This window comes from Amphiura filiformis, chromosome 16 (assembly GCF_039555335.1).
Source record: "Amphiura filiformis chromosome 16, Afil_fr2py, whole genome shotgun sequence".
NCBI classification, from domain to species: domain Eukaryota; kingdom Metazoa; phylum Echinodermata; class Ophiuroidea; order Amphilepidida; family Amphiuridae; genus Amphiura; species Amphiura filiformis.
In genome coordinates, this window is record NC_092643.1 from 9068160 (window position 1) to 9187214 (window position 119055).

The 119055-nt window shown below is 37.3% G+C and overlaps 5 protein-coding genes across 5 annotated transcripts; 1 reads left to right on the top strand and 4 right to left on the bottom strand.

Annotated features, from left to right (window-relative positions):
- Positions 1 to 1876: 1876 nt before the first annotated feature.
- Positions 1877 to 30502, bottom strand: LOC140136492 (uncharacterized). Its single transcript, XM_072158207.1, has 12 exons — positions 30395 to 30502; positions 28494 to 28612; positions 26906 to 27084; positions 26232 to 26518; positions 25195 to 25313; positions 24404 to 24555; positions 23291 to 23363; positions 21982 to 22093; positions 13691 to 13815; positions 13043 to 13118; positions 11858 to 11973; positions 1877 to 2208 (listed from the first exon to the last, which is right to left on the bottom strand). The coding sequence occupies exons 2-12, from the start codon at positions 28596 to 28598 to the stop codon at positions 2080 to 2082; spliced, it is 1473 nt and encodes a 490-aa protein (XP_072014308.1). The 5' UTR covers positions 28599 to 28612; positions 30395 to 30502; the 3' UTR covers positions 1877 to 2079.
- A 212-nt stretch (positions 30503 to 30714) lies between these two features.
- Positions 30715 to 87895, top strand: LOC140135506 (UDP-GalNAc:beta-1,3-N-acetylgalactosaminyltransferase 2-like). The gene is made up of 12 exons (XM_072157030.1): positions 30715 to 30899; positions 40286 to 40409; positions 41463 to 41557; positions 42080 to 42189; positions 43429 to 43524; positions 44372 to 44467; positions 44827 to 44934; positions 46773 to 46878; positions 47465 to 47648; positions 81899 to 81977; positions 84053 to 84243; positions 86127 to 87895. The coding sequence occupies exons 1-12, from the start codon at positions 30794 to 30796 to the stop codon at positions 86341 to 86343; spliced, it is 1512 nt and encodes a 503-aa protein (XP_072013131.1). The 5' UTR covers positions 30715 to 30793; the 3' UTR covers positions 86344 to 87895.
- On the bottom strand, positions 60409 to 69283 carry LOC140135507 (E3 ubiquitin-protein ligase TRIM56-like). The gene is made up of 2 exons (XM_072157031.1): positions 68594 to 69283; positions 60409 to 60721 (listed from the first exon to the last, which is right to left on the bottom strand). The coding sequence occupies exons 1-2, from the start codon at positions 68867 to 68869 to the stop codon at positions 60443 to 60445; spliced, it is 555 nt and encodes a 184-aa protein (XP_072013132.1). The 5' UTR covers positions 68870 to 69283; the 3' UTR covers positions 60409 to 60442.
- On the bottom strand, positions 73680 to 77174 carry LOC140135504 (E3 ubiquitin-protein ligase TRIM56-like). The gene is made up of 2 exons (XM_072157029.1): positions 76873 to 77174; positions 73680 to 75804 (listed from the first exon to the last, which is right to left on the bottom strand). The coding sequence occupies exons 1-2, from the start codon at positions 77140 to 77142 to the stop codon at positions 74476 to 74478; spliced, it is 1599 nt and encodes a 532-aa protein (XP_072013130.1). The 5' UTR covers positions 77143 to 77174; the 3' UTR covers positions 73680 to 74475.
- Positions 87896 to 92552: 4657 nt separating the features above from the next.
- Positions 92553 to 117188, bottom strand: LOC140136493 (uncharacterized). Its single transcript, XM_072158208.1, has 10 exons — positions 117123 to 117188; positions 111909 to 112030; positions 110961 to 111254; positions 107928 to 108079; positions 106798 to 106882; positions 105688 to 105829; positions 101977 to 102780; positions 96009 to 96552; positions 93585 to 93674; positions 92553 to 92691 (listed from the first exon to the last, which is right to left on the bottom strand). The coding sequence occupies exons 2-10, from the start codon at positions 111981 to 111983 to the stop codon at positions 92625 to 92627; spliced, it is 2253 nt and encodes a 750-aa protein (XP_072014309.1). The 5' UTR covers positions 111984 to 112030; positions 117123 to 117188; the 3' UTR covers positions 92553 to 92624.
- Positions 117189 to 119055: the final 1867 nt, after the last annotated feature.

Below are 119055 nucleotides of genomic sequence, written 5' to 3' on the forward strand. Positions count from 1 at the left end.
CATCCACCGGCAAGATAAATGACACGTCTGAAAGCACGGCAGGTACTACACGGTACTACACGGAGTGCGCACCTGTGCAATTATACAATATTTATGCACGGCTGGTAATTTACTAACGTTTGCTCTGATTGGTTCTCACTATCTAGGAGTGTATGAAATCATCTTAATGTGTTTCCCCCAATCAAAATTACATTTTAAATGACCAATGACCCAGTAAACACAAAAACAAAAGATATAATTATAGGTTAATAAATATGTATCACTTGTTGGGAGTGAAATTGTACAAAATAATGAACACGTACTGAGATGTTGATGCTGGGGGAGTGCATTAGATGCATCAATATCTCAGTACAAGTGCATTATTTTGTACAATTGCTTGAGCAACAAGTGATATGCATTTATCAACCTATTTCATACACAAGAAAAAATCCTGTGATTTTTGCTATTTTTATAACAAATTGTCACTAAAATGTTGGAAAATGAAAGCAAATATAAATACACCGATCTGTAATAAAAATGAATATGTCCATAAGCAATGCGCGTACCACACACATGTGCAATTATACAATATTTATGCATGGCTAGTAAATTACTAACACTTGCTCTGATTGGTTCTCGTTATCTAGGAGTGTATGAAAACGTTTTAATAACATTATAAAAACATTTTTGAAAACTTGCATAATGTTATTTAAAAGTTGACAAAATATTTTGCCAACAAATAAACAGAGTACGGTGTTAACCCCGAGTCTTATTTATCTTGCTGTTATTTGGATATTTGTAATCTACATACCGACATAATCTATGTCATAAGGTAGCTATGACAGAGAAAGAGACCTGATTGTGATATTCACCATAAACATTGGTGCTGTGGTCAGTGGAAAAGCTCTTCACAAATGTATTATGTATGTATATGTATTATGTATTAATAAAGCTGCTAGCCTTTTACCCTGGTCATGTGGTAGACTAGGAAATGACAAACATGTTGCCACGGGGGTGTAGCTTTGCATGATGACGCAATCCCATCACGTGGGATACCTGCCCATGCATATGCTTTGTGAATTGTGGATTTTTGATGTTTTCTTGTTGGGAATAGACTGCATAAACATGGGTATATAGTAGAGTCCGAAGCTTACCGTTTTCTAATATCCATTTTCTGTGTTGTAATCTGTGTTGTAAAATTTTTAAAACCATCTTTTATGAATAAAGGTTAAAACGTATTATGAATGATATTAATCTAACAATAAAGTATTCAATATCGCGATCAATATGCTCTGATTGGAATATTCTCCCGATAATAGGCCGACTGTTACAATGTTTGGAGGGATATAGGGGGTTCATGCCTTGGTAATATACTTTTATTCTGTATTATTAAACAGTATTTTTATCATAAAAATTGACACACACAGATTGTTTTTAACATTTATTTCTCTTATCTTTTAACAGTTTTTGTCACATCATACAAAAATGTCATTTTCCGTGTTGTACCTCAGATTCTGTGATTTTTTACGGAAAACGGAAAACTTCGGACTCTAGTATATAGTCATTAAATAAACATAATTTGTAAGATCTGGATGTACTCTGTTCATAGAGATACCTTTCCTCACTATTGACCCATGTTGTGCTGGATAGCAAATCCACTGATTATTGAAATTGAAGAAATGCATTGTGGGAAGTGTAAGATATCTTTTCTGCATTTTAATATTATACTCACACAACTTTATGACAAATTATATATTTAACTATTGCACTTATGTTGGACAATTTTCACTTTCCTCCAGTTCTCTGTACAGATTTCATGAAGTGGAACTTGCAAATAGCTCAGTATGATGTAGGTGCATATTTCAACTGGAATAGCCCAATCTGTATCAATCTGGTACTGGTGTCCCTAACCCACGAAGTTTGCCTCAAGTTTGGTAGTGATTTCAATGCTTTTTCACGCCCGTGCTGCAAGCGTCCAGACAAACTGCCCTTGATAATTTTACAAGCATGCTTCTATACTTCGACCAGCGAAATATGCACCTATGTCATCACTATCCAACTTGAGGCGAAACAATGTACATGTATAGTAGTAGGCAGGGACTACCAATAACTCAGTATAGTGATGACGCCTGGAGATTCTGGGGAAGCTGTTATTAGCCTGGTGTCGCTAACCCACATGACATGTAGTAGACTAGGATTTCTATGCACAACATTTAGAAGATTACCATTCTGCAATGGAAAAGAAGATAAGAAGAGCATCAAACAGCATTTTCATCAATATACAGGAAAGTTTAAATTGTGTTCTTAGTCATGTTGGTTCAAAAATTGAACATATTGTGTATAAATGAGATAAATACCATTGTAAAGCATACATCATGCAATTTTGCACATAATATTTACTGAAAGTCTCTAAACTTCTCAAAACTTGTTTAAGTACAAAATGGCGGCATAATACAAACACTGTCAGCGTCTCGCTCTCACCAATTTCATCTATTATTACTCGATTGTGTGCGTCCTGACTGAAAATTATGGTAAAATAATATTGCAGTGCTAAAGTGTTTCCTGAATAAACTGGGATATCATGGGTGTTCCTACGACTATATGGAGAGCTAGAATAGGAGGATTTACACAGAAATGTACGGACATGGGGGAAGTACATGTATGACCCAGGCGGGAAATATGAACCTCGCGATAGCTGCTATGGACTGGTCAGTGCAGTCATCGTTATAGCGTATGTTGTGTATGCTAAAAAATGGGCTGTTGTACTGTACAGATCAATTTCTACCGACTATGGAAGCTTTGTATGGACTATCATATAATAACAACACCTTTGATACCGACATCGGAAGTTTTTTCACTGGACAGCTACATGCTCAACATACATGCTCAAATATCAACCATATATACCAAGGATGCTGGCACTGGCAAATGACGTTGAAAGCAACCCTGGACCTGATCAGCCTATACAAATGGATATGGAAAGTCAGGAACCAGCAACAAAGGGACAAGTTAACCAGGTAATTACCATGCTTAACAATTTGCTAGAATGGAAGAACTCTGTTGATGATAAACTGAAAAATTTTGGAAATAGACTTGAAAATGTTGAGAGCGCTGTTGTTAAAGTTGATAAAAACACCAAATCAAATACTTATCAAGTGAAAAAGATAGTTGAACTAGAAGCTGAGCTGAATGAAACAAAATAAAAATGTCGCGCTATGGAAAATGACCTAAAAACTGTAAAAGCCAGACTGGATGAATCGGAAGACAGATCTCAAAGAAACAATCTTCTCTTTTGTGGCATTGAGGGAGAGGCAAACGAGTCCTGGGATGAATCCGAACTGAAAGTGTGTCACTTCGTCAAAAATAACTTAAAAACTAACATAGGTGAAGGATTAGAACGCGTGCATCGAATATCAAATGGCCCCAAGACAGAGGGTTTTGTACCTATAATTGTTCAATTCTCGCGCTTTAAAGATAAACAACGCGTTCTAGGCGCAGCCAATAAGCTGAAAGACACCAATTATTACATCCGTGAAGATTACTCGGCAGGCACAAGACAAATAAGAAGACGCCTATTGGACAAGAAAAAGGAACTTCAACTTGACAAGGATCCAGCTATCAAAAGATCGGACTTACGGTATCGTAAATTAGTAGTTACCGGTAAAGATAACAGTAAGAAGTCCTACATTGTCAATGATGCAACAAATGAAATTGAAAGGAAATAGGGATACGGCCAGTCCCACCGCAAACAAAATGAGATAAATGAACATTTAACATTTTTGAACACTTTTATTTCGTTTATGGTATGGAATATAAATGGTTTGTCAGAGTCTAAACTCAAAGATAATGATTTTGCGAACTTTTGCAAAGGTTTTGATATATTTGTTTTAAGTGAAACATGGTCTAGAACTGTTAAAAATCAAAAATGTGATAAAATGTTTTCTGAATATACTGCTTTTACACAGGCCGGATGGAGACAACAACAAAGAGGTAGATTTACAGGTGGTGTGTCCGTTTATATCAAAAACACTATTATTCCCGGTATTAAAATTGTTGAAAACAATATAACTGATTGTATCTCTATCATGTTTAAGAAAAGTTTTTTCAACTGCCTCATGATGTTATGTTTGTCACTGTATATATTCGTCCTGAAAATTCTTTTATTCATGATATATCTGACACAAATAGTATTGATGCTTTGGAGGATGAACTAATCTGATTACGGTATTCTCATAATAATGCTCAACTTCTTATTGCAGGTGATTTTAACGCACGTACTTCAAATGACATTGACTATATAATTGATGCTGAAAATAGTACATCTGATCCATTATGTTATGACAGTGATAACTTTTGTTTACCTCGGAACTTGTGCGATAAGAATGTAAATAACTTTGGCAGAAAATTATTATCCTTGAGTAAGTCAATTGGTACCTATATTGTGAATGGTAGAAAGAAAACTGACATTGAAGGTAATTTTACATATATTGGAGTAAATGGTAAAAGTGTTGTTGATTATTTGTTATCACCATATTGTCTATTTGAATGCATTGATGAATTCAATGTTACACTCAGAACTGAGTCTGATCATTTACCATTGTGTTGGAAATTAAAATGTTCTCAGCAAAATGAAATTGTAACTAACCGTTTACAAAATGGGACAATTGAAAAGTGTAAACGTTATATGTGGAAAAAAGAATATTGTGACCAATTTCAAAATAACATATCATCTGAAGTTGTAAAGTGTGAATTGAATAATATCGTACTAAATGATCCCTCCAACGCCGACATTGATAATGCAGTTCAAACTATGTGTAATATATTATGTGTAGCAGGTGATTCTATGTATCGAAAAACAATTGTCAAAAAACATGATGTTCAACCCAGATGGTTTGATGGTGAATGTGTAAGAGCAAAAGCTGCAAAATGGAACGCTTTGCGTCTGTTTAGAAAATCTGGTGGTATGGATGATTTAAGGTTGGTCTGAACCCTGGAATTATGGAAACTTTCGGGCCTCATAACTTCTAAATTGTTGGTCTAAAGTATATAAAAGTATACATATTTAGAATGGCAAAGACTTGATAAGTTCATCTGAGAGGTCAAATTTGGGCCAAAATGGCACTTTTGGCCCAAAATCCCCAAAATAATGTTTTTTTGGCCCACTTCTTTTTTGTGCACCGTAACCAAAAAATTCTTGGGCCAAAATTTTTTTGAAACTAATTTTCAAAAACTAGATTAAAATATCTGGGACGCGTTTTTTCATTTTTTTGAATTTCAACTAACTTTGAGAAATTTAAGCCAAAAATGGTCAAAAAATGCTGATTTTCAAAAAATCATAAAAAAGCCCGATTTTGGCACAAATTTCAAATATTTTTGGTGAAATTGGTCAAAATTCAAAAAATGAAAAACGGGTCCTAGATATTTTGATCTAGTTTTTAAAATTAGTTTCAAAAACTTTTGGCTCAAGAATTTTTTTGTTACGGTGCACAAAAAGAAGTGGGCCAAAACCGTTATTTTTGGGATTTTGGGCCAAAAGTGCCATTTTGGCCCAAATTTGACCTCACAGATGAACTTATCAAGTCTTTGCCATTCTAAATATGTATACTTTTATATACTTTAGACCAACAATTTAGAAGTTATGAGGCCCGAAAAGTTTCCATAATTCCAGGATTCAGACCAACCTTAAAACAATATAATGTGTGTAAAAATCATTTTAAATCTGTGTGTAGAAACAAGAAAAAACTTTATCGGGATCAAATTAATAAAGATTTGGTTGAAAAGTGTAAAAACCAAGAAGAATTCTGGAAAATGGTCAAAAATTTAAGAGGTACAAATTCTGAACTTCCCCAATCTATTTCAATCGGGAAATGGTATGATCATTTTAGTGATGTATTTCAAAGTAATACTACAAATGGTGAAAATGACTTTGATGATTTGTTGCATAATCTGATGGCAAATAGTGATCCTGGTACTAACACATTTACCATGTTTACAGGTAACACCGATGGTCTTAACAAAGAAAGCAATGAAGATGAGGTGGTGAGTGCTATTCACAGATTAAAGAATAACAAATCCACTGGGGTTGATGGTATCCCTGGTGAATTTTTTAAACACTCCATTGATCAAGTTAATGAGTTTCTTACATGTATAACTCGTATATTCAATGCTATTTTTGATACAGGGTATTTTTCAAATGCTTGGACGCAAGGTATAAGAAAGGTGATACATTAAATACAAATAATTATAGAGGTATTACACTTTTAAATGTTTTCAATAAGGTATTTACCAGCGTCCTAAATACTCATCTTACTGAATGGCGGGTTTCCGCAAAGGTTACAGTACTGTTGATAACATTTTTGTTCTTCATGGTATTATTCAAAAAACCCTTATTCATAAGGGTGGTAAATGTTATTGTCTTTTTGTTGATTTTTCACGTGCTTTTGACTCGGTGCCAAGAGAAAATATACTTTGTAAACTATCTGAAATTGGTGTATGTGGAAAAATGTTTGATATAATAAAGTGTATGTGCAAAAAAGTATTTTCATGTGTTAGGGCAAATGAACATTTGTCTGAGTATTTTGAATGTCCAATTGGGCTGCGACAAGGTAGTACGGAGAGCCCACTTCTCTTCTCATTATGTATTTCAGGTCTATATAATTTGTTAATGAAATATGGTGGTAAAGGGATAAGGTTTTCGCCAGATCATACGGAAGTAAAGATTTTAATGTATGCTGATGATGTTGTATTAATTGCTGATTCCCCAAATGAACTTCAGCGTCACATCACTGCTTTAAATAAATTTTGTAAACAGTGGAAAATGAATGTTAACATCGATAAGACAACGGTAATGGTATATAGAAAAGGAGGTAGACTTAGACATGATGAAAGATGGTTTCTAAATGGTAAGGTTATTGAATGTGTAAAGTCGTACAAATATCTTGGTGTTAATTTATCCACTGGAAATAAATGGAGAAAAGCAACAACATGTTTAGCTGAACAAGGCCAAAAGGCATTGTCTGCTCTAATCTGTGTGTCATATAAAGCTGGTTTTCTCTCTTATGTACCATTCTTGACTCATGTGTTTTACCTATATTATTATATGCATCTGAAATATGGGGTATTCAATCATACAAATCGATTGAAAATATACAAGTGAAAGTGTGTAAAAAATTTCTTGGCGTTTCTATTCATACTGCAAATGTTGCTGCTGTGGGTGAATGTGGTCGGTACCCGATCCACATAAATACTGTTTTAAGGTGTGTCAAATATTGGACAAAATTGTTACAAATATCATCTAACCGTTTTCCGAAAAAATGTTACAAAATGTTGTATGATTTAGATCAAGAACAAAATGTCACCACATGGGCTACCCTTGTTAAAAACATGATTTTTCGTCTTGGATTTGGTTATGTATGGATAACACAAGATGTGGGCTGTGTGGAAATTTTTATGTGTACAATTTCAAGACGATTGTGTGATATTGCGTCCCAAGAATGGTTTGCTGATGTGTGTAATACTCCCAAGTTAAGAACATATATATTGAATTAAACATAAAACTGATCAACTGGACTCACATTTATTTGAGAGGCTACAGTATCGCACCTAATCCAAGGTGCATCTTCAGGCCGCCTGATGATCTGGCGGCAAAAGGTCGTTGACCTGTGACAAGGTGGTGTTGCCAGAGGTCGTGGATCTTGAGTTGAACTTCTTAGGAATGTTCTTGATGACAGAATTGTAAGCCCCGCCAAGTTATGGCGAAGACCGCCTCCCTGTTTAGTGAAGGTTGTTCTTTCTTGGCGTAAATTGCTTCTTTGGCGCCCTTTCAAACCACCTGCGTTCTCTGTCTAAAATCACAACATCTTGGTTGTCAAAAGTGCAGGGCATGAATTTTAAAAAACAGCAGGTGTGCTACAAATCGCACTCCTGGAAATAGTCAGGCGAGCTACAGGTGTGCTGTTAATTGCACTCGGTGAGGATTTTAGGTGTGCTATCATTTGCACTCGGTAAGAAGTTTAGGTGGGCTATTTGAATTATTGCACTTGATATTCAGATAAGAAGCATTGGTGTTGAATGTGGGACTACAATGTACAGAAAGACAGGGAAGGGAGAAAGAAAGAAAAGGAAAGAAAAAAGAAAAGGAGAAAAAAGGGAAGGGAGAAAGAAAAGGAAAAAAAGGAAAGAAAAAAAAACCCGGGCCTAAATAAAACATAAATACACTGCTTAAATACCGTACATAAAATTATTTATTATTTCGTACATAATCATAAACCAACAATTACTATGCAAACCACGCCCGTAAAACATGTTTACTATATTCACCCATTGCAAAAGTCGCCAAATTCGTACTACACAAAGTGCCACTTCACTCACTTTTTGCGCAAGGCACCCTCCAATCTCATCTATCTAACCAAACATTTTATGTACAAAAACTACATTTATTCACCGTGTGCACAATTTAACTCACCGTTAAACTCTGTTAGTTAGATATTTGGAGAGTAGTTTCCGAAAAATCAGTTCGAAATCGCCACTTTCATATTCACTAGAAAGTCGTCAAAATTTGCCGCGAACAAGTGCCAATCATGTGTGTTGGTACCATGCGCAATGGAGCTTCAGTTTTCACTAGACTTGGAAACCTACGGCATGGAAACACTCGGTTATCAGCGAATCGCAAATTGACCTTTTCATTGTTGACCTGCTTGTGAACTGCGACCTGACAGTGCAAGTGACTTTTTTTAATTACGTTATAGGAACACGGTCATCAGTACTATTTTCGTTACATATTTTATGCATGTGAAGAATATTACGGGGATGAATTTGAAGGCTGAATTTGAAGGCTGCAACTTTGGAAACTCCTTCAGGTGACAAGGTGCGCTATAAATCGCACTCGATAAAGTGATTTAAGGTGGGCTCTATGCGCGCGATCGCACTCGCGCGCCTTAAAATGCATGGCCTGAAAGTGTGGTGTGTACTGTCCAAATGCGTGAACATGGCTGAATCCCCGCAACCAGTACTAGCACGTCTATGCTGGTACATGCGTTTGGATAATGTCTGTTTGGTTTCACCTATGTACAAGTCCTGGCAATCAGCGTCCTTGCATTGTATTGCATAAACTAAATTGCTTTGCTTGTCCTTGGGCGGCTTGTCTTTGGGATGAACCAAATTCTGTCTCAAGGTGTTGGTTGGTTTGAACGACACAGGGATTTGATGTTTTCCAAAAATTCTGCGAAGTTTTTCCGACAGTTTAGACACGTAGGGGATGGTGATGTTCTTCGTTCAGCCGGTGTATCGCCGCTTAAACTGCGAGTCGCGAGTGTTGGATTCTTTGGCAGCTTTGTTGACAGAAAGCGCTTTATGGAAAGTCCACTTGCGATAACCGCACACACCCAACGCTGATTTCAGATGATCGTGTTCTTCTTCCTTCAGAGTCTCATTAGAAGAGATGGTGTCCGCTCTGTGAAACAGGGTGCTAATCACTCCCAGCTTGTGTACTAAGGGGTGGTGCGAGTCGAACAGTAAGTACTGATCTGTATGCGTGGATTTGCGATATACAGATGTTGAGATTGTACCGTCGTTTGCTACATTGACCGAACAGTCCAAGAAGGCAAGTTTTCCTTCTATGATGGGTTCTTGGGTGAACTTGATGTGCTCGTTCACACCATTAATATGTTCAAAGAAGGGGGTAAGCTGATCTTTCCTTAGCTTCACCCAGGTATCGTCGACGTAGCGAAACCAGTGCGATGGTGGCGTGCCAGTAAACGAATCTAGAGCTGTGCGTTCAAACTGTTCCATGAACAAATTAACCACGATCGGTGACACAGGTGAACCCATGGCGCAACCATGGCGCTGTCTATAGAATTTGCCATTATAGATGAAATAGGTGGTGTTCAAACACAGTTCCAATAATCCGCACACTTGCGATACGCTAAGTTCCGTTCTATCCTTCCAGGTGTTATCCTTCTCCAAACAATCGCGTCATTTACGTCTACCGCTTCCTTGGGTGGTACACATGTAAATAATGCCGACACATCATACGAAGTTATCGTCTCTTCCTCATGTAATTGTATGTCTTGGATCTTATTAACAAAGTCCTGTGAATTGATGATGTGGTGCTCAGACTTCCCAACCAAAGGGCCAATTACATATGCCACATGTTTGGCAACATTGTAAGTAACCGAGTCTACACTACTTACAATTGGTCTCAGAGGAGCATGTTCTTTGTGAATCTTTGGAAGGCCGTAAAACTTAGGCACCGATTCGCCAGGATACAATCTATGATACAGAAGACGATCTATCACTTCAGCTCTTTCAAGTTCTTGCAACTTATCAATGACCTTCTTCCTATAACCGCTGGTGGGATCGCGTTTCAGAAGTTCATATGTTTTGGTGTCGCTCAAAAGCTTACATACTTTCTCATGGTATTCAGGTTTGTCTAAAACTACAGTGCAACGGCCCTTGTCGGCAGGCAAGATTATGATGTCTTCATCTTTACCGAGTGTTCTAATAGCTTCCCGTTGTTGTTTACTAAGGTTGGAATTGGGAACTTTAGCGTTATTAAGACAAGCAGTTACCTTAGTTCTTAATTCTGTCATCAAGAACATTCCTAAGAAGTTCAACTCAAGATCCACGACCTCTGGCAACACCACCTTGTCACAGGTCAACGACCTTTTGCCGCCAGATCATCAGACGGCCTGAAGATGCACCTTGGATTAGGTGCGATACTGTAGCCTCTCAAATAAATGTGAGTCCAGTTGATCAGTTTTATGTTTAATTCAATATTTATTAAACCTGGATGAATGACAACCTTCACAAACGTATTAAGAACATATAGAAATTTTAAAACATTGTTGACACCAGAAAAATATTTGCTTGAAATCGTTATCGTAAGTCTCTTTCTAGACTTAGATGTTCAAATCACATGTTGAAGGTCGAAATGGGTAGAAGGGAAAATATTGATTATTACGATCGTATTTGCTCACTTTGTAACACTGCAAGCATTGAAAATGAGTATCATTTTATTATGTCATGTCCGTTTTTTGTAGATATAAGATCTGAAATGTTACCATCATGGTCTATAAATGCACCAAATGAAGCCAAATTTATTTCACTAATGAGCACCGAAAATGCTTATCTAAATATGTTTTTTATGCAATGAAAATTAGGGATTCGATTTAATTAAATTATGTTATTGATGTTTTGTTTGTATTATGAACTAAATATATTGTCTTGTGGGCCTGTGGCCTTGAATTGCATGATAATAAATGAACTGAACTGTTTAAGTTTTGCACAGCATGTAATGATTCATTCAAAACCAAGGACTGGTGTGCTAGAACCCTTAGCATAACACATAAACCCAAGACCAAAAAGAAGCATTCTGGGTGAAGTGAAATCTGGGAGGGTCATGGGGGAGGAGAGAATGCTTTCCCCATGCCCCTTGGCACTGGCACACTTAACACTAAGCAACTCAGGTATATGGGTCACATTCTGGCAACTATACATGCCATATTGATCTGGTCTGCGGATATAAAGTCACTTTATGTACCTCATTCCCATCCTGTGCTACATATTGCTCCTGACTATTTGGCAAATGGTTATCTGGTCTTCAGTGACAGGACTAAGCTATCAAAAATATATTTTGTCATGTGTTGAAACCCAGCAACAGTGGCATAGCCAGGATTTTTCCAGGAGGCACAGGAAAGACAAATTTCAAGGCGGTAATTTTCTGAAATTGGTCAAAAAAGGCCTAAACATCTAAAACATTATGATGACCAGCATTCCTCAGTCAGTATATGTTCCCCCTCCCTCCTCCAGCTACACCACTGCCCAGCAAACCTCAGGTAGGCAGGAATGAGAAATAACTCGATTATTTATGACAGCTTACCTTAGCATTCCATACAACAATCTTCTTTCTATCCCCTCCAGTGATAAGTTTATTACCATGTAAACACAAGCATCGTACAACACCTATGTGTTCTTGCATTATGTTTAAACATTCACCTGCAACATACAAAAAATATATCAATGATTCTTAGTCAGTGGCTGTGGCTAAACTTGTTAGTGCTGAATTTCATTAGTTCTGCATGCCGTCTATCACAAGGTAGATGGCAACAAACGCATCATCACGGAAGACGCTTGTTGAAGCGCGTTCTATGATAATACGCTAACGAGATCGCAGTACGTGCAACTAAAATGGTAAACAAGTTTTGTTCATTTGAGAAAAAGGGGAGTAAAAACAAAAATTCCTTAAAATTTGCTAACAGTACCAATGACTCTAGTCTTACAAGGAAACAAGGATATAAGCTCCTATGATGAAAACTATTTTTAAATAGTTTAAAAAAAAGAAAACAATTATTTGTCCCTAAACATATCAACTTCATGTGGTCATCTATGATCTTGCAAAAAAGTACTTGGCACACTCTTTCAAAATTCTGGGGTTCCAAGATTGTATTACAGTAGCTTGTTATTGCAAAAGTATCTTTATGGTTGATACAACATTTTTCTTAAATTATTTTTTTTATGCTAATCATCATAAAATTACCATAATGGACCGCATCCCAGATATGAAGAAGTGAAATCAAAAAAGTGTTTGTGCCACCTCTGTAAAGACTCAACTGGCTAGATCATGTCAGAAAGATGGATGATGCAAGAACCCCAAAGAATGTCAACCCAAGATTTCAATTAATATTTTTCACACTAGCAACAAGCGTGCAGGAAAAAACATTTTTTTATACTAGCAAATGAAGTACAGGAACTAAAATATTTTTGATCCTTCCCATACTCTGGTGGTACAGGTATGTGCAGAGGTCAAGGGTCCCTTTTTTAGGTTCTCCAGCAGTTCCTTATAATAGACCCACATTTTGATCTTGCTCCAGTTCTTTGAGCCTAACTCTCAAATTTGGAAAAAATAGGAATTTGTTAGCTCCACAGCCTATTGTTTGGCCAATTTTAGTTCAAAAGACCACCCAAAAAGTTTCAGTTCATCAAGCCCCTATTTTGCTCGAAAACTAGTTCTTAGCTCCCAAAGTTTAAAGTTTTAACTTGGGTGCCCCGATGGGGGCATACTTACCCCTGTGATTCCAAAGTATGACTGTACTATCTGATGCTCCAGAAGCTATAATCTCACTATTATACTGCAAACAATACTGAAATAAACACACATAAATATTTCATTCAATAACTTGACCGTTGATTCTCTGTTGGATGGTCACATTTCCAAAGTACTTGCCAATGTCCTTCTTGTGGGAAATGTTTTAGATCAATGCAAGTAGGCCAAATGGGCTATTCCATTTAAAATCCACACTACACCTGTGGAAGATTTAGCTAAAGTCTCCCACAGAGATAATATGAGTTTCGAATAGAATAGACAATTGGATATCTTCCATTTGAAATACATTGTGGATAATATATAGAGCATACATACATGTAGTTGTGAGCATTACCAATGCAAAGTGTACTTTGCCTAACTGATCCACGCTTTTGTGCATTTACACAGGAACAAAAATGTGTCTTTAATGAAATGTAAAAAATATTAATCAATAGAAATGATTATCTGGAAATAGGGAAGTCTTATAACATTTTGTTTTGATATATAGGGCATACATGAAGTTGGGTGCATTACCTATGCAAAATCTATAAGTTAATGGCGATCCAACTAAATTGGATCAATTCAAATAAATTCACTTGAACATTACTGACTTCTTATATTCAAACTTACCACTTCTCCTTTATGACCATATAAAGTCTGCTTGCACATGCCAGTAGCAGTATCCCATATTCTTAATGTTTCATCACCACCGCCGCTAACGACAATGGAATTATCAAATTGACAACAGTACACCACTGCAAGATAATACCAAGAAGGAAAGAGAAATATGTGAGATAGGGTTACAAACCTTGCACAGGGCTCAAATTTCAATAATCCAAATGTGAGATATGTGACATGATCAAGGGGAATGAGTCACATGTCGGCAATTTTCAATTTGAAGTTTTTTACATCATTATCTGTCAGAGTACGACTACTACATTTTGATGGAAACCCCATTAAAATCGGACATATGCTTACCGAATTATGAGCAGTTTATCAATGGTTGAAAACAATATAAATTTGAAGACTGTTTTTACCAATATCTCAAAACAATTAGCAACATTTGACTCTTTCCCCTTGATCATGTCACATGTTTCTTCATCCCAGTGAGCATAGAAATGCTAGCGATGTTTATAAACCATTCAGATTCAGATATTTGACTTCAACCCAATTGTGCAACAGTTTTTTTGCTTTTATAGTCCATTACTTTTGAATGAATAGCAGAGTCATAACCAAATCAACTTGGAATGAACCTGTCCATGATACAACATGGAATACACTGTGGAGTCTCCTTTAATAGCCAATAGTGTCATTTTGGTCCATATTTTGTGTACACTTAGATATTTTATTAAGTTATTTTCTTTTCAATTTTTCTTTCAAGCTAACTCATCTTCAAGTGTACACATTGAGCAGACTCAAGCACAACAGACAAATAAGAAACTGTATATTGTAACGCGGCTGGGCCGCGGGGGTGAATACTGAGCATCCGGAACCTGGAACGACTGGACAAAAAGACAAACTGTACGAAATGCCATCTAAAATGGTGAACTATTCTTATTGAGCGAATTTCACTGGTTCTTAAAAATATTACTAATGGCGGAGCTTTCGACTGATGCCAGCTTGTCTATCAGTTTGGCAATTGAGCAATTTAGGCCAATCAGAAGTCAAATTTCTTTGTGATATAAAATTAAAAATCAATAAATAAATCAGAAAATAATAGGCTTCAAGTTCAGCCTATTTAATTAATTTTGAAGTCACTGGCAGATTTTCCACGTACTTTCCTTGATTCTGAAGTATAGAACTGCACAATTGATAGAATAAACAGGAAGTTCCTTTTTAAATTCATAAACACGAGTGTGCCTTTAATCCATAACACCTAAATTCAGAGCCACCATCTGCATGGCATGCATGCACATCATAATGCAAGGCTAAGCTTAGCCTTTCTTGAAGACTAGGAACTTCCCCTTTTATATTCTATCGTAATTAAATTAAGATGATTAAACCATTGTTTAACAGTCACGATGAACCAAGATGTCCAAGAGAAGCAGAAGGCCCAAGAGCCTAAGTAAGCTTAAACTTTCCAGGCCACCTACAGGCGCTAAAAGTGCGCAAGGGCAGCAGCCTAGGCCACCTATGCTTACCGATTTATGACGATTTGTGACTGTAAAGATGCTAAAAAATGGTGCAGTTCTATAGGCCTATCTTTGAGGGAGACAATTAAGCATTCATGGGAACCAAAAATTATTAAACTACGAAGTGGAGAAAGCTAGGCTAGCCTTGAAAAAGGCTCGAAGATGACAACCCACTTTACACTGCTGACATGGCTGCATGTCGTCTGCTACCTTTTGACCATCATTTTTGGCTGAAAGTTCCATAAATTGCATTAAATGTCTTCCACATCAAGCTGAAGTTTACTGAACCAATGTCAAGGAAAGCGAGGCTACGGCAGTGAGTGGCAATCACTTCCAATGCCCGATGAGTCTCATTTCAAATCTGCTGTGACAGAGCTGACCAGGGCGTGACTGCCCTGGCAGCGTCAAACCAAAAAGTGAGCAATTTTGGCGAGCAGCCGCTTTTATAGTGAGCAATTTATCACGAAATCACGCACAAAGCGAGAGTTGAGTGAGCAGAAAAATCACTTTCCTTGCTCGCGAGCAATTTATCGCGAAAACACGCACAAAACGAGAGTTGAGTGAGCAGAAAAATTACTTTCCTTGCTCGCGAGCAATTTATCGCGAAAACACGCACAAAACGAGAGTTGAGTGAGCAGAAAAATTACTTTCTTTGCTCGCGAGCAATTTATCGTCTTTTCTCGTGAGCAAGAAACAGCACATTCTGCTCACGAGAACTCGCTCATCGAAAAGGTTTCTGATTGACTGAAAAACATGAAAAACAAACGCGCAAAACCCAGACAAGCGAGAATCCGACCGTGGAGACATCCCCAGGCGGGTCGATCTCCAGAATAAAAAGCGAGTTGCCAGGGCATAAATTTGACAGAATCTTTACTAGATTCAGAGAATTACACCCAAAATCGACAAAGAACTGGCAACTAGTAAACAAATCAAAACTTTCCCAGATCGAAAATATGCACGAAACAAATCATTTTAAATCAATTAATTTGAGCTGAAATTCAATTCAGATTTCAATAAAAGTAATTTTGATAGTATTTCCACCTGTGCTTTACAATAAACTTTTATTAATTTGCACAATAAAAGAATTTGGGTCATGAAAATCTGGCGACCAAAATCAGTGACTGGTGAGTAATACAATACTCTTCATTCAGTAAGCTTATAAAAATGCATGACCAGAACATCGAAATCGAGGACGAATCAAAATTGATAAAATTTGGTTATAAAAATCATGATAACTAGTCCAAGAGAGATAGGTACGTGTAACAATACAAATATAAGACCATAAGCCTCACACGAGCTCAAATAACCAATTTTTAGAGAATGAGCGAAAATCCAATTTCGTTACACTACCCCCACCTCTGAAAAGAATTTCGTCCTCGAAATTTAATTTAATTTCTCAATTACGGAACAATCTAAATTGTGAACTATTATGAAATTCAAAACATTCAAAAGAGAATCAAATTTGCAAAAATTTGAATAAAAGCCAAAATTTCATTAAAAAAAATGCACAGGATTTGAACTGGTTAGATCAACCAATGCCATACCTATTAGTCATTTTAGTGCACTCATCATTGCCAAAAATTATTAGTCTTGTGACACGTGAACATATCCACCAGGTCTCCAGCACCTTGCTTTAAGAAGCATTAAAGAGAACTTAACACCAGGAGCACCTTTGCAAGACAATCTCTGTCAACATTGAGTACAAAATACATAGTATAAAATCTCACTCTACAATTTGGTTTAATTTTGTTTTGATTTTTCAAGAAAATTTTATTATTATTATTTTTATTTAAATCTTGTAAATTTGTTTCAAATTTAACTGAAGTTGAGTATAAAAAGTTATTCCGGAAATATAATCAAAAGTTTTCAAAACATATCAAATTCAAAACTATTTTCAGAAATCTGTTTCAAAATCATCAAAATGTAAACAAAGGTTATTTTTATCTTCCAAAATTTCAAGTTTTAAAATTTCAATCAATTTTCAAATTTCCAACTATCCAGAATGAAATAAAATCTTTACATGTTTCTATTCATCACACAATTTTGATATCAGAAATAATAGTATTTCACTTTCTGAGCTTTTCAAAATAACCAAAATTCAAATAAATTTTCCAAAAAATCCAATTTTTAAAATTCAAAGATAAATTATTTCTCAATTAAAATTTGAGTTCAAAATTATTGCAAGATTTTTGATGTGTGAATTTACAAATTTTACATGCTGAATTAACTGAATCTTCGTATAGTCTTCTGCAGGTTATCACAGTCCCACAGATGTTCATCACCTTGGTACACCATCACACAGGTAGCCTGTCATCTGACATCATGCTGAATCAAGTTCCAGATCACAGTGAGAGTCGCCCTGTCAAGACTCAAGTTGGGATATGTTGCTTTGAAAAGATTTAACACTGATATTGTTGGAAGAACCATCAAAGTTTCACCATACACACTCGGTAGCGCAGTCATCCCATCATACCAGGTAGCTAGCACAGGGCTCTCATCAGAACAGGTTCAGACCATCACTCACATGACATCCCACATAGAGCCCAAGGTAGAATTAATAATACCAGTGTCAAACTTCTCATTGCAACATGTCCCAGGTGCGTGCCATCTCCAGGTTGAAGATAAGAACCATCGAAGACTGAAAAACCACCGTCACCACATGCTGACTGATGAACCATTGCTGAAAAGATACAACTAGTAAAGATGGTTGTTTACACAAACAAAGCAATGGTACCATTAATTCACATCAGCACAGTAATTTAAAGTTGATAGCATCATACATGTATCGTACATGCGTAGTACCAAATCATCAGAATTAATAAAGTTGGTTGAACAATAAAATATCATAAAACATGACATTTTTGCAGTTATTTTGTAAAGTTGAAGGTATATGTTAGATTTTTCTTCTCCATCAAATAAAGTTGCCCATCAAGGTTGATTGTTGTCAATTCATCTCTCTCTGAAAGGTAGGTAGGAAATATTGAAAATGAATTTTACAGTGTGATCAGTACTGCAAGCATCAATGTCAACATTCCAGAACACATTGTAGGACCCACGGTAGCAAGTCGACGAGTCATACATGTGAAAGGTGGGTATTGTTCATCACCCCAGGTGAGATCTATTTGAAGAAATTAATAAAGATGCCAATTGTCAAAATTGGTGACAACAGTTGTTGGTTGGTAGCCACTCACTGAATTTCCAGCCAGCAGCACTGTATAATTAGTACAGCACAGCTGATACAGCCACATCTTACCTCTCTCAGTTTATGTAAATTAAGTAGAATGATAAGAGTCTCACACACTCTCACTGTCTCCCTGCAATCATGCTAAGGTTCCACCCATTTTGTAGTAGTCGTCTCAAGGCGTAGTACCAGATCAAAACAATGGCGCTTACTCAACCATTGCGATCAAAAAAACACATCTCCGTTAGCTGCTGAGCTTACCCTGCTCGTCCTGGCTACAACGGAGGTATCAACAAATGCGGACCGGTCCTTTCCAACAAATTCCCATGTAAAAATACATCTTCCAGGCATGGCGCTATATCTCCCTCTTCCTCACTCCTTTAATCGAGCACCTTCTCTGGGAACCCCGGGTGGTTACTACGTGGCCTTGCGACTACTACCAGTTCAATGGGTAGTGGCGCCTATTACTGTATCCATTGCTGCAACCCCTGCTACAGCGTCTGCAGCCCCTGCTACTGCGCCTGCAGCCCCTGCTACAGCGCCTTGAGCCTCTGCTGCTGCGCCTGTAGTCCCTGCTACAGCGCCTGAGATCACCATCCACAGTATTTTCTATCTACTGTCGGAGTTGGGTTGTCTACCAACCTTAGGATTGCTATACCACCAGATAATGTAAGATGAGGCTGTGACTGTAGGCCATCTGGCAACACTAAAAGTATAAAAACTTTGATAAAAGTTAACATGAAGAACATTTATGCAGTTGTAAATACTTGCAATTACATTGCATATTAAAGATGATAGACTGGTCATTTGGTACTACTCAATTCTGAAGCTGCATTTTCAAGCCATAATTACATCAAGGAATACAGGCACTCACATGCTCAAAAGGCTTTGAAGCATTTCAGACTCAGTTCCGACATCACAAACATCACCATATCATATATGCTAGCATTGGTAGCGTAGACACGGCATGGGTAGCGTAGAAACTGAACTTACTGAAGCGGCGTAGAATCAGTATACATTTACACACCATAGGCTAAACATGTAAATAGAGATGCGAAGCCACAGCACAGGTAAGCTTACCATGGAATGTCGAAAATCATGTCCAGGCTGTTCGGACGTTCTCAGTACTCGTGGGACTATCATCGATGAAGAAGGTCAACTCTCCTAAGAAGCAAAGTTCATCCCACCGCTGCCACCAAAAATTTGTAACGCGGCTGGGCCGCGGGGGTGAATACTGAGCATCCGGAACCTGGAGCGACTGGACAAAAAAGACAAACTGTACGAAATGCCATCTAAAATGGTGAACTATTCTTATTGAGCGAATTTCACTGGTTCTTAAAAATATTACTCATGGCGGGAGCTTTCGACTGATGCCAGCTTGTCTATCAGTTTGGCAATTGAGCAATTTAGGCCAATCAGAAGTCAAATTTCTTTGTGATATAAAATTAAAAATCAATAAATAAATCAGAAAATAATAGGCTTCAAGTTCAGCCTATTTAATTAATTTTGAAGTCACTGGCAGATTTTCCACGTACTTTCCTTGATTCTGAAGTATAGAACTGCACAATTGATAGAATAAACAGGAAGTTCCTTTTTAAATTCATAAACGACGAGTGTGCCTTTAATCCATAACACCTAAATTCAGAGCCACCATCTGCATGGCATGCATGCACATCATAATGCAAGGCTAAGCTTAGCCTTTCTTGAAGACTAGGAACTTCCCCTTTTATATTCTATCGTAATTAAATTAAGATGATTAAACCATTGTTTAACAGTCACGATGAACCAAGATGTCCAAGAGAAGCAGAAGGCCCAAGAGCCTAAGTAAGCTTAAACTTTCCAGGCCACCTACAGGCGCTAAAAGTCGCAAGGCAGCAGCCTAGGCCACCTATGCTTACCGATTTATGACGATTTGTGACTGTAAAGATGCTAAAAAATGGTGCAGTTCTATAGGCCTATCTTTGAGGGAGACAATTAAGCATTCATAGGAACCAAAAATTATTAAACTACTGAAGTGGAGAAAGCTAGGCTAGCCTTGAAAAAGGCTCGAAGATGACAACCCACTTTACACTGCTGACATGGCTGCATGTCGTCTGCTACCTTTTGACCATCATTTTTGGCTGAAAGTTCCCATAAATTGCATTAAATGTCTTCCACATCGAAGCTGAAGTTTACTGAACCAATGTCAAGGAAAGCGAGGCTACGGCAGTGAGTGGCAATCACTTCCAATGCCCGATGAGTCTCATTTCAAATCTGCTGTGACAGAGCTGACCAGGGGCGTGACTGCCCCTGGCAGCGTCAAACCAAAAAGTGAGCAATTTTGGCGAGCAGCCGCTTTTATAGTGAGCAATTTATCACGAAATCACGCACAAAACGAGAGTTGAGTGAGCAGAAAAATCACTTTCCTTGCTCGCGAGCAATTTATCGCGAAAACACGCACAAAACGAGAGTTGAGTGAGCAGAAAAATTACTTTCCTTGCTCGCGAGCAATTTATCGCGAAAACACGCACAAAACGAGAGTTGAGTGAGCAGAAAAATTACTTTCTTTGCTCGCGAGCAATTTATCGTCTTTTCTCGTGAGCAAGAAACAGCACATTCTGCTCACGAGAACTTCGCTCATCGAAAAGGTTTCTGATTGACTGAAAAACATGAAAAACAAACGCGGCGCAAACCCAGACAAGCGAGAATCCGACCGTGAGACATCCCCAGGCGGGTCGATCTCCAGAATAAAAAGCGAGTTGCCAGGGCATAAATTTGACAGAATCTTTACTAGATTCAGAGAATTACACCCAAAATCGACAAAAGAACTGGCAACTAGTAAACAAATCAAAACTTTCCCAGATCGAAAATATGCACGAAACAAATCATTTTAAATCAATTAATTTGAGCTGAAATTCAATTCAGATTTCAATAAAAGTAATTTTGATAGTATTTCCACCTGTGCTTTACAATAAACTTTTATTAATTTGCACAATAAAAGAATTTGGGTCATGAAAATCTGGCGACCAAAATCAGTGACTGGTGAGTAATACAATACTCTTCATTCAGTAAGCTTATAAAAATGCATGACCAGAACATCGAAATCGAGGGGCGAATCAAAATTGATAAAATTTGGTTATAAAAATCATGATAACTAGTCCAAGAGAGATAGGTACGTGTAACAATACAAATATAAGACCATAAGCCTCACACGAGCTCAAATAACCAATTTTTAGAGAATGAGCGAAAATCCAATTTCGTTACAATATGATACAAATCTTCTGTATAATTTTTTTGTAATAAATCTTGTAACTCCAGGTTCCAGACTTGCTAGACAGAGACAATGAGCGTAAGTTGTGATGTGTGCTGCAGCAAAAGCCAAACAATTTTCACCAATTATAAGCTGAACCGTGCTTATATACAGAAGTTGTACCTACCTTCTGTGTGTCCTTGTAGTGTATGCAGACATAGACCTTTGGTAGTGTCCCATAGTTTACCTACCTTCTGTGTGTCCTTGTAGTGTATGCAGACATAGACCTTTGGTAGTGTCCCATAGTTTACCTACCTTCTGTGTGTCCTTGTAGTGTATGCAGACATAGACCTTTGGTAGTGTCCCATAGTTTACCTACCTTCTGTGTGTCCTTGTAGTGTATGCAGACATAGACCTTTGGTAGTGTCCCATAGTTTTACTGTGTTATCCCAAGCTGCACTAGCTGCCAAGTGATTAAATGTGATTACAAACTGGGGGTAGACAGAGAACAAAATAATCATCAAGTATAAGCTAATAAATGTGTATTACTTGTTGAGAGAGAAATTAGGACTCAATAATGCAAACGCGCTGAGATGTTGCTACGTCCAATGCAAAAGCCCATGGGTGAGTGCATTGGATGCATCAACTTTCAGCGCAAGTACATTATCGTGTCCAATCTCTCGAGTAATAAGGGATCTACATTTATTAACCAATTTCATGCATCACAAAGAATTCTACTGCTATTTAATTCAGTAACTAGAAATTTTTATTATAGTCCAGAAGGATTTAACTTGCACATTCTGAATAAACTGCAATGGTCTACACTGGAACAAAGAAGAAAACAAGCCCAGCTTACGACTATGTTTGAAATACAACATGAATCGCTAGCAATTTCCAAACCAGACTATGTTCAACATCAGATTAATAACAACACTAGGCAATACCATCCACCTTTAGAAATACAGAGTTATGAGAACCAGAGTCAAAAGTTACAAATTCAGTTTTATGGCCCTGTACAATAGTTCAATGTAATGATCTCACCAAACACTCTCAACATCACCAATATTTCAGCTTAGTGTTATTAGTGTCTATAATTATGTTTATGTGTTTTTTCATTCAATGCACCGCACTGTTTCTCAATTAGATATTGCTTCGGCAACATTTTTGAGTATGAGATAAATGTAGATGTATACTGTTATAGGTTTCATTTATCTAGCAGTCAACATTAATTGGTAAACATTCTCAGGAAAATTTTCTGGACATGTGACATCTATGGAAGCATACATAATAGCATTATGGAATGTGACCCAAGCACAGCGGGTGGTCTACCAATGTATTTGAATAGGAAGAATTCCTCATTTGATGCAAATATGTTACTTGTTGCAAGTTAATTTTACGGTAAGAGTTTCCGTAGATAAATATTTCTTTCCTTAAGTAGATATTTTTGAAATTATCTTTTGATAATTTTGTGAAGAATTTAAGATTGCATAATATATGATTCAATAAATTTGCTATGCACAAATTTGAATTTCTATCAAGCCAAAAGCACTATTCCAATTCAAAATGACTTTGGTCAGGTGTCCAGAAAATTTTCCCGAGAAAATATACCCATTATTGTTGGCTGTCTAGTAGTCATTGTAACAAGAAACATTTAGACATAAACAAACAGAGACAGATATACTACACACCTGTATATCATCTGTATGGCCTCTTAATATTTGTCTACACACTCCCTCTGGTAACGTCCACACACGTAAAGAACTGTAGGTAGAAACAAAACAATCAACATAGTCTATACCTTATTCTTAAATAATCCTGATAAGTTAGCCCTTCTACACTCTGATCAGCTCGTAAGAGGCTGGAATTGTTTAGTTTTTGTTACTGCATGCTTAAAGTCCTAACTTACACTTACCTAATTGACAAAAGCATTTAGTCATGCAATACACAACACTCACTTTGTATAGGTACTGTGCCTAACAGTGTGTAGGCCATTCTATATCAATACACAATTTTCCAAAAGTCCAGCCTATTACAGCTGATCATAGTATAACTAAAATTATGAAACAAAAACAACTCTGATGTGTCATATTAGCAGTAAAATTAAGTTTTGAAATGTGGTGGTACCGTTATCACCATCTATAATACCTAATTTATTAATTTTGTTTTGAACAATTTTAGCACTGGTAGCATCCATTGCTGCGTGTAGACAGGATGTCTGGAAAGGTGACATCGACACTGTACTTTTGAATGGGACAGCAGTAAGCATGGCCAATTTTGTCACCAAAATGTTAGAATTTTTCCAACAATCATAATGAGACTTTCTGTTGATGATTTTTTTTTGCTGTCGGTAAATACGTTTTGAATTACATCTTTCATAACATATTAAAAAGGCAGAGACCCTGCTGTATAATAAACTAGCTAGGTAAGTTTTAAGTAACTTTCATGATAATTATCAAAAAAGTGCCTATTCTTTTGTGTGGGTATGGTCCATCACCGGTCACTTGATAATCTTGCAACATGTCTAAAGCAGTATTCAGACTTTTTATTGATGACGAAAAATCGTACAATACTCGGAGTCTGTGGAGCGCTTAATGGCGCTGATGAATTGTTTAAGTCAAATTAATCAATTCGATATTATAGACTGATTATGGTGAAGTGAAAGTTATGTCACCATGTTTTATAGGAACTTTCAATGAAAACATATAAGAACAACACGGTATAAAACAATAATATTTTGTTTTTCAAATATATAGATAAAAAAATGTGCTTTCATTTCCATTTTGGAGATTTTATAAACTTACTGATCAGAGCTTGCGCTGATTATTGTTGTTCCATCAAAACATATACAATCTACCCCTGATGTGTGTCCGTGGAGGGCATTTCTACATCTTGCTGTCTTGGCATCAAATACCCGGACAATGCTATCAGCACAACCAGTCACAAGGAGGTTCTTCTGTAGTGAGTAAAAAGAAAAATGCAACATTGGATAATTCAATATTAGGGTTGCTCTCCATCTTTAGGTTCTTTTTAAACAGCTTCTTGATATATTATATGACAAGAATGGAATTTATAGAAAAAAAACACTGCTGCACTATTTTACAACTTGGCTACGGTTTGGGCATTTCATTGGACACAGCTTCATACCACGAGCATTCGCTCAACCAAAGATCCTAAAAATAAACAAGAGTTAGCTTCAAGATTTAGCTGCGGCACTTTTGAAGTTCCAAGGAATACTCTATCCATTTATTTTTTAGGATCTTTGGCTCAACTCAACGCTGCATATATATGCCGGTGAACAGCTGCATTACATGTCGCCATGATGAAAAATAGACTGGCTTATGAAATTGTGACAATGAAAAAATCTGTCCAGGAGTTCAATTTATACTCTGCAGTTTTGTAGTTTTGAGAAAAACAACAGCCAAAGTGAGTTTTCTACATTATACACATCTCAAGTACTAAATGACCTGTACGGTGAGCTGAAAGTGCTAAATAAATCAATGGCAATAATTTGAATAGAAAGAGTATTTTTTGTCATAATTTTACATCCACACATGTGTATCATTTCTAATACTGGTGAAGATTCCAGTCCTACCTTCATTTTCAGGCATGTAACCGAGTCTGTATGCTCTTCCAGTTTGTGAATACACTCCCCTGTAAATACATTCCATATCCTTACTGTAGTATCACTACTACCGCTCACTAGCAGGGTATCTGAAAGTATTACACAAGAGCAATAATGAGTCTCTTAGAAGATGTATTGTAAAGCAGTATCGAGATGTCCCCCTGTCCATCCATTATTTTTCACAGGCAGATATTTTCCAGTTGTCAGTTACAAGCACAACCTATTCCCAATGGCAGACACAGCTGGTAGACAATCAAGGATTCAGTTTTTTTAAAGGTGTTACGGGTATGTGTGGCGATCAAGGGTCCCTTATTCAGGCTCTCCAGCAGTTCCTTAAAATCCACATTTGGATCATGCTCCAGTTCGTTGAGCCTCAAACTCTGACAGTTGTACTTGTAGCTCTTTAGCTGAAATTTGTACAAATTTTAAATTTTTAAAAACTCCACAGCCTATAATTTGGCCCAAAAATGTTGAAATGTCAGCTCATCAAGCCCCTACTTTGCCCGAAAATCAGTTCTTAAGGTCCGTTCGTAACGCCACAATTGCTTTTTAAATTTGCGGTGCAGTGTCGATATATAAATTATTTTTTGCCGCAACTCAATGCAACTTTCGCACTTCCAAGTTGAAATGTATTTACCTTTTAATATTGTGATACCACAATGCAGTATTTTGAAGTACAATGCAGTGCACCAATGCACCTCACCTCAAAGCAATGGGATGTAGTATGAAGGGACCTTAGTCACCAAGTGCAGCATACCACGCCGCACACGCCTACCAAAATTTAAGTTGAGTGTCCCCCAGGCCTATTCCATTTGAAATTCTATGCATTCTGTATGGAAAACATGATCTTAATCTTCCACACAGGGAGTGTGAATTTCAAATGGGGTTACCTGAATGGGTGACTCGATCCATTTGAAATCTACACTCCCTGTGTAGGAGATTAAGGGCATGTCTTCCATATGGAGTGTATGGATTACAACTGGAATAGCCCATAATCTGTAACTCACCATCACAGTCTATACAAGTCACTTGCTCTTTGTGCCCTCTGAGTAATGGTGCCACACGATAACGACCTGTCTCCCAGTTTTTATCTAGATGATGTGCTCTCATATAAGTTTGTTTCCATTTGCATGTTTCTTGTAGGCCTGTGCTAGAGACTACTGAGTCAAAAGAAAATGTGGGTGAACTCAGGCTGGTGGCAAGATTAGTCTGGTTTGGGCTGAAAGGACGTTCTGATGACAGGTCTGTGATGGTTCCGTAGTGTTGCCAGTTCTGTAACTTGCATAAATGTAACCTGGAGAAAAGAAACTGGATTTGTTTTCATGCAACAATTGATGTTAAAATTCATTTGGGTGGGTATGGGCTTAATTTGAGCAATTCTGGAGGTTTTTGGTATCCTTGATGTCTGGTACCGTATAGGATCATCTGGTTTAGAGAGATCACGCTGATGGTTGGCAAATAAATCCAGGATCCTAGTTTTATTATAAAAAGCATTTCAGGCTTAGCCTTTCATAGGGTATTTTTAAAAGTATATCATTTGGCATTACAATTGTGCAAAAAGTACAAATTCTAGAAACATTGAGGTTGCAGCTATGAGCAGATTGCACATTAATGCTTTAGTACTACCACCTACATGTATTTTAAAAAGAGTACTTAGGGAATTATAAAATAAAATACTTACCATATCATATCATTATTGGCTCTATCTCTCCACACCTTACTACAGCATGCAACATGACACAGATCTTCAGATGTTAGAAAGGAAAAGATTCTCTCTGTTAACTCTGGAGGTAAAGTGGCAGCAAAATCTACAGCTAACAAAGGCTTCAACTCGTTGTATAGGACTCGAAGCTGTAAGGGCTACACACAGTATGTAAAAAGTTGAAAAACAATTTCTATTAGTAACAAACGGCTGAAGGTGATTTGCCATGCATCTTCCCATGTTACTGTTAGTTTCTTGGATGCCCCAAACCAGTTCGAGAACCATGATGCCAAGGAATATCCAAGTCATGGGAGGGGAAAAGCAGGTTTTTGGATGGCAGCATTCAATAAAGAGAGACATTAACAAACAGTGGTGTGTGCAGATTTTCAAAAGTGGGGGCCAGGGTCTCGAATCCCTTGACTGCTCAGAAAACTAGTTGAAAACAAAAGATGACCCATTTCCCCCACTGAGTGCATTTACCCTGACTGACTCTTAAAAGTGTCTGTGGGGCCCGGGGGTACTTAGTACAAATGACCATACGGGGACGTGCAGCTAATATGGGTAGCATTTTTGGCCTTTTGGTATATCAATGACCCCCTTTTCTAAGCCAATATGAATGGGTCCTTTTTTCCAAATTTTTTCAATTTTTTTTGAAAAATAGCCCAATTTTGCCTCAATCTAGCCAAAATTTTGAAATTTGGGTTAAATTTGGCGAAAATTTTGACTTTTGGTATATAAATGGGTCCAAATTTCTTGAAAAATTGGTATATTTATGGGTCCACTTTCAAATTCTCAGCGGCACGTCTCTACCAAAATCAAAATTGAGCCTCCCCCGGGCTGTGGGGGTTTTCCCATTCGCACATGCCACTGCCAACAAAGATCAGAAGTTGTTGGGACAGAGAGGGACATGCCAGAGATAAAAAAGGATCTTGTAGAGTAGACAAAAGACCAAGATTCTACAATCCGATTATCTGAGTGCTAATACGCTGACAAATGTGTCATTTTGGTCCACATTTTGTGTACACCACACCCGAACCTGTTTCCCTGCAAATAGGTCCCCATCCCTTGAGCAATGTTGACATGGACTGTATTGGTTTTTTTGTGGTATGAATTTTCACCTTGTTCCCCAACATTGAATGATTAGAGTGGTGTTCAAAGGGAAGTGGGGAAGGGAAGTATGTAATCAAAAGTTTATAGCCTTGACCATGATTATTTGCACTGCAGCTTGGGAGGGTAAAGTTCAACAAATTATGTTGATGTGGCAACAAATTTTTGCATGGATTGTAGAGCTACTTTCTAAGGACTCTTAAAATCTGGAATCATGTTAATCACCTGCATTAAACATATTTTGGTTATTCTCTCTGACAACCACTTGATATATTACTGATAGTGATTGAGAGGCAAATGTGATACATGCTGGGAATGAAAAGGGCTCAAAAGCTGTCACTCAACATCACAAATTTGAGCCCGTTTTGTTCCCAGCATGCACCACTTTGGCTGCATTCGCTATCACTCAGCATTATACCTTATTATTTGTAGTATTTTCAATACAAAGAAGCATACCTACCTTACATTTAAGCAGAAGTCTCTGCAGTACTTCATTTTGCTGGTCTCTTGTGCAGTCTTCAAATACATTCAATATTGAAGTGGCTTTATCTTCAAATGTAACCATCTTTATTCAACATTCTATGTAATCAAAGAATAAACCTAAAAGTTAGTCTTTTTCAACTTTAATCCTCCTACAAGTACAACGCATGTACCAACACAAGCTGTACAAGTTTGTGATGTGCCCTGAGTAATTCTCCGTTTTCAAAATTAGACTGCAGAGTGAATGTGGGGAATCCCTTCTAATTCATCAAGTTGATCAAAACAAATTGAATCATATCTAATTTTGGATTGTTGGGAAATCCCTTGCTCTCTACAATGGGAAATCCCCTGCTCTCTACAATGTTCAGTGTACCATTCCCCGATAAAGTAGGGCATAGGCCCCTACATGTATGACTTCATATTGGAATTACCCACAGGAAGTGAAGTAATGTGAATGAATGAATGAATCTTGGGAATTCCCAGATTGCTCATCTAAGTGCACTGCCTATAATTAAAGACAGAGATAAAAAGAATTTATCGTGTCTGATGTCACTGTCAATTACGATCCTTGATTGGTTTACACAGGTTAATAGCGCGTAAAAGGAAGACCGATCTATCTGGTGCTAATTAGAGAAAAGGAATAGCAGCAAATGGTGAAAAATTACGTATTTTTACAAGGCAAAAAGCAGCTTTTCTAGGCATTGTTGACATGGTGCCTTCGCGAAAGAAAGTTTCCCACTATAAAGACCTAACTTTTGAGATGGTTTGCATGTTTGAAGGTGCAAAATTAACAATAAGGCGCCCGGTTATACCGCCGAGTTCAGCAAGTCATCATCACGACACTTGTAAACAAACCGTTTTACAAACGGTACTTGAGTTTGATTGACAGATGACGTCAGATGCGATAAAATCTGTTTATCTCTGTCTTTGATAATTATAATGTTAACTGGAAATTCCCATTTCCAGAAACAAGCTGAATGTGACAGAATTGTAAATTATAGATTGTGAGTATAAAAGGTGAAAGTAATTAAGTTTGCTCTTGGCAGAATATGAGGAGTGTTTGTAAGCTCTCAAAGTGTTGGCAATTGTGCTTCAAAAGAGGTAGGCCTACATTTGAACCAGTTTGTACATAGACAATAACGAGGGAGAGTTTGACACTTGTGGAGTCTGGTTTATAAACAACACATCTTTCAATTAAGTGGAGCAGTGCAGAAAGAAGCCTGTTTTGCAACACAAACTTAAAAAAACGGGCAAACAGACACATTTCCGAGCGCCGTGGCTCAAATAATCATGGTACAAAATGAACATTGGAGTCGGCAAATCCCGGTACGCCCTCTGTCTCACGCCAAGCAATTCCAAAAAGTTGACAGCCCTGGTATTATTCAGATTTCCTTTTACAAATTAACCATCGCGTATACGTGCGCGACGTCAAGCGTGTGCGTTGGACCATGTGCAAAATAATATGCGCTGGACGGCTAGCAGTACGCTAAATTCAGGGGCTATTTTAACATGTCTCACTGTCACGTACGTGCCGAGATAAAATATTCATACAGTGACAATTAACAATCCGTGTAGATATGCTTTAATAGTAGACAATGGTAGAGCCTTTCTTACGGTCATATTCAGGTAAAAATGTCAATTTTTTATTTTTGAAACGCACTCTACTTCATCAACACTTTTATCTCATTGCACGAACGTGACAGTGAGGCACGTTAAAATAGCCCCTGGCTAAATTTGTAAAAGGAAATCTGAATTATTTATGAATAATACTTTAGTATCAGATTTTCCTACCGCTTGCTGCTGGAACCTGTGGCAAGCGGCATGACGTATCAGCCAATCATAGCACACTTCTGGCTTAACACATTGCATTCACTTACTTACTGGTTATTGTATAAACCCTGGAAAAACACCATAAATGGCCTTCTTCTTTTTCCTTGGCAACTAGACGCTAACCTAAAAATTGACCTTACCTCTGACACAAAGTTCACATCTATAACTAGAATCACCGTTATAAAATCATTCTCAAAATAATACCAAAAAATTCATTTATGCGTATTAAACAATATAATTTGTCACTTAAAGAAGTTGGATATTAATTTAAGGCAAAAAAAAATTAAAACATTTGCCAAATTAACACTATAAAATCAGTTTTACCTTTTATTTTTTTTAAAACTCCTTTTTAAATTTTAGAAGCACCGGTAATTGATTCCAAGATGTCTGCGCCCATGACGGCCATTTCTCGATTTCGTGGAGTTTTTGACTGCTGTTTTGTAGTGCACAATGGCAAAATCTGTCGATGTACTTGCGTTCCTTGTGTTCTCTGTTTCCTTTGCTCTTGCATTTAATTTTTGGGGCGCCATTACTGATGTTTTTCAGCATTATTTTGGTAAGCTTATAATTTAGTATTGGTATTCATTTTAATAGGTATCACAGGGAAACCTCGGTTAACACATTTCATTGTTAGTCAGTCAAAATGGCCTAAACCGGCAATACAAATTTACATTGAAATTAAAAAGAAGCTTTTTAAGAAGGAAACCTTCATAAATATGTTGTCTATACTTCACTTGACCCAAATATATGATTTTTTTGGTGATGAGAGACTACATGGAATTTCAGAGAGATTTTGATAGCAGTTCCATTAAAAAAGGTGCTATCGTCATGAGACTAAGATCTAGAAACACCCCGTAATGCTGTTTTGGGGAATTTTGCTAGGAGAATCTTTTTGATGAAAGTCAATCTTTGACAAGATGTAACTTTGCTACTGGAAAGTGCTATGACAAAAAGGTTTTCAGTGTTGGCTTTCTTTACTCAAGGGCTTTAATTTGATATATAAAATGATGCAGTTTGATGGCAAATTTGAATTCACCTGGCATACCTACATGTATGTATTACTAGCAATCTTACACGTTAATTAGAAACACGCAGTGATGCCAACGCCGGGCCTTAAGGTCCGTTCATACTACCACCGCATTTGCGATGCGTTGATTTGCGATGCGGTGCGTTGCCGCACTGCATTGTATAGACCTTTTCATACTCTGAGTAATTCCGATATAACCCGAAGGCAGCATGAAATAATTTCCCCTGTCGCACGCGTCTATTAAAGTACCTCTTCATCATCATGTACAGTGCGAAGTTCCAATGTGTAACAGGCATCATATCTACGATGAACTTTCGATGGTCAATTTAGGGACGAGAGACATCTACATCTACATCTGTACTCGGCATAGTCCTTCTGTCAGGATGTCGTGCCAAGGTGACAAAATGCTTGTGTGCGGTGCCGGAAGTTGCAGTGCGTATGTACAAGGTGCGAGTAAAAACTGGGATCCACTTAATTGTGGGCTGCGACGGCTCCCCTAAATGCCTCGATGGATGGAGAGGCTATTATATGGCCGGGAGAGCATTCCACCAGATGACGGTCGCGAGGAAAGAACGAAAATTTGTGAATCTGAAGGCGAGATGTTATGATCTGGTATTTGTCAGGATGATATGATCTTCTGCTGCTAGGAGCCATAGGAGAGGCATAGTCAGTTGGGTTGATGGCGACCAAGTTGTTGTGGATCTTATACATCAAACAAAGGCTTGCAAAGGCTTGCAGCTTGGCGACGTCTCTCGAGGGAGTCCCACTGTAGTTGAGTGATCAATTTGGAAACACTGGCTTGCCGACTGTAGGTGTTGAGTACAAATCTGGCTGCTTGGCGCTGGGTGCTCTCAATCTTAGTGATGTTCTTCTTGGTGTGTGGGTTCCAAATTGGGCTACAGTATTCTAGATGCGGACGGACAAGAGTGAGATATGCTTGTTGGCGAAGGTTCCTGGAGCAACCACGAAGGTTTCTTCGGATGAGGCCCAGCATCCTATTGGCTTTGGCTGAAATATTGTTTATATGAGTTTGCCATGACATGTTGTTGGTTAAGGTCAGGCCCAGATATGGATATTCGGAAACCATACTAAGGGGACATCCTCCAAGATGGTAATTCGCATCTGTTGTATGGCGACGGAGGGATATTTGCATAATGTGACATTTATCTGTGTTGAACTTCATGTTCCAGATGTTTGACCAATGATGGAGAGTGTTTAAGTCCTGTTGAAAAGCTACTGTGTCATCAGAGCTGGCTATTGTACGGTAGATGAGGCAATCATCCGCAAACAAGCGTATTTTGGATGTTATGTTAGATGGAAGGTCATTGATAAAGGAGAGGAATAATAGCGGTCCGAGGACTGTTCCTTGTGGTACTCCTGATGTTACTGGAGCCCACTCCGATGCTGCACCGTCTACTACCACACGCTGAGATCTGGTTGTGAGGAAGTTTTCCATCCAAAGCAAAAGAGAGTCTCTAACTCCATAGTGATGTAGTTTCTGAAGTAAACGTTTATGAGGCACTCGATCAAAGGCTTTGGAGAAATCCAACACAACAGCGTCCACCTGCTCTCCATCATCCAATGAATTGACAAGGTCTTGAGATGTTAAAACAAGCTGTGTTTCACAGGAGCGGCCAGGTCTAAACCCATGCTGGGCGTCAACAAGGATCTTGTGGTTGTCATAATGCTCCATGATGGTACTGAATATGATGTGCTCAATGGTCTTACTGCAGATTGAAGTTATTGATACAGGTCTATAGTTTGATGGTACACTTCTATCACCCTTTTTAAAAATTGGTGATATATTGGCCAATCTCCAATCAGATGGCACCTCTCCAGTATCAAGGGATTGCTGAAAGATGATAGTCAGTACAGGGGCGATTTCTTCAGCCAAATCCTTAAGAATACGGGCAGAGATTGAATCAGGTCCGGTAGCCTTATTGATTTTGAGAGAGTTCAGTAATTTCAGGACACCGTCTTGACGAACAATTATGCTATTTACAGATGGGTAAGAACTAGTTCCAAGTTGAGGCATGTTGTTGATATCCTCTGATGTAAAAACACTACAGAACTGGTTGTTAAAACTGGTAGCCTTCCCCTTACTGTCGAATATTACTTTGGAACCCTCTTTCAAAGATGAAATAGAAGTGGCGTCCTGTCTTTTGGACTTTATGAACGTCCAAAAGGCTTTGTTGGATCTATCATCCTCATCAAACATACATACATGTATTGTTCTGGTACGACCAGTAGTTCCGGCGTTGCGTCTTTTGGGCAAGCTTCTGGTACTGCTTGAAGTTCTCCCAATCCTTCTGCTTATCGGTGGTACGAGCTTTATTATATAAGCGCTGCTTCTTTTTGCTCATGCGCAAAACCTCTCTTGTGATCCAAGGCTTCTTGTAGCTAGTTCTGGATGTTTTTGAAGGGATGTGCGACTCCATGACATGGTTGATCTGGTCTTTGAACATATATGAACAGGCCGAGAAGTTGGATCATTGGTAGTAAAACTGGCTTGGAAGTTGGACATTTCCATTTTCAAGCTAGCCATGTCAGCTTTCCCATAGAGAGTTGAGAATAAAGGAGACCATTTCATGGTCACTTATACCATCAACAACTTTACACTTTTCAATATAGTTAGGGTGGGTAGTGATAACAAGGTCCAAAATGCTTTTGGTGGCCCCAGATATTCTTGTGGGTTCCTTGACGAGTTGGTCCAAGAAGTACTCATTACAGATGTCCAATAAAAGAGAACATTTAGTTGGTTCCACTGCATACGGTTTGACTGTACGATTAACCCAGTCGATATCTGGTAGGTTAAAGTCACCAGCAACTATCACAATAGCATTCTTGTACTTCAACTGGATCTCAGTTAATGAGTCAGCCAGTTGCTGAAGGTTGGAAGAAGCCGACTTGGGAGGGCGGTAAAAAGAACCCATAATGAGTGGTTTCTGACCGTGAATGTGTATCTCCACCCAAGTTAACTCAGCATCAGTTGCTATCACATTACACTCACTAGCAATGAGGTCGTCCTTAACCATAACAAAGATACCACCTTTTCTAGCACCAACTCTGTCTCTTCTATACATGTAGGTGGTGAATCCAGGTGGGGTAATCTCGGATGTGAAAATGGAACGGTTCAGATGAGATTCGGTTCCAAATATTATATCTGGCTTGTGACGGTCTATCAATAAGTCCAACTGGGGGAGCTTGTTGTATAAGCCGTCGCAGTTAACAACTAAGGCTTTCAACTTGCGATTGGTTTGGGGAATATGTTGACGTTTATTCCTACGGTTAGCAGAACTACTTGAAGCAGTTGGGGAAGATGTTGCTAATGGTGAACCTAGCTCATCAGTGGTTGTATTGTCAGACAGAATGGTATCATTGAGACTGCTGAATGAGTTGGACAGAGAAATGCCAGACAGTGAATGGAAGATAGATGGGCTGACGTTAGGCATTCCACACTGGTAACAAATCCAAGTCATGCTTGAATTTGCATGCGCTTCGTAGATTTTAAATGGCATCTTCATGCACTGCACGTGGTACCAACCACAACATTCATCGCACTGTAAGCAATCCTGACCCCACTTGGCAGCTTTTTCACAGACAAGACAGGGATACTTAATAGGGCGGGGCCCAGGGTTTAATTCGGTGTCGCCTGCCAGTAACAGGAGGATAATGAAGAATGACGAATTCCTTTCAATTTTGAATTTGGGTTTCACAACACTGTGCTTGAAACTACTGTTGAATATATTCAATGATTGGGTGGTGGTTACATCAGAGTCAGAAGTTGTAAAGTGATGTAGAAAAACAAAGTTCAAGCCGTTTGTTTTGGTCAAATACAGGCAGATGTTAATAAAACCAAAAACACAAGTGGTTTCATTACTGCTGTTGTTGTGGGGGTGACCATATGGGGCACGTAAACTGTTGTTCACTACATCATCGTATGGAAAAGTGTTACGAGTTCCAGTAGAAATGTGCCATACACTGATGACAAACATTAATGTCAGCAATTGAGTTAGTGGTTGCATCCTGAGGCTGAGCAATAACAACCAGCAATGTCAATGGATAAACAATTTGATGTTTCTCACTACATATTAAACAAATAAAGCATGGGTAGATCTCACCAGTCAGTGATGAACAATAAACTAGCAGAGTTCCACTATCCACAGAGTAAAGCTCCAGGTTCAGTGATCCGTATCTTCCGCGGGAATGAGGTTGCCGAATTATGCAGACATGCACTTGCACAGAGATTTGGTATGTGCAAGATAATCCAGAAAAATGGCATTTAAAATCCACAAAATGGAATGAATCCGAGTTCATACGGTGGAGAAATCGTAAACACACAAGGTATGATGAGAAATGATCCTTAAATAATCAGCTAGACAACAAAAAGAAAGCAAAAATGTGGGACGATGCACAAGGTAACTCCGGCACTGCACACACGCAATAACTCCACCAGAGAGGTACTTTTGCCAAGGATACTCAACGTTCAATTAAGTTTAAGGTGGCTGTGTACTCTCAGACATGTATGTAGTAAAAGTGCAATAACTTTGTAATTATTCGCATAAAACATATAAAAGTATACATTTTATGAAGGCAAGACATCAATAAATCTTAATATAAATACAGATTTGGGGTAAAAACAACAATTTTGAAGAAAATCACAAAAAGTGAGTTTTTGGCAATATTTGTTAGGTACATCATAACAAAAAACACTCTTTCCAAAATATTTTATTTTGTTTTTAGCTCAATCTTGAGGCTCCATTCCAAAAACGTTTTTTTTTATTTTTTGATATTGCCCTTATTTTTGAGATATTGACCATATAAGGCATCAAAATGAACTTTTAAAATTCAAAAACGCCTATTTGCACAAAATGATGCCCAAAATCGGAAATAGACCAAAATATAAAAAAATGAGAAAACCGTTTCTTGAGTCGATCATGCTTTTTACGATGATCATATTTGCTTACCTATAGATGCTGTATTTATTGAGTTATCGTGTACCTAAATCGTCATTTTACCGAGAAAATGAACATTGAAATAATGGCCGTTGAAGTTTAAAGTGGTCACATTTTGCACTTTCATCGAATCTCACAGGAGAATGCGACAGTTTTCGTTTTTGTAACTTATATTACGTGAACATCGGGTAAATCCACAGCCCCTTGAGAAGTTAGAGCGAAATCCATTCATAACATAATATTTAAATCGGGAAAAAAAACTTAAAAAAACCCACATTTTATCAGCTAAAACGGAGCCATTTGACCACTAGGTTTTTGTGAAATCAGTGCTTCCGTGGTGTTTCCATAAGATGCGCCACGCATGTAGATAAGCGTCACGTATGCGTCAGCGTATTTGTCGTTAACAAATTGCGCGATACGCAACGCGATGAGTTGTTCTTGTGCGTGTACCTTGCTGGTACAACAAAGATTTTCTTTCCTTTTCAATTTCAAACACGAGTGGAATAGTGAAATAAAATCCTTAAAATATTGCAGTTGGAGTTTACAAATCTGGATTTTCATTCCTTGTATTTATAAAAAACATAAAAAGGTACAAACATATCATAAAAACTCAATTTTGAGAAAGAAACAATGGCTAGAGTACACAGCCGCGTTAAGCGTGTGGCAGTAGCGTTGTGTAAGAGACTGACTATGCCTGGAAGAGGTGATGAACGTAAACAAACACGTTCTGGAAAAAAATTTAACTGACGAAAAATTACGGACATTAACCATTTCTTTCCATTAGTATCTTATTGTGAAAAACCAAGTAGCTGAGGTGTTTAGCTCAATATGCTTGGAAAATATTTCTCGCGATGACCACATGTTCACAGTGGCTTAATAAGCTGTATTTTCGCGCAAAAGGGTGTCGTAATACATGACATTTCTTGTCTGCCAGTTTGAGTACAATTTGACCCCCTAGCTTACTAAATAAATATCGCGGTTTTCCGAACTTTTCCGATCTTGATATGAAAAGGTCTATTGCAAACTATCATAGGTATGCCAGGCAAACCTTAGTTAACACATTTGCTAGACAGCGAAATTCGCCTAGACCGGGGACAAAACACAATACATATTTACGTATAGAAATTTCAATTTTTTTTCAAGAACAGGTCGGTCAAGGAAACCTACATTATATGTTTTCTATACTTCACTTGACCCAAATATATGATTTTTATGGTGGTGAGACACTCCCACATGGAATTTTAGAGGGATTTTGATAGCAGTTCCATTAAAAAAGCTGCTATCATCAAGAGACTAAGATCTAGAAACACCCCCGTAATGCTGTTTTGGGGAATTTTGCTAGCAGAATCTTTTTGATGAAAGTCGATCTTTGAAAAGATGTAACTTTGCCACCGAAAGTGCTATGACAAAAAGGTTTTCAGTTTTGGCTTTTTTTACTCAAGGGCTTTAATTTGATATATAAAATGATGCAGTTTGATGGCAAATTTAAATTCACCTGGCATACCTACAAACTACTGCATTGCGATGTCGCAATATAGTTTTAAAAATACATTTTAACTTGGAAATGCTGACGAGTTGCGTTGAGTTGCGACAAAAAGTAATCTATATTTCGCATCGCATAAAACAACGCATGCATCGCAAATACGGTAGTATGAACGGACCTTTAATAGGTGCACAATTGGACTACTTGGCAATCACTTGCCGCTACTCAAAAAACTGCTAGCGCTACTTGCCTAAAATTTAGCTACTTTTGAAAAAGTCAGGTCACGGCAGTAGTTCCTTTCAATTTAGCCGATTTATAAAGGTTTTGAGTCTCAAGCTCCGAATTTCAAACTTTACAAAGGGTTTTGTGTCCGTAACTTCCCAACGACCGGAAATTTTTAAGTCAAGTGTTTTTCCGCCAAATTGGGTGATTTGCATTCATAATTCGGTTCAATCCACCCAAATATTCAGTATTGGGTGCTTTTTTTGGAAGCTTAAAAATTGCACTAATTGCGTTGAAAAGTTTTGGCAATACTGTGTAGTCACGTATCACTTTTATGAATCGGAATCAACTGAAATTTTGGGTTCAAAAACTCATCTCTTTTTCCTCAATGAATATTACCCAAGTAAGAAGTATGTAATGTGTATTAATGAATGATGACGTTTGAGATGATGCTGGACTGATGATGCTGATGCCGTATAGACCAGACAGGGTCTAATTCTGCATAAAACCGGGCAACGTTATTTCTATAGATCTGCTGCGCATTCAAATTGCATTGTATTGCATCGTAATTTCATTTGTGTCTATGCTAATTATGTTTACACAACATGAACTCGCGTGTTTTCAAGCAAATTCGCCGATAATAGGTGATCAAAAGCGATCGGAATGTTACAAAAGTACAGATCGCATTCAGCTTACTTCATATGAGATGATCTTTGGAAAAATATGGCATAATTTGTCTTGGTGTTTGCGGAATGCCATGCGGTATTTTATTAATACGTTGCGGCAATTCATGATTGACAACTAACAATCGGCGTGTCCTTCGTATCCTCCACTGTCAATTTCTGATCCACTCACTAATCCTCACAAAAGCTTTGTGTTGATTACGTAATGTGTGGATGCAAATTGCAATAAGTACAATGAAATAATGAGTAGGGCAGGCTCCGAGGTGGGTTTCTTCTTCATCTTACGTAACAGTATTGTTCTCCAAAAAAACCCGGAAGCTTGTCGTTTGGAGCTCTAGCTGAAATACAGCAAGATAATGTAAGATAGTAAATGTAAACCTGTATTTTAGCTAGAGTATCTCGAGCTAGTATAGACCTATGTATACTCTAATATCAAGTCATGTTTAAGTCTAAATGGAAGGAAACTTCGGTCAAAGGTTTGATATGAACCTTTTAGCTGTATCCTTTGGCTTTGTGTAGCCATCGTTGTGAACATGGGGGTGGGTGGGGATTGGGTGGGGGTGGGTGAGTGTGTGTAGGCATATGTATTTCTTTTGGGATAGGCCTGCTATTTTAGTCCCAATTTGTAGTGACATCACTCTGTATGTTTAACATACCAAATTTTACAAATTACTCTTATCATACAATGTATTCTTCATGCACATTCATTAGTATCCCCCCCCATGTGGGCCCCCTCCCACATACCCGAAGAGGGGGGTTCAAAAATTTGATGAATCATTGTTTTTATATTGCGCATTATACATGTATATCAATTTCAATCATGTAGGCCATGTTATGAGGCCAAAAAAACACTTTGAAGAATGTCTCTCATGTACAAAAGTATAAGAAACTGAACATTTAAAACCACTTTTTTAGGATGAAGGAAGCATTTTCTTCAAAAAAAGTCTAAAACAGGTTTTTATGTCAAAAATGGTCTCTTTTGGGGTGCTAAAATGTTTGTCGTCCTGAAATTTTAACCAAAAGCACACCGACCATCAAGGCCCAGGATGGGTTGGTGGGGGTGGCTGGGGTGGCTTGGAGGCAGTGGAACATGGGGGTGGGGTGGGGGTGGGTGAGACTTTAGGTCTGACCACGAATTTTAAGATTTGCCCAAAATAAGCATTTTCAAGTACTCATTTTCCAAAAACCTGAAGTTTTCACTAAAATCAAAGAATCCATAATAATCTGCAACACAATCTATGTTAAAAAAGAGTATAGAAAATAGGCCGTCACAAATATTTGCAAGAAAATAAACAGTAAATTTTTTTCTAATATTGCATATTGAGCTTTTTGGGGATAAAAATCATGTATTTTGGTAAAAATGTGCAAATTGCACATTTTTGCGTATTTTCAAAAACTGGCACGCTCATTTTTATTTTACTCTCAAAAATAGCGTATTTTTCCTATGCTTACCTTTGTGTGAGGATAGGAAAGGGAAGGTCATGATGTTTTGAGCGATGTCAATGTACATGTAGTCAATTATCATGATTATGAAGTTATTATGATTACAGTATTTATTTTTGTTGTATAAAGGACTTGTATCAGAAGCAGACATAGTGATCGGAATCTTATCAGCCAGGGATCATTTTGAACAGCGTCAGACTCTTAGGGACACCTGGGTTGGAAACATACAAAATGATTCCAATCCTATTCACAGGTGAGTTATTATTGTTGGTACATCCTTCTAGAGGTACATTGTATTGGTTCATCTGGTTATTTGGAGGGCATTGTGAAATATCTAAACATATTGCCTTTGGAACCGAGGAATATCCCAAGGGGCGTAGATAGTCCAAAGCAAAATGTTTAGGTTGTTCACAATGCCCGATTTATTAGCAGTCAAGTTAGCTCAATCGTTGAGGCGTTCGACTATAGTGCGAGAGGTTGCGGGTTCGAACCCTGGCGGTGCCTAGTACGCTTTCGTGAAAAATTGAGTTAGCTTGCAATTCCCCTGGACAAGTAACTCACTGCTAATTTGTCTCGTTGTAACCCATACAAAACTCGGGGAGCTGATCCTGGTTGCGATGGTTACTTGTGGAATGTCTAGGGTGTGCGCCCTTAAGCAGCAAAGTCCCTGAATGGTTGTTTAATGGTTTATGGAATGATGTGGGGCCATAGTGGTCAGCGACAACCTGTAAAGTGTGCTGGGGCTTGTGGATCAACTTCTAGGCGTTGTGCCTGTGTGTAGCACACTGTAAATCACTGCGCTTTTAAATTTATTTTTTTTATTACTGATGCAAAGTTATTAACCTCATTCATAACCTCATTCATAACAATCACTTTCATCTCTTCACTTTACAAAATAACACACATTTTCCTTAAAAGTTTGTAAAAATAAAAATTTTTTACATTTTACCTTTCCCAAAATCAAACAGGCTACATGTAAAACAGGATGACTAATAACAAAAGTGTGAATCACAATTTGTCCAAATATGGTAGCACGCAATCCAAATACGGCGGCCAGCGATTGGAACAATTACGCACTTTGTGGTCAATTGGGAAATATTAATGACCCCTATTTGCGTTTGTGTTTTTACAAATAATAAAATATGATTGGATCGCATGTATCACATTTATTCATGAGGTTATGAATGTTCGCTGAATGATGTGCACATTGACGTCAGGTGACGCCATCAGGGGTTGAAACACAAAGGCTTCTAGGCTTATGTTGCATTCAACGGTTTTCAAACTACCTCATGTTGTATAATTACAGAATCATTGTTAAATTCTTAGTTGGTCAAGAAGCCTGCAGTATACCACTGGATTACAGAGAAGATCCCTATAGCTGCAAAGAACTCAATATTGGCTGTAAGTATTATTCCAGTAAAAATAAGGAAAATTGAAACTACATCTCATCACAAAATGTGAAGTATTCACACACAAGATTTTTAAGAAGTAAAATGAAATGTAAACAAATGACATTAGGTTGCACTGCCTGAACAGAATTGATCATGTCTTGCCTCCTTTTTCAACCAAATCGACGGTAATAACTCTTATAGTGAGGGGTCAACATTTGTGATGTCATATACCGCCTCTAGATATAATGACAGCCTGGTGATATGGTCAATTCATTGATAGATACTAACCTTAGGAGGGTATTCAATTTTTGATCAATTCACTTCAGGTAGTGAAATGTAATGAAAAAGGACATAAATCAATTTATTTACAATGATTTGCAACCAATTTTTAATGCAAGTTTCTTCCATTTCTTGTAATATTAGGCCTCCCTAAGTTTAATTGAGTCAAATTGGATGGAAGACCATTGTGAGAAGAATCATGGATGTGTTAGGGATCAAGATTCATTAGACATAATTTGATTATTTTCAGCAGCTCATCAGAGTGTGCCAAGCAAATTAAGAGCAATGCAAGTTACTGAGTGTACTGGCTTCACCAACCAAGATCAGAGGTTCACTGGTGGAACTACTGGATTTGATTTTAAGGTATATAAAGTAAAGTAAAGGACTCTGGTGTTTTAATTTTTAGCTAGAGACAGGGAGGACCTTACCCTTTTGACACCACAGTATTGACAATGTTAATAGTTTAACAGCCTGAATGCAGAAACTTCTTGTGTACAATTTGGATAACTTACACGGATCAAAATCATTGTTTACATGTTGGGACTGGGAAGGTTTAAAATTTTACTGCCACACAGCAATGTTAACCACCACCAGCCTGTAGGTATTAATTGCCACAGGCCTAGGAAGATCATGATTAATTAGTGAACAGAATGAGCAGCCTGTATTTGTAACCATTACAAATTTGCCAAAGAGTCATCCATTTGGTTTTTTGTGATGCATGGTATGAATTCCTCTTGTTCATTTTTTATTTAAAAGTCCCAGGTGTTAAGATTTTTTGTCGCCAAAGGACTTACTGATATGAAATAATTTTGATCAAACAAATCTGACCTTCAAATCACAAGTGAATGTGTGAAAAAGTGAATGCAACTTGCAAAGAAATAATGCATGCAGGAAATTGTCCTATTTTGTAAAATAAGATTTTCATATCTTGGTGGATTTGTCATATAACAAGGGTACAAAGAATAACATTACAATTGGGATTTATAAAGGGTCTAACCTGCAAGATCTAGGTATTTAACAAATGACTACAACTAGAAACTACAAAGAATAAAGTATGAATCCCAAAACTTAAAGGGAGTCTATAAGACCAACTGGTTAAAAACAAATGTAGCTGATTGACTGATTGATTGATTGATTGATTGACATGTTGATTGATTGATGGTATGAATGACTAAATAGTGAATATTCTCAGTCATCCAGTCGTTAAAATCAGTTTAAATGAGGCCCAGAACTCTGCTGTGTACCTCCACCTTAAAGACACAGGTCATAATATTGACACTGAGGATGCAGTGATTCTTGATAAGGAGGAACAATGGCACAGGAGAGGCATCAAGGAAGCCATCTGGGAGAGAGTAGAGCAGCCGTCACTTAATAGGAAAGGGGGACTGAGACCAAACTTATCTCACACATGGAACCGGGCCCTCAAGACAATCCCTAGTCATCTTCAAGTGTCACATGACCAGCTCAGTGGTTCAGTTGCTTGATGAAGTCTGGTGGTATCAGAAGCAACATAGCAAGTTGTAAAAGTATGTTCCAGTAAAAGATTTAATTTAAACCTTTTTGATATGATTGATTGATGATATGTTATTTGATTGATTTCAGATCAACCATGGCATTGTTATTGATAAGCTTGGTGTGTATAACATGGGTGATATTGTGAGACCAGTCAAAGTAACTCTGTTTGATACATGGAGAAAGGTAAGTTGATTCTTCTGATCATCAAAACCTTTAGTCTCCCTGGTATACAGTTTGTCCACTTTGAAGTATGAAGTAAGGGACGCACATTTTGTGTAAGCGTATCATGCATCATGTATTAAGACGCTCATGCATTTGTGTGTGCGCTTAGCAGTGTGTTAATTCCTTTTGACATTACGGTGCACAAAAACTACGTAATTTACTGTCTACTTTACTTCGTACTTCAAAGTGGACAAACTAGCATTTCCCATGACATAGTACCTTGCAGCATGGCCTGTCTTCCTTCATGAAGATCCTGGAAAATCCCAGTAGGCCTAATAAAAAAGGTGTTTATTGTGAAGTCATGTTACTGAATGATATTTATGGATCTTGGGCAATCAAAACATTTCCATGCATTTTTGATAATATTTTATGTGAAAGCAGAATATGAGTGAGCATTGATTGAGTGAGTGAGAGAGTAAAGTAGCTCTATACCATTTTTCACCCTGTTGTGGCTGTGACGTCAAAGTGTTGAGGCTTTTGTTTCGCGCATACATCTATGTGGCGTCTTTAAGCTGTGTGTGTGTAGCGATTTGTAGGTACGCTCAATGAAATGCGTACTGACGTCACTGCCACATCAGGATGGAAACTTCTTTAAAGATAAATTAATAACTTTATTATTTGCAATTTGAGACCTCATTTGTGTCTTTACTTCATTTCCCCAAGTTATACCAATTTCAATGGAAAAGTAGAGCATTTCAAAAGTGACATATTTCCTCCTTCCGGGGCGATTCCCACTGGATTCATTCCAGCGTGAATTAGCATGTTTTGAGATAAAAGTCTATTTAATCTTTTGTCATCATATTTTCAGGAGCCAATAGCAATTAGTCATTTTTCATCTGAACAACCAGGTGTACTCCAAGATGGTTTTCGCTACCGACCAGTAGAACCATATATTCTACCTAAGGTAAGTCCTGTCGAAATCTTGGAGATTGTATTGATGAGTGTTTTTGAAGGAAATGCCGTAAGTTGTTAGTGTATTTAAATTTCGAAGCTTTTTTGGAATAAAAGTATATACCGTGGAAAATGTGGTCCTTTTTGGGTATGGATATTTTGTATATCAAGGAAGAAAAATACCTCTTAAAAATGGAAGAAAGTTAAGAGCTGAAATGTCAACCAAATTAAATGAGGTAGTCCATTCATATTAGAATGTTCCAGACCAGTTATTATAAATAATTACTTGATTGATTGATTGATTTGATTGATTGATTGATTGATTTGTTTATTTATCAATGTTCTTAATTCCTTTCATATGTTTTCAACAAGGATTTTGAAGGTACAATAGTTGTGGAAGGACTTGGTCATCATAGCATGCAGAATGAGAACTGTATGTGCACAGAAGAGGATGGTATAGGACTGATTACAATTAGGCAGGTGAGATTTGCAAGCAATAATGGTTTGCTTCTCAGCAGGCACAAAAATGTTTTTATAAGTGGGTTGTAAAGGTGTTTTGTTTTTGGTCAAATCATTTTAATAACATTTAAATGTTGGGCATTATAAAGGTTATTAAGGGTACATTCTCTTGGGTCTTGACCTTGACATAGGGAAAAAAATTTATTTTATTTTTGACAAGAAGACATACATATCCTTCATATAAAACAACATGAATCCTGAAAAAAAGTGCCAATGTGTAATTTCCCCCTATTTTGTCTCCCGTTGCTAATGAAAACAAACCCCGATTGTATTGTGTGAGGTCCATTTATATAAAGCTCCATGGTATGCACCAACTACTATCTTAGTTTCGAGTCCAGACTGCATGTTGTTAGGACGAACGATGTTTAGTTGAAAATTGGAATTTACTACCAGCGCTAATGCTTGTTACTCCGGCGGTCGTACGATCCTTAGGATGTGTGTGTATGATGATCTCACACATCGTGTAGTACAATGTACGTACTGTGTTATGAACATCGCATACGTGTTTGACTTATATTTCCATCATAATAATAAATCGTCTTATTATTCAAAACCTAAAGTCTTGATTTTTGCAAGGTATCTTTGTTTACTTGAAGTACATTATAATTGTGTAAAAACCAGAAATTTAAAAAACTGTTGAGGGTGTCCTCCTCAGCAAATGTTATAATATGGCTTTAATATACACTTTATTGAACCCAATATTTAAACATTTTCTGTAAAACATTTTGTGTTTGCTGGGATATCTACAGATTCATTTGTAAAATAAGTTCTTTGAAGTAGTGTCAAGAATGTTTAGTCTTTCATGTCTATATGAGGTTTGGATTATGATATAAACTGAACATTAGGTGTATCCTTCACATTTACAACTGACATACTTTTTTAAGTGGGATGTAACTTCGTGTGTGGTGAACCCTGGGGGGTTGTGAACTGACTAAATAAAGAAGGTGGAAAAATGAACAAATATTTTTTTTTTCTTTTGTGGTTTTCCTGTTAATGAATCATCTCTCTCACTTTTTTATTTTTAGCTATTGGCTATTCCGTTTAGAATCCACACACCTCCTGCAGATTATTTTACTGCCATCTTAATTCCAGTTGCACCTTATTCCAAGTCCAGCTGGAAATATTGGCTAGTTTTCTGTTGAATTCCTGTTGAAAACTGTTGAAATGTGTTAAAAATGTTGGCCTCAAATTATTAAATTTTACCAAATTAGTCAGTTTTGTTCAGGATTCCAAAATATTCCACAGCTTTTCTACTAGTTATGGATGAAAATAGTTGTGAGGCCAAAATTTTTAATACATTTTGACTTTGGTTGGAAGTCAAAAATCTTCGACAGTGGGGTATGGTTTTGAAACAGAATAGCCCAATGTGCCCTTACAGGGGCATAACCAGGAATATATTATTGGATAAAATGGGGAAAATGATGAACATTAGGTCTGTTTGGATCCTATATACCCACCAACCAGGACAACATTTTGAATGACAGGACTTTTGCCCCCTCAAAAATCAGGCTAATTGTGCACCTGATGAGTATTTTCTTGTAAAATATTTGAAGTTCCTGTTTAACCCCATGAGAACTACCTGCCGATTGGCCAAAAGGAATATTGTGTCCAATTTTGAACCAATCAATGAGGGTATTAATAAGATCATCTGCAAATGCAAGTTTGACCATAAATAGTTCAAAGCCTGGTCATTATTGGCAATTGAAACAAGCATTTCAAGTTATCAACCAATTAGCTGTTAGATGACCAGTAGTGTCCAAGGAGTTAATATGAATTTGTTTTTGGTTGTTATTATTCAGTTAATTAGGTCAGGAGATGTGACGGGTGGTTTCCCAGAGTTGACACACAGACTAGTATCCTCATCTCTATATCCTGTGGGTGGCAACTTTATTTATCATCTACATGGTATGTATATGTAGAACTCTATACCGAGGGAACTCATTGTATGAACATATTACTATAGTCTGTATGCCTTCCTCTAGGAAGTATTTAGATATTGTTTTTTATTGCATCTCTAAACGTAATGATGATAAGTATATGTAATTATACATTTTAAGAATAGAAATGATGACACAAGGAATCTAACTAGCATATCAGATTCCTGCAAATTTTTTGGTGATATTTTAGGGTCATTTTAGCCTCTATAGAAAAAAATCCTGACCTACCGACTCTACTTAGGTTTTTTTGTTTTATTTTCTGGTTCTGGTTCTGGTTAGGGTTGAGTCGGCATTGCCAGATATAATGTACTTCACCAACTTATCCTGGAACCTAGGATTGGGTGCAGATATCAGAACTGGGGATGGTCCCCCTTCTCTTTTCAAATAGCTCTGATACTTTTAACGTGCACAGGGATGAATACTTCTGAACACGGGACCAACGGACTTGCGAACTTGCGTGACTTCCGAACCACAGACGTCGCACATACGCTACCTATATCTGCATGTGTCAAGCAGTGTATTTTATTTTCTATTTTATTGCTTCACTATTTTAGATCCAGAATCCCTTTCCCTATGGCATAGCAACAAAGAACAACAGCAAAGAGAACATATACTAAAGACTGAGGAGGAGACTAAGAGACTAGAGGAAGAGCTTTCAGTACACAATGACCTTCTTCTGTTGGATGTGACTGATACATACCGCAATCTACCAAAGAAAGTACTCCTGTTTTACCAATGGTAAGTAACACGGCATTTGTGACACGATCTGGTCCATGGTGGCCAAAGGCGGCAAATTTGAAACTGAGATAAAGGTAAAAATATGGCATAAAAAACAATAAAATACATAAGAAAATAGACATCAAAAAACTTCATAACTTTAGAACCAAGTATGCTATCAATTTTCAAAAATGCCTCCTTTGGCCCCCATGGACCAGATCGTGTCACATTTGTAGTGCACCTAATGCCAGAGGATACAAAGCGCAACACAGAAAAATAAAAACAAAACAAACAAAGCAACATCAGTAGGTAAGTAGGGGAGATAGGTAACAAGTACCGGTGGTAAGTGACAGGTAAATTTGGTGTTGTGTAATGCAGGTGCATAGCTAGCCTCTTGTTCTCCAGTGCAAAATGAAACGTTTGTCCAGTTCAGGTTCAAATCTACTTGAATGCTACTAGAAATAGACCTATACGGTACCCAGTGGCATATGATGGGTTGGATGTATTTCCCAGTGTGCATCCGCATTTTGCCCTGGTACTTCAGTGGCATATATATTGAATATCCCGCGAAATTTGTTTAGAGAGTCTTTATGCTGACTTGCTCCACATATTATGCATATTACTTACCCTGGGCAATTGCACATAAAAAAGTCACAATTGTACATTATTTTGGCTTACAATCAAGTTTAATTTTGGTGTATAATGACCCAAAAAGAAGATGCACACTACAATATTGGTTTAATTTCTACTCGGTAGATCGAGCTAGTCATCCTCCCAGGCCCGATTTTACTTTGAAATTACCAACTGGTTGCAGTCTGCATCATTTATGCATCCCTAGCTGTGCATCTGATGTGGTAGTCTATATCAGTGGGATATAGTCAAATGCAGCAAACCTTTGACGAGCGCGACTACCGTGATGTTGCAAATTCGGCGCTAACAACGCGTACGGCACATAGTTCATTCATAAATTTCCACTCAGCAACAACATATCGCCTTAGCAGCCAATCAGAGACAAGTGTGTGCAACGCAGTAAATACGCGATGTATCCTTACAATACGCGCTCGTCAAAGGTTTACTGCATTTTAGTATAGTAATCTGTTTAAGGTACAGACAGGGTCTCAGCTACACCACTGGATTCCTATTGCTGATGCCCCAGAGGTACACTGCTGCCTACAATCTTGGAAAAAAGTCCTTGGAACACTTGGTACATGTTGTCGTAATTCCATGTAGAATTTGCAATGATCATGGGAGTGACGTGTATTTTGGTTTTGAACAAATATGACATCTACATCAATGATTTACCCTCCCCCCTCTCCCCATCAATCAATGTTGGAACACTTTAGAAAACTGTTGAAGACATTGCCATTTCCCAACATTGCACAGGGGAGAGGGGGTGTCAGTTTTTAATTCTTGACAGAAAAGTGTTCCAAGACTTATTTCCAAGATTGTCTCTGGCGAAAGCTAAATATATTGCAACAATAGCACCGATAAACGAAACGTCTGCAAGTAAGTGGAAATCTTTGGACTAGTTGTAAGAAATTACAAATATCAGTTTATCATGAACAGTCCTGATGAATATCTTCAAGAAGCTAAATATTGCATCTAAATTTGGTTTTCGTCTTATAACTCAAAAGCGGAATGTCGCAGAGAGTTCATATTGCACACGATTTGGGAGTAGATGATATCCTTTTCAATCATAATAAATTTGAGGATAAAGAAATTGGTTAATTTAGGGACTGGTCACTAAAAACACCCCCTATGTTAACCTACACATATTTCGTAATTAGCGCTTTTAACTGTATGATACTGAGTCAAATTTCATTTTGCCTGAGAACAAAGAAAAAAAGGAGGACGGACAATGGCAAAAATTAATAGAATGACAAGAATTATATAATGAAGGATATTGTGAGATAATAATAAAAAAAGAAAAAGAAAACTAAATATATTCAGTAGGGTGGTTCTTAATTTTCAAACGTCTGAAATACCTTGCTCTCACCCCTTCAAATGGTGATCCTGGATGAAAAACTTATTCTCTGAAATTTTCAGAAATATTGAATATGATTTAGAGGTAGCTCAAGAGCTGCCGCGATTTGGCCGAAATTTAGTCGCCAGACATTTTTTAGCAAGTTTGCAAGGGTCTATTTTCAAAATCATGTGTTTCTTGATACTCAGTCTTTGTAATTGCATAAAACAATAACTTGTTTAACATACCAATATATGAAGAGCTTTGTTGCAAAACCCCTTACATCCACTTTTGACTTTTTGAGAAAAACAGCTTTTTTTAATTGTGCAAGTATTACTTGTTCGATTTGATTCAATTTGGGATTGGATAAAGTGTTGATGAATAGAAACTAAAAGAATAGGTTTGGGACAATTTTCAAGGCTTCCTATTTATTTTATTATTTATTTTATATCGCACCTTTTGTGGATGTAAGGGGTTTTGCAACAAAATAAATTTACCCTTTTCTAGAAACCACCTTTGCAATCAAATTTGAGCCCATTTGTTTGCACTACATTATGTAACTTGACTAATGCTTTGAAAATCAAAAAAGAAAAAATTGAAATATCTCATTTACTTTTTTAATTATGAATTTTTAATTAAATTCGGAAAATGGCATTTTTGGGTATTTCGAAGCTACACCTTTTGTTAATTAAAATGATTTTTTCAAACATAGTGACCCAAAAACAGTTCCTTTTGGTTTTAATAGGTAAAGAACATTCCAGGCTACCATTATACATCAAAAATTTTAAAACACAACAATTCTATATTCATTTTAAGTTCAGATTTCGGAAATTCCTAAGATTTCCCAAGCGGAAATATCACGATAACTCGGAAGGGAAGGTAGTATGAAGGTCAAACAACCACCAAAATGTGTATTTTTACCCACACTGTAATATTATGCCAATAACTCAATTTGGCCAAAAGTGGATGTAAGGGGTTTTGAAACAAAGCTCTTCATATAGCAAAAGATGTCTTGTATTACTTCCATTGTGATTATAAACCAGACCAAAAATGGCATTTCATGCCACGCACTGCTAAAATACTGCTCGAACCCATGCCCCACTGCGCCTGTGGTAGACGCCTTAACCGCTGGCCCACAGAGTCGTGTAACTTCAACATAATGCTATTCATGATGCATGTAATTATAAATATACGCTCTACAGACGATTTACAGTCCAAAATATCACATTTTCACTAACTCTATATTTATCATATAGCAGGTGTTGGTTTGACATTGTGTTCCACGTATAGTTCAGTTATTTAGTTAAAGAATAACTATATATACTATATTACTTTCTTTACTTTTAAGAGGTGTATATCGTTTGATTTTGTCCCAAAGTCATCTATCAAGGCCAAAAACTGAACTAAATGAGGAGCACAATGTCAGCCAACACCTGCTATGTGATAAATATTCAATTAATGAAACAAATGCCGTAAATATGTGATATTTTGGACTGTATATCGTCTGTATAGCGTGTACTAATATTTAAATGCATCTTGAAATAGCATTATATTTTAAACCGGTTAAGGTAACACGGATCTGTGGTTAAGGCGTCTGGCACAGGCGCAGTGAGGCACAGGTTCGAGCCCCTGAGTATAGTTAGTTTTCTTTTTCTTTTTCAATTTTATCTTACAATATCCGTCATCATATTTTTTTTGTCATTCTATTAATGTTTGCCAATGCGCGTCCTTCTTTTTTTCTGTATTTCTACCTTCATTTTACGGCACTGTACAAATATCTTCATAATTGATCCACTGATGCTTTTTATGTAAAAAATAGCAACATATGCCTGTTATGATATGATACGGGTGCAATTACTTTACTTTGAAGTAAAAGTATTTATTTTGGATTAAAATTGTGACGTATGAATCTGTAAGGCTTTACTTACAAAATATTTTATACACAGTGACATTGTGAAACACAAACTGCTATCTTCTGAATATAGCTGTACATTATGTCCAAAAAGTTAATGCTATAAAGATAGCCGTAGCTCATTATTTATTTACTTTCAAATCAACTGTATATGCGGTATTCAATTAGAACTTTAAAAAAATTATTTTTCTAACACTTATTCACATATCTGACAAATACAGTGAAGTTTAACTTTCAAAATCAATTTTAAAACTGAGTTAGGCAAATCAGTTTCATGCAGTTTAGAGCCCCAATTACGAAATGTGTGTGTCATTTAGCATTAGGGATGTTTTGAGTGACCATTCCCGAAATAAACCAAACTTGCTATCATCAATTTTAATATGATTTAAAAGCACATAATCTACTCCTAAATTGTGTAAAATATGAAGCTCATACGATATTTGGTTTTTAAGTTATGAGACAAAAACTAAGTTTGAAAAGTTATCATGCAATTTAGAGCCCTAATTAAGAAATATGTGTAATTTAGCATAGGGGTACTTTCAGTGACCACTACCTAAATAAACCAATGTTGTTATCTACAATTTTATTATGATTGAAAAGAATATCATCTACTCCCAAATCGTGTGCAATATGAACCTTGTGTGACTTTCTGTTTTTTATGCCTCCACCCGGTATTATGTTTCCTGGTTGTCCGTCCATCCATCTGTCCGTCCGTCCGATCCGTCCGACCAAGCTTGCGGGTGCAATGTCTCGGAACTGGTAAGATGTACAGTGATGCAACTTGGTTGGGGATGGGTGTTGGCGGTCTTCAAATTCCAGTAGGTTTGGTTAGTGGGTCAAGGTCACCCAAGGTCATCTAGGGGTCATCTGAGGTCAAATTGGCAAAAACCGTTGTATGGGCATGAACCTTGGTGTACAGTGATGCAATTTGGTGGAGGGATGGTCGTTGGCAGTCTTCAAATTCCAGTAGGTTTGGTTAGTGGGTCAAGGTCACCCAAGGTCATCTAGGGGTCATCTGAGGTCAAACTAGCAAAAACCGTCGTATGGGCATGAACCTTGGTGGGTACTGTCAACATTTAGAACCAAATTTTTTGAGGATCATTTTGGGGTCATCTGGGGTCACCCAGGGGCCATCTGAGGTCAAATAACTTAAAACTGTTGTATGGGCATGAAACTTGGTGGGTACAGTCAACATTTAGAGTCAAGGTCACCCAAGGTCATCAGGGGTCATCTGAGGTCAAATTAGCAAAACCCGTCGTATGGGTATGAACCTTGGTGTACAGTGATGCAATTTGGTGGAGGGATCGTCGTTGGCAGTCTTCAAATTCCAGTAGGTTTGGTTAGTGGGTCAAGGTCACCCAATGTCATCTAGGGGTCATCTGATGTCAAACTAACAAAAACCGTCGTATGGGCATGAACCTTGGTGGGTACTGTCAACATTTAGAACCAAATTTTTTGAGGATCATTTTGGGGTCATCTGGGGTCACCCAGGGGTCATCTGAGGTCAAATAACTTGAAACTGTCATATGGGCATGAAACTTGGTGGGTGCAGTCAACATTTAGAGTCAAATTCTTGGACGGTCATTTTGGGGTCATCCAGGGTCACCCAGGGGTCATCTGAGGTCAAATAACTTAAAACTGTCATATATGGGCATGAAACTTGGTGGGTACAGTCAACATTTAGAGTTAAATTGTTGGAAGGTCATTTTGGGGTCATCCGGGGTCACCAGTAGGTTTGGTTAGTGGGTCAAGATCACCCAAGGTCATCTAGGGGTCATCTGAGGTCAAATTAGCAAAAACCGTCGTATGGGCATGACCCTTGGTGGGTACTGTAAACATTTAGAACCAAATTTTTTGAAGGTCATTTTGGGGTCATCTGGGGTCACCCAGGGGCCATCTGAGGTCAAATAACTTAAAACTGTCGTATGGGCATGAAACTTGGTGGGCAGCTTTCTTCGGAAGGCTTTTTGGGCTATCCTTGGTACTCATTGGTATTTATTCCATTGTCACCTCGTGCAATAGTTTATTCTGGTACCTGAATTACATACATGTACAGTAGATTTTAAAGTATTTTATCCATAATGTGCAATCTATTGTATTTTCTTTTTGTTTGCAATTGTTGATGTATATTGAGTGCTAAATAAAATGAAATGAAATACAGTCAACATTTAGAGTTAAATTGTTGGAAGGTCATTTTGGGGTCATTCGGGGTCACCAGTAGGTTTGGTTAGTGGGTCAAGGTCACCCAAGGTCATCTAGGGGTCATCCGAGGTCAAATTAGCAAAAACCGTTGTATGGGCATGACCCTTGGTGGGTACTGTAAACATTTAGAACCAAATTTTTTGAAGGTCATTTTGGGGTCATCTGGGGTCACCCAGGGGCCATCTGAGGTCAAATAACTTAAAACAGTCGTATGGGCATGAAACTTGGTGGGTACAGTCAACATTTAGAGTCAAGGTCACCCAAGGTCATCTAGGGGTCATCTGAGGTCAAATTAGCAAAAACCGTCGTATGGGCATGACCCTTGGTGGGTACTGTAAACATTTAGAACCAAATTTTTTGAAGGTCATTTTGGGGTCATCTGGGGTCACCCAGGGGCCATCTGAGGTCAAATAACTTAAAACTGTCGTATGGGCATGAAACTTGGTGGGTACAGTCAACATTTAGAGTCAAGGTCACCCAAGGTCATCTAGGGGTCATCTGAGGTCAAATTAGCAAAACCGTCAGTATGGGCATGAACCTTGGTGTACAGTGATGCAATTTGGTGGAGGGATGGTCATTGGCAGTCTTCAAATTCCAGTAGGTTTGGTTAGTGGGTCAAGGTCACCCAAGGTCATCTAGGGGTCATCTGAGGTCAAATTAGCAAAAACCGTCGTATGGGCATGAATCTTGGTGGGTCAACTACAAATGGCCAGCTCCTAGTGAAATTGCACCGGTTAAAATGATACGCCTCGAGGTGGAGGCAATGCGGCCGACGCTTTGCGTCGAGAACCAGGGTTGCCAAACCTGCGATTTGGTAAGCCCAATTGGGCGACTTTTGAAGATTTTCCTGCGACTTTTGACAATTTCCTGTCCCATAGAAATCAATGGTTAAGAAAAAATTTGGGCGACTTTTCAACATTGGCTCCCGCGACTTCCGATAGTTTCCTGTCCCATAGAAACCAATGGTAAAGAGAAAAATTGGGCGACTTTTCGATTATTTGACCCGCGATTCGGGCTGAAATCTTTTGGCAACTCTGTCGAGAACCACGCCAGTCGAGAACCGCTCTAGTTTAGTTATGAGACGAAAACAAAATTTAGATGAAATATTTTGCATTCACCAGAGACAATCTTGGAAAAAAGTCCTTGGAACGCTTGGTACATGTTGTTGTAATTCCGTGTAGAATTTGCAATGATCATGGGAGTGACATGTTTTTTGGTTTTGAACAAATATGGCATCTACATCAATGATTTACCCTCCCCCCTCTCCCCATCAATCAATGTTGGAACACTTTGGAAAACTGTTGAAGACATTGCCATTTCCCAACATTGCATGGGGGAGAGGGGGTATTAGTTTATAAATCTTGACACAAAAGTGTTCCAAGACTTATTTCCAAGATTGTAGCTACTTCATGGGTACTCTAGAGTGCCTGAGTGGGTACTCTGGAGTACACACATTAGAATCACATGTACAGTACACACACTGGTATTAAATGTATGATATTAGGTACTGTATCTCTGTGGTCAGCAGCAATTATAGGAATCTAGTAGTGTAGATATTGAAGTTTGTCCGTCCTTGGAATAACAATAATTTGACCTTGAAATTTTTAAACATACTATTTATTTATTTTATTTATTCAATGTTTTTTTATTCTGCATACCATATCGATGCAAAACACTGTTCTGTCTAGAGGTCCAGCAAACATTATTGCTGACATTTTGCATGAAATAAATGAATTGCACAATAACAGTTAAAATTGCATAGGTCAAATTATATTGCATGTGTTGTGAATTGCACACTAAAAGTTAAAATTGCATAGATCAAATTATATTGCATGGAGAAAGGCAAATCTCACATGCAAATTTCAGATGTTTTATTAGGACAGTCTCTACCAATATCTATGATATACATTCATCATTCATCATTTTTATTCCATAACAAATAAATAAATTACATACATCAAAATCAGACAATATTAATTTAAAAATTAACAAAATACTTCAAAATCAGTAAAACAACTTTTAAGTTGCAATTCCAGGTAAAAACCACATGTGCCTGCTAACAGTCAAAATTTTTTTTATTGCATGAGGTGAAAGGGCTTTGGTACTAGGTTACAAAAAGTCACATCAAAAATTCCTCTGGAGCTTGTTGCCATAGCAATGGCAGATTTTATGATTTTGGTGATTTTTGCATATTTTGGGGTGAAAATAAAGGAAAATATATACTTTTCTGAATTGCTCCTGACTTAACATTTGAGGTTACATTAAAAATCCAACCTTACCACCATAAAGTACTATCTTTGTGCTTTCCCCAGATGCAAAAAAATATTTCAATAATATTTCCCTATGTGCAATTTTAGGGATGGGCAACATTGCCAATTTAGCACTTTTGAAAAAATGCAATTGCTTAATATGCAAATTTTCCTGCTCGCAGCGCTTGCAACATAAATCTAGACCATTTAAGGTTTGCAAATTGGGATCCAAAAAAAATTGGAATGTGCAAGAGGGGGGGGGGGGCAAAGATTTTTTGGCAGACCAAGTGGGGAGGGGGAAGCCATTTTTGGCAGGCCGAGGGGGCGGCAAGCAATTTGAAAATTTTACCTCTCCCCCGGCTCGTAATTATTACATACCCCCTAAATGGGCACTGAATCAAAATTGGGATTTTATGTGATGCAATCAAGCAAAATCAGTCGGAACTCGGAAATATTAAATTTTCAGTTTCTTATAAGATAAAGATAGTAAAAACATTTACAAAGCTAGATTTTGCAGAAAACACCATTGAAATTGAACAACCAGTTCCAAAGATATGAGCAATTAAGGAGTTTCCAAAACAACAGGAAACAAAAGGGAAATAGTTCCTTTGTTTGGCTATATCTCAAAATCAATATTTCCAAGTTCCGACTGATTTTGCTTGATCTCATCACATACATGTATGACCCAATAATAAACTGGCAACATTGTCAAATATAAGCTACTGGTGCAAGGGTGCACACCACCAAAAAATCTAATTCACACTAAAATACACATCCAATTACCTTGAAACATACCTCTTCTTTGAAGGGTGATGGAGTTTAGTGTTATATTACCATAACAATGCTAATAGTCAAGTAGATGCCTTTTGTTCTTTTTAGTGTGTGAGCATTGAAGACTATTGACCTTGACCTATTTTGCTGTGTTACCTAGGTAACTTAACATCCTATTCTTGTTTGAATTGATTTATCAAAACGAACATTTTGACACCTCTTTTGGCAAAATCGGAGCACTTTGATGTTTTTGACCCCCACAGAGCCAAAAATGTGACCTTTGACCTTTTCGGTTATAACTCAAGAACGGTACGTCCTATGGTCAAACTATGCATTTTCTGAATCCTTGTGACAAGGGGAATACATTGGAATGGTTTTTAACACAATTTGAGCAACTTTAAAATTTGACCCTGTGTAAAGTTCAATGACTTTTTCATTTGCTATCAGGCATTTTTGTATAGCACATGATGTCAACTACCTATGGCCAACCCCCAGGCTCACATACTATTTTCCCTTCAGTGTAAAGTTGCCTAGGACTAACAATAGGCTTGTTCAGATGATCGCTTGTAAAGTCGCATGTAACTACATTCAAATGTAAACTTGTATGTAGTGCCCATCTAAACACACTCGCATGTAGCTACATGTAAGTTACAAGTGACGATTATTTTACATTTAAGATATCTTACATGTAGCGAGCAACATTTGAATGTAAGGCCAGTGTGAACAAGACTTGCATGTTAACTCGCTTGTAAGCATGACCTTGATGACCCTATTCTATTCTGATTGTGCATAATCATGGCATGATTTACCAGTGAAGGTCACTCTTACAAGTGAGTTGGCTTACAAGTAAGTCCCGTGTGGACACACACTCGCTTGTAGCATAATTTAATTGCTGGCTTGCTTGTAAGTAACATTCAAAAGTAGGCTACCGTCTAAACACACCTATTTTCTTGTTTAAATTTGACGCCTAACATGTTGAGAGGTCAAAATGACAGGTGCCCAGTGAGCACCCTTGTGCAATAAAAGAAATATGAGGTCAAAGGTTATTCAGAGGTCAAAACTCAAAATTACTCAGATTTGGTTCAAATTTATACCAAAATAGTCTTTTATTAGTGAAAAAGTCAAAGGATGAAATTTGTGCTGTATAGGAGTCAAACGCATAAAATGTGTCCGATTTCAACAAAAATGGTCTCAAAATGTTTGTCTTGTTATAAGAATTCATAAAAAGAATAGTTTTCACTATGTGTGACATTTCGTTACCTAGGTAACACGGGAAAATATGTCAAACATCAATTGGACTCAATGGACAGTAACTCCCTTTGGTGTGTTACCATGGTAACGAAACATTGTAGGTGGTGCAAATGATTTCTTTTTTTAATTATTATACCAAGACAAACATGAGTAGCTTTTCTATGTTTGACCCCCATAGAGCCCAAATTGCAACCTTTGACCTTTTTGCCAATAGCTCCAGACTGACTGATCGTAGGTAGGTCAAACTATATAGTTTCTAAATCCTTGTGACCTGGGGAATGTTTTGGAATAGGTTTTAAGGGTAAACAAGGTATTGTTGGTCGAAGCAGCCAAAAAAAAGATTTTCATTATCTAAATCAATATATTATTGAAAAATAACACTTTGATGTTTTGCAAAAGTTCATTCTACAAATCATAATACTTTGAAAACTTGCTTGATTTATTGTTGTTAATGAGTTATGTATGTTTTACAAAAGTAATATATATACACAATAATTAATATCAAAATCATTCACATACAATGTAAAACAATTATGGAGGAAAAGGCTGGAAGGCCAATATCATTGATTCTTAAACACTTGAGAATGTTCCTGCAATCTTATTGGTTCTTACCCAGCTTGACCTTTTTTGCCAATAGCTCCAGACTGACTGATCGTAGGTAGGTCAAACTATATATTTTCTAAATCCTTGTGACCTGGGGAATGGTTTGGAATAGGTTTTAAGGGTAAACAAGGTATTGTTGGTCGAAGCAGCCAAAAAAAAAAAAAAAGATTTTCATTATCTAAATCAATATATTATTTAAACATAACACTTTGATGTTTTGCAAAAGTTCATTCTACAAATCATAATACTTTGAAAACTTGCTTGATTTATTGTTGTTAATGAGTTATGTTTGTTTTACAAAAGTAATATATATACACAAGAATTAATATCAAAATCATTCACATACAATGTAAAACCATTATGGAGGAAAAGGCTGGAAGGCCAATATCATTGAATATATAGCATTAACATATTTATCAGGCTTTGTTTTTGATATCTAGGGGTAGAATGTTGATTCACCTTGTAAGAATCCATTTGGATTCCTTCATTTGACAAAAATCATATATGCTAATGATTTAAGTAGAATCATGGCCGCTGAAATATTTTGACATGGTCATCAGAGTCTGCAACAAAGAGCTCCATACCATCTCTTGACATTGCAATACCTGATGGGTTTCTACATGTACTCTGTGTAGTAACACATCCCAGGTAATCACCTTCCGCTGTGAACCTGTATACAGCTTTAGGTTTACCTGTGCCACCATTAGAGACAAATATCTCACCTTGTCTACTACAACATACAAAATCACAAGACCATACCTTGACCTCTTCTGGAGGTTGTATGACCCTGACATTGCCACCAGAGTAATCCATCAGCTTCACAGATGTCCGTCTTTTTGATTTAGAGTCCCAGAAGGAACTGACAATCTCTCCATTGGAGGTGACTGCAAGGCGTAATGGTCTGGACTGTGTTGCAAACTTTGAGATGAGAGAACCATCAGCTTTGTGGATGGATATGGTGTCTTCTACCTGTCCTACTATGATTTTACCAGTGGAATCTACTGCTACTGAATTGACATTAGATGTCTTATTATGCATATCAGTTATATTAATAGTGTTTTTCTGTTTGCCAGCTTTGTCAAAGGAGACAATTTGGGTTTTATTAACTGGGCAAATTACATACATTTGATCTTGAGTAACAGCAACATCCACAGCACCAGGATACAACAAAAGTGTACATTTGACTTGCCCTTTCCTTGAAAAAACCCTGGTCCCCTTTTCAAAGCTGCATAGTACTACATCACCTTCCTTGTTAACATCAAGTCCATGTAGCCTATCAAAGTGCCCAGTACTAAACTGTCCAACCAGTTCCCATTCTTTTCCTAGTTCTAGTGTTCCATCTCTCGATAGCTGCCCCATGAATGGAATAGCTGGTGGAATAGCTGCCTCAAACCTCACAAGAGACTTGTTTATTGCTTCTGGCTTGGACTTGAAAAGCTCCTTAAGTTGTGAAGCGAGAGTGGTGTGAGTGGATATGATTTCAAATTCTGATTCTGACTTAATGACTCTTGTAGTGTCTTCTGTAGCTTTTTGAATATCTTTCATTGTTGACTCCAGGTTTGTCTGCTGCTGGCCAAGTAGTTTGATTCTTACCTGCTTGATTTGATCCACCTCTTCTTTAAATTCTTCCACTCTCTTCTTCACAAGGTCAATGCACTCTTGTTCTATCCTCTCAAGTGAGTCTATGGCTATTTGTGAATAGATTTCAAGTTCTGCCTTCATATTTGTTGCAGTCTTTACAGCTTCCTGGAACTTCTTCAAAGTATCATCACTTTGCTTCATCAAGTCCTTTAACTCATCTGAATGATTTTTTTTTTTTTTTTCAGGCTAACACGGTTATGCTGAGGACCACAGTCATTCAATATTACACAATCCTACAAAGTGCTTTCTTCTCAATTTCACAGTAATATTCGCATAACTTTTCATGCCCCTTGCAGTACCTATTTTCCTCTGCTTTTTTAAGATTCACTTTACCAGCAATGACATCTTCCATGGTGATCACTTTGTGGTTTTTCAGAGCTTTGATGCTCTTATGGGAGGCATAGCATGTATCACAGAGGTATTCTATGCAGTCAATACATCTGACTTTGGCTTTGTTACCAGCAGCATCGCAATTGCTGCAGGCAGTGTTGGAGTCTGGCACCTATTTAACATTAAGAAAAAAGAAAAGGAAAAATAAATCAACAAATGATACTGATCATTAATTTACCTCGTCAGTTTCACAAAATCTGACCTGTCCAAAGTTGAGTAAATGTGCCATTATTTTCCGATTGGTTAAAATCAAAGATGTTTTTATTTACTTTATCGTCCCGGCTGAAACATGCATGTAAAAATGAATCAAAAAGGTACGGCAAGAACTTTTTCGCACCACGTGCGTCGAAGTTCACTTTTCAATATGTAAACTGTAGTTAGGATAACGAAAACAACTGGTAAGTAAGTCTATTAAATAACCTCAAAAAATGTTAAAGGTGGACATATCACGGAACCCTTTCCTGAATTAATACAGCATATTTAGCCATAGTCAACATGAGGTCATATTGGCAAGAATATTTTCCTTATATAAAAAACTAACACCTCCGCTATATGGTATTTCAAGATATAACATTATAAATGGAAAGAAAAGTGCAATTTTTTTTCTTGTTTCAAATTGGACGAGTGACAAGCTCTAATGACGTCATGATGTAAACAACGTACAGGTCATTAATAATTAATTAGGTAAACCCAAATATGGAAACCACCAAAAGTATGCTAATTAGAAGTTCAATGAATCAGAATACAATCCGCTACCTCCAAAATTATGCAAATGAGTTGAAGGAGGTTATGTGAACATGTACAGTGGTTCATCTCATGTGTATAGTGGACCTCTGTGGTTAAAATGTGACACGATCTGGTCCATGGGGGCCAAAGGCGGCAAATTTGAAACTGAGATAAAGGTAAAAATATGGAGTAAAAAAACAATAAGATACATAAGAAAATAGACATCAAAAAACTTCATAACTTTAGAACCAAGTATGCTGCTAGACCTTTGGTGTTTTCAGTAAATGATAGCCTATTGTATGTGTAATGTAATAATTACAATTACTCAATTTTCAAAAATGCCTCCTTTGGCCCCCATGGACCAGATCGTGTCACAAATTAAAGGTCATATTATCAATTTGGGTGATTCCATACTCTCTTAATGTAAAAGAGTGAAAATTCACTCTAAAAGAGTGAATTTTCACTCTTACAAAGAGTGACTCTAGGGACCAGTCCTTGAAGAGTGAAAATCACTCTTTGTAAAGAGTGAAAATATTTCACTCTCAAAGAGTGCTTTCTCACTCTTTAAAAGACTGAAACCCACTCTCAAAAGAGTGGAAATGAAATGACTCTCACTTCAAAAAAGTGGTAATTCACTCTTAATTGAGTGAAAACTAATCAATCTTTTTAGAGTGAATTATATTACTCTCTTGTCACTCGAATAGGAGCTTGATTTTACTTGATAAGAGTGAAAATTAATTCACTCTTGACAGGGAGTGAAAATTTCACTCTTTTACATTCAGAGAGTACAATACAGACTCTGAAATCTTGAGATTTACTGATCGGAAGGTACCAAAATAAGATCAGTACTTTTCAACACAGATTAATTTATCTCAATGAACGTTAAAAAATGAATAATATTACTTCAATCTGTTGATTTTGATAAGCTAATACTTGAAATTGATAATGTTTATACAGTATTTTGTAAACATTTGTATGACATTTTGTGTCTTTGTTTCTTTAATCATGTTTTCTGGACTACCAAAGTTGGTCGATCAGCTTGAAATGTTACTTGCCAGTCGGGCTGGTGATTTTAGAAATTTGCTAACCTATGACTTCCGGGTGTTATAGTGTGGTGTTGCCCATGTTTTAGAAAGCTGGGGTAAATAAAGTCACCAAATATTGAAAAGGGGTGATTATGTGTTTATTTACTAAAAAGGATGGATCAAAAATAAAAAGTGTAGGGACTTAATTAGTGCACAAAGTAATAATGTTATTTGACATAATTTATAATAATGTGCATCAAACTGTTTTTCCAAAAAGTTCGTGTAATTTGAAGACTATTTTAATCCATCACCCACTGATACAGAACCAATTCATTTAGCCTACATTAGTTAATGCCCTCTGTAGTTTTAACCCCATGAGCTCTACCTGCCGATCTAACATTGCCTCTGATTTGTCAATTACATGATATCTTTACTTTAATGATTAACCCTGACCAATTACTTGTGAAAAATATACTCCGCCTGTGGACGATATTTCCAAAATCTTCCACAGGGGGAGTGTGGATTTCAACTGGAATAGCCCAATGTTGCTGATTGGTCCAATTGGTAATGAAAACTTCTGTTTGGCCAATCGGCAGGTAGTTCTCATGGGGTTAAATGTAAGAGAGCATACAGTAAATTGTTGACACTCTCCAATCTAAAAATGGTGGGTGCATGTACAACAGTAATTTGACAAGAGACGATTAAGGATATGAGACACGATTTACCGACAAGTGACTCATTTCGGAATGCGATCATGATCTCGGGTGCCCTGATCACGAATGACGATGATGAAATTGAATTCGCAAACATCTTTCAGGACATTCAAGCAAGAAAACCAGACTTATTTCTCATTGATCACGAAAACATGAAGTGTTTCATCTTGGAAGTAACTTGTCCTTTCGATGCTTTCATTGAGGAAAGTTACAACACAAAGTTCCAAAAGTATACTCCTCTTTGTAACTTGCTCACATTGTGCGGATTTGATTGCAAAATCTTTGTCTTCGTGATTGGGTCACTCGGCCATATTCATCACCGTTTCCGAAGTGGGTTGAAGAAACTTGGCTTCCCCAAACGTGTTGCCAAGGCTGTTGCCAAGTATGCTTCTGTCAGTTCCATGATTGGAACCAACATCATTTGGAGACTGCGATACAGGCTCACCAAAATCAATTAATCCTTCCTGTTCAATTTCATGTTGTTTGTAATTTATTCATGTAATGATTTATAATGCCGCTTTGGTGGCCCAAATGTGTTTGTTCATTATTGAATAAAAAATTCGTATATGTGTCAAAGGCTCCGTCAGTTTTGATCCGAGCCTTGCCAAATTCGCACAGGGGATGCAGAAAAATACGGGGAGTGTCGTAAGCTACCTTCGGTCGAAATCGGAGGTCGAAGGTCAAAGGTCAAATTTTAAACTTGGTCCGATTGGGCTGTAATTCATACGGGAGATCAAGGAAAATATGGGGAGTGTCTTTAGCTACTTTCGGTCGAAATCGGCGGTCGAAGGTCAAAGGTCAAATTTTTAACTTGGTCCGAATGGGCTGTAATTCATACGGGAGATCGAGCAAAATATGGGGAGTGTCCTAAGCTACCTACGGTTGAAATCGGAGGTCGAAGGTCAAAGGTCAAATTTTAAACTTGGTCCGATTGGTCTGTAACTCGGTGGGTGGAATCCTTGATGCGAGGGTAATGCGGAGGTCACATTTGGTTGAGATCGGTAAAGAATTGGGCTCAAAATCGGTGAAAATGTGGATCTTTGTTAAAAATCAAAAACCCATAGTGCCACCCTGTGCACTGTCTGTTCATCTATAAATAGCTCTGATGCATTCTGTACATGTATGCACATGCTCTATACAGTGTTTATATTAACCCTCATGCCCTTTAAGTAAGAAAGGGAGTAGTCAGTAAAATAAATACATGCATACATTAATTAAATTTATTAATTAATAGATTAATTAATTAATGTCATCCAAGGTCAAAGGTCATCCGGGGTCAAAGGTCATATGGGTTCAACAGGGTGAAACAGTATCAGCTGAATTGCTTCGTAAAATAAATCGGAGGAATCGGGCTCAATAAAAGTCCCTATGATTAGGCCTATACCAATTTGTGCTGGTGAGTGCATTATATTAACCCTTTAAATGATGAACGAAACATGGTCAGTTAAATAAATAAATTAATTAATTAATGTCATCCTAGGTCAAAGTTCATCAAACAGAGGTTAAAGGTCATGGGTTCATACTATGTTGCTGTTATGCATACGGGCATATTGAGCTTAATAATCATTTACGCATACGGGTATTATAGCTCTAGTAAAAGATAAATCTCATGCTATCTTTAGCCTTTCGTTTACATTTGTAAAGATAGATTGCCCGTTTTATGCATAAATAGCACAAATGTTTGGAAAAGGTCTCAAACAAGTAATGAAGACACTGATACGATGATGAAGTCTGGGGATATCTGCATCGCAATGTTTTGTTTGGGTTTTAGGAATCTGACCTTAAAATGTACGACTTCATGACATTATCATTAGAAAAAGATATTTCAACAGTATAATCATCATTCTTTCTCTAGAGCTTTTTGAACATGTATGTGAAATAGCTTCAACAATGGTTCGCTGCATAATGGTAAGAACAGCCTTGACCTAAACAGATTCAGGCTAAATTCAAAATTGGTATAAAGTGTTATTTTTTTGATCGATTACAAAAATTAATTTTTGTCATAAAAAGAAATTGTGTCTGGCATGAATTACACTACAATTTTTATTCCTAGGGCTCTTTGATTTCTTCAAATAATTTTTTATAATGATAGAATTTTTAATGCAGTAGTTGTAGTCCTTGCCTCTATAATATACATATCTTACTTGTCACCAATGCACTATAACTTTTGAGAAAAGTGCAAAAATAGGCACAAAATTAGCCAGGGGTGTAGTACCCCCTTAATAGCATACATGACCAGAAATTATGAATTGCATTCATTTGAAATTTATAAAGTTGTATGCACCAACTATTTTTGTAATAAAAGTCCCTTTAAAAAGTGATGAGCTCGGCCAAGTTGCTCACAATGGGCAATATCATATTTCTTTAATAAAAAAAAGTCACAATTCCCATATAGATACGGGCAACCTATTAAATCAAACCTTTTTTTTTTTACCGTTTCCGACGTTCCAAATCTGTATTAGCTTTAACCAACACATCTTAACAACCAAAAATCACATTTTAATGAAATAACTTTTATTTTGTAGCCAAAATTAACCCCTGGACACTACTGGGCATCTAACAGCATTTCTGATTGGTAGATAACTCAAAATGCTCATTTCAATTGCCAATTATGACTAGGCTTTAAACTATTTATGGTCATACTTGCATTTGCAGATGATCTTATGAATATCCTCCTTGGATTGGTTCAAAATTGGACACAATATTTATTTTGGCCAATCGGCAGGTAGTTCTCATGGGGTTAAGAATATAATCATGGGTAATGTTAACTTCCTGGCAGGTAAGATAACAGAGATGTGAGGATGGACATGTGCATATTTTGGGGGGCTTGGGGGGCGCCAGCCCCCCGGGGTAAAAGCAAGGGGCGGCCAAAACGAAGGGCGGCGGAAGAAGAAGAAATGACAAAAAGAATTAGTAAAGAAAAAAGGGCGGCAAAAAGAATTAGTAAAGAAAAAAAAAGCGGAAAAATGTGAATATAAAAAATTTTGAAAAAATTGTACTATACATTTTTTTTTTATCTTCACTTTTTCAAACCACCGAAAAAAATTTGGGTCAACCTTTTCGGGCTGATGAGGAAGGGGCGGCAAAATTGAATTTCCTTCAGCCCCCCGGGGTAGGAGCGGCCACGGTACGCCACTGATGGAGGTAGTTTGGGTTTTAGGAATCTGACCTTAAAATGTACGACTTCATGACATTATCATTAGAAAAAGATATTTCAACAGTATAATCATCATTCTTTCTCTAGAGCTTTTTGAACATGTATGTGAAATAGCTTCAACAATGGTTCGCTGCATAATGGTAAGAACAGCCTTGACCTAAACAGATTCAGGCTAAATTCAAAATTGGTATAAAGTGTTATTTTTTGATCGATTACAAAAATTAATTTTTGTCATAAAAAGAAATTGTGTCTGGCATGAATTACACTACAATTTTTATTCCTAGGGCTCTTTGATTTCTTCAAATAATTTTTTATAATGATAGAGTGAATCCCCTGGCATTGGTGACAAGTAACATATGTATGTTATAGGGACAAGGCCTACAACTACTGCACTGGACATTTTATTTCAGCACAGACAACAGTTGTGGAGTTACAGTCAAAAATGAGGGAAAAGCAATATTTGATCAATAAATCTACTTGCCTTGAGTTGCTGAATTTTCAATGCAGTAGTTGTAGTCCTTGCCTCTATAATATACATATCTTACTTGTCACCAATGCACTATAACTTTTGAGAAAAGTGCAAAAATAGGCACAAAATTAGCCAGGGGTGTAGTACCCCTTAATAGCATACATGACCAGAAATTATGAATTGTATTCATTTGAAATTTATAAAGTTGTATGCACCAACTATTTTTGTAATAAAAGTCCCTTTAAAAAGGGATGAGCTCGGCCAAGTTGCTCACAATGGGCAATATCATATTTCTTTAATAAAAAAAAAGTCACAATTCCCATATAGATACGGGCAACCTATTAAATCAAACCTTTCTTTTCAGACCGTTTCCGACGTTCCAAATCTGTATTAGCTTTAACCAACACATCTTAACAACCAAAAATCACATTTTAATGAAATAACTTTTATTTTGTAGCCAAAATTAACCCCCTGGACACTACTGGGCATCTAACAGCATTTCTGATTGGTAGATAACTCAAAATGCTCATTTCAATTGCCAATTATGACTAGGCTTTAAACTATTTATGGTCATACTTGCATTTGCAGATGATCTTATTAATATCCTCCTTGGATTGGTTCAAAATTGGACACAATATTTATTTTGGCCAATCGGCAGGTAGTTCTCATGGGGTTAAGAATATAATCATGGGTAATGTTAACTTCCTGGCAGGTAAGATAACAGAGATGTGAGGATGGACATGTGCATATTTTGGGGGGCTTTGGCCAGCCCCGGGTAAAAGCAGGGGCGGCCAAAAACGAAGGGCGGCGGAAGAAGAAGGCGGCAAAAAAAGAAGTAGTAAAGAAAAAAGGCGGCAAAAAGAATTAGTAAAGAAAAAAGGGCGGAAAAAATGTGAAAAGGATAAAAAATTTTGAAAAAATTTACTATAGATCATATTTTTTTTATCTTCACTTTTTCAAACCACCGAAAAAAATTTGGGTCAACCTTTTCGGGCTGATGAGGAAGGGGCGGCAAAATTGAATTTCCTTCAGCCCCCCGGGGTAGGAGCAGCCACGGTACGCCACTGATGGAGGTAGAACTGTTTGAATGACCTTCGTATATATTGTACACATCTAAAATTATGACACCTGTCAGCTTCTTGAATTATCCTCATGAGAACTACCTGCCGATTGGCCAATAAGAAGTTTTCATTGTCAATTGGACCAATCGTCAACATTGTTAGAATAATTTGGGGTGAATTATTTGCAAAGCTCCATTATGATTGGTGATTAAAGTGAAGATATCATGTAATTGACCAATCAGAAGCCATGTTAGATCGGCAGGTATAGTGCTCAGGGGGTTAACCCCTCAATATTGAGGTTCTGATAAATATTCTTATATTTGGGCTAAATCTGTTTTCCAGGTACAGTGCTTCAGTTTATTTACTTATTACTGACCAAATTTCCTTATCTTAAAGGGGTGTGACCCAATTGCCCGCCTCATTCCCCATTTTTCTTCATTAAAACTGAGATTTTGATATCAGAAGAAATCTCATATTTTTCTTACTATGCAGTAAAATGGTGCACTTACTATAAGGGCTCTTTTCAGAGCCACCAAATCTTTAGTAGGAAACTGAGGGCCAAGGGGTACCTACTATACGGCTCTTTTCACCATCTCTTTGCCTTGAAGAAGTCAAAGCTAATCCTGATGAGAAAGTTTGACAGTTTCGTTATTGTATGACGGTGAACCCATTGAAACCTTTCAATGGATGTAAACTCAACATTTTATAACTTTTTGAAACATTTTGAAAGATATTTTAAAAGATATTTTGTGTTTACTGGGTAAAGATCATTGAAACACATTCATTTTGTTTTAATGATTCCTTTAAATTTGAATCATTATTTCATTTCTCACCTTTTCTTCCATATCCACTGTATCCTTCAAACTGCTCACAAGAAAATGTAGGCCTACAGGTAGATCCTTCACACCGTCCTTTGATATTTTCACCTCTTCTCGACAAGTAGGACAAACCAGAGTTTTTTTGTCTTTACTTGATGACACACACTGCTGTAAACACTCCCTGCAGAATTTGTGCTGACAGGGAAGAGCTCTAGGATCATTAAATGTATCTAAACAAATGGCACAGTTAAGGTTGTTCGTCTTGATAGGCTGTGCTAGTGAGCTGGCCATGTTTAAAAGGCTGCTGCTCTATGTATGTATATAGTTTAGCTTGCTGTCAGCTCATTCCATCTGTATTTCATGGCATTTTAACACCCAGTGCTGCCGAAGTGCCGATCTAACATTGCCTCTGATTGGTCCATTGCATGATATCTTCACTTTAATCACCAATAAGAATGGAGCTTTACAAATGATTCACCCCAACTTTTTCTGTGGTGAAATTATACTAACAATGTTGCTGATTGGTGCAATTGATAATGAAAACTTCCTTTTGACCAATCGGCAGGTAGTTCTCATGGGGTTATACAACTTTCAACAGCTCAGGAAACACTGACCTGGAAAATATGATTCATCATTCAAGTTCAACTGGCACAGTACTAAGCACTTGATTTGTGTAAAAAGTACGGTTATAGCAGGGAATCTACTATTTCTATGATTCAACAGACCCATATATAGTATAACCAAGGAAGGGAAAATGACTTGGGGGAAGTGAGACTTCCAAGCTCATACAATAAAAATAGCTAAAAATACCCAAGTCTGGATAGTCAGTGTAGGCTAATAAAATGCATGCTGGCTTAGATAGCTTTGATAAACAAAGCAAGAAATGGAAGAAAATAGTAAGGAAAAGTAGAAAGGAGAGAGAAGGCCACTCCTAAACACAATTATTTAACTCTTAGCCCTTACTTTGTGGGAAAGGAAATTGGAATTCCAATCTCAAGCTGCGATGCAAAGGCGGGAAATATAAACAACATAAAAAATACAAACATGGGACAATAATTAACACTGACTTATCAGAAGTCTCAAACAAGTTGCTTTCAGAGGTAGTTCTTTGGTAGATCACCAGCGCGGCCATCTTCGGAGTCTAATTTCACCCTTCTCATTTAACCAATAAAATAAAAATAGCAGCTTGTATGTGTACTTTTCAGTGAACAAAATATTAAATATTTAAATTCATTCTAAATGCCATGATAAAAAAAGATAAATGATGGGGGTACTCAGTACAAATGACCATAATGACACAATCTGCTCCATGGGGGCCAAAGGAGGCATTTTTGAAAATTGAGTTACTATAATTATTACCTTGTAGTAACATATACTGAAAACACCAAATGTCTAGCATACTTGGTTCTAAAGTTATGAGGTTTTGTGATGTATATTTTCTTATGTATTTTATTGTTTTTTAATCTGTATTTTTGCCTTTATCTCAGTTTCCAAGTTACCGCCTTTGGCCCCATGGACCAGATCGGGTCACATATATACTATAGGGATGTGCGACAAACTTCTGTTGCATTTTTGCCTTTTGGTACATGTATATCAATGACGGCCTTTTCTAAGTCAATTTTGGTATATGGATGGATTTTTTTTGTAAAGTAGCTGAATTTTGCCTTACTGTAGCCACAATTCAGTTCAGGGGCACTGCTAATTCAAAGACGTCTTTGATATCAAAGACTCTTCAGTGCTGAGTCACCTGACAGTATCATGATTCAGAGACGTCTCATAAATCACATACTCCCTAGTCTCAAAACCCAGCCGCAAACGATAATAGTAAATGTTGGTGAACGTGAACCGGTGCAGCGGGAATAATTTTGCGAGTTGGCCTAATCAGCATGATCTGGGTTGTATATAGCTAGCCTGAGTTGAGTGCCTGCTAATTTTACTATCCAATTTATGAATTAAATCGCGGGCTTGGGGTACACTCTTTCTAGTGAACGTGAGAAATCTGGGAATGCTAAAATAATTTTTGTGGCTCTTTTTCATAACTTTGAGCTTAAATGCTGCAGAATAAGTTTGCTCCCTCGACGTCATTTTGCAGACTTTCAATTCTCTGTGCACATCAAAACTCAACATGTGGTGATGAATGCACCAAACTTTTACATTAATATTTCATAGAGTATTATACTTGAACTGCAACATTATATGGGGAGTAGTAAATTAATTTTTCAGGCCCCGACTCATGGAAACAATTTCAACCAATACCATGAAGAAACTAGAAACATTTTTTGTCACTATTTCATTAAAACATTTTTATTTCTTAAATTTATTATCATCGTTATTACTTACAAAATTTTAAAATGTTGAATATCGGCTCGGGAGCTGATAGGGGGGTCTGATCATAATTCCCCCTCCGAATTAGTCATTTTTTTTCAATTTGAAAGACCCAATGGAGCCATTTGTTGCAACATGTTTATTGGTTATTTTCGGAGCATATATTTTTTACAGATTTCCAACTGAGCCGCGAATTTTAGTTTTATATGAACAGTCGTGCTCAATAATTCCTTCAATTCAGCCTAAGTTTAGCCTTTTCTGTTTTGACGCAAGGGTGCTTGAAGGGGATGTGCTATAATATGCCTATAGGCATATATCTATGAAAGATAGGCCTATAATTCATAACAAATTTCCTGACTTCTGGGCCCCACATTTAATGGGTATGAACCTGCTCAATTAGGCCTATATGGATACTTGCAAGTTAACCTTTTCTTTTTTGACGAAGAAGGGTGCCTGAGGGGGATGTGCTCCCTCAAAAGTTATTTTATTTTAGAAATTAATGAAAGGCACAATAAAGTCATTTGGTGTAAACGTTTAAACTTATTATTGGTATTATTTTGGGCATAATAGATTTAAACGGACCCGACTTGTGAGGGGGATATAATCCCCAAACTAAAAGCCAATTGGTGCAACATTTTGCATTAGGCCCCTATTATTAACTTATTTTTCCGACCATCATGATTAAGCATAGCCTATAGGCCATATAATCATGTCGTGATAATGCATAACATGTATTTTAGAACAAATTCCAGTGGGTGCGACTTCCGTGTCACAAATTGCAAGCAAGAACATATATATGATGCGCAATGACTCAGAATGTACTCTTCCTCATTTCTTCTTGTTTTCTTCCTTGTTTTATTTCCAATTTTCTCCCTTTCTTTTTGGGAAATTAGACCGAAAAAGTAGACCTTTTACTTTTCCCTCCCTTTTCCGACTGTAGCGAGCAAAAAATTGGGGTTTTTAATGCTTTTTTAGTCAAAAAAAGGTCCAAAGTTTGTGAAGAAGGTGCACTTTTTACAAAATCAGCACCCCCCCCAAAATGGGCCTGGCTATGCCACTGCTCTGTCACTCCCATTCATCTCCCTCCCTCTCCTTCTCTCTCTTTCTCTCTCTGTCTCCCTCTTTTTTTTAAGACCCAGGGTTGCATGCCCCAAAGCCGGTTGAAAGCCCCACCCCCTGGGCACGCTCCTGGTTTACCGTAATTTGTTGATCTATTTTGAGCCACCTAATCATAACATAACCCCACCCCTATCAATAAAATACAAGAGTCCATATTTCTCCGAATTCATCCCATGCACGTGTGCAAGAGTCAGGCCACGAGGTTAGACGTTTCCGTAGGGGCCTACCATTTTTCAAGTCATTTTTGAACAGATTTTTGAAAAGGTGCCACTAATAAATTCACACACAACACCATTAAGGTTATTAATTATTTTAAACTGTTGTGATTTGGTAGTTCACAGCATCTTATGAATGGTAGTGAGCTTTGGCAAAAACTGTATTGCTCAATTCATAGCGAGTGTGTAGAAGAATTACAATATCACAGATATACTTTTATAGGTGCTGCGGTTCTTGAGTTATGTTGTAAAGAGGGCTGAAACAACAACACTTTTGTAAAACGTACATAACTCATTAACAACAATAAATTAAGCAAGTTTGCAAAGTATATGATTTTTAGGTTGCTTCGACCAATAATACCTCGTCTACCCTTAAACATATATTTTCTGGAAATCACATCAAAATTGCATCACTAGTTCCTGAGATGTGTTATTGTATCTCATAAAGCCATCAAAAACAAAATGAACTACATCTCAAAATCCCTTTTCACCACATCCAAATCATTTTGTATAACATTTGCAATCTTCATCTAGATGGATGCAATTTAGTACTAGCTCAGTGCTGCCTGATACCCTATGCATGAGATACTCCAAATAGCTGATGAGCAAGTATGGAACTCTCTCTTTTCTCAAGCAAGAGAGCAAGATTGTCAAGCAAAATCATCTTTCATTTCTTTCATAGTTCTATTCTTACCATGCGCGTATTTTGGGGGGCTTTGGGGCCAGCCCCGGGTCAAAATAGGGGCGGCAAAAATGAAGGGCGGCGGAAGAAGAAGGGCGGCAAAAACAGGGCGGCAAAAACGAAGGGGCGGCAAAACGAATTGGCAAAGAAAAAAGGGCGGAAAAAATTGAAAAAGCATAAAAAATTATGGAAAAAGGTTGCTTTTAGGGCGCTAGCGGTAAAATCCTTTTTTTTTTTTTTTCTTCACTTTTGAAACGACCGTGAAAAAAATTGGGTCAACCTTTTAGGGCTGTTAAGGAAGGCGGCAAAATTGTTTCTTCTTCAGCCCCCGGGTTGGGGCGGCCACGATGCGCCACTGCTTACTCATTTCTAAGATAAACTTGTTTCTCTTATTTGACCTGTTCTCACAAAATGAGCAGAAAGTCATCAGGGAGTAAAAGGAGCTCATTGAACAATAGAAAACTTAATGTCATATTATAACATTTGCTGAGGAAGACGCCCTCACTGAATTTGTAAAATTCCTTGTTTTACATGATTAAATTGTACTTTATTAAACCAATATACCCTGCAAAAATCAAGACTCTAGGTGCTGCAGTTTTGTCAAAATCCGAGATTTTGAATAAAACGCCGGAACCGGCGCTTTATTATTACGATGGAATTATTAGTCGAACGCATACACAATGTTCATAACACACAGTTTTAATGAGGCGGCGACCACCGAGATCTACACAACAAAGGGTCGTACCATAACATGACCGAAGGAGTGGTACGTATTGACGACATGTGCGCTGGTAGTAAATTCCAATTTTCTTTACTTTGCCGTAGTTGTTCGGCTCAAAAATAAAAGGGGATATATCTGACAGTAAAGCTAACGTTTTATGGCAAAGAAATGCTAATCTATTTTGTTTGAAAATGTTATAATATGGCTTTAAGAATTCTTCTTTGAGAATCAAGTCATTCTGGCAAGTCATGTATCATTTTAAAGATTATGATTCGCAGCTTATGATTCTGGCCATAACTCAAAAATAAAGATTAGCAACTTTCCTCTCATTTTGTGGGAATAGGTCTCTATTTTTCTACGATGCATGAATATTTAATGATTTTCAGATCCAGGAAAAGATAAAATACTATAAATAGAATGTTCTTTTTGTGTTATTGACTGTTGTCTCTAGTTCATTTTGAGGATTCGATGGGATACAGTACTATTCTTTATCTTGTGTTCAGGCAAATGTTGTGGGGGGAACAAAACAATGTCTTTAGTTTAAATCATGGCCGCTGAAGTATTTTTATATGATTAGCCCCAAGGATAGCAACACATAACTCATTGCCATCCCTTGATATTGCAATACCTTGTGGGTTTCTGATCTTTCTTGTAACACATCCCAGGTAATCACCTTCCGCTGTGAACCTGTACACACCTGAAGGATCACCTTTACCTTCATTACAGACAAATATCTCACCTTGTCTACTACAACATACAAAACCAGGGCGCCATACTTTGACCTCTGCTGGAGGTTGTATGACCCTCACATTGTTGCCAGAGTAATCCATCAGCTTCACAGATGTTGCTTTTTAAATTCACGGTCATAGAAGGTGCTTACAATCTCTCCATTGGAGGTGACTGCTAGGCGGTATGGCTCAGATACTGTTGCAAACTTTGAGTTGAGCGAACCATCAGCATTGTGGATGGATATGGTGTTAGCTACCTGCCCTACTATGATTTTACCCCTGGAATCTACTGCTACTGAATTAGCATTAACTGACTTGTTATTCACATTAATTATAGGAGTAGTGTTTATCAGTTGACCAGCTCTGTTAAAGATGTCAATTTTTAATTTATGCCCTGGGTTTGTCACATACTCATGATTTGGTGTGACAGCAACATCCAAAGCACCAGGAGACTCATTTAGTGTACATTTGATTTGACCATCCCTTGAAAAGACCCTAGCCCCTTTATCAATGCTACATACTACAATATCACCTTCTTTGTTAATATCAAGTCCATGTAGCTTATCAAAGTTCCTAGTACTAAACTGTCCAACTAGGTCCCATTTTTGCAATGCTAGATTTTCATCTTTCAATAGCTGCCATATGTTTGGAATTACTGGAGCTGACTTGATCTTAATGTAAGCAAGAGACATGTCTACTGCTTCTGGCTGAGACTCGGAAAGCTTTGTGAGTTGTGAAGACATAGTAGCATGAGTGGATATTATTTCAAATTCTGATTCTGACTCAAGGACTCTGGTAGTATCTTCTGTAGCTTTCTGAATTTCTTTCATTGTTGATTCCAGGTTTGTTTTCTTCTGGCCAAGTACTTTTATTTTTACCTGTTTGATTTGATCAAGCTTCTCTTTAAAGTCTTTTACTGTCTTTTTCACAAGGTCAATGCACTCTTGTTCTGTCCTCTCAAGTGCCTCCATGGCTAATTGGGAATAGATTTCAAGTTCTGCCCTCACATTTGTTGTAGACTTCACAGCTTCCTGGAACTTCTTCAAAGTATTATCACTTTGCCGTATCAAGTCCTTTAATTCATCTGAGTGAGTTTGGGCTGCTTTCTTTAGGCTAACATGAGTATGCTGGGTAGAACATTCATTCAATATGACACAATCCCTACACAGTGCTTTCTTTTCATTTTCACAGTAATATTCACGTAACTTTCCATGGACCTTGCAGTACCTATTTTCCTCTTCCTTTTTAAGATTCACTTTGCCAGCAATGACATCTTCCATGCTGATCACTTTGTGGTCTTTCATGACTTTGAATATCTTATGGGAGGTATAGCATATATCACAGAGGTATTCTTTGCAGTCAACACATCTGACTTTAGCTTTGTTACCAGGAGCATTGCAGGTGCTGCAGGTAGTGTTTGGGTCTGGTGCTTGAACCTATGTAATATTAAAAAAAGTAAAGGAACAAATAATTAAACAGATGATACTGGTCATCAATTTATCTTGACAGTTTCAAATTTAACTGACACACACACTCACAGGTATGGAACATAACTATTTTGTCACTCGTCAATCTGGCGAATAGGTAATAAAATTTATCAGTCCTAACAAAGTTTGTCCTGTCCAAAGTTTTGGTAAAAGTGCCATTATTTTTGATCGGTTAAAATTAAAGGTTGTGTTGTCAAGTTGGGTGGTTCCCTACGATACTGTGAAATCTTGAGATCTATCGGATCCTACTATAACAGCTCTTTTCTGTGTCACCTAATCTTCAGTTTGAAAGGGCCACCTATTATACAGCTCTTTTCTGAGCCACCAAATCTTTAGTAGGAAAGGGGTACCTACTATAATGTTGTGTTGTCAAGTTTGAAAGGGCCACCTACTATACAGCTCTTTTCTGAGCCACCAAATCTTTAGTAGGAAAGGGGTACCTACTATAATGGCTCTTTTCAGAGCCACCAAATCTTTATAGTTTGATAGGGCCACCTACTATAATGGCTTTTTCCTGAGTCACCAAATCTTCAGTAGGAAAGGGACACTTACTATAACTTTTTATAAAATTTTATACTTGACCAATGGCAAACCCCATGAAACCCATAATATGACCAATAAAGTAGGCCTTTTAACCAATCAGATGACAAAAATCTATATTAATGAGGTATATAAAAAAAATATTGACTGCTTTATTGGGTCATGGTTAAAATTATAGGTCCGCGGTGATCTCAAAACCATGCTATGACCCTCGGCTATGCCTCGGGTCATAGCATGATTTTGAGATAACCTTGGGCCTATAATTTTAACCATGACCCGAATAAAGCAGTCAATATTTGTATACTATTCACTATCCAATATTCACTCCACATACTATAGGCATGTGGCCCAGTTTTATTATATTATTCATGTTGCAATCAGATCACTGGGCCAGTTTTCAATTCCAATCTTCTCCCATTGAAATACATTTTTATTTTCTTTGAATGATTCCTTTAAATCTAAATCATTATTTCTCACTTTTTCTTCCATATCCACTGTATCCTTCAGACTGCTCACAAGAAAATGCACAGGTAGATCATTCACACCGTCCTTTGATATCTTCACCTCTTCTCGACAAGTAGGACAAACCAGAGTTTGTTTGTCTTTACTTGATGCCACTAACTGCTCTAAACACTCCCTACAGAATCCATGCTGGCAGGGAAGAGCTCTTGGATCATGAAATGCATCTAAACAAATGGCACAGTTGAGGAAGTTTGTCTTGATAGTCTGCACTAGCGAGCTGGCCATGTTTAAAAGGCTGGTTGTATGTATGTAGTTTAGTTTCCTATTGATAATCAGCTCATGCAATCTGTATCACATGACATATGTGCAAAGCAAATAGTAGGGTTCAATATCGACCAGATAAGAAAATAATGACCTTGATTACGATTGATCATTCAAGTTCAACTGGCACTGTACTACTGTACTACTGTATAAGTGGTAATTTTCACGTACAGTTATTTTCGCAATTTGGAGTGAGACACACATTTTTGTGAATGTTATTTTCGTGATTGCCCAGTCCTTCCCTATACTTGTAATACATTATTGCATACATTCGCAAGGTGTTATTTTAGCGGATGGACCTCTAATCGCGAAAATAAAACCCTCATGAAAATTACCAATATATAGTAAGTACTGTCTGCACATGCATATGTACCTTTAAAAAAAGCATAGACAGTCATGCCAGAAATATTCCGAAAAGTTATCAGTTTGACTATTAAACACATAATATTTGGTTTGTACAAAAAGTAGAGTTATGTACCCGGTACTATGTACATAAAAAAGTTGTTTCAACATGCAGGTCTAAATAAATATTTATTAGCCAAGGGAGGGAAAATTAATTAAAGAGGGGATGTTTATGTCCTGAAAAACATTACAGAATTATTATCCACAGGTGCACCCAAAAATTCTGTGTCATTTTTTGACTCTGAGCCAGCCTAGCTCCTGATATTCGCTGATGTATGTAGAGAGAGAAAAATTAAACCTACAAAATTTGGCGTATTTGTATACTTTCAAGTGAACAAAATATCAATCTGAAATACAAAAGGCCATGAAAATGCCACATATATGACAGACAAAACAGCTGCCATTTTCTTGGGGGGGGGGTGTTGCTCATAATCTTACTATTTTTATGTTTATTTTAATAATTGGTTATAAGAATTAATTATTATGCTTTGTACATGTATAATAGGCTTGAATGTTCAGAGAACAGCATGAAATCTTGAGATCTATCGGATCCTACTATAACAGCTCTTTTCTGTGTCACCTAATCTTCAGTTTGAAAGGGCCACCTATTATACAGCTCTTTTCTGAGCCACCAAATCTTTAGTAGGAAAGGGGTACCTACTATAATGTTGTGTTGTCAAGTTTGAAAGGGCCACCTACTATACAGCTCTTTTCTGAGCCACCAAATCTTTAGTAGGAAAGGGTACCTACTATAATGGCTCTTTTCAGAGCCACCAAATCTTTATAGTTTGATAGGGCCACCTACTATAATGGCTTTTTCCTGAGTCACCAAATCTTCAGTAGGAAAGGGACACTTACTATAACTTTTTATAAAATTTTATACTTGACCAATGGCAAACCCCATGAAACCCTCAATTTTTTCCTTAATTTTGAAAAATGTTTCTAAAATGTGTTTAAAGATATAATTATTGTCTTTTACTGGGTAAGGACCATCCCAAGGAAGCGTTCACTATTATTAGGCTATTCTTTAACATGATTACACAAATAGCTACAAATAACCTATCAAAATAGGCATATTCTAAATTATATACCTCATAAATAGATTCCTGTCATCTGATTGGTTAAAAGTGCAGTCATTGAATTAGCTATGCTCTCCTTTTTAAGAATTTCCTAAAAACTGAACTATTCCCCGGGCAATAGTCTTTTTAAAAGACTATTCCCTGGGCATAGTCATTTTCACATCGCGCGGTGTGCTTCCCGATCAAACTCGATGCGCGCGATGGCGTGTTTGCATTACGCACGCGGCGCCAACGCGCTGCCTGCCAGTTGCGGTGACGCGATACGCGATCGGTTCATAACGAAAAACTTTCTTTGTAAATTTTACCATGGCCTAATATGACCAATAAAGTAGGCCTTTTAACCAATCAGATGACAAAAATCTATATTAATGAGGTATATAAAACAAATATTGACTGCTTTATTCGGGTCATGGTTAAAATTATAGGCCCGCGGTGATCTCAAAACCATGCTATGACCCTCGGCTATGCCTCGGGTCATAGCATGATTTTGAGATAACCTTGGGCCTATAATTTTAACCATGACCAATAAAGCATCAATATTTGTATACTATTCACTATCCAATATTCACTCCACATACTATAGGCATGTGGCCCAGTTTTATTATATTATTCATGTTGCAATCAGATCACTGGGCCAGTTTTCAATTCCAATCTTCTCCCATTGAAATACATTTTTATTTTCTTTGAATGATTCCTTTAAATCTAAATCATTATTTCTCACTTTTTCTTCCATATCCACTGTATCCTTCAGACTGCTCACAAGAAAATGCACAGGTAGATCATTCACACCGTCCTTTGATATCTTCACCTCTTCTCGACAAGTAGGACAAACCAGAGTTTGTTTGTCTTTACTTGATGCCACTAACTGCTCTAAACACTCCCTACAGAATCCGTGCTGGCAGGGAAGAGCTCTTGGATCATGAAATGCATCTAAACAAATGGCACAGTTGAGGAAGTTTGTCTTGATAGTCTGCACTAGCGAGCTGGCCATGTTTAAAAGGCTGGTTGTATGTATGTAGTTTAGTTTCCTATTGATAATCAGCTCATGCAATCTGTATCACATGACATATGTGCAAAGCAAATAGTAGGGTTCAATATCGACCAGATAAGAAAATAATGACCTTGATTACGATTGATCATTCAAGTTCAACTGGCACTGTACTACTGTACTACTGTATAAGTGGTAATTTTCACGTACAGTTATTTTCGCAATTTGGAGTGAGACACACATTTTTGTGAATGTTATTTTCGTGATTGCCCAGTCCTTCCCTATACTTGTAATACATTATTGCATACATTCGCAAGGTGTTATTTTAGCGGATGGACCTCTAATCATGAAAATAAAACCCTCATGAAAATTACAAATATATAGTAAGTACTGTCTGCACATGCATATGTACCTTTAAAAAAGCATAGACAGTCATGCCAGAAATATTCGAAAAGTTATCAGTTTGACTATTAAACACATAATATTTGGTTTGTACAAAAAGTAGAGTTATGTACCCGGTACTATGTACATAAAAAAGTTGTTTCAACATGCAGGTCTAAATAAATATTTATTAGCCAAGGGAGGGAAAATTAATTAAAGAGGGGATGTTTATGTCCTGAAAAACATTACAGAATTATTATCCACAGGTGCACCCAAAAATTCTGTGTCATTTTTTGACTCTGAGCCAGCCTAGCTCCTGATATTCGCTGATGTATGTAGAGAGAGAAAAATTAAACCTACAAAATTTGGCGTATTTGTATACTTTCAAGTGAACAAAATATCAATCTGAAATACAAAAGGCCATGAAAATGCCACATATATGACAGACAAAACAGCTGCCATTTTCTTGGGGGGTGTTGCTCATAATCTTACTATTTTTATGTTTATTTTAATAATTGGTTATAAGAATTAATTATTATGCTTTGTACATGTATAATAGGCTTGAATGTTCAGAGAACAGCATGGAAAAATACTCTAAAAGTGCTTTATGGGCCCTTATTTCTGAAAATTTACCAAATATTAAAATTGGCTTTTATCTCTTTATTGTCATATAGTGCTAACTAGTAGATTCAGATTGAGCTATATTTTATTTGCAAAATACATTGATATTTCTTGATCCCCAAAATTAGTGTTGTAAATTTTAGTAAGTATTCCAAAAATCTGCCAAAATATTAGAATTGACCTATATGTTGTGATCCTTTCCATAGTGTTTCTAGAATGTCCATGGTATTCCTTTTGTTTAGCTCGCTGCCCGAGACCGTTATCTTGAGCTATTGTGTTGATAATGGTCTCTGGGCAGCTAGATACCTCCATTACTCTAGGTAATGGTCAAGGCAACGAACCTTAAACAAAAGGAATACAGTGAATAATCTGTGAAAAGAAAAGGGCTAGACGTATATTGTGTTAAAGATAGTGTTAAAGATTCAGATTTAAAAGAGCTGTTTCATTTAGCAAAACATGATAACATTTTTTAATCCCCAAAATTAGTGCTGTATATTTTTGAGAATCAGGAGTAAGTATGTTTAGAAGGGGTCTGTTAGTTCATTAAATCCCAACTACTACATTGTGACACCAAATAGCAAGTTAAAAACTTGGGAGTTGCAATATAACCCAGGAGTAAGTGTCGCCATGATATAATATGGATCACAAGCATTCTGACTTTTAAGAATGGGGTCTTCATGCGCATAATTTGCGGGGGGGGCTTGGGGGCGCCAGCCCCCCGGGGTAAAAGCAGGGGGCGGCCAAAAGGAAGGGGCGGCGGAAGAAGAAGGGGCGGCAAACGAAGGGGTGGCGGAAGAAGAAGGGACGGAAAAAGGAATTAAAAAAAAAAAAAGGGAGGTAAAAATTTTGATAAGTATAAAAATTTTGAAAAAATTGTACTATACATGAAAATGTGTTGCTTTTAGGACGCTAGCACATATAATTCTTTTTTTTTCAAACGACTGAAAAAAAAATTGGGTCAACCTTTTTGGGCTGTTGAGGAAGGGGGGGGGTAAAATTGAATTTCCTTCAGCCCCCGGGGTAGGAGCGGTCACAGTACACCACTGGTCTTCATACAAAAAAAGGTTGGGAACTATGATCTATCGGGTGCTTCATTAGTTGCTTTTTAATAATAAACTTTTTTGTATACTTTTGTTTTCCTCTGACTTCATGGTACTTGCTGTCCACTAGATTTACCCATGCAAGATATCCTCAATATCAAGTCATCTAAACCTTATTTGTTCTATATCATTTTATTTTCTCTTCTCAGGGTTGACAGGACTTTCAGCTTCAACTATGTAATCAAAACAGATGATGACTGCTTCCTAAATATTCACAATATTCTTACGGTAAGTTGAATTGAAAGGCAAATGCAGAGATGGAGCTACTTTTTTGAGCGTATTTTCCCATTTTATTTACTTGTTTTAATGGATTTACACCTCTGCAATGCATAAATGTGATGCGATCAAGCCAAATCAGTCGGAACTCGGAAATATTGATTTTGAGATATAGCCAAAGAAAGGAAATTTTTCCCTTTGTTTCCTTTTGTTTTGGAAACTCTTTAATTACTCATATCTTTGGAACTGGTTATTCAATTTCAACGGGGTTTTCTGCAAAATCCAGCTTTGTAAATGCTTTTTACTATCTTATAGGAAACTGAAAATTTTTTATTGCCGAGTTCCGACTGATTTTGCTTGATCGCATCACAAATTAGAAAGGATGGGTCTGTTTTTCCAAAACTTGCTCAGGTTCTTTTCTGACATGAAAGCTCATATGTGACCTGTCCTGGGAATGGTAAATTCCTCCCCTGGTCAAAATTGTGTTTTTTTCGTATTTAGAAACTATACATCATAAGCTTTAAAATGGTATATTATTTGACTTCAAACAATATCCAGTAGCGGGGTTATGGTTTGTTGAACTTTGCTCCTTCAACAAAATGGTAGCTTTTTTCATTTCAACATGTGTCTCTTTTTCCACATTGCTGGCAATAAATATCAAACAGTCATAATTGGCGGTCATATAAAATCATCCCCAAGTCAACGAGGTTCAAGAAAGTTCTCTCATTGTTAATTGTTGGTTATACATACCTATACAAAATACAATGCCTGGTAACCCACCACTTGAACAGGATTTAGCCAAAGCAAACAAAGACCAGAGCTATTAAAAATTCTATTGCCATCTAAGGTAGAAGCTTATTATCCTCTTCAATAATAGGATTATTGATTGGTGTTTGACTATCAAAATGAGATAGAAGTCGCGCCAGCTAGTTATGCCGATGAATACGACCTGCATGCACATTTTACACTGTAACTCAGAATACAATTTAGGGAATTTACGGCTCATTCAGGCTGTACGGTCACATATCGTCAGTGGTGGTATAATCAAGGCTAATGAAAGCTGATCTTATGTTTCCTGTCACCAGCGGCGTAGCTGGGATTTTTTTCCAGGGGGGTAAGCCTGTATGGGGCTGGGGCCCAAACTAGGGGGCAGGGGCCCCAATAGACAATTTTACCAGGCTTATTGATAATAATCGTATGGTATTGCATATCGTATGGATTCCAATATCTCTCTTTCCCTCTCTCTTTTTTCTTCTCTCTCCCTCCTTTTTCCTCTGTTTTCCTTGCACTAGGGGGCGGGGGCCCAAATAGGCGATTTTTGCCAGGGAGTGTGATCGCCCCCCTGCCCCCTGGCAGCTATGCTACTGTCACATATATTTTGTTGAGGGACGAGGTGATGCTTTCATTATTTGACTTTATTTCATTATTATTGTTGATATGAGACCATATCAAAACATTATTTAGATCACCTTTACAGATATTTTGCAATGAATTGAGAAAATAGTTGTTTTTATTAACATAATTCTCTAGCAGAGGGTCATTGGGCACATTACAGTAGGAATTTTAATGAAAAAGAATGAGCTATTATGATAAAATTATCCTCAAAGAATTCAAAGTTTTGTTTTCTATATGCCAAACACAATAATCACTAGATATACCCATGTCAATAGTAGTAGTGATAGTAGTAGTGAATTACCAGAGATAGGTGAATACAATTTTTGAATGTATTGCCCTGCACTAGATGAACGCTGTAACTCTCCATCGCACCATTGATTATCAAAGAATAGGCATAAATACCTGAATCGTAATAGGAATTTCAAATCATGCTGACATCACTCACACCTTTACGATTGGTGTCTTTGAAAAGAGCGGTATTGTATTTAATCTATGATTGCACACATACGCAGACATGACAGGCGATGAGTGCAGCCTACTTATAGTGCAGGGCAAAACATTCAAAAATTGTATTCATCTATTGCTATGGTAATATCCTGTTACATCACTTTTTTATGGCATATTGTTTTTGCTAATAATTTTAATTTCTGAAGAGAGCCATTTGCTTACCTGTTTATTTCTTTCTCTAACAGGGTATTAAAGCTAAGAAACTTCATAGAGCTAAGAAAACATGGTGGGGAAACTTCCGAACCAGCTGGGCAGTACAGCATAATGGGAAATGGTCTGATTTAGAATATCCATGTTCTGGATATCCGTCATTTGCCTGTGGTGCTGGGAGTCTTCTGACAGCTGATGTGGTGAGGTGGATTGCAATGAATCATGTGTAAGTAAGGGAACAAACTAACATATTGATGAAGTCCCATGAATGAAACTAGTTTGGTTAGTTCTCTTCACGCGGGTGTCGACTGCAGACCACAAGTTTCAAATTTTGTTTTATAAATTCAAAAATTTCAGAAATGTTAATTTTCATGACCATATTTGGAATCAGCATGAAAATTGTATTAAAATGAGTACAAACAAGCCTAGTATTGATTCAGTGGTTCTTAAGATAGCTTTTGATATTTTGAAAAAATATCTCAAAACTTGGACATTTGTGTTGAAGCCTATGGCTAGCACGCAGAGCATTAAGGAACAAACTAAAAGTTTGATAACATCCTATAAACAAAAGTCCTTTTGTTAGGATGGGAGGAAATCAAAAGTCTGATTATGTTTGTAAAAAAATAAGATATCAGTCAAAGTTGATCTTTTGAGGTTGGAATTTTCAATATTTAACACTTCCATTACAGGAAGGGAGTCTGCCGTCTAATGAAAGCACATTTGTTTATATGATTTCATCGAACTTTCGGGTTGTTCCATGGGGGGAGGGTAAAGTGATGATTATGTTTCTCCTATTCTCTTATAAATCATCAATGTGATTTTGACTCACTTCCAGTTTTGTTACAGATGGAGAGGGAGATGACTAGCTATGAAAGGAAACTAGTTACTTTTATAGGACTTCAATCATCAATCTTTTGGTTTGTTCCCTAAAAGGTAGAGGCACAAAGAGCAAAATGCCCTCCCTACTTGCAGGGATCAGGTACTTTGTCAAGGATCTGTTGTCTTTTCCTGGGGGAAGCTTCTTCGGTACTTGACTTTTTTTTAATAACCCAGGCTTATTTTAAATAATTTTTCTTAGTTTATATATCATGTTGGATGAAGCACATTATTCTGGTCACAAAAAGGCCTTGTAAATTAATCTTCCTTCTTTTGGTTACTCTTCTTTTCCTCTCTAAATTTGCACAAAATATCAGAAGATAAACACTGTATTCTCTCTAATTAATTACCCTTTGGCGTTGAGGCGCGTTGCATATATCAAAGGGGGGGTGTTATTTTTACTATGATAATTCCCATTTAAACATGCTAGTATAGTCTGGCAGTTGTGCACAAATGATTAGTAATTTTTATAAAAATATAGCAAACACGGTTGATAACATTTGGGCACAAATTTGTATTGTGAAATCAGCGATCATATTTAAAAAAAATAGATACTGTATGGTATTTTCAGCATTCATGAAAGTTTGGTTGAAAAATTTGGTCAGGGTAGGTAAATTTTCACGGGAAAATTTTCTGGACATGTGACCAATGCGTATCAATGTGAGTGTAACCTCGAGTCTGATCCCTGACCCCCGGCGGTGACCTCGCTATTCAAGTCTTAGTAATTTTGAATTGGAATAGTATTCCTGGCCGCAATTTTGATAGAAATTTGTGCATTGCAAATTTATTGAATATTATGCAATCTTAATTTCTTCACAATACATTGGAAGACCACACGCTGTGCTCGGGGTCACATTCCATGCTAATATGTCTGCGCCCATGGGTGTCACATGTCCAGATAATTTTCCCGTGAAAATTTACCTACTAATTTTGACTGTTGATGGGGTGTTTATTAGAGGGGGGTTCATTAGACAAAATGCGGTATGTTATATTTCAAAACGTAGATACATTCTTCAAGTAATTCTACATTGAGATATTATCATATCTCAATGAAGTCTTGACAACAGATTGATTCTGTATAGATTTTATGGAAGAGTTTACAAATAGCGAACAGAAATTATCCACAAATTTGCAACATTTTATCAAGTGAAGATGCTTGGAGGGTGGATTTTGGTGTGTTTAATAGGAAATCATCATTTTGCTATCATTAATATGTTTTATTTCCATCTCCAGATATCTCCATAGTTACCAAGGAGAAGATGTCTCCCTAGGCATCTGGTTGTCTGCAATACTGCCGTACTATGACCATGATACAAAATGGGTATGTGATGACACATGTGATACAGGCATGTATGTATCGGCAGAACATAAACCAAATGAACTACGGACTATGTGGGGAAACTTAGTAGAGTGTGGTGATCCATGCGGTTGCCCTGGCCCAATAACGTGAAACTACAATCTTGGAAAAAGTGTTGAACCAATTATTTGTCAAGAACGGAAAATAGAGACACCCTGTCTCCCCTGTGCAATCTTGGAAAATGCCACATGTCCAAAGTGTATTCCAATATCAATTGATGGGGAGAGGGGATGTGTAAATCGTTGTTGTAGATGTCATGTTTGTTCCCAAACACAATATATGCCATTCCCATGATCATTGCAAATTCTGCACCGAATTTTGACAAAGTGCGCTAAGTATTTTTTTTCCAAGATTGTAGAATTGGCTCAGTTTGCTTGGATTGTGATCGATGAAGGTAGAACACGAGAATGAAAGCTTTGACCATTGTGCAGGAACTTGCTGATTAATTGCCAGATGGTCAAGTCCTACCTACATACCTATTTATCTGTAAATTTCTGCACCTGCTGCCTGACTGTGACATGAGAAAAACTTTAAAAACCATCTGTAGTCTATCTGTCTTTCTTATGAGGTCTGCCTTTTCAATGCTACAGTGATGGAACCAGAAGGGCGTGTACTATCAGGTACCAATATGGAGATAACAGGTACCAAGCAGTTGTTGTAAGATGGGGAGCCATAAAGGTTATAGTATATTGATGTAAACCTTTTGACGAGAGCGTAGATTACTACATACGCCACATATTCAGTGTTAAACGCACTTGCCTGTGACTGGCTGCTGGCGCTTACCTGCTGTTGTCGAGTTACTGAGCTATATGCCGTACACATTGTTAGTTCTGTTTTGGCAACATCGCAGTAGCAGGGACTGCCTTTTGAAACGAGTGAGAGCAATCACTCCTCTACAGCTCTTCTTAAAGCCATAATGTACGATCTTATAATATGAAATTGGTTAATTTTTTTCAAACCTGATATTTTTGCATATTTGTAATGTTTACACATGTCCCAACTTGCACCTAAATGGAATCGGCCAAATGTGTTGTCTTTGTAGGTCAACAGAGCAAAATTCGACATATTATCATAATTTAAAAATTATGATAATATGTCCTCCCATAGAACTGCATGTTAAATGGCCAAAGTAACCAGTGGGGTTTCTTTCACTTTACCTTGTTATTTCAACCTAACAGTTATTAATAATATTATTTCAACATTTTGAATAAAGAATTACAAAATCAAAATTGGAAGGAAATCGTACATTAAGGCTTGCATTAAGTTGCATTTGCAAGAGCGATTTATAGCTCCTCTAGATGACTCGTTAAATTCTTTATGCTTTAATGGCCACAGGTGCATACAGCTCTTCTAAAGCTCTATTTGAAGAGACCAGAAGAGCATTCTACAGCTCTTTTCTCATTTTCAAAAGGCCTGCAGTAGTATGCACTTCTAGAATCACTGAGAGTTGGACTCAATTATACGCAAAATATCTAATTTTCGATTATGAGAGGATGTACCTTCTGCATCAGCATACTTTTCATGGAATAACACAATCGCACAACCTACATGACCAAACCTTGCCAAGCGACGACTGTATTCAATCCGAAGTTGAAAGGTGGGGATAAACAGTATTTGTGAAATGTGATCTGGAAGTGGGGGTGCGAGCTGGGTTTTTTTAAAAATGTTTTTGTGAAGATAACGTACTATAGGGTCCACAACTTATAAGTTCCCCCCTAAATACCTTTTAAAATAAATCGCAAAAATATTTGACGAAATGCAAACGTGTAAAAAGATATAAGTAGCCTTATTTGTTTTACACATAATGTAATATGTCATATGGACCAAATTTTAGCATCACACGTCATTGCGTTCAGTCACAATGGTTCATTATGTAAAAAAAGAGACCGTTTTAAACAGTGTTAAAAGTGGCATTGAGTCCATAGGAGTCAATTCTCAAACAATACAGTAGGCCAGGCCTATTCATGTGTTTGTTAAAGAAAACCTGACTGATATGGACTCGGGTGCAACTTTTAAAACGGCCTCTTCTTTTACACAATTAACCATTGTGACTGAACGCAATGATGTGTGATGCTATAAATTGGTCCACAGGGGTAAAACAAATAGGGCTATAAATATCTTTTTACATTTTAATATTTTGTAAAATGTATTTCGACTTATTTTAAAAAGTATTAGGGGGAAGTTGTGGACTGTATAGTTTAAAGGACTTATTATGCAGTATTAATCAGTAGAAATTAATCATGACTTCTTAATTGTGATTGATTTCAGTTGGGTTTCAAAAAAGCAACACATAATATATTCTAGCTCAAAAACATTTTTATTGTCTTTCAAATTCACAGGTCTTAAGTTAATCATGAAAATCATGTAAAACCCTAGCCAAAGATTATCAGTCATATACAGTACAATGAACAAAATCATGAAGTATTACTTAAGATGATTAGACAGTAGAAAAGTGAATTTATATTGGTGATATGTCTACTTACATAACCAAAAAGTACTGATTAGGAATAAAATAAATGTTTAAACAATTGTTTAATGAGTGTTTCATGATCTATTTTGTGTATTGATCATCTTTTTGTTGTGCATATGGTCCCTCTACAGTTTCTGCCAAAGAAGAACGCCACTTGTTTACATTTTGAGAGCGTGCACAGCATAAACACAGAAGTGGGTTCTGATTGGCCGATTCAATAGTCTGACAATCATAACAATAGACGCGGTAATCTGATTGGCCGATTATGTGTCAAAACAGTGCTTTGGCGCAAAGAAATTTCTGTGTATGTTGCTCATAAACACGGCACTCGCGTCAATCTGAGCAAGGGACTGCAGTTCTTCTCTGAAACCGAGTGTAATATGATTCATTGTACAGCTCATTTTGTTGTGCCAATTTAAAAATATTTAATATGAGTTGAAAAGCTGTTTCACGTTGTGGACAATTTTAGCTGCTGTGGAAAATTAGCTACTGCCTCTGTCACAACAACAACCAAAAGGAGAACAAACACAAGACGGGCCCAGATGCAATTTGTTGCATTCCTAATTTGTTATGTCCACATACAAATTTGAAAGGTGTACATATGTGACATGATTCAAGAGAATGAGTCTAAATGTTGCAAATATTGAGTTTGAGTTACTGACAAAAAGGGTACTCAAATTCTTTTAGTTTTTTTTTTATTTTGCAAGTGATAATTGCATATAATTTGGTAACCAGCAGTTCAAGTTTCACAGGGTTTCCATTGAAGTGTTGCATTTTGATGTAAAAACTTGGAAGTTTAATATTTCCCTTGATCTTGTCACAACTGGGTAACAGTTCAACATCAATAAGTTCAACAAGTAATAAAGGGGCATTTCAGTGATCCACAGCCTCATCCCCCATTTTTCTCAAAAAAAAAGTTCAGATTTTTATACCACTAGAGCCCCTAATGTTCGTGTGCAAAATATTTCTTGCTGATTGCTTCTCTATGCAAAATTGTCAAATTTGTATTTATATTCTGTTAACAGAACAAAATTACAGCACAGTGGTCTATGGAGCAATGTAATACACATAATCATGCATAACTCGCAAATGCAAAATCGGAATCTGACAATTTTGGGAATATGCTTTTTTGTGGATATCTCCTAAAACATGCCCTAAAAAGAGGATGCTATGATCACAAAATACTCCTTTTAATATTTTTAATTAACTTGTTCAAAGATTAGATAGAACATATTACAAATTATAGTAAAGTAAATGTACATCATTTTGGTTACTTTACTAAGACTGTTTACTTTTACAAGATATATCTGAAGAAAAACCTGTTTCTCATTATTCTTGCCAAGCTCACATGGTTAATGTTTAGATGAAATTACAATTTAATTCTTTGATACAATTCAATTAAAAATTGATGATAAGGTGGAAAGTGCTCAATAGTTAATAAGGCGACGAAAAAAGAAAACCCTGTTCTGCGGGCCAGACCGACCCAGATTTCGAACAAATTTGGAGAAAAAAAATTCCTGTACAAATGAATGCCGACCCAAATTTCGGAAATTTCAGCAACAATTTTTTTTTGTATTTTCTCAAATTGCAAATTATTTACAGATTTTGGTGATTTTTTGTGTCATTTCAAAAAGAAAAAAAGAAAAAAAAGAAGGCCAACCGACCCTACTTGAAAGGTCCGTCCGCCCGTAAAACAGGGTTTCTTTTTTTTTGTCACCTAAACAACATTTCAACAAGTATTAAAGATGATTTTAAAACAATTGGAAATACAACTATTAAATATTGTTTTTACAAAACCAAATGATACTGTATAAGTGGTAATTTTAAGCTAGGGTTTCATTTTTAAGCTTATTGAGTGCCATCCATGAAATTAACACCTTGCGTAATGTATGTATAATGTATTGCAAGTATAGGGCAAGAATAGGCAATCGCGAAAATAACAATTGCAAAAATGTCTCTCTCACTCCAATTTGTGAAAATAACTACGCGAAAATGGTGAAATGATGGTAAAACTCACAAACTGACGTTTCATCCGTCCAGACCAGTTCAATTTCTTCAGAGTTGTGAAACTCTGCTACGGCAGGAACTCTGCTACAAATCGACAAAAAAGACCAGTTCCCGCTGTAGCAGAGCTTCACGACTCTGAAGAAATCTGATAGATGAAACATCAGTTTGTGAGTTTTACCATCATTTTCACCACTATTCTATTGGTTTGTAAAAACAGTCTTTGATAGTTGAACAATAACAAACCTGATTAATCTCTACAGTAAATTTGAAATACAATTACAAATACAATTGAAGTACACTTATATTTTTTTAAAGTTTCATGGAACTAGGCGTCCTGTCGGACGACCAAAACCAACGTGGGTGGCGCAAATGAAGAAAGAAGTAGATGAACAAACTCTTACACAGACCAATGGCAGAATAGCCTGTAGAGCAGTAGTAGCGTGCGCAATGGCAACATAGCCGGAAAGCATAGACGATGATGATGATGGAACTTTTACATTTTCCCTCAAAGCAGGAGTTGATATTTCTCTGTGTCTATTATAACAATCCTGTCTGCATATGTGAGACCCGATCCCATAAAATGAGAGGAAAGTTGCAAATTTATATTTCGAGTTATGTCCAGATTTATAAATGATATACAACTTGCTATGGTCAGTCAGAATTAATAGGTAAATTTTCACGGGGAAATTTTCTGGACAAGTGACATCCATGGGCGCAGACATATTAGCATTATGGAATGTGACCCCGAGCACAGCGGGTGGTCTACTAATGTATTTGAATAGGAAGAATTCCTCCTTTGATGCAAAATAAGTAACTTGTCACAAGTTAATAATATTATGGTAAGAGTTTCCGTAGATAAATATTTTTTTCCGTAGGTAGATATTTGTGAAATTACGTTTTGATGATATTGTGAAGAAATTATGTTTGCATGATATTTAATAATTTTGCAAAACACAAATTTCTATCGAAATTGCAGCCAAGAATACTATTCCAATTCAAAATGACTAAGACTTGAATAGCGAGGTCACCGCCGGGGGTCAGAGATCAGGCTCGAGGTCACACTTACATTGATACCCATTGGTCACGTGTCCAGAAAATTTTCCTGTGAAAATATACCTATTAATGTTGACTGATGGTTGCTCTTTCATTTGGTATTCAAAAGTCAATATTTTAATAAAGAATTCCTTCGTTTTCTGGCATATTCAATAAATTATCTCTTTTTCTTCCCTTTCCACTCATTTTGTGAGAGCAAGTCTCATCTGACAGAGTCGTAACTAACATCATGGTCAGCATAAGGCCAAAAAAGAGGTTTGTTTAGAAGATTAAGCGTGACGTGTTAAAAATATGAATTTGTAGTGCATTAGGTTTTTCCGAGTTGCAAGGATGTTTTTTGTTTGTTTTGTTTTTAGTTGTACTTGTTTGTAAATTTGACAAGAATTGATTTCTTCAGGTGGAGGTACCAATTAAACCCGGCAATTAAAAAATTAGCACATTACTTATTTGGTAAAAGAAAGTGCATACTGATTGGCTGTTTTTATAATTTCTGAAACCCGAGACCATTTCTTTTCTTTTTTGGGTTTTCGTACTAATGACCCTTTTTGACCATTGACCTTTAACTGATATGTCTACTTGAAGAATGAGTCCTTCTCCAGGATCAAGAAAACAAAAAGAGCAAGTGTCATTTTACTTGTTTGGAACTCATTGAGTTCTCTTGGAACAGGTGCAAACTCATCACCATGGTAACAAATTACGGATAGACGACAAACAAATTTACTTTCTGTAGCACCAGCTTATTAATATACAGACCTTTTTGTAACAAAGATTAAAGAATTTTCCTTTGACTGCGTATGATCAAAAAACATTTTGCAGACTCGTAACCTGATGTCCAATTTCATCTTCAGTAGTTTTGTTTAGTTTGAATCCTCTTCTGACGGTACCACTGGTTCCATTCACATGCCCGTATGCTGAAAGAAATGATACAAATGACATCGTTATCATTTTCTCAGAATTGCTGAATAGTGGGTCCATCGTTTGTGAAAATTATGTTACTCATGATTTAGTCTCTTGATTTAGAGCACAGGGATCAGACCACACAGCACTGCACCATATGAACCTTGTTTGTTATTTCAAGAGAGTTCAAGCATATATAAGATGATTTTAACAAATGGGCAAATTGCTATTCGGTATTCTGCTAAAATCCTAACAATATATCAATCAATCACATTTGGGAACAAAGCAAAGAACCCTAAACATGTAAGTAAAGTATTCTGCTGTAGACGTTTGACAAGAGTGTACTTCCACGATAATTACAAGGTGTCTCCAAAGCCTAATATGTGTGCTTCACACGACTGTGCGTTGTTAATAAAATTTCTGCTGCCGTACGCATAGTACAGGTTGTGAGCTGCGCCTTGTCAACATCGCGGTAGTATGCTATCGTCAAAAGATTTAAAGCAGTTCATTATAGTTTCATTATTTAATTAGATTGCTGTTGTTGACCTGCTACCTACATTATGTTGTTGCTCATTACTTTCATGAAAGCTTTACAAGGGAATATTTCAGATTTCTTACAATCCCCTTGTCACTATACCATTTTTCATCCTGATGTGGCAGAGACATCCGTGCACATTTTATTGGGCGCAGCTACAAATCGCTAGTGTTCGCTCAAAGCACTGGCGTATACATGTGCATGCTTTCTACAGTCCATGCTTCACCACATAGATGCACACGCGAAACAGCTTCCTCAACTCTTTGACGTCACTGCCCCATCAGGGTGAAAAATGGTATATCATATGTGGAGAGGAAACTGGCAGGTAAGTGTTTTTGTTCATATTAATTCGCCTTCTGATCTCTTACATACCTGTAGAGTTTCTTATATGCATCAGGAAGATCCTTCCATGATTGTCCCAGAAGTCTGGTGATCTCCCTTCCTTGTAAGCCTGGCCATGATCTGAACAATAAATAAGGGAACTTATTATTTTAACTTGGAATATAATTAGCCTTTTTCCAGCTTGATTACGCATTTGACTTGAAATTCTGTTCACCTCAGATTTACAACTAATGTTATAATGGTCCAGTTCTTGTGACAGTTTTGGAAATGACATATCTGATGTGCCAACTTCTGTTACTGGAAACATAATCAACACAGCAAAGGGCTTTTTTTTATTTTATTGCACTCCTTTGTCTTAATTGACGGTAAATGTATCATGAATAAAAAAAATGAGGCAATGATCACAAGCCCATATGATTTGAAGCAAAATAGGCTCAGAAGTTAGTATCTGGTTTCTGAATCATCTTTGCCTTGGTAAATAGAGAATAAGCAATATGATTTTTTGTTTTTACTATCCTCTACCCTGTGATAAACAACAGGCAGGTCCAATATTTTCAGTAGTATGCTGGAGCAGTCGGTATTCACTATGATATAATATTGCCTGTTGTTTAGTTTCATTCTTTGTCAGTGAAATAATATTTAAGGCCAGAGTAATGGGAGACACATTCGTCCACACCCGAATTTGAGATTTCTTGATATTTATCAACACTAAGATGTATTCTTTCACTTGAAACTGATAAAAATACAACTTCCTAATATTTACTTGTATTTTTGCTTGATTTATTTCACTCTTTTCAACTATAAAAAGTCACATGGCTCAAGACAGCTTAGTAAATTGGCGGGAAATAATGAGTCGGCAATGCGCGCAATGAACTCTGCGCGTATGTCCAACGCAGTCAAGGCGCATTCGGTATGTTGTTAACGCCAGCAAAAATTAATGTGATGTAAACAAAACAAAAATTTGCAGTGAAAAAGCCACTTAGATTTTTTAATTATTTTGGATTTAGGCGCACTAAAAACAGACAATTATAGATTCATTGGTGCAAAAAGATGCATATTTAGACCATGCACCAGATACAGCTTTTACAAGCGTGAAAGTCTTGCCGTTTTAAAATATAAGCACGTTTTGTGCATAATTTTGACATTTTTTGCAAAAGCGTCGATTTCTCAGAGTTCATTTTAACAATATTGTGCGATTTTTGTGACAAGATAACTCGAAAAATATGCAAGCAAAAGGTAAACCTTTTGCACTATCGTTTAGAGCACATCGAAGTCTAGGGAAGCTTTTCTCATTTTTTCAAAATATTTGTTTTGAACAAAAATATACACCATTATGTGCAATTTTTAGCTTAATAGAGTGACAAAGTTGCTTTTTTCACATTAATGAGTTTTTTGCAATATTTCGAAAAATAAGACGAATTTCAAAAAAATAAAAAAACCTTCCCTAAGTTCATGTCTCTTCTCCATGAAAAACTAACTATTTTTTTTTTACTCCGAACGGATTTATTTTTAAGTTGTCACAAAACAATTGGGGTAAAAAAGTGCATTTTTGTGATTTTTTTCAAAAACTCGAGATTTTTGAACAAATCTGACGTCACCATGGGATTCCTTGACTCATTTCCTTTCCAAAAATGTATAGTTTTATATACTTTGGACATACAATTAAAAAATAATGATGCTCGAAAAGGTCTGTGTTCTCTCCCATTACTCTGCCCTTAAAAGTTGAAATTTTTATAGCACTGGAAACCTCTGGCTACATATTTTTATATACCTCTAAAATTTCTTGTAGATTAATTTGTTTAGAAAGAATATCGTCAAATTTCGTTCTGGTATATCAGAACAAAATTACAACATGGCCTATGGAGCAGTGTAATACACCTAATCATACATAACTCGCAAACGCAAAATCAGAATCAACTCAAATTTTGGGAATAAGGTTTTTTCGTGGATATCTACTGAAAAATTTCATAAAAAGAGTATGCTAGGATCACAAAATCCTCCTTTAAATAACTATTAAAAAATGTTTTTAAAGAATTTATAGTTTCAATAATTCAAGACATCCTGGCTGATTGAGTTGATGTTCTTTGTTTGCAATGCACTTGCCCATTGTGCCCCTATTCACAAAGGACATACAGACATACTACTGGCTTGAACAGGTGCGCGACAAACAAAGAACACCAATGCAGTAGCCAGAGCGTCTCAATTTACAAAACTACCAATTTGTGACTTTATGCTCAACATTTTGTGGTAACAGGTCACATATGCGCACCTCTACAAGCGTGTTATGCACGATATCAATGCTTGTGAAGATGTATTGTTGTCTACTGCCTGATAGAGGACATCTGAAATCATGTGACGTGACTGTCCATTGTCCAATCAGATTACGTGACAAACTAGACCACTCCCACTGAATTAGAATGCATAATAAAAAACGTACACAGATAAGTGTCTTACTCTTTGATCCGGGCATGGTTGATTTTAGTAAAAAGCTGATATCCATTTATCCAAGATCTACGCATTGAACTCTGCTTATGACCAAAGGACGTTGTAACTGGATCTGGTTGTTCCATCATTGGCACCACACCAACTTCAATCATCTCGGGACTGCTTTGAGAGAATGATCCCCCTGAAGACTCGCTGTCTTCATCGAAATCAAGTCCAAACACTCTAATGACATCAATGTTGCCATCATTTACAGGACTTTTTGGTGGAATGCAATCTTCCGGAGGTTCCATAAGAATGGCAGTTTGTAGAAGAGCGTCTACATTGTGTTGTGGTGGTTCTTGGCAAGTTGGACTTCGTCTCCAGGTTGGGTCACCAGTGGTAGATCTTCCACAAGCAGACCCTGCAGTGAACTCGTCATGGAGTGTGCTGGGCAGGGCAGATTCAGGTAGTTCCTTGCCGGCAGAAGATCTTAGAGCTTGAAGGGTCAAAGGAGAGAGTGCCCTAGCAGAATAGGAATGATCCATCTGAAGCTGGCCATCGGTTGCACCCAAACCTGTCAAAGAGCATTGTTTGTTTCAAGCATTAGCACCAGGTGGTCAAATCATTTGGAACAAGGCATCAATTGTATTGTCAGAGTATCAGAAACATACATAATTTCTAAATTCATTCATTGAGGTCATTAATCATCTATAAGATACATCTTACTTGTCTGTTATGTCTAATTATGATATCAGACCTCATACAAACTATGAATCAAAATTTGCTGGGCAGTCACATTTGAGGTACACTATTTGCCCTCCATGAGCAACATGCAAACGGTGTGACCGCCCCCTCTCATTTAGGCCCTCACCCCAGTCACCCCTCCTTGCAGTTGTAGAGTTGTTTGCTTTTGTGACTTTTGTATCTAAATACTAGTGTGCAGTGTCCGAAATAAGGAAAATATGGAGGTTATCCCGAGGATAACTAAAGCATGAATTCTGCTTGTCCTCAATACATTTTGGTTGTCCCCAAAATGTGTGATACATATGGAGGTAAAATATTGTGAATCAAAAGGTTCTTATTACTGATCCAATAAATTGCACTTACTGTGTACGTTTCGATAACCACTCGGTTATCTTTATCAACACTGAATGAAGACTGCTACCAGGGGGATGACACTCTATTCACGTGGTTTCTTTTCCAACGCTAAAAGATTACGAATTTTGGTGGTTTGTAAATGAAAAGTGTCCGCACTATCGATTGATTACGTAACTGTTATGAATAATTTATTAGTTTTTCAATGCAATCGCCTCGACCCATTAATACATAATCTGTATTTATCAAAGTACTTGGAATAGCAATCTGGTGAGTTCACTGAACTACGCCCAAATACTGATGGAGTTTTAATGGCGCTAATCCTCTCCATACACAGATGAACAAATACAATAGGAGAAGGTCAACACATATGACCTCCTATATGACATGTTATATGAGATGTACAACAACCTGAATATCATAAAGATCAGTGTTCGTTTGTGCATATGAACTGCATATTTACAATACTAAATATTACTCGTTATATATTATGTCAAATATTGGTATTATGACAACACGGTATATACATTGTATATAAAACGACTAATAGATCCTACTATCATGGCGTCAGGTCATTGGTTCATCATATCCCGTATGTTTCTTAAAATTCATTCATATTTGAGACAAATTTCTGTGCCCATTTTATAGGCGTACAGGTGGATCCGGTTTTTTTTGTCATTTTCATTTCTTTTTGATGAAAGAATTAAGGTTTTCCACTGCACGGAGGCCACTATGTGATACTAATTTAATGCTATTTGTAAATGAATGCGGATTCCCGGTTGTTGTTTTTCCACAGTGTGACAACTGTCCACCCATCCAGACAACATCATCACATAATAAAACCTCTGTATTTTTACGATGAGTAAATATTAAACTGAACTTTGCCTTGGAACATTGTGTAAGACGGTGTAAGATTTTGTGGGCGCCCTCAACATTATTATCCTCTTTGTATCCGTAAATGACATGGCATAGACTGTGTGAATTCTATGAAGACTAGGGGCCTACTTATACATGGGGTCATATCCATGGACACAAGTAACGATAATTGACAACACGATACGCGACTGTATTTAGGGAGGCTAAAAACTAATAATTAATAATGCCGGGTAGGGCCTACTCCTGGGCGACTTCGTGTGGGCAAGGGCGCTTAGGACGGTGACCAAATGAGTCTCAAATTTCACCGGGAGGGGCACTCAAGTATGATAATGTAGGCCTATACGCATGTGTGGCCAACTTATTAAACACCCCCCTAAAACGAGTTTTACCCTACCAGCAAATTTAGGATCAATAGGCCTAAGCTAACTTAATACACTAAAGGAAGTTTTGGATGAGAAAACGGACATTTTGATGAGAAACGGCCAAAATGGTGAGAATTTAAATTTTCTCATTCTTTTGGATGAGAAACTTCCTGGTGTGTGTGTCAATCATTATTGTCTTATTAAAATCCGGGACTTTGGTTGACCTGTGCTAGACTCCAGCACATGTTAATGACGCAAAGACAGTTGTGGTAACACCATGGTCGCAGACCTGCAAAAAAGCTCAAAACAGATAGTAATGAAACCAGTTTTTATTTTCCTTGCTCTAGCGAGTTCACAGAGAAGGTGTTTCTAGTACAATGCAGCGTCGGACTCTAGCTGAGAGCGTAGCCTGAGTCCAAACGGACTCCAAGAAGGGCTCTCCATACACAAATGAACAAACACAAAGGAAAGTAGTCTCCTCCGTGACCAGCTTGATTTCGATGGAGCGAAACCAAATTGGCTGCAGAGGAGACGGGTAATTTTGCCATGCAAATGAGGTGAGTGCCCTCTCAAGAATAACTACTCTCTGCTGCTACTGTGAACTGGTCATCCAATCACCTATTGATTTTTTGGTGATTGACTTGTTGACTGTGTTGCCAGTTGATTTTTTTCCTGTTGGATGTTTTGATGGATTTTTCACAGGATGTAGCAGTTCATCAAAAATGTGAGAAAGCTGATATTGACCTTCATCTCTGTTCATGGTGGCGCCCTTCTCTTCATGATCTCTATAGCCTCCTTGACCCAACGTTTATATCTGTCTTGCTCCGTGCCTATGACCTCTGCCTCCCCCCAACCGATGACATGGTTCCTCTCTGCAACATGGTCTGTGATGGCCGATTTATGGATGGTTGTAAGCGATCCTTTCCTACTTGCTCTGGTGACTGTTTTTCCAAGTTCTTTTTCTGCTTCCGCTGGTGCTCATCTAGTCGAGTACCAAATTTCCTTCCGTCTCTCCCACGTATGAGAGATCGCAGTTCAAGCAAGGAATGTTGTATATGGCTTGAGTTGTATTAAGCGGATCGCGTTTATCCTTCGGCTGCACCAGCAGTTTCCTAAGGCTGCTGTGTAGACGCATAGCAGTGGAGATGTTGTAGGATTTCATGACTCTCGACACTCTTTCACTGGCGCCTTTGACATATGGCAGGACAACCATCCCTTTGCTCTTTGTCTGTTCTTCTATACTCTTGGTGGATTTCTTAGGCTTGACTGCATGCATCTGCTCTTTCACCCGTTTAAATGTCCAATCAGGATAACCACATACTTTCAGCGCTTCCTGGACCTTCTCTTTCCGCACCCGGCTGCATCATAGAATCCTATCCCAATAATATGGAATTTTATCGAATACATTTGAAGCAAACACGGTTCGTCTGCATTTAAAAGACATGTTAAGGCCAGAGTAATGGAAGACACATTCGTTCACGCCCGAATTTGAGATTTTTTGATATTTATCAACACTAACATGTATTCTTTCACTTGAAACTGACAAAAATACAACTTCCTAATATTTACTTGTATTTTTGCTTGATTTATTTCACTCCATTCAACTCTAAAATGTCACATGGCTCAAGACAGCTTAGTAAATTGGCGGAAATAATGAGTCAGAAATGCTTGTGAATGCGAAATATTGTGATTACTGCATGCGATTCAAGCGTCAAGCGTGACGCTGGCGCAACTCTCATGCTGTATGTCCGACGCAGTCATGGCGCATTCGGTATGTTGTTAACGCCAGCAAATGTGATGTAAACAAAACAAAAATTTGCAGTGAAAAAGCCACTTAGATTTTTTAATTATTTTGGATTTTGGCGCACTAAAAGCAGACATTATAGATTTATTGGTGCAAAAAGATGCATATTTAGACCATGCACCAGATACAGCTTTTACAAGCGTGAAAGTCTTACCGTTTTAAAATATAAGGACGTTTTGTGCATAATTTTGACATTTTTTTACTAAAATGTCGATTTCTCAGAGTTCATTTTTGACAATATTGCACAATTTTTGTGACAAGGTAACTCGAAAAATATGCAAGCAAAAGTTAAACTTTTTGCACTATCGTTTAGAGCACATCAAAGTCTAGGGAAGGTTTTCTCATTTTTTCAAAATATTTGTTTTGAACAAAAATATACACCATTATGTGCAATTTTTAGCTTAATAGAGTGACAAAATAGTTTTTTTCACATGTTTTTTGCAATATTTTGAAAAATAAGACGAATTTCAAAAAAATAAAAAAACGTTCCCTAAGTTCATGTCTCTTCTCCATGAAAAACTAACTAAAAAGTTTTTACTCGAACGCATTTTTTGTAACTTGTCACAAAAAATTGGGGTAAAAAGTGCATTTTGTGATTTTTTCAAAACTTGAGATTTTTGAACAAATCTGACGTCACCATGGGATTCCTTGACTCATTTCCTTTCCAAAAATGTATAGTTTTATATACTTTCGACATACAATTAAAAAATAATGATGCTCGAAAAGGTCCATGTTCTCTCCCATTACTCTGCCCTTAATTCACAATGATATATAATTGAGTGTACACAGTGTCATCCAGCTATGTCAAAGCAACAATGGATCTTAAAATGTTCAAGGACATTGATTTATTCGATTTCCGGAATACGCAGACTGTCAGAAATTGGTTCATTTTGGTGTTGTGTATGCATAGCTGAAATGGCACTATGATGTGAAATTCTTTACATACATTTAAAAATACTTATTCACTCCGGAAGCCAAGTACCAATATGTCTGATAATTGCAGATTGATAATTATTATCACGCAAGGAAACGAATAGAAACACACATTCAAAATGGCGCCAAAATGGAAGGTCAGATGTGATGTCAAATATTTTCTATACTTCACAATTCTACATGTATTTCATACCTTACACCTGTCACGCATTTTCTTCGCATTACTGACAGCAAGTCCTTATTTCGACACTACTATTGCAAACAGTCATTTCCAAATTAATTTAGTAGACTTTCTTTGAAAAACATATCACGATGCCTGATGGGAAATGCCTGTCCGCCATTTCATTAAATCGGATCGTTTTCGAGTAGTTTGTGCCCTGATGCATTGAGGGCGCGCTATACTCTCATTGAACATATAAAGTTCAGTAAAACTAACGGCGTCAGTATTCGCCAACTTGATCATGGGGTCGAATATGAATTATTCATAATGGTTCATAACGGATCGATAACTGGCCTCATTTTCTAGATAGAGTGGTTATCGAAACGTACACAGTAAGTGCAATTTATTGGATCAGTAATAAGAACCTTTTGATTGACTTTACTCTACCGATCCTGATGAATTTGTTCAACCATGTAAAATATAGTGGTTGTCCAGGGGATAAGTACATAGCTCAATATGGTTGTCCCCAGTGATTTTTGGACAAGAGGACAAGAGGATAAGTGCTTATTTCGAACACTGCTAGTGTGACTTTTTTTTTTGCTTGTCAGTTTTAAGTTCCAAGCCCCCACATGGACCCCCTCGACAAAAATCCCACCTAAGCCGCTGCAGGCAACGGCAGAGTCAGTACTCTTTGGTGGTCATCCAACATTAATTTGTACATACATTTAAGATATTGCCCTAGCCTGTAATTTGTACCCTGTAACCTACCTGACAAGGGTGTCAAGCCATATCGGATCCATGGGATACTCTCACAGTCTTCAGATAGGTGATCCTCATGGATGTAGCTTGGTGGTGGTGAACCTGTTAAGTGATGACCATACTGAACCTCATCTTCATATGAACTGGAGCTTACATACATGCTTATAGGATGTGGCTCGGGAGAGGGCAACTGGTGAAACTTGATGCCGTCCTCTTTACTTGTTGAATTTGTCCGCAATGAGTCATCTTTTTCATCAAGATTCAAGTCGTAATCAACACAAGTCAGATCAACATCCACATCATCATCTGAGAGGATTTCACACTTAACAGGTGGATATGATTGACTGCTTGACTGTGTGCTTGATTGTGTACTTGAATCAACCCGTCTCTCATCCTTGATGTCACCAATGCTTGCCCATGAACACACGCTGCTTGGACTTTGAAACGATGACACCTGATCACTACTTTCATCATGAGTAATGGTGTGGTGGCCACCTTTTGTTGTGTGTATCTTCCTTACACTGGTCTTCTGTTTTGATGTTTTCTTCTTTGATCCCGACCGTTTTGATGACTTGGTTGATGAGGGCGCTTGTCCTTTTGGCGATTTCTTCTTGTAAGGGCTGACACACATCTTGATGTTGATCTCATACCAGGGTTGATGCTTGGGTTTTGTGAGTAGCACTGGTGGGACTGTACATGGGGATTTTCTCTTAGGTGGTTCTGTGAGTTTCAGTCCTGATGTGTGACCAAGAAGATTTTTTAGATCAGAATGTGTGATTGGTTTGGATGCTGGAACACTGACTTTCTTGGTGGCTGTAAAAGAAATCATGACAATGAAGTATAGATAAGAGAAAGTCAGAATCCATATCAAAGTAGAAATCCTTCTTTTAATAGGCAAAAAATGAGACTCAATGTTAATATAGAATGGCATGCAGGCAGTTTGCCTAGCACTTACGTTAGTCACATGTTAATATGTGACTGGCGCATGCTTATGTGTATTTACGTGAGCATACATTGGGACTTTATTGACGTGCGCAGTTACGTAAGTCAATAATTGTCGCCTCTTATAAGCCAAATAAACTTTGGCCTGTGATAATATTTTATATGATGTGCTAATTGCTATCTTCAGTAGATTACACTCATTCATGACAGTCAGCTAACACTGCTAATAGAGGTTATCCACTTCACTCATGTGTGACTTCTACAAAAGGCGATGGTTCCTGTAGTATTCCTCGTTCAAACCAATTCAATGCACAACCTCGGAGTTACCTGCATGACTCTTGGCGGGCTATTTTGAAACAGTCATGGTTGCACAAGCATGTACTTCTTTTGAAAGTCCTAAACAAGGTATAGCAGTCGTTGACAGGATATGCAGCTTATAGAACTCGGATAACCTCTATTGCTATCTTCAGTAGATGATACTCATTTATGACAGTCAGCTAACATGGCTACTTGCTATCTTCAGTAGATAACACTCATTTATGACAGTCGGCTAACACTGTTAATTGCTATCTTCAGTAGATGATACTCATTTATGACAGTCAGCTAACATGGCTACTTGCTATCTTCAGTAGATAACACTCATTTATGACAGTCGGCTAACACTGTTAATTGCTATCTTCAGTAGATGATACTCATTTATGACAGTCAGCTAACATGGCTACTTGCTATCTTCAGTAGATAACACTCATTTATGACAGTCGGCTAACACTGTTAATTGCTATCTTCAGTAGATGATACTCATTTATGACAGTCAGCTAACATGGCTACTTGCTATCTTCAATAGATAACACTCATTTATGACAGTCGGCTAACACTGTTAATTGCTATCTTCAGTAGATGATACTCATTTATGACAGTCAGCTAACATGGCTACTTGCTATCTTCAGTAGATAACACTCATTTATGACAGTCGGCTAACACTGTTAATTGCTATCTTCAGTAGATGATACTCATTTATGACAGTCAGCTAACATGGCTACTTGCTATCTTCAGCAGTTAACACTCATTTATGACAGTCAGCTAACACTGTTAATTGCTATCTTCAGTAGATGATACTCATTTATGACAGTCAGCTAACATGGCTACTTGCTATCTTCAGTAGATAACACTTATTTATGACAGTCGGCTAACACTTTTAATTGCTATCTTCAGTAGATGATACTCATTTATAACAGTCAGCTAACATGGCTACTTGCTATCTTCAGTAGATAACACTCATTTATGACAGTCGGCTAACACTGCTAATTGCTATCTTCAGTAGATGATACTCAATTATAACAGTCAGCTAACATGGCTACTTGCTATCTTCAGTAGATAACACTCATTCATGACAGTCAGCTAACACTGTTAATTGCTATCTTCAGTAGATAACACTTATTTATGACAGTCAGCTAACACTGTTAATTACTATCTTCAGTAGATAACACTTATTTATGACAGTCAGCTAACACTGCTAATTGCTATCTTCAGTAGATGATACTCATTCATGACAGTCAGCTAACACTGCTAATTGCTATCTTCAGTAGATAACACTCATTCATGACAGTCAGCTAACACTGTTAATTGCTATCTTCAGTAGATAACACTTATTTATGACAGTCAGCTAACATGACTACTTGCTATCTTCAGTAGATAACACTCATTTATGACAGTCAGCTAACATGGCTACTTGCTATCTTCAGTAGATAACACTCATTTATGACAGTCGGCTAACACTGCTAACGGTTTTTAACATTTATTTTCCTTGGTTGTGTACACTGTTTGAATCTTTTTTTAGATCCATCCAAAGTTCCACTGCTGGTCAATACTGTTTTAGTTTTTTTTATAGCTCATTTATGACAGTCAGCTAACACTGCTAACTGATATCTTCAGTAGATATCATCTATGACTAACAGGCATATCTAATACTACATTTGCTATCTCAAGTAGATAGCACCCATTTAAAACAATCAACTAACACTTTTGGATTGCAGTCTTCAGTAGATAGCACTCATTTATAACAATCAGCTGCTTTTACTTGCTCTCTTCATGTATAATATCAGTTAACACCTCTCATTGCTATCATCAGCAGATAGAAAATATTGAAAATAGCACTTTCGTACACTTTTGTTAGGACAAATCCTGAAATCATGGGCAAAAAATCCTGAAATTTGGAAAATCCTGGAAAATCACCCTGAATACTAAAATTTGCTATCTTCAGTAGATAACACTCATATTTAACAATCAGCTAACATTTTAATTGCTTCAGCAGATGTTCAGAAGATAGCATCTATCATACTACTACCTAAAAGACCTACACTACTATTGCTATTTTTGTAGTTAGCTCATATTGTAATCTAAATATAAATCCAGGGCTGCAAATTCGGCAAGAGTTTATATAAATCCAGATCTGCAAATTCGGTGTAAATCAACAGAATCGACTATTCAATATTCAACACTTTGACCTCAGTCTTATACCCGTCAACACTGGGTATATGGAAACAGGAACACTAGGCCATACCTCTGTCCAAGTGTAGTACTACTGTGGTGGAGTTTCATGGAACTAAACCTCCAGTCATAAATATTGGGGGAAGGCTTACATAATGAGTCTAAATTCATTTTTGTTGTTCTAGTGATTGACTTGACCACCACAATCAGTATTTTCAGAAAGAAATAAGAACTGTTCCTATTTTTTACCTCCAAAAACTCAAACAAGAAACAGTTTGTAGGTAAGCTTACCTGTTGTGCTTTCAAATGGTATATCAAAACGCATAAGACCCTCTTCTTCATCATCTTGTATAACAGTCATCTCATCGCACACATGGTCTATCTTATTCCTCAGATAAGTCAGGTAATCATTGGCTTTCTGTAGCACAAATTGCTGTAATATTGAAGACAAGACAAATGTCCATTTTATGGGGTTAGCAGTGGCAGCGCCATGGGGGCATGGGAGAAATGCCCCCAGTCAGAACTCTTTCCCCCCCCCCCCTGTTGCCCCCAGTAAAAACCCAAAATTACGAAAATTTCCACTTTTTGCAGTAATCCCCCCTGAAATTCACTTTGTCCCCTAATGTCCCCCGAATTCCTGGCACCGCCACTGGGGGTTAGTGCAAGAAGGCCTACCTGCAATAGCTGCCCTATAGACATTTAGCTATGTCTGCATCCTGTACTGTACATAATAAAGATTATGACACCTGGCAGCTTTTGCAGATGGAGCCTTCTTGCTCTAACCCTTGATTTGGTATTTTAAAAAGGCAGATTTATATTGTACAATTACATAAGTTCATTGTGCTTAATAACAGTTGCTGACCACACAACATCGCCCAAGACACACCTTATAAACCATCATAGCATCATTAAATGCCCGGGAGAAATGCAGAATCTTAATAACTATATCTGAATCTGAATAACAATCACAGCCAAGGTAAGCTCCATGAGTTTCATGCAAGTAGACCAGGACAATTAGCAGCAAGTTCCTTGTCCAGGGCATTTTAAGTTAGTTCAAATTTTCCATGAGATCATAATTTGACACTAAGTGGCTCGGACTAATACCCTCATGCACCAGAGTTAAGGGCCGTACTGATTGAGGTAACTGGATAAATACTTTGTGATGCACAAATATCAGTAGAGGCAGAAATGGATTACTCTGCAGTGGTAAGAAGTGATTGAGAAGACCACTACAATAACTCATCCTCCTAAATGGCAGCTCGTTTGATTCAAGAACTTTAAGATTCAATTTGAATTGCTGTGGTCTCACCAATTCTAAAGCGAGTCGTTAATAAGTAAGGCCACAACTAAAGGGAAGTAAAAGTAACTCATTCTACATTATAGTTGCACATATTTACCAACCTTGGTCTCAGTTTCTGGAGCAGAATTTTTAGGTAACACTGACATAAGTTGACCAATAGCCTGGTTCATATTCCGATGTCGATGCCTGCAAGAACAGCAAGAGAAACTGCTTTAACTTAATCAATTTTATGCACGAAAACTCTTAGTGTGACCTGTAACACGGTCAACAAACTTTTGCTGTCAGAAGAACAGTTGGCATGACAATGCATCCAGGATTGTAGGATGTGAAAATTTGTCACTTCAAAATAGTAAGTCCAGATGCCTAGATTGCAATTCATAAAACTCTTAAAAAGTTCAGTTTGATGCCCAGATCTGATTTTTAAAACACTCTGAACAGGCAACTATTTTCATCCAAGAAATGATAATAAATTGAGTTGAGAGGGGTTCACCCCCACATAGTGCATGTTAGTAACCATTGGTTACTGGTACTACTGGTAGGCTTTGTGTAAAGTGATCATTTTGAACCTTGGTTCGTAACAAAGAAAGCCAGTTGACCTAGCAATGTTCATATTCTAACATGCAATACGCAAGTGAATTGGGCTATGTAGTCCAGTTGAAATCCATGCATCTGCTATTGAATACATTTACCTTAAGGCCGTGTAAAATTAATATTTTGGTTCTCGTCCCTCCCTCCTCAATTTCTGGGATTTGTCAGATTTTTTTTTTTTTTTTTTTTTTTTTTTCAATTTTTTGACTTTTTAATTATTTATTAAATTTTCTTACATATAAATAAGTTTATTAGAGAACAAGCATCCCTTCCAAGTCTTTTTGTGGTACTATAGGGTGTTTTTCCTCAAAATCTCACATTTGAAAAAAAAAAAAAAGGGCCTCATCACTTCCTCGAGCACTGTTGGAGGAGACCGAAAACTACTGACAATGCTAATTTTACATTGAAAAAAAAAAAAAAAAAACACCTCCCTCCCTCATCAATTCATGAAAATCCTCTGGACGAGAACCAAAACATTAATTTTATACGGCCTAATCTCCCATACAGGGGGTGTAGATCTCAAAGGTAGCCGCCCCTTCAGAAAACAAATTTGAAATTTATACTCCCTGAGTGGAAGACTAGACTAACATCATGTCTTCCAAAGGGGTATGGGTTTCAACTGGAATAGCAGATTTCATTTTACCTCTCATTGACCCTATGGATCTCTTTCTTGTCCATTGATGCCACATTCTCTGGTAATAGTGGTCTTCCTTTCTTCTTTCTTTCACTTTTCATCTTTCCTGATGAAGCACTTTGCTTCTTCATGCTATGCTGTCCCTGGGTGTTGGGAGGAACCTGTTGCAATAAACAAAATACAAGCTAATATTAAAAAATATGCCTAGACATTGATCCATAAGCCTCAGCACACTTTACAGGTTGTCGCTGATCACTACGGCCCCACACCATTCCATAAACCATTTAACAACAACACATGGACTTTGCTGCTTGAAGAGCACACACCCTAGACATTCCACAAATAGCCATTGCTCCCCATGTTTTGTATGTGTTACAATGAGACAATTAGCAGTAAGTTCCTTGTCCAGGGGAATTTCAAGTTAACTCAATTTTCTACAAGAGCGTACTTTACCACCACCAGGGTTCCATCCCTCTCGCACCGCAGTCGAACGCCTTAAAGATTGAGCTAACTTGACTGCAGTCAAGGTAGCATAGAGCCCGGGAATAGAGTCTAACTTTTCTCTTATGGTAAGCCAAAGTCATAAGGTTAACACATCTTCCATATTCTTTGTCAACATAATTTGATTACACATGAAGCTATCTGCCTTGCTGTTTTGTTAGTGTTTTGTGTTCACCCAAGTAGCTTTGTCTAAATTGACTCTGGCTGATGGGAGAAACTTGATGCAATACAAAAATGTTACAGCATGTACAGGAAAAATGTTTTTTTTTTCAATTTGTAAAAAGTTATGCTCATAAAATAATGAGGATGATACAGGGGCCAAATTTGCATGACGTATCATTTATACACAAACATGCCACAAAAAGATTTCATATTGTATTTATTAAGAATTTCCATGCCCTCAGAGCTGTGTGCATCTGTCGGAAGCTACGTCTTGTTATGCTAAAAGTAGCCTTCCAAGTTTTATGCGTTGAATTTTACATGTTACGTACATCAGTGAACATCAAAAAGCTAGGCTGTTCTCCTTGTCAAAAATGACTAGCGCACTTGGATAAATTGGATGGTTTGAACCCAATACATGAATTTATTGGTCGAGCTATGAGTTTTAAAATATTGGACGAGAATACATGTGTAATAGTTCAAAGATTTGAATGTCAGACTGGTCCGCACTTGGTGACACTTTCAACAACTTCAAACTCAACATTCACTGTGTAACATGTGTAATGCCAATAGCTGAAAAGGATTGATGTTGAAGTCAGCTTTGAGTCTTGTTGACCTCACAGGTCTTGTGGGTCCACAGGATAGCATATCAGTCTGTGTACCTGCAGTGCTATTCACAGATTTAATGTTAGACTGGTCCACACTTGGTGACACTTTTAAAGTCTTCAGGCTCAATATTAATTACCCAGCAAACACAAAAACGTTTTAAAAACGTTTAAATAAGTTATATTTTGGCTTTTGGTTTAGGTTAAAACGTTTTAATAACATTAAAATGTCGGGTTATATAAAGGTCATGATAGCGTTTTAAAACGTTTTGTATGAAAACACACTACTACTACATTTTTAAATGTTTTCAAAAAATGTTATTATAAACTATTTTTGCAAACATTTTTCCCAAATATTGTGTCAATACTTAAATAACATTATGTTAAAATATTTGAAACCAGCAAACAAAGAAATGTTCTTAAAATGTTTTTTCAAAACCTTTTAATAACATTTAAATGTCGGGTTATATAAAGGTCATGAAAACGTTTTTAAAACGTTATTGAAAATATTTTGGGCAAACATTTTTCGCAAAATATTTTTTCAACCACAAAATAACATTCTGTTTAGAATGTTTTGTATCAAGTTTTCAAGAATGTTTTTGGAATGTTATTAAAACGTTTTTATACCCTTTATATAACCCGACATTTAAACGTTTTCTGTAAAACATTTTTGTTTGCTGAGCAGTAGATTATCAAAAATGTTTTTTAAGGTTATGAAAAACGTTTTATACTCTTAATATACCCTTTATATAACCCGACATTTAAACGTTTTCTGACAACCATTTATAACCTTTTGCGAATGATGTCGAAAACGTTTTGTGTTTGCTGGGTATACATGTAACATGAGTAATGCCAATAGCTGAAAAGGATTGATGTTGAAGTCAGCTTTGAGTCTTGTTGACCTCACAGGCCTTGTGGGTACGTCCACAGGATAGCATATGTGACACGATCAAGGGAAATGAGTCAGATGTCGCTAATATTGATTTTGAGATATTGGCAAAGAAAGTGTTTCAATTCTTTTGTTTTATATTGTTTTCAACGGTTGATAAATTGATGTAACTTCGTAAAAAAAAGTCGTATCAACAACATAGGGTTTTCAGTTTCTGAAAACTTTTTCTTTTGTGTTAGACTGGTCCACACTTGGTGACACTTTTAAAGACTTCGGCCTCAATAGTGATTATGTAATACCAATAGCTGAAAAGAATTGATGTTGAAGCAGTTTTGAGTCTTGTTGACCTCACAGGCATTGTGGTGGGTCCACATGATGGCATAGCAGTCTGTGGGCCTGAATATTTTTGGTCATGTGCCAATTTTACAATTGAATTTAAGCCTATAGAAAATTGACAAGGGCCCATAGAGAACCTATGGGCCCTAATGTCACTTAAAATGTTTGGTTATTTTCAATGACTATAATAAGGGCCAAGGTGTGGATCTTGGTAAGATCAGAATCGGGCTTCCTGTTTAGCTTTGAGCGACATACCTCCAAGCAGGCGCACCGTGCATGGCAAATGCATAAAATGAGTATGCATCTGGCAAAAAAATAATTTGTCCAATTATAGTGATGAAATTTATTTGGACATTGGAGTCAATCAACTGTGAGTACATAATATTTTGCATTCAAGTAGGCCATCTTGGACACACGGTGCACATGAAGACAGATTGACAAAGCCTCCAAATGTGTCCAGATGCAATAACGCATGCTAACAGGAAGCATGATCAGAATCCATTGATTAATACATGGTAGAACTGAGGAGAAAATACTCTCTGCGAGCCTAACCTGATGTTGTATGATCTGGTATGCAGCCATCTGTCGTTGCTGTTTCTGTTGCTTCTCCATCTTGCGTGTCCTCAACATCTCTCTCACAGTGGATGGTTTTCCTCTCTTTTTTGTATTAGGGGTTACAATGACAGGGGCTACTGGAACTGGGCACAAGATGGGTGCCGGTCTTATAGGTGTGAATTTTGATCTTTTCTGCTGCTGTTGTTGCTGTTTTTGTGATTGCTGTGATGATGGTTGGATTAAGACAACGTTTGGCGGGGAACTCTGTAAAATTCCAGTTCCTTGTACTTCCTGTTAGGTGAAAACATAGGCAAGAAAATATATTCATCAAAAGGAAATTTCTATATGAGAGTGGAGCAACTTACAAGATACAGGTGGGTTTAACTCCAGTGGCAACGGTCTATTGGGGGTTCAGTTGAAGCTCATGGACATAAGGGGTTTTGAGTGGCTCAGATGCAGTGTTCGATGTACCGGAAAAAAGTTACTTTTTACAAATTTGTGCAAAATTTAATCATTTAAGTTTGTACCGTGAAACTAATCATCTTTTTTACAGATGAAAAGTAAAAATTGGTATAATTTCGTAAGGGATATTTATATTACTTCTTTGATTTAGAGGCACATTGTATGTTTCTGATTCCAACTGTGTAATTTACGAATAAAATTCTGCATGCACTTGTGCCTGTACAATTGAAAAGTTACCTGCACAGAATCAAAGTCACCTGCATATGTGCAGGCATGCAGGTGGTAAATCTAACAATGCTCAGATGGGCTATTTTGCACACATTTCAGTTCTATTCCATGTTCATAACATAATAGTAGGGGCCTATAATAAATTCAGATGGGAGGGGGGCAGTGAGTGAACCCTTGAATTTCTTTCAAGTGCCACTGGCATGAAACAGCAGTATAGAGACAGTTTTACTGTGTAGGCTTAAATACGCTGTTTACCTTTATTGGTATAAGTGTGTAGATGGTAGCAGGGTTGCAGTATTCACTTCCTGCTGTCAGAGGTGATCCCAGCATTTCATAATCAGTCGTCTAATATACTCAACACAAGACTCTATACAAATCTGGAAAAGGAAAGCGCAAACAGAAAGCATTAAAAATATGATGCGAGTTATATAAATCATTACACTAGTACTTGCAAAAACTTGTAAAATGTATTTGCAATGTATTGTAAGCATGCTAAAAGGCAAATTACGCTTATAATGCACAATATGCAGGACATATCTCACCACACAGTTGACAATCTTATTCTGCCCAGGTTTCATTCCAAGATGCTGAAAATAACATTTTTTATTTTTCATAAAAAATGCTTACAAGTAAAGCTAAGTGATAAATTAAATGTGGACCGTTTTGACCACCTGAGCAGTTTTCCAAGCAGTGGAACATACAGAAGTTATAAGCTGATATGTGACCCGGCAGCATAAATGAGCCGTAAATTCCCTAAATTGTATTCTGAGTTACGATGTAAAATGTGTACTGAAGGTCATATTCATCGGTAACTGAAGCTGGACCGACATCCGTCTCATTTTGATAGTCAAAAACTAATCAATAATCCTATTGTTGAAGTGGATAATAAGCTTCTACCTTAGATGGCTATAGAACTTTTAATAGCTCTGGTCTTTGTTTGCTTTTGCTAAATCCTGTTCAAGTGGTGGGTTACCAGGCATTGTATTTTGTACAGGTATGCATACCACCAATTAACAATGAGAGAACTTTCTTAAACCTCGTTGACTTGGGGATGATTTGAAATGACCGCCAATTATGACTGTTTGATATTTATTGCCAGCAATGTGGAAAAAGAGACACATGTAAAAAGCGTAAAAGCTATAATTTTGTTGAAGGAGCAAAGTTTAACAAACCATAACCCCGCTTCTGGATATCGTTTGAAGTCAAATGATATACCATTTTTAAGTTTATGATGTTTATTTTTAAACACAAAATAAAACAAAATTGACCGGGGGAGGAATTTACGGCTCATTCGCCGTGAACGGTCACATATCACCAGGTAGGTAGATCTATGTTCCATGCTTTCAACAATTATTTTCAATTTTCAGTTGAGTTTGATAACCAAAACCTGAGAACCTCAATGGGGAAGCTGTTTTTAACTTCTTTCCAGTTCTCTAAGTGAAAAGAGGAAAGAGGAGAAGAGGGATGTGAATTTAAGGGGGAACAGAGGAAAGAACGAAAGGCTAGGTGACAATGAAGAATAAGTTGATTAACATGAATTAAATGAAATGACTGATCAATCGTTAATATATAGAGGTAGTCATTGTGATGTCAACGCCGCCATCTTGTGGGTACGGAGTGCCTTAGGTGACTGAAGAGGTGCGCCACGCGCTGTGACTTCTGCATAATCGGAGGCGTAATGTCTAACGCATGACATACAGAACGGCAGTAACTGTAGACGGCGGATCCCGTGGAAAAGGCTGACGGCCTCTATTAGGGAGTTGGTAAAATAGTTTACAATATAAACTTGGAGTGCAGTGATGCATTTGCAATTACAATTTATTTACGAACCGCGAAAGACGGGTGAAAAATAACATACTGTCACCCAGATCTTTCCAAAAATCGGTGAGGGAGGCCCTTATTATTTGTTACTGTTTAACCATTCATTTCTGTGTAAAATTACAACTGCAATGTTTTTGTCAACACATAAAAACACGACTGGGGAGGCCCCTAATATTTTGTTATTTCCCCAAAGCCCTACCCTAGCTTGAAGAGTGTTTGCAATGTGTTTATATTATAAATGATTAAAGCCTTAATGTACGATCTTTTTAAATTTTTAGATTTTTCAGAAAATCATCCCGTTTTACTACAAATAGGGCAAATTTGACAGTTTCTCATAGATTTAATTTGGAACATGTGTAAGTATTACAAATCGGTTTTGAAAAAAATAAAGGTATATTCTGAAAAAAGATCGTATATTAAGGATTTAACTAAGAACTTCTTTTACATCTTTTCATTACAACAATTTTAAAAACAAAGCAAGGGTACAAAGAAGAAATGTAACAAAAATGTTTGAAAATTTCCCAAAATCGGTGAGGGCGGGGACGATCGATATACCTGTACATGTTATTTATTTTACTTGGCCTAACCCAGTGCACCCTTGTTTCCAGAATAGGCCCCCTACTTTGACAAATAGGAGTGGACTTATACCGACATTTATTTAATTTATAAGTTTGTGTGTGCTGTTATTTCTGAGCCATTCACTCATTATATCCTGGGCATGCCAGGGGTAGTACTTGATTCATAACCTCATTAATGAACGTAATGCGTGCGATCCAATTACATTTAGTTATTTGTGAAAACGCTTGAACGCAAATCGAAGTCATTAATTGGAGGTTAATAACTCCGCATCGGTTATTTGGAGGGCATTGTGAAAAATCTAAACATTTTGCCTTTGGAACTGAGGAATATAACCTCATTCATAACTCTCACTTTCATTCCTTCACTTTACCAAATATCACACAATTTTTCTTAAAAATAAACAATTTTTACGTTTTGCCTTTTCAAAAATCGATCAGGCTAAAACAGGACGACCAATAACAGAATCTGTGCAAATATGGTAGCGCGCAATCCAAATACGGCGGCCAGCGCTCACACAATTTGTTCGACGTACAACACGGCGTGCGCGGAGGTTGCTAAATATATGGCGCGGAGGTCCACTGTTGTTCATTAGTGACCACGTTCAGCGTTTGCGTTTTGCCAAATAAATAAATGGATTGGATCGCATGTATCGCGTATATTAATGAGGTTATGAATATCTCACAATTGACGGCAAAATGCATAATTGTTCGAAAGTAAATGGGCCTATTCATAACCTCATTAATATATATGCGAAGCATGTGATCCAATCAAAAGAAATTGATTGCCTGACCGCGCACTAATTGCGTGGACATTAATAACTCGCAATGACTCCTGACGCGCTACAATGACTTCTGCACGCGTATGCATGTATAAGCTAAGCATTATGTCAACGCACACGCCTACGTGATGCCGTCGCGCTTCTGTGATTGGAAGCTCTTGTTGTCGGCGCGAATGTTAAATTCGCCTGGTCGATTTTTTGTAGGGTAGGTTACAACAATAATTAAAACTGGTTAGGCCCTTCGCACTTGATTATTAGTTTCCTGTTTACCGCCCGCGTCCAAAATTGAAAATCTCAAAATAATTTATTATTTTATTTTTATTTCTAATTTTCTCCTTTAAAATAACTTTCAACTACTTCTACTTGCCATTTTCTGACTTTAATAATGTCAACAATAATGATGAATGAACAAAGAGTACAACTCCACCTTCACTTATTTATAAAATCAAATATTATTGTGAAATAATTAAATGCTCGCTCTAGTCAAAATGAGTTGAAGGTTGCTTGTAATAGTTCAAACTAAATAAAGAAAATAAAAGATAATTAATAATTAAAAGTCACCTCGTCCCTTTTTCAAAATCTTCAACAGGAAACTAATAATCAAGTGCAAAGGGCCTTATATTTAACAGCGTTTTATGACATAAAATGCCATTTTGATTTGATCAAAATATTAGATACGGTATTTTTCCTCTCAGCCCAAAACAAAACCCTCCAATTAGACAATAATAACTGCGCACCATCTATTTTGAGGTCATTGTGTGAAATCGGAGGGTTTTGTTTTGGGCTGAGGTATTTTTTTAAAAAATACCGAGGCCCAAAACAAAACCCTCCGATTTCACACAATGACCTCAAAATAGATGGTGCAAAGTTATTATTGTCATTCATTACCGTCGTATCTAATATTTTGAACAAATCAAAATGGCATTTTATGTTATTTTATGCCATAAAACGCTGTTAAATATAACCAGTTTTAATTGTAACCTACCCTACAAAAAAATCAACCAGGCGAATATAACATTCGCGCCGACAACAAGAGCTACGCTACCAATCACAGGCGTGTGTGTTGCCATAACGCGTAGTTTTTTGGAAGTTTTTGGTTGTCCGTAGGCCTACAAAGGTGACTTTTGGCTACAGATTTATGGTTGTCCGGCGGACAACCGAATCAGTATTTTTGGTTGTCCGGCGACCTTTTTAGTTGTCCCGGGCGACCGGACAACCAAAATTTCGAACGCTGGTTATACTGCACACATTAAAAAGTCCCAACTCAAACATGTCACGCTTGTGTAAATCAAATGTGCCTGTCACAAAACTACTACTAGCGTACTTACGTGCTGCTCCAAACTGCATGCACGGCTGCACGCTATCTTATATCAATACACAGTGTTACGAGTCTTCGTCTAAGCCAAATAACACATGCACGCAGTACACTGCATGGTTTTGCAAGGCTTTTTTTCCCCATCAAGCCCGACCAAGAGAAGGCTGGGCCAGGCTTATCACTCACAAAATACAGGTTCTGAATCTGAGTACTCATGCAAAAGACATCTTCAGTTGCGTTGTATTTATGACATTCACCCGAAGCCAGGCAAGTGCTCAGAGCTTCAGAGGCTACTAAATTTAAAGAGATGTCAACCGAAATTTGACGGGACAGGCATGCATGTACATGATGTACTGCAGGGCTGTCAACTTTTTGGAATTGCTTGGCGTGAGACAGAGGTGTACCGGGATTTGCCGACTCCCATGTTCATTTTGAACCAGTAGGCCTACTTGAGCCACGGCGCTCGAGAATGTGTAAAGCGGGGGTAGGAACAAAGAAATATTCATGACGATGCGTGAGATTTTACTCATTTTTCAGCTCTTTGCGTGAGATTTACTACCTAGGCGTGAGATTTTACTACCTTGGCGTGAGACCGTGAGAAAGTGACCGAATGCGTGAGACTCACGGCCAATGCGTGAGAGTTGACAGCCCTGTGTACAGGGCTATGGAGCTAGATAAGCTTAAATTTTACAATTTCTAAAATCTAGGCCTAGCCTATACTAAAATGCAGCAAACCTTTTACGAGCGCGACTACCGTGATGTTGCAAATTCGGCGCTAACAACGCGTACGGCGCACAGTTCATTCATAAATTTCCACTCAGCAACAACATATCGCCTTAGCAGCCAATCAGAGACAAGTGCGTGCAACGCAGTATATACGCGATGTATCCTTACAATACGCGCTCGTCTAAGGTTTTCTGCATTTTAGTATACCCGTAGTACGGTAGGTCTAAAGCTTAAATAATTGGCAACTTACCGGTAATTGTGGCTCAGTACATTCAAACATGTCAATGCGGAATGCTGTCACGTCAACGTCGATTTTCGGATGAATTTCAACAAGAGAATTCCGAGGCAAAAATTATTCTGAATTTGAAAATTCAAATGAAATTGCCGCGATCTCGTGTCTCGTCGACGATGTCTCAGGTCTGGCAAAACGGGGTGTTTGCACAAACAGGATGTACATCCCGTTTAGGTATGTAAACTTTTGTCTGGAATTTGCCGGACTGACCAGGCATGCTGGGGGAAGGGGGTTTGCCGGACTGACCAAGGGGGAGGGAGGGGAGCTGAGGGGAGGGATGATATATCATTTGTTTATCAGCCTGTTGTATATTATTTTACTTTTAATATTCCGTTTTTACATATTTCACACAGAACAAGCAAAATGTAGGCCTACTGTTTGAATGATTTTCTCAAAAATCAACTGATTGTACAACTAAATGATGTAGGCCTGAAAATCAACTGATTTTACAACTAAATAAAGATGTAGGCCTGATGTAGAGGTCCATTCCATGATGAGGGGGGGGGGGGGGCAAAAGTTTGAAATTCAAATCCATGAGATGTGTAGGCCTATACTTAAAAAATAAAATTGGAAGAATTAGGCTAATTTTCGATTATAGGCTTAGGCCTAAGTGTTTATTTTCAAATGCAAATTTACAATTTTACACATCTCATGATTTGAATTTCAATCCATAGGCCTACGGTAGCCCCCTAGGCCCTAAGATTCAAAAAAAAATTTACAGAAAGGTAGGCCTACTTTTTCCCCCCATAGGCCTATCATAGTTTTCGAGGGATGTTCATCTTTGTTACTTCAAAAACATTTGTAGGCCCCTATTTTGTAAGTTTTTTTTTTATATAGGCTTCTCTGGTTTATCATGTTAATAATACCCCGATTCCTCAGATGATAAAAAGTTAAGTTCAATCTAGTCTTGTAAATCCTGGAAAACTCATATCCATTTTAGCTCAGCAGATGAAAGCTCTCCTGGCCCATATTCTAAGGGGCTATCATTTTCTGCAGAAGAAGGGGAGGGTCCCAAATATATGCGGGGGGTCATGAATATTTGGACAGAAAAATAGGGGGTCATAAAACTTTTGATGACCAAAATGTAGGGAGTCACAAGATGACCACAGATATTTTATTCAAGACTGATTTCAATACAAATTTAGCCCGTTTAGGGGGTAATATAAGGTGTATCTGTGGTGGTGGGGGGGGGTCTTAAATTTTTGTTACTTTTAGTAAATTTGGGACTCCCCTTCTGAAGAAAATGATAGCCCCTTAATATAGATCATAAGTTTATACTGTGCAACCTTTTGCTACTCCCAACTCATGGAAGAAAAAAAGAGCATTCTAGGGGAGGTTATTTTCTTCAGGAGGGTGGGTCATGAATATTAATTTGGATCCTAAAATGTAAAGAAGGCGTGCAGAGTGCGCAAAAATGTAGCATTATATAACTAATTCTATTACCCCCCACGACCCATTATTCAAAATCCACACTGTGATTTGTTGAAACGCATCACGTGAGAGCCCATTATTAAGCGCCCGTAACACATTCTAAACACATCATTACGCGCTGTCACATACGCGCTCCACCTTGAAGTAAACAACTTAAAATATTTGTGCCAAAAAATGATATTTTCTCCTTAAATTCTCTTTAAATCGCACTATTTTCTGGTAATAGAATAGAAATAAAGGGTGCCGCATCATCCTTTACGCGCAAATAATGTGTCTCTGACGGCAGTAAAAGCGTTTAAATAATGGGTTCGGCTGCGCCTCACCCATTATTTACGTTTTACTGCCTCAGACATTATTTGCGATGTAAAGGATAATGCATACCCTTTATTTCTTAAAGATTGTCTTGCACATTTTTGATCGTGCATGTACGAACATTTTGGGTCACCAGTCCTATGTTATC

What these genes read in the sequence shown, in the direction of transcription:
- LOC140136492 (XM_072158207.1), bottom strand. Translation starts at nt 28,598, where the DNA reads ATGGTTACATTTGAAGATAAAGCCACTTCAATATTGAATGTATTTGAA. An exon ending in GCCAATAATGATATGATATG is followed by an intron (nt 26,519 to 26,905) that starts GTAAGTATTTTA and finishes TCTTTTCTCCAG; the next exon opens with GTTACATTTATGCAAGTTAC. An exon ending in TTGTTGTATGGAATGCTAAG is followed by an intron (nt 2,209 to 11,857) that starts GTAAGCTGTCAT and finishes TTTCCATTGCAG; the next exon opens with AATGGTAATCTTCTAAATGT.
- LOC140135506 (XM_072157030.1), top strand. Translation starts at nt 30,794, where the DNA reads ATGGCAAAATCTGTCGATGTACTTGCGTTCCTTGTGTTCTCTGTTTCC. An exon ending in AACCATATATTCTACCTAAG is followed by an intron (nt 44,468 to 44,826) that starts GTAAGTCCTGTC and finishes GTTTTCAACAAG; the next exon opens with GATTTTGAAGGTACAATAGT. An exon ending in ATATTCACAATATTCTTACG is followed by an intron (nt 81,978 to 84,052) that starts GTAAGTTGAATT and finishes TTTCTCTAACAG; the next exon opens with GGTATTAAAGCTAAGAAACT.
- LOC140135507 (XM_072157031.1), bottom strand. Translation starts at nt 68,869, where the DNA reads ATGGCCAGCTCACTAGCACAGCCTATCAAGACGAACAACCTTAACTGT. An exon ending in CAGTGGATATGGAAGAAAAG is followed by an intron (nt 60,722 to 68,593) that starts GTGAGAAATGAA and finishes AATGTTAAATAG; the next exon opens with GTGCCAGACTCCAACACTGC.
- LOC140135504 (XM_072157029.1), bottom strand. Translation starts at nt 77,142, where the DNA reads ATGGCCAGCTCGCTAGTGCAGACTATCAAGACAAACTTCCTCAACTGT. An exon ending in CAGTGGATATGGAAGAAAAA is followed by an intron (nt 75,805 to 76,872) that starts GTGAGAAATAAT and finishes AATATTACATAG; the next exon opens with GTTCAAGCACCAGACCCAAA.
- LOC140136493 (XM_072158208.1), bottom strand. Translation starts at nt 111,983, where the DNA reads ATGCTGGGATCACCTCTGACAGCAGGAAGTGAATACTGCAACCCTGCT. An exon ending in ACACACTTATACCAATAAAG is followed by an intron (nt 111,255 to 111,908) that starts GTAAACAGCGTA and finishes TTCACCTAACAG; the next exon opens with GAAGTACAAGGAACTGGAAT. An exon ending in ACCATTTGAAAGCACAACAG is followed by an intron (nt 102,781 to 105,687) that starts GTAAGCTTACCT and finishes TTTCTTTTACAG; the next exon opens with CCACCAAGAAAGTCAGTGTT.